Source organism: Stomoxys calcitrans, chromosome 1, assembly GCF_963082655.1.
Source record: "Stomoxys calcitrans chromosome 1, idStoCalc2.1, whole genome shotgun sequence".
NCBI lineage: Eukaryota > Metazoa > Arthropoda > Insecta > Diptera > Muscidae > Stomoxys > Stomoxys calcitrans.
In genome coordinates, this window is record NC_081552.1 from 269,169,854 (window position 1) to 269,300,477 (window position 130,624).

The following is a 130,624-nucleotide window of genomic DNA, read 5'->3' on the forward strand; positions in this document are numbered from 1 at the left end:
AATGAAATCAGCTAGTTTTTTAGCTTCAATATCTATTATCTTACAAAAATTAGTCATGAAACCAGTAAGGAGAGGCAAAAGTCGGGCGGGGCCAATTATATAATGCCTTCGTATAAACGCCGGTTAATGATGGAACACTTTTAACACACCTTGTGCCTATAAATATCGGACATATCCAAAATATATGCTATTTTATTGTAGTCCTATCCAATGCAAGTCAGATTTTCTGTGTACTGGTGAATTATCGATATCTTGCGATAACAGACAATAAGAAACGATCAGTCGTGATTAGCACTGTATAGTACTAAAATAAAACACAAACACACAAAACAATAATTGAAGATTTCAAAGCTTAGTAGTTCACAAATACCACCGCTAGATGGGCCACCTTTTATATGTGGCGTGATTGTAGAGCTGACAAACTATCGATGGCACTATTGATAGTTTTACTACTACGTTAATAGTTATGATATCTAAACCACATTTGGTTCCTATGTTATAAGGCGTAAAAATACTCAATGTTTCAAATTTCAGCGAAACCGGTTAAAAAATTAAGCTTTTATGAGCTTTAGGCCCTTTATCTGGGGATCGGACTATATGGCAGCTATACCCAAACATAGTCCGATTTGATTCATATTTAGCTCAGATATAAGGAGGCTTAAGATAACCCTCTGATTCATATTTCAGCGAAATCTGGTAATAAATAAAGCTTTTATGGGCTTTAAGCCCTTTATCGGGAGATCGGTCTATATGGCAGCTATATCTAAATATAGTCCGATCTGAAGCATATTTTGGTCCTATGTTTGGAAGCATAAAACTACTTACTGTTTCAAATTTTAGCGAAATCGGGTAATAAATAAAGCTTTTATGGGCTTCAGACTATATTTGGCTCAGATGTCGATGTTTGACTACTCACTGTTTTAAATTTCAGCGAAATCGGATGAAAAGTAAAGCATTTATGGGCATTAGATCCTTTATCGGAAAATCGGTCTATATTGCAGCTTTATGCAAATATGGTCCGATTTGGCCCGTTCAAGAATTTAATCAGCGTGCATCAAAAAGGCATATGTGCGCCAACTTTCAGCTCAATATCTCAATGTTTTGAGTAAAACTAGTAAAACTAGCCGCTTGAAATTTTTCACAAATACTTCTTATTTGTGTAGGTCGGTTGTGATTGTAAATGGGCCAAATCGGTCCATGTTTTGATATAGCTGCTATAAAAACCGATCTTGGGTCTTGACTTCTTGAGCCCCTAGAGGGCGCAATTCTCGTCCGATTTGACGTGGTGTTTTAGTATCACTTCCAACAACTGCACTAAGTATGGTCCCAATCGGTCCATGTATTGATATAGTTGCCATATAAACCTATCTTGGGTCTTGACTTCGTAAGCCTCTAGAGGGCGCAATCTTTGACCGATTTGACTGAAATTTTGCACGTGATGTTAAAGTATCACTTCCAACAATTACGCTAAGTATGGTCCAAATCGGTACATAACCTGATATAGCTGCCTTATAAACCGATCTTGGGTCTTGGCTTCTTCCGATTTAACTGAAATTTTGCACGTAGTGTTTTGGTATCACTTTCAACAACTTTGCTAAGTATGATTCGTATCGGTTCATAATCTGGTATAGCTGTCATATAAACCGATCTTGGATCTTGACTTCTTGAGCCAATAGAGCGCGCAATTCTCATCCGATTTGGCTGAAATTATGCATGAGGTGTTTTGTTATAGCTGTCATATAAGCCGATCTTGGATCGGCTTAAGCTTCTAGAGGGCGCAATTCTCATTCGATTTGGCACAAATTTTGTATAACGGCTTCTCTCATGACCATCAACATACGTGTCTAATATGGTCTGAATCGTTCAATAGCTTGATGCAGCTCCCATACAAACCTATCTCCCGATTTTGCTTCTTGAGCCCCTACAAGGCGCAATTCTTATCCGAATGAACTGAAATATTACACAATGACTTCTACAATGTTCAGTATACATTTATGGTCCGAATCGGACTATAACTTGATATAGCTCCAATAGCATAAGAGATTTTGAAATAAATTCGTTTATGGAGTTCATGACCGCTTTAATTGTATTATTCAGATTGTCATCGATTCAAATCGCAAAATCGCCTTTTAATTATACAAATTTCTTTATGGGACACAAGTTTCTTAATAGTGTTCAGGCTTCTTAATTACGATGTATTGTAGGTGTAGAATATGTGAAAGAAGATATGTTATATTGAACAATGTACCCTTTGTGACACAAGACAAATGGCAAATGGCAAATTTGCAACATTTCTTAACTACGTGCCCAACATTGAGACACTTACGCATTAAACATTTAGATAGAGATCAGCTGGAAGATAAAAAATCTATTAAATGATAATACCGACCAGGCTAGGGAAAAGCTATACCATTATGTTTGTAATCCGACGAAAGAGCGACGAATGCGCATGCATCATTGTGGAACAGCGAAACGGTCGGTAGGACGGCGAAAAACCTATGGGGGGATCCAGATCGTGAGAAGTCGAGGCTATTACTGAAAGAAGTAAGAAGGAGGTCTGTATAGCTATTGGAATCACAACGGGACACATAGGACTGCGAGCTCACTTAAGTAAAATCGGTGCTGTAAGTGATAGCATATGTAGGGCATGCGGGGAAGATGATGAGACCTTGGAGCATTTCCTTTGTCATTGCCCGGCTTTCGCGTCTAACAGATACCGGCACATAGATGGAGACACATTACCAGACAAGAACCAACTTAGGGGATTGTCATTGAAAATAATTAAGGATTTTGTAGGTAGCCGGAAGTCCTAATTTAAAATTTTATTTTTAGAGGTAACTTTATAGTGTTTAGAGTGCACAACAAGCCGTTTACTGACTTAGGTCCATAGTGGCATGGCCACTTTTCAACCTAACCTATGTTTGTAATCCACTAGTCTAAAGGAACTGCATAATTAATTAACAGCATTAATAATATAATAAAATTAAACAAAACGAACGAAAGAGTGCATGCTGTAATCTGTTTTTGAATTCAACTCAATAGAGAACTGTTAAACAATTATGATAAACTTTGCAGTGACACCTGATTTATGGGGATAAAAGTGAGGCTGCTTTTGGTGATTTAAAAATTATGATTACAAATGTGTGTTTGAGCAATTGTTTCTGTTTAGCTACAGCACTTCCATACAGGAAATCTGTTTAAAGAATCTGTCAACAATCGCGGATACCATGTGCCACAATTTAAACGCATTTTTATTATAATTAATCAGCGTATCCTTTTTCGGTTCAGACAAATGAATAAAATGAGTTGCTAGCAACCAATTTAGTCGCAAATATAAATTATCATACATTGGACATATTTGTACAACAGACACCCTCTGAAAAATGCCTATCGTATATATGAGTTATTTATAAAATGATGAATATGACATTTATTCACGATTAGTTAAAAATTCCTAAAAAATTAGAAAATCATCTTTGTACAAATAAAACTAACTACTCATGAGTATAGATAAAATAGGTTACAACTCGGTTAAAGTTAGTAGTTTTCCTTTAACGATTAATTTTTAAATAGGCGAGAACTTTACTATACATGGATAAAAGCATATCATCGTTGACGATACCTTTTCTGAAATTTATTACTAAATGAACTATATACCATATATGAACTATACCAATATTGTTTCAATCGGTAAACATGTCCGTTCGGTGGGTTTTGGGCGTCCCCCTCAAATTATTTGACTTCAAATATTTATACCAATTTTGTGCTTTTGGGATCCTATAAGGTGGCATACAAAACTTCGCTTAAACCGGTGCACCCATCTCCTGATGTGTTTGAAAATGGTGGTAAGGGGGAGGATCCGCCCCCCTTCGGATATCAAAAAAATGTAGTACCCTATTTTCACCGGGGGATCAAACTCTAGCATCTGTGAAAATTTCATGAAAATGGTTTCATGGTTCAGCCGTTTTTGAGTCTATACGGAACAGACAAACAAATTATTGGGTTTCCCAAAAAGTAATTGCGGATTTTTAAAAAAAAAGTAAATGCATTTTTAATAAAACTTAGAATGAACTTTAATCAAATATACTTTTTTTACACTTTTTTTCTAAAGCAAGCTAAAAGTAACAGCTGATAACTGACAGAACAAAGAATGCAATTACAGAGTCACAAGCTGTGAAAAAATTTGTCAACGCCGACTATATGAAAAATCCGCAATTACTTTTTGGGCAACCCTATAATAAGCAAATAAACAAACAAAGCGCAAAAATTCCATGTTTATATAAAAGACTAGCTGGACAGGGCCCGCTCCGGCTATTGCTCTGCGCGACGTACCGAAATTGACTACCTCTACATTCATAAAATGGACCATTGAGTAATCTATAGAAACGACAACGCAAGTGTAGGTATTTAACAAATAATAATTACCTATTCCAAACACATATCCATCCACATTATGTAAAGGGAGCAGCAATTAATAAAAACTCTTATAAATATACAAAAAAACTAGTAGATGGGACATGGATGGAATGGAACAGAGAGCTCTATGTATACACTCGATGAAAACAACACTCAGTCAGTGTTTATAAATTGTGTTGGAATTCCAATTATTTCAAACACTTAACGCAGGAATGCAAAACAATGCCGACTTGTTATATCCGATAAAATATTGCGCAAATTGTCCATTGGATGGTGATAAACACACGAATGTATAAAAATATTTGAACACTTCAGTTTTGCCAGTTCCTAATGTATCTAAAGGAAATTGTATGCGCATTAACGTTTACTTTTTGTATGGAAGTCTGCGTTAAGATGTTTTATAAACAGTAGAAACTAACTTTATTTTCTCTTGGCTCGAATACACAATCTTTCTTAAAATGTAATGAAAACTGATTTCTGCATTCTTTGCATTTACGCAAAAAAAAACATCAACACCACGTCAATATAGAGGGAGCGCCAGATGTCTGGGTTCAAATTCCGGCAAAAACGTTGGTTCTCTCTTTCGATCTGCTTCGCTATACCCACAAACGGTGTTTAAAAAAAATGCCCAAAAAGCGGATTATTGAAAAAGCGTCACACTTTTTGTGACAAGCCCTTTAAAAGATTAAAATGACCCCTTTGTGGCTGATACTATGTTCGTTTTTCACCTTTGAAACCCCATGTTTTTGGTGATTACTATTTAAAAAACTACACAAATAACAATGATAAAATAAAATTTTTATTAAAATGTTACCATAAGTAATAAGAGAATGTCCCACTGAATTAAATCAGCAAGTTTTTTTTTGAAATCTATTGGGTTGCCCAAAAAGTAATTGCGGATTTTTTAAAAGAAAGTAAATGCATTTTTAATAAAACTTAGAATGAGCTTTAATCAAATATACTTTTTTACACTTTTTTTCTAAAGCAAGCTAAAAGTAACAGCTGATAACTGACAGAAGAAAGAATGCAATTACAGAGTCACAAGCTGTGAAAAAATTTGTCAACGCCGACTATATGAAAAATCCGCAATTACTTTTTGGGCAACCCAATATTATCTAAAAAAAAGTAATCGGCAAAAAGTGAATAAAGTATCTGTCAAAATCAGCGATAAGTGCAACTCTGATTTTGTGTATGTAACTAGTTCGCGCCATTTTTCGATGTTTGTGTGTGTTACGATTTTTAACCAAGACATATTCATTTACAGGTAGCAGTTGCCCAACAACAAAATATTGAGTGCACTGTCAAGATCAGTGCAACTTTGATTTTGAGCATGTTACTAGTTCGCGCCATTTTTCGTTGTTGTGTGTGTCATTGTTCTTAACTAAAATACACACACACACAACCAAAACTAGTTGACAGATAGTGCACTTCACGAGAAAAAATTGTAATCAGCTGTTTATGGTACACTACCTGGTAATTATGTCATGTTTAGTACCAGCTTTCGCGAACCGGTAACACACTCAAAATCAGAGTTGCACTAACTACTGATTTTGACAGATAGTGCACTTAACTATTTATTTTTATTTTTTTAATTTTCTAATTTTAAAGCCCTATAAGAGCCCATTCAATGAAATTACAATAAGCACTACTCTCAAACATAAAACTTCTTAAATTAATTATATGAAATATAAAAATTGGTAACTTAAGCTAAATAATAAGATAATTTTCAGTGTGTAAATTTCTATAAAATCTACTAATTTTCAACAAGGAGTCATTTAATTTTATTTATTTGTTGTTGGACAACTGCTCCTATCTGTTAAATTTATTTTGATATAAAGCTATTTGGATGAATTTTGGCAGTGGTAAACCGTCACCACTTTTTTCGGTGTATTGTGCAGATAGAGCCACTAATGGGATATATATTCGATACAAACAAACCCTCCGAATAAATTTCTTCAGTTCAAGAAGCCACACTATTTTACCTGTTGAGTTAGAATTTGATAGGCGAAGAACAGTAATGACCACCAATTACCACTTAAATAGAAAATACCAACATATCAACAGATCCTACTCCATAATACTTTTCATTTAATTCCCAATGGGTCTTACATGCCTTTGTTTTTTGGTAAATAATAAACGGATGCAAACTAATTTCGCTTAAAACGTGCATAAAACGAGGCGGTCCAGCAAGTTCCAGATATCTATGAATGAAGTAGCCTGCTTTTGCCGGAGGGCCGAACTTTATCGAAACCCATGAATACATATCACTTCAGCAGATTCGACTTTTAGATAGATTGCATAGTTCTTGTAGAATTGAGTTCAATATCGTCCTTATTGCTATATATAACTCCATCATTCCATTTAGACACAACTTGGTAGATAAGTTTAGGCGGTCAATTAACTATGATAAATACCTTACAAGTGTCACCAGCACTAGGAGACGATAACCACTGCTGAAAATTTTTTGATGGTCTCGTCAGTATTTGAAACCAGGCGTTCAGCGTGAATGCCGGACATGCTTACCTCTGAGTTATGATGGCCTCCAATTTCCTTTAATATGGGTCGAACAAGATGGTTTACCTAAAAAAGTGGTTAACCCTTTCTTAAATACCCTTTTTGTTACTTTTCGAAAATCCCAACGGTAACCCTGATCATAGGCACTCAGTATTAAAGCTAGAGCCGATGCCGCCCGGCCTCTCACTGGTAGTTGCTGTAGCCACATGTGGAGGTGGCGATCATCCTCATGCTCTTTTAGGCGAGCAAGCTCGTTCCGGTCTATACGATCGATCGCCGCGGGAACATGATTGGAGCTCAAAATTCCAGCCTGTGTGGTGCTCATAGTTAAGGGGCGGATTAATATACCTCAAATTTTCAACGGTGTTTATAATATCTGTTCTACACTTTATTTTTAAAGAGTTTCCTTATAAGACATTTATTTAATTTTCTACAATTTTACGAAATGTAAATCCCTAAAGACTAAACGGTATTTATTTCTTTTTACCTTTTCCCTTTGCCATAGCCTTAGGCCTTTGACTTTTGCGCATACTTCTTTTACGATTTTCAGCTTTTCGTTCAGTATTTTCTGCGTTACGTTTCTTGATGAATTCCAGGCGCATGCGAGATTTAACAATTTGTTCCGGGGTACGCAACTCTTTATCGGCACCTGTGCCAGCCCTCTTTTTGGCTTGAACTTTTGCATTGTGTCTGGCATGCCTGCTTACAGGATAACGCTGCTCGTGAGACAAAGGTCTAAATGTGTCGTCGTCACTACCGGCTTCTTTGGCCAATTGTTCCTCGATTTTGGACTTTTCTTTCCAATCGCTGTAACGACCGGTTTTAAACGAAGCCGGTATCCAGGCCCCAGACTCCGTGCGTATTTTATTTGCTCGTGGATCCTGAACAGCAACCATTTTCTTCTTTATGCGATCCCATTTCTTCATACCAGGCTTGTGACGTACCTCATTGGTTTCACGATCAATAACAGAGAATTCCGCTTTCATAGCTTGTCTTTCGAAGTTGTTGATAGCCAAGCCATCTTCTGTGTGCTTATCGGCAGATTGGTATGGAATAAAATTTTCAGAATCTTTGGCGTTAATCCTGCTCTTTTGCTTCTTTTTCGGTGTTTGTGTGTACAAATCATCCATGTTTTTTCTCTTTTTTGGAGCGACGACTTTTTTGAATGCAGTTTGAATTTCTTCTTCGTCGACATCTACCGCCGGCTTCTGTGAATAAGTAATAAAATTTTACTATTTCCACTGCTTACTTTAGTTGGCAAAATATGGCTCACAATTAGCATGAAGCTTAACAGAATTGTAATTAAACATTGACAAACGTTAAATTCAATTACTAGTCTGTTTGTTCTGGGTTTAATTCTCGATTTTACCTTAAACACTAATTTTTACCACACAAACAAAAGGCCAAAATTAGTTTCTTGTGTTAGAAACTTAACTGGTTTTATTTAAGAAACCATATGGTGAAAATGTATGAAATGTTGGCACTTTATTGCGTGAAAATTATTAGTTATTTCAAGGGATGAAAGGAAAGGTGATTCCTTGAACACACCAGATTACCTCTACGCACATTCATTTCAACTTACCTCCACCGTATTGGATTTGTCGATTTGCTTCGTTTCTTCCTCCTTATCTAATTCTTCCATTTTGGAGCGATACTTCTGTATGACTTCCGAATGTTGTGATCGCTTTGCTTTCATCACCTGATACGGAACCGATTTCTGGGCGTTGTTCAGTTCAAATATCGTCTGAAACAAAACCATTTTAAATGATTTCACTATTTCTAAACATGGTCTGAGAAACACTTTATAATTTTCGACTTGCAACTCACATTGGGAGGCTTAAAACTTTTCATTTGCAGCAGTAAATCATGTCTCTGGTCTTGCAATTTACGCTCCTCATCGGCTATTTGTTCAGCTGATTTTTTATTTTTTCCATTTGATGAAAGCTTGGGTGCAGACTGAACAATAAAATCCTCCAAAGGCCTAAGGGCAAAAAATTTCAACTTTTTCACTCGGGCATTTGAGTCTGTAGATGCCACTGGTCTGGATGATAGGTACTTCTTGTACGCATTCTCGCTAGTACGCAGCACTCCACTCTTTAATGAGAAGAAACGAAAAATGTTTAGAAAGGGTTTTGCTTAAAATGAGAATTTCTTAGTACGCACTATATTATGGTTCTTCTTTATCTCCATCACAGTCAAATGCTCTTCCTCCAATAGCTCTTGCGGCACTGTACCAATTGCCTTTGAATCGTTTATGTTGAATTCTCGGTTCAAAAACAAATGAAGATCCAACACATGAGCAGCATCATCAACTGAGAAGATGGAAAACGCTGTACCTGTTCGACCAGCACGAGCGCAACGACCCACACGATGAACAAACAGTTTTGGTTTGCCTGGAAAGTGCAAATTCACCACATAATCCAAACTGGGTATATCGATACCACGAGCAGCAACATCGGTAACTATTAACACGGACACTTTTTTGCTGACAAATTTTGCAGTATTAATTTTACGTGCAGAAGGATCTAAGCTAGAGTACACAGATGTGTTTGATATGCCACAGCCCGTTAGGATCTATAAGAGTTGGACGATTTAAAAGATACAAACTTTTATCCTATTAATTACACTTACAAAAGATATCAGTTCCACATGATGTTGAGTCCCAGCAAAAACTACCGTTTGGGCACCCGCTGGAATAACGTACTTCAAAAGGGTAACTAGTGTGGTGTACCGATCATCTGAACGACAATAAACAAATTTCAAACTGAGGGCTTCGGGTAGTTTTGATTCCACATCTGTAAAAGAATATAAGCAAAATGTAAGAAAAACACTGTGTTTGTCTCAAACCAAACGCCTACCTAAACGTATAAGCACAGGATCACTCAGACCAGCTCTAGCAAAATCAACTAACAGTTTGGGCAGCGTTGCAGAAAACAACACCATTTGTCGAGATTGAGGTAGGCGATGCAATGTTTCATTTAATTGTTCGCCAAATCCCATTTCAAAGAGACGATCAGCTTCATCAAAGACAATGTATTCTGAAAAAAGATTTAACTCTAACATAAGCATTTCATTTCAAACTCTTGTAGTACCACCTACCAACGGAACTTAATTTTAGATCCATTTCGACACACAAGTGCAAAAATCGACCCGGAGTGGCTACGATGACATCGGGACACGTATGTATTGCCGAAAACTGCGAGTCCATTGAGTCGCCGCCCAGCACCAAAATTGTTTTCAAATCCATGAACTTGCCCAATTCCTTTATAAACTTATACGTCTGCACGGCCAATTCTCGGGTGGGTGATAAAATAAGTGCCCTAGCTCCTTTGGTGGGATCCCTTCTTTTTAACCGTTCGAAGAGAGGTATTAGAAAACAAGCAGTTTTACCCGATCCCGTTTTAGCCATCGCTACAACATCCCGTCCCTCCAAAATAAGGGGGATGGTTTTGCGCTGAATGGGTGTAGGTACCTTATAGCCTCGTTTAGTTATTCCCTTTACTACATCATAGCTAAGTCCCATAGATTGGAAACCACCGCTCTTTTTGGCTTTAGCCGAAGGCTTTGATTTTAAAATATCGATGCCTTCGCCGCTTCCTCCACCGTCCATGGATGGGAATCCCGGAAGATCATTGACTTTCACCTGCGCCATTATTATGTAAAGGAAACATTTCAGTTGAAAAGGTAAGCGAATTATTGAGAATCTTACCATTCTTTCATCCACTTAGTTGCTTTTTTGTTGTTCTGAAAAATACACGTGGTAATGTTAGTGTATTTTATGTTTTGCTGAACAGCTGTGTTATGTTACCACCTTGAACGCCGAAGACTCAGAGTTGCCGTACTATATTTGTTTTATTTTAATAGGCTTTTCACTTCTTTTTTACTGCAGTTTTGCAAGTTGGCGAACCTAATACCGCGAATTCACTATATCCGAATAGACTATAGTAGAAATCATAATTTATTCTTATTTTTTTAATTTCATAAAGTTTTAAACAAAACAATATATGGTTTTTAGCAGTAGAACATTATTTATTTTATTATAAATTATTTAAAATATAATATATTTAAAATATTGTAAACAAAAAGTTCGAAATTAATTCGTGGTGGTGAAAAACTTAATTGGTTTTATTTAAGAAAATTTATGAATCTTTGACACTTCATTTGGCTTGTTTAACAGCCTACCGGATTTGCCAAGGCGGATTTAAAAAGAAGATCTCACGCGAGCAGCTGTTAAGATGTCAGATTTTTGTTGGCATTCTCTTTGTTGTTATCTTCTTTCTCGCATATTCTCTGCTCATGTATGCACACGTATACACACCCACACACAAATTTGCTTGCGCGTGTTAGATAAAAGTCGATCAATCACTTTGGATATAGCTGCCATATATGTATATCGCCGATTTTCACGTCTAGAGCCAAAGCAAATGCATATATTGAGAAATCTTGCAAAAATTGTGCACAATGCTTTCCTCGATGGCTCCCACATCTATCTAAGAAGTTTGGTCTAAATCGGTTCAGATTTAGATGTAACTTCCATATCTATGTTCGTCAGATTTTGGGTAATTTACAATAATGTTGTCATTTGTCAACGTATTTGTTACAGTTTGAACAAATTTGCTAGAAAATGGATACGGATTGTTTAATAACCCATTTTCTTTTATTTTTTTTCTCTCTCTCTCTCTCTTTCTCTATTATTTTTTTTCTCCTTGGTTCTGATTTTTTTTTTGGTTGTGATTATCGTTATTTTCATAAAAAAAATAAAAAAAATCAGAATTCTTGACAGAGAAAGAAATGAAAATAAGAGATATACTCTTGAAAGTTTACGTATACAACAGAGGATAGAAACGTCGATGAACACGAAAGAGGACAAAGATAATACAAAGCTACAGTATTCCGTTGCAATAGTTTAGAGTGTAAACATAGTTCTGTAATATTAGTTTTTAATTTTTCGCTGCAATATTTTACTTTTTTTTTAATTTATTATAAATGTGTCGTGATGTCCAGTTTTTTAATAAATTAAGAGAATAATGCAAATGTTAACATATGTAAGTAAAAACAATAAACGTAACAAAACAGAACAAAATATTTAATATGCGCCTCTAGATTTCACTAAATGAACTCTTGAAAAAGTCGGAAAAAAGCCGACGAAACGTCGAGAAAAAGATGAAATAAACTTGTTTTATTTGCATTTTGAAACATATTGACCCTAACAACCCGCAAAAATCACGTAATAATCACATAATAATAAATTAAAATAATAATAATGATAAAATTAAATAACTCCTTGTTGAAAAGGTAGATTTGATAGAAAATAACACAATCGTTGAATTTATTTTTTCCAAATCACAATTTACCAAGACACACCTTTAAGGCGAACCAGCCAAGGCCTTACCACTACACAGTCAAGCGGAGGCATACTTACCAAAGTTAATATTCATCGACACATGGAAATTTTGTTTTTTATACTTATTGAGTAGAAAATATTTTATTATAATTTCATTGTGTGTAAAACAATGTACAGTACATGAAATTACAAAATTGTTATTTTTGTGTAAATATAAAAAGTTGTAACAGCTTATTTGTTAATTAATTAATCACTTATTTATGAAAAGCGTTAGTTTCACAAAACATATTGTAACTGTAATGCAGTAATGATAGTTTTAAACAATGTAGGCAAATAGTATGGTAAATATAAATACGCATATTTTATATTCTTCTTTATATTCTATTTACACTATGGTTCCTATGCGAAAAGGAAAACGTAACATATCGACGAGTTGTGTAACGAACAACATGAAAATAAAATCAAAATGAAATTCAATAAAGTCGAATCACAAATTTGCAATTTGATTCGAAAATATAACGTACGTATAGCATACTTCCTTTTACGTGCGGACGTAGGAAAAATTTATGATATTTCGCCTAAATTGCTTAGCATAGCTTGCTTAGAAAATAAAAACTTTCAAAAATATATTTTTGAAATGATTATCAGAATAAACGGGCAGTACATTAAATTAACTTCGTTGTGGTACAAAAATCAATTTGTAAAATCATCGTCTGTTTTTTCAACTAATAATAACTCCTCCAAACGATCGATGCGTTGGCGCATTTCCTCTTTCTCCTTTTGTGCCAAGTCGAATTTTCTGCGCAGCTCCTCGTTCTGTTGCTTCATCAGCAGCAGTTGGCGGCAAATTTCTGTGGTGGTTAGCAGCGGCACCACCGGTGATGAGCCCGCCGCTGGTTTCGTGTCTTGAAGAACTGTGGTTCGACTGGGCGCGAGTTTAATTGTTTTGGCTGCGTTCACCTGACGCACTGGTACAGCACCCCCCAAGTGTTCTACACGTTTGGCAGGTACTATGCGCACAGATTGCTTTGTTATTGCAGAATGTGGTTGTATGGTTCGAACCAAAGTTTGTTGCTTTGGCATTTCGGTGTCGGCAACATCGTTCTCATCCTTGCTGGCTATTTGTATTATGTGGGGCAATATGTCCTCTTCAAGTACGACCGCCGCATTATCCTGTGTTGCGTTATGTTTGTTGTTGTTGTCATTCTTCAAATCGACTTTTATCTGAAAGGGACCGTAAAAATAAATGTTATCATGTAGTAAACCTTTGTCCCCAATGAATCGCATCGCTGAACAACAAAAATACTATTTTCCTTACTAATTACATGTAATATATGTGATGAACAAAAAACAAAACACATTAGGAAAGCACAAATTTATTTTCGACAAATAAAAAAAAAGTTATAAAAAAAAACGAATTGACAAACCTGTTGCTGTCTCAATTGCATTGGCTGGCGTACATTGACCACCCGCTGTTGACTGTAATACAGAAGAAGAAAGGATAACCTTAACCAAACCCTAACAAATAAAACTGTATCACTTACCTTGTTACTGATGGCGGTATTTTTTGCATTGACTTGAGGTTTGTATTCCCATACAATTTCTTAAAATCGTTTAGTGATATAATACGTATGTTCTAAAAAATATCAACAAAGTGTTATTCGTTGTTTAAAGGGTAAGGTATGCGGTGACCACCTAAATTACCTTGTTTTTAGCCATTTGTTGTTGTTGATTGTCCTTTGCTTTTGATATTATATTCGGCTTTAACTTACTCATATTTGTATTTGTGTTGGAGGAACTGACATATGCATCGTTACGAACTCTAGGCAAAAGATTTTTGCTTACACTATTGCTTAAATTAGAATTGCTATTCTGTATTTTCTTTGTTTCGTTCAAAAGGAGTTTGCCACCTTCTGATAGCACCAGCTGTCGCCCGTTCTGCAGTGCCGTATTAAGCATGTCCTTAGACGTATCATCTTCGGGCATCATTGAGATGCCGTGAGACTTTAACAGATTTAGCGTTGAATCTCCAATTATACCAGTTTCTGCAAATAGTCATATTCACAATTAGATATACTATGTGTATGTTTATAAGACAAAAGCTAGCTAATTTTACCCTTAATATTTTCCAAGTCTTCTATTTTTGATGCCGCATATTCACTTTGGCTCATGAACTCATCATCCTCAAGCTCACGACTCTTGGCAGCATTGCCATTTTCCTCGCCGGCGGCGGCATTGGTAAGGCCCATAATCGAGTTAACTGCCTCTGAAGTTTCTTTCTATAAATGAGTCCAAAAATGATGTTATTCTTGCATTACGTACTAAATTGGTTAGTTGTGGAAAAGGTTAAATTTTTGAAATTTTTGTGCTTAGGGGCCGAATTGGTAATGTCCAAATGCGCTTGTAGCGGAAATATTAATTAAACTTCAAATCAGTACCTACTCTATGCTTCAAAATAGTCTTCTAGACGAGTTTAGTTCATTTGCAGGGATTCCAATAAATGTTCAGTTTAAATTGAATAATGTTAAAGAAAACACAACAAAAGAAACATTATAAGCACGCAACTATTTATTGTGGCATTTGTTTACAAAAAAAAAAAAACATTCTAACTTAAAACGAAAAATAGTCGGGTTTGGTGTGGCTTTCATTTTCCCCCCGAAGCTGCTTGAGATGATCATGCTGCTCATGACTTGCCCACATTACATGTGAAGGTTTTCATTGCAAGACATTTTTCAATGTTGGCACCTCGTTTGCCTGATAATCCCAAGCTGTTTCTAGGAACGAAAATAAAAGTAAAACTAGCAACAGACTCGGATATTTGCATCATTATAATTGCGGCACAAGGCAAACAAAACAAAACACCCTGCATAAATCCAGCCAGCGCCCACAATAAAGTAATGAGATGAAAAATTTTACTGCAAATGGGCAATGTCATGATGTGGAACCTGGTACGTTATCTTGAACAATTCATTCTAAAATTAGTCTTTTTTAGTTGTATTTAAAAAATATTTCATTGTTTTAGAGTTTAACCCGGAAAGTCCATAGGCCCGACTTTTCGGGCATTTGAAAACATTCAAGAAAGCATACGCCCTAAACTCCAAAAAAGAGCAAATCAATTGAAAATAATAAAATTTTCCGTATACCATACTAGAATAAACAGGAATAGGAAAAGTTTTCACTATTAAATGTACTTTTTATATAAAAGAAATAAATTAAGTGTTTCTTGACAAACTACATGAATTGCTACTAGTTTAGTATTTTTAGAAAACTAGCGAAAAGCGGAAAATACGCCATTGCGTATTTTCTATTTCAGATAAAATCTATCTATACTGGCAGTAGAACACAGGATCATAGACTCTTACAAATACATTTATATCTCATCCGACTCAAAATTTTCAGTGGCAACGATTAAAAATAATCTAAGAATTAAAAACTAAGATAATTTCAACTAGCAGAAACAAAACCGAGTGATTCAAAACTTGTTGTTTATGAAGAAAAGAGATGATTTAGCCCCAATTAAAAAATAATTTTGTAATTTACTTTGCTTTTGAATTATAAATTATTTTTACAAAACATGTTTTGGCTTTGCTGTTAACTTTTTTTTGTTGGATCACTTGTGTTTTTCAACGTTTTTGTGTTCTTCCATTTTCTTCTTCTCATTTTTCTAAAGAAAGAGGGGCAAAAGAAAACGTTATATTTTTATTCGTTACAACTTATTTCCATTTTACTCTGAGAACCATAAGACATCTATACAATGTAAGAGTCTATGCACGGGATAGCATCTAACGTGCAATTGAGTTGTCGTCTAACAACGCAACCAAAATAAAAATCTGTATTACTTATGGCAATTTTTGTAAATTAATGCCCATAAAAACGTTTTGGCAGTTCGGTAGGGAAACAATTTCTAGAAAAACTTTTTATTTTTGTGTTTTTGATGGCCAATGCAAATGTTTAGGATCGGTAACTTTGCACGAGTTTCCTCAAGGCGGATTTAAAAACGTGGTCTCTCGCGAACAGCTGTTAACAGTCGGCCAGGTTTGACGGTATTAAGATGTCAGATTTTTGTTTGCATTCTTTTTGTTGTCATCTTTGTTCTCGCACATTCTCTGCTCATGTACGCACACGTATACACACAAGCACACAAAATTCCTTGTGTGTGTTAGCAAACCGTCGATCAGCTTGATGGCACAATGGCGGATTGCACCATATGATTTGTGGTTGTTGTACGAATGAGACCACCTTTAATTGTTTCGCCATGGAGTTTCCCCTTCAATTGTAAATTGTAATTTGTTAAGATACTCGTTCAGTAATTTCATTATCGTTTTGTTTATAAAGATCAGTAAACACCTCTGTCGAAATTTTCGTTACCGTCGATCAGCTTGATGGCACAATGGCGGATTGCACCATATGATTTGTTGTTGTTGTACAAATGAGACCACCTTTAATTTATTCGCCATGATTGGCTACTAAAAACACTACCAAACGTGTTCCTCGTAGCCAAGCGTCGAAATAAAAAAATGTTTAACTATTCCGCGTTGCTTTTGTGGGATTTGTGGGCAGAGGTGCATTTTTACAACGCGACGCTCTTAAACAAAGCTCATTCTGTTTTGGCTTTTACGTAGTCCAAAAGATTGTCAAGTACAATGAGAGTGGGTACATCATAAGTTTGTTGGTGAAGTTTTCCAGCTTATGTGAAGTAATTGTTATCTTTAAGGCAGAAATTGAGAATTTTGAGTAACGCCTTTTTTTTTGGACAGGCAGTATTATTTCGAAGTGTATCCCATCTATACATTAAGAATATTTCTTAATGGACTAATATATCGCTATTTTAATAAAGAACTATACGTTTTATTTGGTTTTGGATTTGGTGAAAATTTTCTTAAAAAAAAATGTTTCCACTTGATATTATGGTTTATTTTCTAATAAAACAAAAGAGCCATTACAAAAAAACAAAACATTGCTACAAAAGCCACAACAACATGTTTAGTAATACGTATTTTCAAAGATAGCAACTCTGAAATTGTACACTTCGTGTGATACGTACAAAATTTTAAGGAAAAAATTTATTCTCGGGTAAATGTTCGACTCTTTCGATTAAAGCGAGCTCTTACATAATAGAACATACATGTAGACACATGTCTATGAAAAAAATACAATACATATGAGAATACATGCCGATTTGACATACATAAGGAAAGACTTTTGCATACAGAAAGTGACAGCACATATCGTGTCATAGCAGCTCAAGTTTCGTATCAGGGAGTCCGTATGAGAAACTAAATAGGGAGAATTTTTTAAAAAAAATTTAAATTTGTACCGGTAGTCGTTGGAATGCAAAAATCACCCACCCGCCAACAGTTGACGCGCCCGGTAGCTCTCCGCTGATCTTCTCGTGATGACGTTAACCCCACCCATAACAGAGTTCCAACCCGTATGATACTCATAGTCATAGCGTGTCATGGAGTAAGTAAATCCGTCGAAAGATAATTTTTTTAAGCAACAATACAGATAAACCGTATGCATTTCATCATTTGATCATATTCTATTAACAATATAGAAACAGTAAACAAATGGACCAATCCCATGTCAGCCGGTTGCACATACCGGATTGACCCGATGTATTCCTTCATCGGCAAGGGCTGGCGCCTCAGTGTACAACACACTGCTACAACAACAACAACCAATGCTTAATTACAATATAACTTCTTAAAATATCACATAATGATTTTGAAAGCAGGCTAAATTAACTGCAATACAACAACTTGTTGCTTTTTTTTTAACCCATTATAAAAGGTTTTAGCACTCACCTCATGCTGTTCGTTAAATGTCCTATTTGCTTGAGCTTGACGAGCGTTTTCCAAATCTTCCAATAGATCGGCCTGTTCGGTCAGTACAGCAATTGCCAAAGGCGTTCGACCGAACTTTGTGATCACAGTGACATCGGCATTATGTTTTAACAACATTCGTACAATGGATTTATGGCGTCTCTCAACAGCCCAATGTAAGGGAGTCATGCGAAGCTAAAACATTGATATTTGTGATTATTCCAAAACAAAACAAAATATTATGAGGGACTACCATATCCTTAGGATTCACAGCGCAACCCTTAGAGAGCAGCAATTCAACTATCTGCTCATTACCATAGTAGCAGGCCAAATGCAGTGGAGTGCGATCAACTTTTGTCTTCGAGTCTTTATTTATGCCGCCATTTAATAAAACCTGGCAAATCTCATACTGATTATTCATTGCAGCAAAATGTAAGGCGGACATTCCCAACTGGATTCCCAAATACCAACACATGTTGTTGTTGCCGAATGGAAGAAAAAAAAGTTAAATGACAAAAATAACAAAAAACCTGTTGCTCTTGCCGTCGACTTACCCAATCGGATGTAAATGGTGCTCCACGGAACAAAGCATTCTTCACCCCCTTTACATCGGAATCGCGAGCGTATTGCAGCAATTGTTTTCCCAGGTCCACAACAGTAGTGGGAACACTAAGCGTGTTGAGCGACTTATTGGACACTTCTCCCTCAGTGCGCTGCAAAACAGAACTTTTGCAAATCATGAAAACCGAAATTAAAAGAGAATACTTACAATTTTGTAATTCATCAAGTTGGCAAGTTGATGATCCAGGCTGGCAGATCCTTGATTTGTTGGGTATACTTTACAATCAGCCCGGAGGGTGGCCACAATTTTATTGTTACCACCGCCTCCAACCATTTTGATATTTCTGCACTTCCTCTGGCTTATAGCAAATTATACATTCTTATACGCACAACTATAAAAATTTAAATAAATGTTTATATTTAAATGAAAAAGGAAGAAGAATTTGTTTGTGTTTTAATAGCAAAAATAATAATCGTCGATTATGATAAATAATGGACTGTTCACATTTAGAGACATGTCGTCGATTATAGTTTTGTTAACGTATCGTAAATGTAGGTAGATACATGCATTTATGCTTTTTGAATAACGTTAACGTATCGTAAATGTAGGATAAATGCAATTATGCGTTGCAAAAAAGGTACCTATACACATTTTTGGTTAAAAAAAAATCTATCGATTTTGATATATGTTCAAAATTCATGCAAACGAAATGTGAAATATAATTTGTACTGAATCTTAAGGTGGAGTTGCATACCTCGGGCAGCAATAATGCATGCATGTCAAAAAAATTAAAATAAGTTGGTTTGTATTGTTATTCCGCATCTGGCGGAATAAGTTAACGAACTCTCAAATTTGAACGCGCTTCAGGGCGCAAGACATATGATTGGGATTTGTTATTGACGATTTCCACTAAAATTAATGCTTAAAATGTCATTAATAAGCTTATTTTTAGAATTTTGTATGCAGCAAAAAAACATGGTATGTAACGCAAACCAAAGGACGCATGTGGGCGCATTTGATGGCTTATGTACGCATAAGTGCTGCGCGTGGTATGTAACTCCACCTTCACATTCCGATTTCTTTCTGCATACAGCTGCATTCACGAGAGTATAACCAGCCCTTCATTATACCGAATAGGTGGCATCTAACTTGTTTTTGGCTTATAAATTATACAATATTCTTGATCGTCTCGACATTCTGAGTCGATTTTGCAAAGTCCGTCCGTCTGTGGATATAACGATGGCGGTCGAACGCGTAAAGCAAGCCGCCCGAAATTTTACACAGATATGTACTTAGTTTTGATGTAGGCTGTTGGAGATTGCAAATGGGCCATATCGGCTCATATTTGGATATAGCTCCCATATAAAGTGATCCTTCGACATGACTAGAAACTGAAAATATTATCCTATTGAACTGAAAATTTACACAAAATATTCTGTTACGACTTCCAAAAATCGTGCCAAGTTTGGTCTGAAGTACGACGTTCTAACAAATGTCACAAATGTGATCCAACTGAGCTCAAGTTTTGGTTTAAGCTTATTTACTGAAAACTGTCTATACCGTATGGAGCTGGAATTACTCGGCAAATTACAAATTTGCCCATGAACATCCCAACAATGCATTGCAAAACAACAATTGCCATATTTTATATAATTTCTATCCAGGATAAATGAGATATAATGGATAGAATTCCAATGCATAGTTGTACTGGATAATCATCATCATCATAGTAACTGATAAATCTTGATTTATTAAAATAAAGATCAAACTCATGCATTGGACAAGAACATGAAGTGTGACAAGGTTTTAAACTTTTAAGCGCCATACTCACATCGTAAACACGTTTTCGAGTAAATTCTTAATAAAGATGGGATGGAATATGTATGCAATTTTTTCTGTTAAAGCAAGCTCCATAAAAAAGTACAGTGCATATATGCATACATGCGGATTAGAGCACGAGCTATTCGCGTATGATGTACATAAGGAAAGTCATGGGGGATACAAAAAGTTACAGGACATATGTAAAGCACATATCGTGTAATAGCACCTTAAGTGTTATGTCCCCCAATAGCTGAGCTTCGATTACCAGTGCGAGGGTCGTCGATTATCTTCCGCGGCTTTGGTCCTGCTGAATCTGTCTCATTTTAGACTACCACTATAACCTTAACATTTCCTACGTCCAGGGCGTTATGCTCGTCTCAACAGAAAAATAAACAAAAGATTATAATTTCCCTTAAAATTTTAGAACTATTTTTATATTTTTTAATCCGGTTGTTTTTGTCACTTTTCTTAGTTTATCGTAGCGGTGCAAATAATCCCGAAATTTACCTCCTCCCCTCAAAAATGATTCAATTATTTGAAGTGGCAACATGTTGAAATTCCTTTTTAACAAAAGTGGCAACTCTAGTTAAAAGCATAAAAACAAACCAAGGAACGGAAATTATAATAAGATGAAAATACATTTTCGTTTGTTTTGAATCTTGTCTTAATCTCAAGTACATATTATGTTCACGCGTCTATTCTCTCCATTTAAGGCTATTATTATATTCTCATTGCGCATGGTACCACTATTGTCATTTGGCCGCCATCGCCATCACACATCCACATCCGTCTCAGCAAAAGCGGAAGTCAGTAATTTGTAATATTCTCCACAATCGTACTTACCTTTGCAGCTAAGAAAAAAGTTTTTTAGTTAAAATACTCCAGACTAATTATGTTGTATGCTTCTATGCACTTGTTTATAAGACTGCGCTGGTAATTGTTAAAAAAATTGTTGAATGTTAGATTACGTACGCGAACAAAATACTAAAGAAAAAAAAAATAGCACAAAACACAGGGATGCTTAACTCTACAACCTGGCAACAGAGATGGGAACCCTTTATTAAAGTACATGTTTTTCAGTTGGCATATGCACTAAAAATGTTCAATTTGAGCTCTAGGTTTAATGTATTTTGGAAAAACGGAAAAAAATCAAGAAAATTAATATTTGCACTTACAGATACAAATATTTTTCTACAATTTTTTTCATGATTTGGTGTGGGATATTGCCAGCTTGAACCAGTGCCAAAAACATGACATGCCTCCCCTCCCTTCAGGGCGGCTAAACGTAACGAATTTACGTAATTTTGACGACATTAAAAGCGTTCGTGTCCTCAAAAATCTGTGCAAATTTGCACAAATTATTACTGGAAGCTGTTCGCGTATTTTATTTAAGTGAGCGGGAAAGAGCGTGGAGAGAGCTAAATTTTGAGAGTTTGGTAATTGAGACCTTGCATATTGCTGTTTTATGAAAATCAGCTGTTAAATTCGAAAGATAAATAGCAAAAGGGAGTAAAGGCTATTCCGTGGGATGGCGTCCAACTTTTTTTTGCCCAAAATGCATGACAAGACGGTGCCACACAGCACGCGTAACAATGGATTTATTGAGAGGCGAGTTTGGTGAACATTTTATTTCACGTTCCGGACCGGCCAATTCGCAGCTTAGATTGTGCGATTTAACGCCTATTTTTTGTAAAACTATGTTTAACCTTATGTCTATACCAGGATGTACTTATAAGGTGAGTTCATGCGAACTGCTGAGTACAATTTTCTATTTTTGTTTTTGTAGTAAATCTAAATGTCAAATGCTTGATAACACAGCTGTGATTTTTTTTTTCTAAAATCTCGAGAGGATGTCCTATTTGATCCGATATCCCACACATAAGCCACGAAACAGTGTTATAATGATGAAAATACAAAAATAAATCACATTTGAAGAAGATAAGTTTTAAAACAAAGTTTATTTCTAAAACCAAGTTGACATTTCAACTTACGGCATTTGCCACTCAAGGTAGTTTCTTTCAAGATATATTCATTTACAAGTAGTGGCAGTTGCCCAACAACAAAATATTGAGTGCACTATCTGTCAAAATCAGTGATAAGTGCAACTCTGATTTTGTGTATGTTCGGGCCATTTTTCGTTGTTTTTGTGTGTTATAGATCTTAACTATAATACACACGCACACAACCAAAACTCGCTGACAGATAGTGGATAAAAAATTTACGCCGCTGTCTACGGTACACAGCAGGTAATTATTGTATGTTATGGTTTCCTTGGGGGTAGAGTTTTGTTGTTGTGCTAATGACCCTACCTCTTAATTGTAGCATTTGTACTACATTGCTACACAGGTTATAAGTAGGGTATAACCTGGGTAAATTAAAAAAAATCTCATGTGCCTCGTTTTGGGATCTTTGAAGTGATTTCAAGCTTACACATTTCCTATAGACATATATCATTGCAATATAGGTAAAACCATGTTCCCACCAGATCCCAAATCCACTTGATTTGAGATAATCTCCAAAACCAGTTTCCACTACGATTTATGCGGTATTTATTTGTCAACAGTGACATTTTTGACAGCGTTTTTTTTTTTTTGTATTAAGCATATGCATTGCGGTTAGCAATTAAGTTTTCGAAACGATTTTATAAAATTACTACTAAATATTATAATTTCAATAAGAAATTGTCAGATGTTTAGAAAAAGTGCTGCCCAAAAATCCCAATAATAACCGGTACTCAATGCAAATGCAGAGTTGCATTTTAATTTGGATTTGCTGCAAATCTGCTGAAAGAAGTAGATTTAGTCACAAAACACGAGATTTCCGAAATCTCGTCGCAAATATAGTGAAAACATGGTATAAAACGCATTTGAGATTTGCATTAACGGCCTTTGCCAATCAAGGTAGTTTCGTTGATGAAAGTTGTTTGTTGTTGTGCTAATAATATTACCTCTTATTTGTGCCATGAAATAAATATCAAAATCGATAAAACGATAAACACAAAATTTCATTATCGATTAGTCGAAAGTCGATCCCTACTATATAATGGTCAGATACTTGTGAATTTGGAACTTGTGAACTTCACAAGTTTATACTAATCTATTGCTCTATTTACATTTATATAACCTAATAACAACCGGGGAAACAATCGTACGAATTTAAAACGATTAACGGATTCGCGAACGTAGACGCAAATCGATCATAATCAAAATATTGAAGTAAATGAAGTGAAAATTAATGAGTTTAATATGGAAACTTCGTTAGATGAAATGTTTAGTCAGCCAAAAGAAAATGATAACAAAGAATGTGACGATTCGTCGTATGGAACAAATACATCAACGACTTCCTTATCAAATTATTCGCCATTATCGTCGTCGTCGGCATCATCATCGTCGTCGTCGTCGTTGACAAGTAAATCCTCTACGCTGGAAAGAATGAACCCAACGATACTAAGCTTTGGTGGAAGTGATTACCCTCAAGTCATACAGGAAGGTGCACAACATGTTAGTCAACAGGTGCTCCAGCAATTAGGTTTTAATATTTACGATGATAATTTAATTGATATCAATTACAATGACCACCAACCTACAACCAACATAGTGTATAACAATAGTTGCCCTCCCTTACTGGTCGGCAGCAGCATCAACAACAATAATAATAATTATAAGGAGATCACGGCGAAATTATTATCCAATGACACAAACTTATACATTGATGATGATTTCTTATTGAGCTACTTAAGTCATCCAACAGACAACTCCCAGAATGTGACATTAACAACTTCACCATCATTTTTTGCACCTTCATCGTCCCATATCGTTGATTCATCATCATCACCATTATTAACACCGTCATTACATGATTCGGTCTATAATGTCCCGCAGATACAAAGTAGTTCTTCCTCGAATACGACAACTGCTAGAAGGCCATCATCGATATGTGTAAATGAAGATGCACATATGTACACGGACACATCTACAAATGTTGGTGGCATTTGTTTAAAATTTGAGTATATGTTTGAAAATGAAAAATTGATACAAGTCCAACCCCCACCGCCACCCATAATTTCGCAGTCGAATACAGTGGCGACGCCAGTATCATCATTTGAAACCATGGATTGTAATAATCCACGTTTAGTGGACCAAATCTCTTCTCCAACAATACCACATCAGGAACAACAGTTAAATACGACCAATACAAATGAAAGGTAGCCCAGTTAAAATCCTTGACATTCCTTTATCTTTCAATCAGTTGAGATTTTCTTTTTAGTAGAGGGCTTTAAAATTGCTTTGTACAATTTGCTTTTTTTTCTTGTATGTGAAAGCTGCATGGCTAAATTATTAAAACTTTTCCTTAATTCGTTGCTCCGATATAGCCAGTAGAAGTTGGGAGCAGAATGATAGTAAAGAATTTAATAAAGGCGCTACCACTGTAGTTTCAATTTACAAATATGCATGTATTGTAATACATACATATATACCTATAATACATACTATTTTGCATTTAACTATGATTTATATGCGACCTAATCCATAACATTTTAATAACATATATTGGCCGTCAAAATATGTACACATTTGCGCCACTTCTATTACACTTACTCTGTGGGTGATTTTCCCAATATCCCAGCTAATTTACTTACCGCCCGGATAGGCATAATTTGGAAGATATCTTGTTAATATATGCAAATATATTTGGAATGCAATGTGTGCATATGTTATACATTTTAAACGCCCTCAAATGGGGGAATAACATTAATCTGGTCATTGGTCAATTAAACAAAACTTTGCTTTGTTTCTTATGTTTAGATATTAGAAAATTTCTTAAAATAAACCTAAATATTCATTGTTGTACACATGCGATTGGATGTATTGTAGAACAAATACATTTCAGCATTTATTTTATTTATCGTCCGCCCCCATGAAAGTTTCTCACTCAATATAGAAATATTTTTTGTGATTGAAAACAGTTGAGTCTAATTAATTGTATATATATATACTCACATGCGGTAGTTTCTATTCAAATTTGTAATACACATATTTGTTTAGATTATAACAGACGTTACATAGTATATATCAACATTAGACTTAATTTTTTATGTCGGCTGTGACAGTTAAAAACACCCACCCAGCTTTCATCTTTTATTCATCTAAACACAAATCCTAACTCTGTTGATCGTATAAGAGTTATGCTTCTAAGATGAAATAATTCGTCTAAATTGTTTTTTAATATTCTAAACTACCGTTTAAATTCATTTTTGTCCTAAGAAAATTGTGAGCATGTACACAAATGTACTTCCCTCCTATCAAAAGGGACAGCTGTTAAGAAGTTCTTACAGGTTCTCGCGAATGTAACGAAATCACCACCGTTGCCCACTAAGGGTATCGAGTTCATTTAATGCCCTATGTGTGGCGTGTCTTGGGTTGTGCTTTTCCGCCGTATGTTAGTTATTGTCAATTGTTGTTTCTTTTTAAGTTATTGAAATGTCGGTATCCTAGTTTTCTTGTATATATTACATATTTTTTCACAAAATATTCAAAGCGCAATCACCCCGTTTTCTCGTAAATTCGTTTATTTTTGGAATAAAACCAAAAAAAAAAAAACAGGTATATGCAAAAACTTTAAAATATATATATATAAGACATCTAAAAACAATAAATCCCGGCACGGTTTAACTATGAGGATCACACAGGCTGGAACTTTGAGTTCCAATCTGTGTGGCGTTCTTCGTTATCACAGGTTGCGGATAGTGGAATGCTCCATACGGAGTAGCTTCAACTGCAGTCGCGGACAATCTGCGTCATCGAGTGGAGAGTGTCAAACCCCTTTTACACTGCTCTTTAAAACCAGCGCTTTTAAGTACTACGGTTATAGATATTTCATTTAGGGTTTTTGGTTCAAAGCATTGATATTATACTCCAAATTTTGGTATTTTTTATTTTTCTTTTTACAATTTATTTACAGAGCTCTGCTAACCCCTCAATGGACCTCTGTTAATACTTCTGTTACTCTCTCGCACTCTGTTAACAAAGCGGTTTGTGTCTCTGCTAGTTAAATTCGGAATTTATCTTCACGCACATGACTTTTGTTGCTTTTGATTATTCCACGCATGTTTCAGTCTTCCGAATCCAACATTAAAATAAATTCTCAAAAACCCCAGAATGTTTCAAAACTATTATGATTCGGACGATAATATAAACTTATAATATTACAGCCATACGTAACCCAGATGTCCTGCCAGTAACTAGTTGGTACCATCATCTATTTCAGTAGATAATTTTAAAGCCCATTTTGTCTCTGCAGTTTCATTTAACGCAAAATTCTAAGAAATTTAGTAATTTTTGCAGTTGGCCCTCGAATACTATTTACCGAACTAGTAACAAGTACTGCTAACAGGGTCGGTTTAAAAAAATGATCGTGTTTCTTGCGTACAAGAAAGAATTTGCACCACCAGAAATTCACATGCTACTGATAGTTTCGCAAACCCCAGGTTCGAGTCCGCCGGTCGGCAATTTTTTTGTGCTATTTTTTCTTTAAACTAATTTTAGAAATATTTCCCACTAAAAATTTTTTTTAAAGTTATTTCTGTACTTTTTTTTAAATTTAATTTAATTAAGAAACTTATTGCTGTGTAGTAATGCTTATTGCGTTATTCCATCGTAAACAAAGCGATGTCGGCAGACTAGAGGATGCGTGTAAGACTACCAGACATAAGTTGATGAGTTAAAATCTCCTCGTCGAACACTGGCAAAACTTATCAAATTGTTTAAGTAGAGTAATAAGTACAGAGAGACAGTGACAGAGTAAAAACCGAGAGTAAGCAGAAAAAAAATATTATTTCAAACATTGACACATGTCAAAGGAAATCACTTACGCAAACGCATTTTAAATTTACAAGTTGTGTACACTGAATGTAAACAAAAGTGGAACCAGTTGTGATTACTTTGGAACTAGTGAATAAACAGGTTTGGAACTAGCGTCTTGGACTACTGGCAATTGATAAATACGTTCTCACCAATGCATTGGTTAAAGTGATATAGGGCTCCCAAAGTAAGGCCAAAACAGTTGTTCATATCTATACGCAATCTTGATATTGCTTCTATTGATAAGTGATATTAAAACGTATGTATATTGAATGGCAAAATAATTTATTAAATAAGTTGTGTGCGATTACAAAGCATTCGTAGTTTAGAAATTTTAAAGTTTCTTGGTTATATTTTTAATTTGAGGGAAATAAACTGAAGACAACATTTTAGTTTGTATACAAATTGCAAATTACAAATTTCCCTATGAATGGTTCATTAGATATCAGCGTAGGTACTCCTCTGATATCAATGAGTGAAATAGTTTAACATTTTCTGCGCTATTGTTGTTGTAGCAGTGTGTTGTACGCTGAGGCGGCAACCCTAGCCGAAGAAGGACTCCACCGGGTCAATGTGGTACGTACGACCGGCTGCCAGGGGTATCTGCATAATTATGAGATGCCTTATTATCGTTCATCATAATTTGAGTCGGGTAGCATTCATTCTTCCGTTTGTGTTTTTGTAGGTTCAATTTAAATATAATTCTTTGTTCAGAATATTGTTATCAATGTGCTATGTTTCATTGGTCAATTATGGATTGCAATCTTTGCTTCAGTTGCATTGCCAAAAGGACAATTTGATATAGAAATTTCCATTCCTGTATTGAATTGCATACTTTTTTATAGTTTACATAGTTCAAAACACTTACGGCGAATGAAACTTACTAAAATTTTCAACTTAATTCTAAGTTGAGTTGAAATCAAATCGGAGAGGTGTGTCGTGAAGTCCCATATTACATTAGCTAATTTATACTTTAAAATGAAACAAATAAGTGATTTCGAAAATCTAATCTAGTTGAAGTTAAAAAAATTATGATATTGATAAATGTTTATAGGAATCCGTTTGTGGTATCAATATAGACTTCAACTATGCAATTTTTATACATACTCGTGTATCTCATAGTAACAAACATTGAGCTGTAAACCGACAGACAGAAGGTCGGATTACACTCTGATTTAAGTTAAGGTATTAGCAAAGTCTATTACCAATCACCTTTAGCATCTTAGAATGACTTTTCGCTTTTGAAGATATGCCTATCTGTGGACATTTGACAAAACAACTTAGGTCAAATCAACATCCCTCTATTTGTTTTCTTAAATTGCATATGACAAAATAACGTATATTAAAATGGTTGCGTTTTTCAAGAGATTCAGAAAAAATACTGGTGTAAAAGACTCCTTAAAGTATGCTCTATCCTTTATGCTGTTTTGTATGCTATTTTAAATGTTTCTTCGCTCTCCTGTAAATTGATATTTTCGAGATGCAAGGATTCTGCAGAAACATTTCTTGAAAGGAAAAGTTCTTGGTTGTTGTTGTTGTTTTTGTAGCAGTGTGTTGTACACTGAGTTGGCAGTCCTTGCCGTTGAAAGACTCCTTCGGGCCAATCCGGTACCTGCAACCGGCTGCCATGGAATTGGTTGTGAAAATTCACATTGGATTTCGCAAAGATGTTTTATTGCTAGTGTTCTTCTGAGTTGAACTTAATTACCAAGAGGGTGTAACACACAAAGAAGAGTTTGTTTTTAAATGTGTTTCGAAGAAAACAAATTGCCAATTTTTTCAGACAAAACAGGACACATATCACACCACTAGTGGACGCGTTTTGCATGAGTGATAAGGTCATCTGCTTCATGCACTATCGTAGTACATATCCGTCTGCCTGACCGGCCTTCAGTTTCAAAGCCTGTAATTTTTTGAACTTATAGTTATGATCATTAACATTTAGCCCATGTGAAATCTTTACCGCGTACTACCGACAAACCATTTAACTGTAGACAAGCTTTTTCACTGACCAATATGTCTTCAGACAAACTTCAATTCACCTCTTTGGTTTTACATATTTGTTATTCTTCTTCTGTCACCGTAGAAAAGCTCTGCCCGTCAATGACATTCTCTCCCTTGTTTGTTACATTCTCTTGGTCATTAAGCTCAACTCAGAAGAACACTGGTAATTGATTCACAAGCCAAACAAATAAACAAAATATGTTTTATGTTGTTTTTGTTGTAGCAGTTTGTTGTTTTCCATCTTTCGTCTGCTTGATTCTGTTGAGTGTGAAGACCCAGGAACTCTGCGACTAAGATGGGGTTCGTCCGCAGGGATCTGGGTCTGAGTCGAGTGGGTCTGGGTGGGCAGTTAAATAGATGACTTGTATCATGCGGTCCCTGGTTACAATCGGGACATACATCTTGCACGTCGGTATCAATCCATGCTCCATGCCGAGAAAGGTCAATTTCTTCAGGTGCAATTGGAGGCGGTCGTTCTCCAAGGACTACATTCACCCGGTAGCCATTTACCGCATCTGCTACCGTGTCTGCATGAATGTTGTCTAGACCTGCTTGATATGCCGCTTGATCCAGAGGTTCTCTCTTGTAGCGCTGAATCTCACGCTCTAGATCATGTAGATCTACCTTAAGGCTTCTGGGCGGTGGATGTCTAAGATGATGATTTGGATGATCTCTGCGATAACAGCCCAAAAGGTATTGCTAAGACAGCAAGTAGTTATGTCTTCGCACTGGTAGGATCTTTGTCTCCTGATGGGGTTGGTCCACATGAGAATTGAGGAGACAGCCCGTCGCTGTTGGGATGGCGGCATTCTGACAGATCTAAATATTATTCCACTGCGTGTCACAAAGTTGATGTACCTGGCCAACAAGGTTTCTTTGTCTGCAACCCAAGTGCTGCCAGCAGGTGACTTGAGGACCTTGTTTCTACTTTTGACTTTATCGCAAATTGCTGTGGCATATGGGGAGAATGTGTAAGAGCTGTCAAAAGTGACGCCAAGTATTTTGGGACACTTGATGGTGGAATCATTTCTCCATCGACCAGCACAGTCAGCTCAGTATTCACCTCACGCGTATTTGTAGTGAACAATGTGGCTGAAGATTTGGTGGCAGATTTCTTGCAGCGAAATATGAGGCAAGTTCGTTGAGGTAGACGTTCAACCTATTGGAGATGTCAACAATGAGTGGGGGGCCTGATACCATGATCATACAACGTCCGCATATGATACGATCTCTATGCCGTCTGTTCTATATTAATCTGAAGCAAATATCCTAAGCTTGGTAATTTGTTTGTTTAATATGTACAGCAATACAGTGTCTAATCTGGCCATAATTGCAGTTTCCAAAAGAAAAAAATATAATATAGAAGCCGGTCTAATATACAAGTATATATTTATTTGTGTACCACATATGTCTTCTCAAAATTGCCCAAATAAAAATTGAACACTTTGATATGAGAACAATTCTGGTGGTAAAGTCCCACGCAACATAAATAATTTATGCCACAAATTAAGAAGAGAACGTAACACACTCGTAACATTTTGTGAGAAAGAAATTATGATTGGAAAAGTCACAAGTCTAAAAATAGGATAAGAAATAAAAACAGAGAATTGTTGTGCTGTGGATAGATGAGCACATTAATGTGTATACATGGCTATGATTTGGTTTGGAAAACACATTTCGTGTAGAACAATTTTTATCGAACTATGCAGCTTGCCAATGGACCACTTTAACACATGTTTAGATAATCTGTACGATTTAAGCCATATCAATGCCTCCTATTTGGATGGATCAGATTTTGCCAATTGTAAATTTTGCCCATGACCATTCCACTAAGGAACAGGGGGGCAAACTTCTCACATATCAATGAGTGCAGTCCGATCCGAGTTTATGGGGCCTCCTTTTTAAAGCCGAGTCCGAACGGCGTGCCACACCTCCTTGGAGAGAAGTTTTACATGGCATAGTACCTCACAAATGTTGCCAGCATTAGGAGGGGAAAACCACCGCTGAAAAGTTTTTTCTGATCGTCTCGCCACGATTCGAACCCAGGCGTTCAAAGTCATAGGCGGGCATGCAAAAACCCAAAAATCACCAATCCATCGCCATCATTGTCTTGGAAGTGTTAGCCACTAAGCAAAATATCATGAAACAAATATATACAGATGTATATTAATTTAACATTTCTTTGCTATCGGGGGCGTTAATAGCCGCCAATATTGTGTTTGGTTGTCCGTGCTTTTCTATACTATATGTAAATATTTAAATTGCAATTTGTGATTTGTGTAACATGTGTGCATATTTATTTTTTCTTTTTTTTTTTTTTGCTAATAATCGCTATTCATTTCATGCTCGTATAATTTGGCAAATTTTTCTAAATTTTCAATTTTGTTTCAATTTAAACTGTGAAATAGAAATTTGTATGACGTGAACACCTAAGGAAAATGGCTGTTGATTTTGTATTATAACCATGGTCAATTAACAGATTCTGACAATCCTAAATCCTAAAGGGAACAAGATTTGTTAAAAGTCCACCGATCGAAACATTTTTAATTGGTGACTGATAATTAAGTTGCATTTTTCAAATCATTCCACACTTTGTATCCAATTTTTTTTTGTTCTTCAAGTATAGCTTTTCTTTTTGCTTATATATAAGCCTTTTAGTAAATAGTGGAATATTCTAACAGAAAGCAGTAAAAGCGTTCGGCCGGACCCTATCTTATATACCATACACGATGGAATGCATTAGTCAAGTTCTTTGTACGGGTTCTAAAAAAGGGCAATAATAGGCCAATCAATAAATCCCATCCGGAGACTCTAGAAGTCAAAAAATGGGAGATTGGTTATTTGGGAGGTATTTTACATAAACCGATTTAGACTGTACATGGCACGGATGTTGGAGGTCATTGTGCGAAAACATTGAGCGGAATTTCAGCCAAATGGGATAGAAATAACGCCCTCTAAGGACCCCAAATCAAATCGGGAAGGATCAATATTTCGAGGTATTACAAACATAATGACTAAATTAGTATACCCGCATTCTATGGTGGGCGATATGGGAATAACATTGAATACTTAGGTCATGAACCAACTTAGGGGAGTGGTATGGAAAACAATTAAGGATTTTGTAAGTAGCACGGAGTTGCATACTTAAAATTTTCTTTTTCAAGATTACTTTTTATTTTTAGATGTCCATAGTGGCATGGGGTGGATTAACAAACACACCCTCCCTTTAACCTAACCTAACCTATTTATTTATTTGTAACGAAACTCAGTAATACTAAGCCTACTCGGCCAGAAATTCGCATTTCACAGTATAATTAACGAATTTTAGGCCAAGTAGTCTTAATACTAACCCTGCTCGGTCTGAAATTCGCATTACAGAGCATAATTAACGTAAGTGTATAACAAAACAAGTAAAAAGGCGTTGGATACCCACCACCTCGGGTATATATGTAAACCACCTTTCGTCATTATCCAGTAAAAAATGCATAGATTATGCCCCCATAGCATCTTTATCAAAATATGGTCCGATTTGGACCAAATTTGACACGGATATTGAGTGGTCTATTAAGTACAAGTCATTGTTCAATTTTGTAGAACCAAATATTGGTCTTTTTGGTAGCCATATCCAAAAATAGACCGATCTGAACTATATACGACACGGATGTCGAAAAGCCTAACATAAGTCACTGTGTCAAATGCCTTTTATGGGGCCAAGACTTTAAATCGAGAGATCGGTTTATATGGCAGCTATATCAAAATCTGAGTCGATGTAGGCAAAATTGAAGAGGGCTGACGAATGGCCTAACACAACTCACTGTCCCAAATGCTGACGAAATCGGACAATAAATGGGCCCAAAACCTTAAATGGAGAGATCGGTCTATATGGCAGCTACATCAAAATCTGGACCGATCGAGGCCAAATTGCAGAATGTTGTCGAAGAATCTAACACAATACACTGTTCCAAATCGGGCATTAAATGTGGCTTTTATGGGCTCAAAACCTCCAATCGAGAGATCGGTCTATATGGCAGCTATAGCCAAATCTGGACCGGTCTCGGCCAAATTAAAGAAGGTTGTCGACTGGCCTAATCCAACTCATTGTCCTACATTTCAGCAAAATCGAATAAAAAATGTGGCTTGACATTGAAAGACATTTCAAATATGGTCCTAGAAATTCTTGATATATTTAGCTGCTGGTTTCTACTCGAACGTGAAAAATTGAAAATGCTTCAAAGGGGAAGTGGCACACCACTTCTCACAACTTTCCCAAGAAACGTACGACAAACTCAGATATTTGCTCCCGAATGCGAACATGTAAACAAAACGAACAATAGTATTCAAAATTCGTTTAAGCTTGCCTATAGTCTTCAGATAGTTAAAGGATAGGTTAGGTTTAAGTGGCAGTCTGCCATCAGACTCACTTAGACGTTTTCGTCCATTGTGATATCACAGCAACAGAAGAAGGAAAAAGCCTTCTAGTTCCTACCGTTGAACCATCCAGATTGCTTTAAAAAGCTCAGTAACTTGCGAATGTTCACATCCGCTAAATCAGACATGTTCTCAAAGAAATTAGAACCTAAAGTGAAACTCCTTCTAACTACTAGTGGGGGAAACACACACAAAAGATGTTCTATAGTCTCTTCTTCTTCAATGTCCCTACAACATTTGCAAAAGTCGTTGCTGGCAACCTTCAGTCTGTCAGCATGTTTTCCGATTAGACAGTGACCTGTCATGAGGGACACAATGACTGAGACGTCTGTTCTAGCCAATGACCTCTTCAAGTCTAGATGAGGCCACAAAGTTTTCGAATGCTCACAACCCCCTCTTTGTGACCATATATCATTCGTTATCCTTCGGGCCTGGTCCTGAAAACTTAGCTTACATGTAGCTAGAGGCATACCCACAGATTGTAAGAGTGTGTAAGGTAGTACCTATTGTATCCTATTCCTATTCCGATTTTGCACGTAGTATTTTGATATTACTTCCAACAACTGTGCTAGGTATGGTTCAAATCGGTTCATAACCTGATATAACTGCCATATAAACCGATCTTGGGTCGTGACTTCTTGTGCTTTTAGAAGGCCCAATTCCGATTTGGTTGTAATTTTGCACGAGACGTTTTGGTATCAGTTCCAACATTTGTGCGAAGTATGATCCAAATCGATCCATAACCTGATATAGCTGCCAAATAAACCGATCTGGGATCTTGACGTCTTGAGCTTATTAGAGCGCAATTCTCATCCGAAATTGAACAAATTTTGTACAACGACTTCTCCCATGGCCTTTAACATACATGTGCAATTTAGTCTGAATCGATCTATAGCTTGATACAGATCCCATATAAACCGATCTTCCGATTTTGCTACTTGAGCCCCAAATCGGACTAAAACTTGATATAGCTCCTCCTCCTCCGTTCTTATTAATTATTCTTTGTTTGCCTAAAAAGGGATACTGCGCAAAGAACTCGACAGATGCGATCCATGGTGGAGGGTATAGGGCCATTTTCTCCTATATCATTCCGTTCCAAACTATGAGTCCAAAATTTCCAGTGGTGTTCTTCACCTCATCGTTTCCTGCACTTTGGCATTGAAACCTTCTTGCATTATTGTTATTTCATGTTTCTTCGCCATATTCAACTATTTATCGATTTCCAATTCTTCAAATTCATTCGCGTTTGCTTCCCACTTTGTTGAGTACCCATTATTTTAATAAGGATGATCCTATTAGATTTTAGAACACACCTTTCTGTGAATTCTGATGTGGGTCCCTGAGTGGTGTACCGTAAAGTTTCCTGATCGCAATTCGCCGCTGTCTGTCCACTACATTCTGCTGATAACTAAAATATCCATTTTAAGCATAGATAGGAAAAGTGAATGTTTGCTCATCTTGGAGCTTGTGGAGGATCGCTACCTCCACAAATAGAAATGTAGCAAACCATGGCAGCCGGTTGTACGTACCGAAATGACCCGATGCAGTCCTTCATCGGCAAGAGGTGACGCCTCATTGTACAACAACACATTGCTACAACAAGAACGGAAATGTGGCTACAGCAATATCACTTAAAATTCATGCTTGTCCTTGCATAAGGACAAGTTAATCAAAGTTATTCTTTAATGTACATATGGATGTATTCCAATTATAATTTATTGTGCGTATGGTTCTGTATATGATACATTTGCATTGATTTAGACTTTTGTGCCAATGACCAAGGTCAAGACTATATGAGGCCATTCTGTTTGTTTCAGTTGTGCTCAACGCTCCGAATACACAGTAGTAGTAGTAATACAAATTTCATCCAATAACAAAATGCTATATAGTTTGCCATCACCGTTTCACCAACGGTTTATTTTTTCTAAATAAAATAATCCCTTTGTTTTGATTTCTGTTTTTGGCAATTTGTATTCTCTTTTTTTTTTTTAACGATTTTCTGCTTTATTGGAAAATTTTTTGAATTAGATATACGCGGGCTGCTCTGCGCTGCGTTGTGTTGATGTTTATGCGACTAAATCCCAAACAAACGAATTAATATTGTGTGTGTGTGTGTGTGTGTATAAATGTATGTATTTCCTTCCGACCGCTAATGTTTAACAAACGTTTTTTTTTTGTTTCTATTTTCCTATCATTCTCTACTAAAACAGAAACAGATATATAAAAACAGGTGCAAATTCAACATATATTTATAAATAATTTTTTGTTTCTTTGTGGCATAATTCGCAATTTGTGTTGAAAAGCCGGCATATTTGTATGTACGCCTATATAAACGCTGCTATGCTCCTCCAACTATATACAAACACACATTAATAAAATGATAAATTTATAGTTGTTACATGGAAGTAAATAATGAGCCGGATGAGCTTTCATTATGTATACGACCCGGTGCCTTACACAAACAAAAAGGAGAGCCAACTTACGCAACTGTTTCCTTTGAGGTACTCTAATTTATTATCCGCTCTATAAAACTACTTCACTACCTACCATAACTATGCTCTTGTGTTTTTGATTAAAAACTTAACACTACTGGACAATAATACTCACTATATGAAGAAATCAGGAAAAACGTTTAATCTCATACTTGTGATAGGCGATTGCCTTCTAAGGATTTTAGTAAATTTAAACTATTTTACATGGACATCCTCAAGTTAATTTTATAAGCCCGAAAGTTTTTATATACATATTTATTTATTAGTACATATCTATACAACTATTTACTTTTAAACTTGCCGTTTGTAAACAGCTAACTATTATTTATAAATAACATTTTCCCTCTTCCTTTGTTAATGACGGCAAAACTGCTAATGACCACGAGAAATCCATTAGAAAGGATAGATTGTTTTTATGAGCCAAAAACTAAATAAACATCTTCATCAATCTGCGTTTTATCGATTGGTTAATTCTTTTCGTCGATACCAATGCGAATTGCATATATCCGACCTTCTGGCTTGCCCACAGTTGCATAGCTTGTTCGTTAATTGCAGTATTTATACGTTGATCGTTAGCATTTCGCATATGTAAAGTCTACGCAACTAACTACTTTAAGTTATCCACTGTAAGTCAGTTTGCTGCAGAAATAGAGATTCTGCTGTTCTATGTGCTATTGCGGTGTGCATTGTCTGATGGCTGGTAATATGTTCGTTTTCTATCGTTGAAAACCCTTGTTTTTCGCGACTACTTTTTTGAAACACTTTACAAATAGCATTGATAAAAATTTGCAGGAGAGTAGAAGCCATTTTACTCTCTTTCCAACATTTGCAAGCAAACTACGCGAACGACTTCTAGTGAAAATTTGCAGAACAACATCTGATTTTTGTTTTGGTTGGTTTTTTATTTGCTTGCTTAGGAAAACATTTGTTTTAAAATAAACAAGTAAAAGCGTGCAAAGTTCGGCCGGGCTGAATCTTATATACCCTCCCCCATGGATCGCATTTGTCGAGCTCTTGCCACGGTATCTCTTTTTTTTGGCAAACAAAGGATAAAAGAAAGTAATTGCTATGTTATTGGAAAAATATCAAGTTATGGTTCATCTCGGACCTTAATTGAATTGAATATTGAAGACCATAGTAGAAGTCATTGTGAAAAATTTCAGCCAAATCTAGTAAGAATTGCGCACTTTAGGGTCTGAAGAAGTAAAATAGGGAGATCGGTTTATAGGGGAGCTGCATTAGGCTATAAACCGATTCATGTCATTTTCGACACGTATGTTAAAGGTCATAAGAGAAGCCGCTGTACAAAATTTCAGTTAAATTGGATAGGAATTGCTCCCTGTAGAGGCTCAACAAGTCAAGACCCCCGATCGATTTATATGGCAGCTATATCAGCTTATGGACCGGTTTGAACCATTCCTAATACAGTTGCCATAACAAAAGACGTAATGCAATATTTCAGCCAAATCGGATAGGAATTGCTCCCTGTAGAGGCTCAAGAAGTCAAGACCCCAGATCGGTTTATATGGCAGCTATATCAGGTTATGGACCGATTTTAACTATTCTTAGCATTGTTGTTTAAAGTCATAACAAAACACCTCAAGAAGTCAAGATCCCAGATCGGTTTATATGGCAGCTATATCAAAATGTGGACCGGTATAGCCCATTTACAATCCCAACCTACACTAATAAGAAGTATTTGTGCAAAATTTCAAGCGGCTAGCTTTACTCCTTCGAAAGTTAGCATGCTTTCGACAGACAGACGGACAGACATGGCTAGTTCGATTTAAAATGTCATGACGATCAAGAATATATATTTATGGGGTCTTAGACCAATATTTCGAGGAGTTACAAACATAATGACGAAATTAGTTTACCTCCATCCTATGGTTGAGGGTATAAAAATGCTGGCGAAACTTGTGTGGTATTTTCCTTAGATAAACGTCAACTGACCCGAGTGTGACAAGGCTAAAAGGGGAGCGATTCTTCGTAACCGTGATCTCCGTGCCGCTGGATAGCCATCACAATTTACCGTGAATGAAGCTATGAATGTCATCCATGGCGACAAGTCGCGCAAGGCGTTGGTCCCAGACAGAATCTCTACATTGATTCTGAAGAATCTCGATCTGCCTGGAGTCGAGTATCTTACAACTGTCCTCAGCCTGTATGAACACCATTATAGTACCCGATGTTTGGAAGATGGGCAGTGTGATGCCGCTACTGAAACCTGGAAAGGACACGAGCAAGGGAAGTCGTACAGACTGATTAGGCTTATTTCATTAGTAGCCAAGACGTATTTCCATTCGCCGAGTATCAGCATGCATTTTGAAGGCTGCATAGGACTACAACTGCTTTACATGCCACCACCGTACACAAAAGTAGAAACAACGTTCTAAAGTCCCTTGTCGGCAGCACTTGGCGTGCTGACAAGTAACGTTGTACTAATGCCACCTAATGCTTCTGGATATTACGGCTAGACAAATTGTTGCGACCACTGATGTGAGGCTAAGGGAGCTTTCTATTTGATTATGTGAAGAAGATCAGCAATTTTCATCAGTGTTTGTTCATTCACCAATGCAGGAGACATTCATTAAAATAAAATAAATACTAAATTTAAATTATTTAAAAATATAAAATCTCTTTCAAGAAAAATGTTCTTCATACATAGATCAGTTGGCCTACTATTGTTGTTAAATATTTCCTAGTTATTAAGCCTATGTCATTTAATTATTGTTATTAATTATAAATAGCACACCCTAATGAGTAGCCCATTGTAATTATCTACATTGGCCATTTTTGTGGCTTTTTGTTACATGTTCCGAGCGAATAAAGAATAAGTATCTCGAAGAGAGGAGAATAGTTCAATGCCATGCCGCTATGAAAAGGAGGTCGCTAATCACTTTACCTTGAATCGGACAACTCGTAATTATAAGTCTGCTCATACTTCCTTAATTGGATGTTTGCGGATAAATTTGCATTGTTGTGAAAATAACCATCAGTCATCAGTGTCCATGGAATAGCATACCTCCATATCGAGCCTAAAATCTCGATTTTCACTACATCGGTTAGAAGTTTAAACCAAAAGTATTTCTTTATATTTAAAATTTGCTCATTTCCGCAAGTAAGTTATCTTCATATGGTAGGTGCAGGACATTTGCATTCAAACTGGATGAGTGAATTTAAGAATTTTTTTCCAATTAAACCTACCACCATATATTAAAAGATCTCTTGAGATTACTCATAGAAGTTAATAGCACTCCCAAATTAGTTTTTTTTTCTCCCACTTTATATTTATTCTGCCCATGCTCTACTATTTTAACATGAAAACAGTTTGAATATCAAAATTAAAACGAAGGGCATTAATTAACAAAAAATCGTTTTCCCGATTCATTGTGGTACAATATTGGCCCAAACACGAAGTCGGTGTATCTGGCAGCTATGTATATCCAAACATAGTCCATTTTGGAATCTCGAGGAGACTAATACAACATCATGTACACCATGATGTTGTATTAGTACACCGCTGTACACCAAAGCTGCAATTGGCTAAGTTTTACATTCCCCCAAGATTTGGTATCGTTTGTTTGGCTTTGGTGCAGGCATATCCTCCTGCAGAGACAAAGAAGGAAATCTGGTAACTGGCACAGATAACATTCTGAGGATATGGAAAGAACATTTTACCCAACTGCTGGTGTCCGACGTTGGCGGCGAAGAGGATATCGCAGAACCAATCAATGATGATGGTATAGAATGTTTACCTCCTAGTCGGAAAGAGGTCCAAGTAGCAGTGATCCGACTGAAGAACAACAATACAGCAGGTGCCGACGGTTTACCCGCTGAGCTATTTAAGACCGGAGGCGCAATCTGGCTAGAAGAATGCATACCCGATGATAGGAACTTCAGTCTACTATGTCCCGTACACTAGATAGGAGACAAAAAGGAATGTGCCTACTACAGAGGAATAACTCTCCTCCCCATCGCATACAAGATACTCTCGAGCGTACGGTGTGTAAGATTAAAGCCTAAAGTCAATGAGATAATTGGGCCCTATCAAGGCGGCTTTAGACCTGGTAAATCCACCACAGACATGACATCACACTGCGCCAAATCCTGCAAAGGACCCGAGAAGGAGCAAGCAGACGAGGCAGTGCTTGAAGTGTTTGAGAGAAAGATTCTTCGTAAAACATATGAACCAGTTTGCGATAATGGAGAATACAGGCGTCGTACGAATCACGAGCTGTATGGCGACGATAGCATAGTTAAACGTATCAAACAACAAAGGTTGCGTTGGCTAGGTCATGCAAAGAAGTCTTTAGCAGGCAATCACAGTGATACACGCAAACCGGGACGACTAAAAGCCCGATGGAAAAATTAAATCGTGGGAAACACCTCGAAACTTGGTGTCAGAGTTTTTTGAATGTACGCTTGGAGCGTTCGGCTAAAAGTGCTACAACATCAATAGAAGGAGCTAATTCAACTATTTTGCAATCGTATCAAAAATACGCCCCCAAGAACTAGAATCAGTTCGGTCCATATTTGGAAATTATATAGAAAGGACTAATGCATCTCATTATTCTTATTTTTGAAGCAATCTACTGTAATATGCGCTCTAAGCGCCTTTAAAAGATAAAATTAGCAGATTGGTCTGAATGAGAGCTATCTGAAGCCATAGTCCGAATTCAGACTCGGCTATAACGAGGAGGTGCCTTATCATTGAACTAAAAACTTGAATCGGATTGCACTCATGGACTTGGACATTTGAACTGCATATGTTTAAGTTATAAGATGAAGTAATGACGGTGTAGAGTAAAAAATTGGTACCAACCTCATTTATCATCCTCGATTTGGTTGGGGCCTGCCAACAATGAAATAGAATGTGTGATTCAAGTGGATATCTTCATACGTTCGACCGCTATAGTGATTTCAGACAGATGGACATGGCTAGATCGACTTATTAAGAATATATTTATGTACTCTATGGGGTCTCAGATCAAACGGAATGACTAGATTAATGTTGAAGACGTTCATAGCAAGAATTTGTCCAGTAGTACTTAACGCAATTTAACACAGTTTTTTGCTTTTTAGTGCAAATTAAATTTAAAGCCAGATGCGTTTTAAAATTTAAACAACTGCGTAAAGAATGGCAATGATATTGGTAATAACACAAAGCCCCCATAACATTTTGTTTTGACTGTGCATCAATAGCAACAAGCAGCAGAGGTATATTTTTAACATTTTCCTTTTTTTTCTTTTTTCTTTTCCATAACGAAATTTCTCAGTTATCACCGCAAATAAGCCTCACAATTTTTTCTTAATTAGAAATCTGCTTTTTCGCCGATTAGTATGCTCATTTCTGGATAACAATATATGTAATACTATTTTAATTTTGCATGGATTTCCCAGTTTTATTTGCATATTCTGTGGGTGATCAGAAGTGTGATCATGGCATAGGATCAATGACTAATAATGTATTTTTTGTGTGTTTTCCAATGTCTCTCTAGAGCTCGGATGAATCCCTGTCCCGCTACAAGTGCAATTATGAAAATTGCAATCGAAGTTATAGCACTATTGGCAATTTAAGGACGCATTTGAAAACACATAAGGGTAAGATATAAGTTCGACTGGGTGTTATTCCTTCTTTGATGCAAAGACGTTTAAATTGTTTATTTTAGGTGAATATCGATTTAAATGTACAGAAGAAGGATGTGGCAAGGCATTTCTGACCTCATACAGTCTCAAAATTCACATAAGGGTCCACACTAAAGTCAAACCATACGAATGTAATGTGAGCGGATGTGAGAAGGCCTTCAATACACGTTACAGGTAATTATAATAATGGTACTCTACTCAATGCTATGGTAGCCGGTTGTACGTACCGGATTGACCCGACGGGGCCCTTCATCGGCAAGGGCTGGCTGCTACTGAAACGTAAAATAAAACAAGTCAAAGCATGCTAAGTTCGGCCGGGCCGAATCTTATGTACCCTCCACCATGGATCGTATTTGTCTGTCAAGTTCTTTGAATGACTTTTTCAAATAGAAAAACACCACCTCCAAAATTTCAGGCAAATCGAGTTATAATTGCGCCCTCCAGAGGCTCAAAAAGTCAAACTGGGAAGTCGGTTTATATGGCAGCTATATCAGGTTATATACCGATGTAGACCATACTTGGAAAAGTTGTTGGAAGGATAAGAATTGCGCCCTCTAGAAGCCCAAGAAATCTAATCGGGAGATCGGTTTATATGGTGGTTATATCAGGATATGGACTGATTTAGACCATACTTGTCACTTCATGCAAGATAAGAATTGCGCCCTCTAGATATTCAAGAAGTCAAGTCCCAAGATCGGTTTATATTGCAACTATGTCAGGTTATGAATATATATACTTGGCACAGTTGTTGGAAGTCATAATAGAACACTTCATGCAAAATTTCAGCCGAATCGGATAAGAATTGCTCCCTCTAGAAAATTCAAGACCCAAAGTCGTTTACATGGCAGCTGTATTTGGTTATGAACCTATTTAGACCATACTCGGCACTGTTGTCAGAAATGATACCGAAACACTTCGTGCAAAATTTCAACCAAATCAGATAAGAATTGCGCCCTCTGAAGCTCAAGAAGCCAAGACCCAAAATCGGTTTATATGGCAGCTGTATCAAAACACGGACCGATTTGGGCCATTTACAACCCCAACCAACCTACACTAATAAGAAGTATCTGTGCAAAATTTCAAGCCCCTAGCTTTACTGCTTCGAAAGCTAGCGTGCTTTCGACAGATGGACGGACGGACGGACATGGCTAGATCGAGTTAGAATGTCATGACGCTCAAGAATATATATACTTTATGGGGTCTTAGACGAATGACGAAATTAGTATACCCCCCGTCCTATGGTGGAGGGTATAAAAAGCCCTTTCAAGCTACAAACAATGTTTGTCATTTGCACAGTCGTGTACTTGGTTCCGTTTTCTTTTGGAAACCAGCTTGAAATCATCTCTCGTATAGTGTCAATAAAAGTTGGGAAATAAACGTGTTTACCATCACATATATTTTCCAGTGATGAAAGGAAAGTGATACCATTTACTTATTGTTCTTTTAAGCAACTGCATATATACCCTAATTTTTGGAAAATATTCAGGCCAATTGTTGCTACACTCCTGTATTTTTTTTTAATAAAATGTATCAATTACTTTTCATTTCATTAATTACTCAATGCGTTCAATACAAAGCCTTGGGGCGTATGGAACAATCACAAAATGCAATTTGAATGAAAATGTTATACAAAACTAAATTTCACTTTTTTCAGACTACACGCCCACTTGCGCTTGCATAACGGTGAGACATTCAATTGTGAACAATGTCAAAAATGTTTCACAACGTTAAGTGACTTGAAGAAACATATGCGCACTCATACACAAGAGAGGCCATATAGGTGTCCAGAGGATGCATGTGGCAAAGCCTTTACAGCGTCGCATCACCTAAAAACACACATACGCACCCATACGGGAGAGAGGCCATATCCTTGCGAAGAGACGACATGCCAAAAGTCCTTTAGTACTTCGCATAGTCTAAAGTCACATAAGAAGACACATCAAAAACAGATGCAGAATCGAGGCCCCAGAGAAAGAAAGAATAGAAATCGGAGCAGAAAAAGCGTTAAATTCCAAGGCAATAACGACGATAAGCATGCTGTTAAGCAAGAGAGCGCAGCTGATGAAACAACTTCCACCTATAATAGCAGTGAATTTGAGGGAAGTGAAAGTTATATGATGGGAAATGAGAAAGGCTCTTTGGAATTGGTAAAAGCTGAGGCAATTGAGTGCAGCATCGATGAGTTGTATGCTGCGCAAGTAGCGGAAATAAAAAGATCGCAGTATACAGCATTGGCTCCGAAAATCGAAATGCCTTTGCCCGAACTGGGCCAAGCATATCAGCTATTTCATGCTGAGGAAGAAGTAACTGCCCCCTCTTGGCACATAGGCACACTAGAGTCAAGGCCCATACTACCTACAGCTCCAGTAACACCGGCTTGTGTCGCCATACCCACCGAAGTTCCAAGTTATGTGAATTTACAAGGCAATTATGAAAACGCCATGCAAGCCATTAACACGAATATGCCATATCAGACAAATGTATCAAACGGAGGAATGGAGGTGGACGCTGAACAGTCCCAACGCAGTATTACCAATACCCAAAACCAGACATGTGATACATATCATCAAGTTCAAGGAGCCATTGCAACAGCAAACCCCACGGTCGACAACTTGCCCCTTCAAGAGAACATTGAAGACCTACTAATGGGAACAGACTACAGTAGCGATGCGGATATGGAAACAGAATCTTTGCTGAACGAAATTTTAATGGCCATTGATAACAACACAAGTCTATTGCAAGAAACGCTTCAAAAAGCCGATGAAGTGGCCACCGGAGATACGGGTTTAATCGAGGTCGATTTACGTAACAGCAAACCAACATTGCAGCAAATTACAGCCGACGCAGGAATTTGTAGCTGTGTGAACTGTAAGTGTGACCAAACCAAAAATTGCCAAGGAGGATGTTCCTCGGACAAACCATGTACCAACAAATCGACCCATCGCCATCAGCAATCCAAACCTACACAGAAGGGATGTTGTGGTTCCAACGATAAAAGGCCCAATAAGACATCGAGCAAACGGGAGTCGGAAATGAATCAGAATATAGAAGATGTGGCCTTGTTATTGCAAAACCTTGCCTCAATGGATGGCAAAGGAAGTTGTTGTGGCGGAAATTCGCCCAAAAACATATCGTCAGGGTGTCCGCTTTCGACTGATAAATCCTCATCAGGATGTTGTTCGCAACAGTCTCTGCAAGCTACAAAATCGAATTGCTCAAGCCCCATCAATAGATCCCAAACCTCTGCCGCTTCTTCTTGCTGCTCAGCGCCAAGAGAAAAGCCGACTGTTGAAGTTAATTCAAGAATTTGCTGTTCAACTGAACGCAGAGATATGCCACCGCCACCACCACCACCGACCAAATCTGTGAAAAGCGAGAGTTGTACCTGTAAAAGTCCTTCTGAGGGTGTAGCGAATGGTTGCTGCGTTGTTATATGCATTAAAACGTTGAGAGCATTGCGCAAAGTTCTAACTAAGAAGCATCTTAATCTTGTTCTATGTCCACAAAATCAACCAATTTCGAATGTTTAACATTTTTGAAAAGAGAGAACGTGCTTGTAACTCTCCATATATTTACCCTTCTACTTACCCCCCATATAATGCTCGTTTGCTTCAAGAATGGCACATCTGTAAGATATCAAGCATTTCTTTTTATATCACTCATGACTGGAGAGCAATGAAATAGCCATACAAGTGGTAAACTCTATAGCTAGAGTCCAAATTTTTATGTAACATTGAAATTTCCACCATATGTATTGTTTTTTTTCTAAATTCAGTGGAATTTTGCAATTAAATTTAAGTTTGTTTCCCTATAACGTCTTGGGAACCTTGTTTGTTTATTTTTCTAACAATAGGCTTTAGTGCGAAAAGAAAAAGCTCTGGCATTATATTATTTTGCATACAAATTCGGGACTCTAGCCATTGCCTGGTTTGTGTATGCCTACTGTGTTAAACCAATCCCTCCAAATTGATGAAATTTTTTGAACTAAACTACTATTTTATAAATTCTATTGTATTCAATTCAATTGGTTCTCTTAAGGATGCTTGTTAAGATATAACTTGTGTGTAATTTAGTACTGTTTTTGTTTTTTTGCTGTTTTCTTACTTATTATTGATTCTTTTTTGTTTTTGTTTTTGTTTTCTTTAGACTGTAGTTTCCTATGTAATTAGCTCTGTGCCAAATAAAAACATGTGTGTATTTTATATATTAAAATCTATAGGTGTTTGTATATGCGTTTAGAAAATTTAGTGAATTACAATGGAATTTCATAGATTGTATTTTTATTTTTGTGCAAAATGGTAAGAAATATATTGGCAAGGGTTGGTTGTTGAAAACAACTGTGTTCGCACAGTTTGCCGTTAAGAGAAGAGTAAGAACCAGTGTTGCCACCCAAGAAAATTATTTCCTACCAAAATTTAAGAAAAATCCTACCAAACCAGAATAAACCCTACCAAATGTTCTACAAGCCAAACATGTGGTATAGTTGTTGTTGTTGTTGTAGCTGCTTATGGTGTTCTATCCTTCGTCTGCTTGATTCTGTTGAGTGTCAAGACCCAGGAACTCTGCGACTAAAATGGGGTGCGTCCACAGGGATCTCGGTCTGATTCGAGTGGGTCTGGCCGGGCAGTTAAACAAGTGACGTGTATCGTGTGGTCCCTGGTTACAATCGGGAATATTAAGTTCATAAAATCGTATTTGTATTCTTAATCAACAACCGTCCCGAGTGCTCGGTTGTACAAGGCGTTTTGGGAGTTGAAACCATCCATTTCGTCTTATCTCCATTTAATGCCAGACCCATTTTCACTGACTCTCTTTCGATTCTTTCAAAGGCAGCAGTTACTACTTCCGGTGCCCAACCTATAATGTCGATGTCGTCAGCATAGGCGAGTAGCATGTGTTCTCTTGTGGGTAATCTTCTCCAACAGGATATTAAAGAGATCACTCGATAGACTGTCTCCTTGTTATACCCACCACCAAAGGATGGGGGTCTATTCCTATTGTCATTCCGTTTGCAACACATCGAAATATCCATTTCCGACCCTATAAAGTATATATATTCTTGATCAGCGTAAAAATCTAAGACGATCTAGCCATGCCCATCCGTCTGTCCGTCTGTCTGATGAAATCACGCCACAGTCTTTAAAAATAGAGATATTGGGCTGAAACTTGCACAGATTCTTTTTTGTCCATAAGCAGGTTAAGGTCGATGATGGGCTATATCGGACTATATCTTAATATAGCCCCCATATAGACCGATCCGCTGATTAATGGTCTTAGGCCCATAAAAGCCTCTTTTTTATCCGATTTTGCTGAAATTTGGAACAGTGAGTTGTGTTAGGCCATTCGACATCTTTCTTTAATTTGGCACAAATCGGTCCAGATTTGGATATAGCTGCCATATAGACCGATCTCTTGATTTAAGGTCTTGCACCCATAAAAGGCGCATTTATTATCAGATTTTGCTGAAATTTGGAACAGTGAGTTGTGTTAGGCCCTTCGACATATTTCTTTAATCTGGCTCAAATCGGTCCAGATTTGGATATAGCTGCCATATAGACCGATCTCTTGATTTAAGGTCTTGCGCCCAAAAAAAGGCGCATTTATTGGCCGATTTTGTTAAAATTTGGGACAGTAAGTTGTGTTAGGCCCCTTGACATCTTTCAGTGAGTTGTGTTAAGCTCTTCGACATCCTTCTTCAATTTGGCCTAGATCGGTTCAGATTTGGATATAGCTGCCATATAGACCGATCTCTCATTTTAAAGTCTTAGCGCCATAAATGCCACATTTATAATCCAATTTCGCTGTGCGTCGAGAAGGAATTGCTGGAGTATAAAAAAAAGAATCGACCATATAGACCGATCTCTCATTTTAAAGTCTTAGCGCCATAAAAGCCACATTTATAATCCAATTTCGCTGTGCGTCGAGAAGGAATTGCTGGAGTATAAAAAAAAAGAATCGAACTTGGTTAGTCCAATTCATTTCGAAAGCGCATTTTCGCTAAAACTTCGATACAAACAAATGCGTTCTTCTCCTTGATTACAAAAAAACGACAGACGGACAAACGGCAGAGAAGAATACGCGGACAGACGGACATGGCCCAACCGTATAAAGACAAGTTTCTGTGTCCAACCGTACACGTGATGTAGCCACAGGCGCAGGGTACAGTTCACATTTTAGCCATAGATGTCATATGAATTCTTGGCTCTAAAATTCTCAAGTGGATGGCTGAAAATACTACATCCAAGTTCGGACGTCATTTCAACATGGGTTAGCATTAACCGATTGCCATAATATTTCATATTTTGCATACTGAGATCAAAAGGAAAAAATGGGGGGTGTTCGTTTCAAAAAAAAATAATTTTGTTTTTTTTTTTTTGGGATAATCTAATTTATATTAATGGGTCGCTTATGGGTAGCAACTAACGTTCGGTTGAGTTGGCGTTCGACAACGCAGCCAAAATAAAACTTGAAACCTTTTATTATGTGTGGCGACTTTGATCAATTGACGCCGATAATAGTCCGGCAGCGAGATAAAGTGTAAATAAATAAATCAACACAAAAAAAAAATAAAGGTGGGAAATATAATAAATAAACATTTTATTTTCAATTTAAAACACTGTTGAACTTTTTCTATTTCTTGGCCCATAAGAGCATAGTGTCCTTTTCTTACGATACTTGTTTATTTATATGATTTTTTTTGGCAAAACCATATAGGAAAGAAGCCCAAGTATCAAGAAGTGACCCGTCTGAATAACAACAAGGCAAGAGCCGATGGATTGCCCGCTGCACTATTTAAGACCAGAAACGACACGCCGATAAGGCGTATGCAACAGCTTGTCTGCGCGATCTGGCTAGAAAAACGCATATCCGATGATTGGAACCTCAGCATACTATGTCTCGTAACACGAGAAAGGAGACAATACGGAATGTACCAACTAGAGGCATAAGTATCCTCCCCATCGCATACATGTTACTTTCGGTCGCACTGTGCGAAAGAATGAAACCTAAAGTCAGTGAGATAATTAGGCCCTATCAATGCGGCTTTAGACCTGGTAAATCCACCCTGGACCAGATGTTCACACTGCGCCAAATGCTGGAAAGGACCCAAAAAGGATAGCTCAACTCTTACCATCTCTTTGTTGACTATAAGGCCGCTTTCGACAGTCCTCTAAGTTCAAAGGTATTTCATATTAATAAGACTGCAGTAGGACACATGCTGACACACGTTCTTCAGTAAGAATAGGAAATACCAAACTGGGTTTCAGACAAGGAGACAGCATATCGTGTGATCTCTTAAATAGCCTGCAGGCTTATCCCAGATGCTGATGTAAATAGTTGTGGCATACTACTCACAAGAAAACGCATCCTACTCGCCTATGCCGATGACATCGGTATCATAGGTCGGTAAACGGAACTGGTAACTGCAGCCTTAAAAAGAATCGAAAGGGAAAGATAAGAGTCTGGCGTAAATGGAGATAAGACAAAATGTTTGGTGTCAACTCCCAAAACATTTTATACAACCGAGCAGATAAAGAAAATGGCGAAAGTTGGGAACAACAGCTTTGAGATAGACAGCCACCATATCTACCTCGGCACCGCCCTAACCGAAATGAATAACACCAGTTTTGATGCTACTTTGGATCAAGCAAGCAAGGCCACCTCACGGCAGACGAAGATAATGTTATACAAGACACTGATACTATCCGTGTTGTTATATGGTTCCGAGGCATGGGAAGATGGAAAGATTCTTCGGAAAATTTGAAATCGATTTGATTTTATTTAATACATGTAATTTGAAGCCATCCAATGGCCCATATAAATATGAATTAAAAAATTATCTACAAGACTCTTATACAAATAACCTTTTAAATAAAGAACATTGAGAATAAAATATTTAGGACCCAGTTTGCTCTGATGGAGAGTATTGGCGTCGTATGAAGCACGAACTGTATGACGACGGTAGCATAGTTAAACGCATCAAAATACAACGGCTACTTTGACCAGGTCATGTTGTCCGAATGAATGAATAGCTCCAGTGAAGAAGTTTTTTGCACTGTGGAAAAACTAAGTGTCAGAGATTAGGGAAGGAGCGCAGAATATCGAGGCGCTTGGAAATCTATCCTTAGTTTGGCTAATGAGACAAATGTTCTGTCATAGCCAATTAAAGAAAGAAAAGTAAATATAGGAAAGAAGTTAGAACATATCACAATTTACAATTATTCTATAATTTTGATCAAGTTTCAACTTTAATGTTCTTGTTTACTAAAAAAAAATGGAAAAAACGTCTAAAAAAACGCCTTTTTTGTTTACAATTAAAGTTCAAGCCTGGGTGGTGCTCATAGTCATCCCGAGCCGGGTCTCTCTATTTTGAATTACGTATATTTTTATTGAACCGGAAATATTGAAATTTAACACCAACACCACCTATAAAATCGAATTACCGCATACGTAAGTTAATCAGGACCCTGATGAAAATGAGCCTCCAGTGTTCTCAAGACGTTAAATCGGAATATTCTTCTGTAAGGGAGCTACATGAAGATATAGTCCGGCCTATTTTAGCCAGAGCGGGAGCAAAATCTTTTGAATCCGTAGCGTTTTCCAATCTCTAAATCCACTCCGCTCACACAAAATAAAAATCTTTAAAATACACATTTTTGGTTTACAAACTTGTTATTTTGGCGAATTAAAGCACCGTAGTGCAGAGGTTAGCATGTCCGCCTATGACGCTGAACGCCTGGATTCGAATCCTGGCGGGAATATCAGAAGATTTTTCGGCGGTGGTTATCCCCTCCTAATGCTGGTGACATTTGTAAGGTTCTTTGCCATGTAAAAACCCAAAGAGGTGTCGCTCTGGGGCACGCCGTTCGGACTCGGCTATAAAAAGGAGGTCCCTTATCATTGAGCTTAAAATTGAAGCGGGCAGCACTCATTGATATGTGAGAAGTTTGCCCCAGTTCCTTAATGGAATGTTCATGGGCAAATTTGCATTAAAGTTAACGTTCATTAAATCGTTATCGAAAACTTATTAGAAAATATATTAAAAAGTTTCGTCTTAATGTCAAAACAAGTTAAAACGAACTTAGTGCGGTAGGGCCAAATCTTGTATATCATCCACCATTGATAGCATTTGTCAAGTTTTTTTTTATATGCAGAGACTAAAAAGGATCGAGCAACAAACTCCATGAATTTTTATACCCATAACCATAGGAAAGGAGGTATATTCATTTTGTGATTACGTTTGCAACAAATCGGAATGTATATATTCTGGATCGTCGTTAAATTCTAAGATAATTTAACGATGTCTGTGTGTCTATCCGTCCGCGTGTCCGTCGGTTGTAATCACGATACACGCCCTTCAAAAATTGAGATATTGAGCTAAAGTTCGACACAGATTCATATTTTGTCTATACGCAGGTCAAGTTCTTGAACGAGCATAATCGGATCATAATTCCACATAACTGCCATATAGACCAATCTTCCGGTTTAGCGTCTTAAGCCCATAAAAGCAGCATTTATTATCCGATTTCATTGAAATTTTAAACCGTACTAAGGCCCCCGATATTCGAACCGAAAATTGTCCATATCGAGCCATAATAAGATATAGCTGCCATATGGACCGACCTACCGATTTAGGGACTTAAGCCTATAAACGGCCGTATTTTCCTATTTTGCTGAAATTTAGAACACAGAGTTAGACTAGATTTTCCTTTGTCCGAACCAAAATTGGTTCAGAACGGACCACACTTTGATATAAATTTGAAGCATGGGGTTGCACTTGGTCACCCTATATCCGAACCTCGTGAGGTCCATATCAAACCATATTTGGATATAGCTTCCAAATGGACCGATCTACAGATCTGGGATCTTAAACCATAAAATCCTCATTTACTACCTGATTTCCTTAAACTTTTATACTCTGACTTATATAAATTTCTCGGTGCCTGGACCGAGTATGATCCAAAGCTGCCCATATTTGGACATTAATTTAGATATAGTAGGTTTATAATAAAATATGATAATAAATATAACCATGGTGGTGAGTATCCAAGCTCGACACGGCCGAAACTAATGCGTTATATGTTTTTTTGATTTGGTTAGGAATTCCTTCCGGTATATGTTTAAGAAGTAAAGTCGGATGATCTGTTTATATAGGAGCAATAGACACCGATTCAAACCATACTTATAGGAGAAATCGTTGTGCAAAATTTCAGTGAAATCAAATAATAATTGCGATTTCTAGACGCTTAGAAAGTAAAATCGGAGATCAGATCATACGTGGACGGTTACGGACCGATTGAGACTACTTTATGAAAGTGTTGGACGACATAAAAGAAACCGGTTTGCAAAATTTCATCCAAATTGGATAAGAGTTGCGTTTTCTAGAGGCTCAAGAAATCAATCCAGGAGATCGCTTTAAAAGGATATAGTCCGATATAGACGGCGATCAAGAATACATATAATCCAAGTTGAATATTGCTTGATGTTGTAAGCGTAATGAAAAAATTAACATATCACTTCATGGGTCAGGGGCAAGTACATTCACAACCAAATAGTCTATTTAAAAGTAAAGGAGCAAGAGCGGGAGCGGAGCGGAAAAAAATTTCCCGGAGCGGATACATTTTTCCCGCCTGATTTAAACATAAAGTAGTATAATGTAAAGTGTTCTGAATACTTAATTTTCCATATAATAGGATTAAGATTGTCCGCCATCTAAGACCGATTTAATATGACAACCATTTATACGATTAATACATGATTTAGATTTTATTGAACTGCTGCTGTATTGTTTTCATTTCATTACAAATTTCTGTAGTAAGACGAAACGAAAATATATTTTCGATGGAGCAAGAAGTTTTATTTATTTTGGAATGAAGCTTACTCGGTTACTTGCCGCAATAGTTAAATATACATAATGTTGGGTACAAGGAAGTAATCCTTCAACATATTTTTCAGATACCCTTTAGTCTTCTCCAGCTGGCACTGCGTCTTCTAAACGTCTAATAAACTTCACACGGATTTCGGTAACACTGTCACCTTTTAATTGATCCTAAAAATGTCGAGAAATTTAAATTAAAAAAAAAATTAGAAATAAAAGTTGTAGAGGTGTTAAATGTACCTGCACAAACCAGCATTGCACTTCCAATTGGACCATTTCCAATGCTCCTCTTATACAACCACTTATGATGGAACTATATCTTAGATTTGTAAGGTCTGGTGGCAACTCTACGAATTCTGTTAGAGGATTGGTTTCAAACTGCAAAGAAAATTCATCGGAGGCAGGAGACCAATTTGTGATCGTTGGCTGTACATTCAAGTAGATACGAAATGCATGCTGTATTCGATCGGCTGTCTCCCGCATTTCCAAGCAGCGTGTCGCCGAAGTACGAGCTAAGAAGTCTTCGATCAAACGCATTCCCATATTGTAGCCTATACGCTCAAGTTGCTTATTAACATCTTCGACATTCTCTATGTCTCTCAACATTTGGGTAACCAATGCTCCATAGGTTAGCGTTAGAAATTCGGAATTCTATGAACAAGTGGGATAGGAAGGAGTTTTGAATATATCCTATATATGTAATTCGAGCCACGAACTTAATTTTTTCCTTAAAATTTACGATACTTATGGCTAGTGTTATAATTATTATTTACAAGTGTTGTATATAATGTTTCCTTCTGAAGAACTGTACGTAAAAAAAGGGGCCGGGCTTTGCATATTAAAGTTTGGCGCTTCAGTAAGCGCACTTGTATGCTACTTAATGGGTGTTATTGTTATATTTGGGGTGGGTGCGTTGCTGCCTTGATATGGTGCTATGACACGTGGAGGTGCCCGAGGTAGTGAAGCTCTGGTGGGAACCATCTGATGCTGATGATCATCAGCTCCCGCACCTTGGTGCATGTCTGCCTTTTCTTGTGCAGAATGAAAGCGACCGCCCTCACCACGTACCCGATTCATTGCATGACGATGTCTTGATTCATGCAAATACTTAGACCGTTCCTTAGGTATTCGTGACTCTAATTTCGCCCTTGCTTGTCTACGTATCAGAATACGTTTATATTGTTTTGCGTTAACATACAATGGTTCCTCCTCAGCTTCCGCTCCAGCCGCTTGTGAGTCCTCAGAAGCTGCGGCAGAGTTGGAGTCGGTCATCGGCGGAGCAACTGCATTTGTACTAACAGTACCAGTTTGCGCAGGAGTTGGCGTAGCCACCCGTGTGGAAGTTGTGGAGACTCCAACATTGCCCGCCGTATTAGATTGTGGTACCATTATTATTTGTTGTGTAGAACTCGCATTCGGTGCTGAAGCCGAGGACTGCTGAGTGTGGGGAACTGCTGCTGTAGCAATTTGCATTAGTTGGCCATTAATATTAATAAACTGGGGTTGAACGGTATTAGAGGCTGACGTTTCTCCACTAACTACTGATGGCTGATACAGCAATGTTTGCCCATCCGGCAACTGCATCAACTGCATAGGTTGGGCCATGAGTTGGTTAGCTTGTAAGGGGATAATTTGCTGTTGTTGAAGTCCTTGCACTTGTTGGGGTTGTTGCCCTATAATAATCTGGGCCCCTCCTCCACCTGTGGACATCATTGGGATTACTTGGATTTGATTAGCTGGTAGGCTGGCGTTAGTTGACATAAGTTGGACTGTATTTTGAGATTGCTGCTGATTCGCAACAGGAATTTCCATTGCTTTCCAAAAACTGGCCAAGTTGTTTATTAGATCACGGTGAAATCAAAGCTACTGTAAAATCGTGATACGTTGTTTAGTGAGGGCGGCCACTTTTATTTCTCTACAGGCTAGTCTAATGATATTTACGAGATAATGATCTGTACTTTTATTCAGTGGGCCGATGCGAAGCGCCACATTGTAGTTCTCACAACTTACCACTTTTTTGGGGTCCAATCTTGTCTGCCGAGACATTTTCTGTTACATCAAGTTCTCCTTATATTAGTTATTTAATATAAAATATAAAATTATACACCTTTACTGTATTTTCCTTTGACTACGGCGGTTGGCTAAAACTCAATCGACGGCGCAACGGCTCCGACGCGACAAATCATAACAGTGACTTTAAAACATTTGTATTTTTTGCAAGACATATAAAAGCAGGTATTGTACAGCAAACAGCTGAGTTCAATTTAACGATATTGTAAGCATGACATAACTACCAGGTACCGTAAACACCTGAGTACAATTTTTTTCGTGAAGTGCACTATCTGTCAACAAGTTTTGTTTGTTTGTGTGTGTATTATTGTTAAGAACCATAGCACACACAAACAACAAAAAATGGCGCGAACTAGTAACATACACAAAAGCAGAGTTACGCTAATCACTGATTTTGGCAGATAGTGCTATCTATATTTTCTTGTTGGGCAACTGCCACTACCTGTAAATGAATATATCTTGATTGTAACCAAAGAGTTTGTGAATCCAGAAAATGTCCACTTAACCAATGTTTACACTGCTCATTAAATCCGGATTTAAGGCTATCGTCAGCTGATTTCATAAAGCGGCCCGAATAGATGATGTTTTAAATCCGGATTTGAACGGCAGTGAAAACGGGGGTTTACATAACATGAAGGCTTCAAATGATAGATAGGCCAATGAATGGGCATCCCATATCTTAAACTCAACTCTTCATATCATTTGCTTCATTTCAATATTAATTTCCTTTTTTTAAAACAACATGCATGCATTTGAGTAGGATCCACACACCCACATTTGTATGTACAAAAATCGAAAATTTTAGGAATTTTACAAGATATACAAACTGCCATAAAAAATCAGCTTTTGCTCACATTTTTAGGTTATGTCATATAAAAAAAACATACTAGTGTGATAGCAAAAATGACGAATCGTGTGTAAATTGGTAATTTTGCCACACATAATGAAATACGAATGATACATAAAAATTGACATGTCATAAGACAAGAACATGTAGTGTGATAGAGCTTTTAGTAAATCTTGCATTTTGGCCAAAGAAACCCAAAAAAATCTAATGTGGTAACTTTGTCAAAACAATGAAAGAATGAAACACGGAAAATTTTCCGAAAAACGTAGTACCAGCCTTTAGCCAAAAAAATTTAAACATTTTTATAAAAATTAAAATTGTCTGTTTGTGCTTTCTTTTTTGGTCTTAAAATCTTATTGAGATTCCATTACAGGATATTGTCCGGCTTTAGACCGTTGTTTGATGCTATCTATTCAAATAATAGTATAACAAAAACATTAAAAAGTCATCAAAAAGTGAGTTGTTGTTGGAAGACTTTGACTGGTTTCCCGTATCGCAATTTAATTTTCGATCAAGAAAAATCATCAGCAGGAGATGTCAAATGGATCATGCTTACAACGTGCTTTACAACCATTCCAAAAATTAATATTTTATTGCGATTTTTGAAATTTTCGTTGCCATAAGAAATGCATTGACATATCCTAAACGAAATTTTCGTTACCGGTACCGTTGTAGAAATTTCGTTGGCGATACGCAGATCAAAGACATATAGGCATTGTTGAATTTTTTCTTGCAACTACGAATGAAAATTTATGTTTTAATAGCTCCATGCCACATGAATGGCAAGAAAATAAAAACGATTAATTACATCATATATGTTCTTTATTAGCCAAAAATAATTCAAATTCAATTCAACCTATGTTAGAAGTATATTTATTTATATACAAATATTTTCTTCTTCCGAGTCTCATTTGTACAACAACCACAAAACATATGGTGCAATCAACCATGTTGTCATCAAGCTGATCGAGGTTTTGCCAACACACATAAGAAATTTGTGAGCGTATACGTGTGCGTACATGAGCAGAGAATATTCGAGAAGGAAGATAACAACAAAGAGAATGCAAATCTATCAGCTTAATACCGTCTAAAGGCTGGTACTACATTCATTTTTCACAGTTGAAAACACATATTTTTTACGGTTACTTTTGAAACACAAAGAAATCTCAATGAAAACATAATACCTTTAAGAAAGTGTTTTCATAGGTAATGAGGGAATGTCCTACTGAATGCAATCAGCAAGTTTGTTTGTTTCATTCAATCTATTATCTAAAAAGAGTAATCACGAAAAAATGTTGCGAAAAACGAACAAAGTACCAGCCATAACCTGGCCGGCTGTTAACAGCTGTGCGCGTGAGACCACCTTAAGCCCCGTTTACACTGCTATTTAAATCCGAATTGTTTTCCATTTATAAAATCAGCTGACGAAAGCCTTAAATCCGGATTTAATGGGTTTTATTAAATCCGCCTTGTAAAAAAGGAAGAAATAAAAAATTACTTTTATTGACGATAAATATAACAATAAAATCGATCGATATATTCATACACACCTATATTAACGCGAACGTCTGGCTATTTACTTATTTCGCACACACAAACGAATACGTAACGTGACGGTGACGTATTCACACAGGAGTATTTGCTATTTTATTTAATGAGGTTTAATGATTCAGCTAAAACCTTTTATTTTGCTGCTTCATATAACTATATCGCAATATCGCAAGAAATGAGTGTACGTGTAATAAATGATGAATTTCACTTCCAATCTGAATTGTCTGCCGCTGGAATAAGATTGGTGGTTGTGGATTTTACAGCCTCCTGGTAAGAGTAACATTTGTTTCGATCTTGCTCGCATTTAACAAAGCCTAATGACGTTTGTTTGTGTTCCTGGTTTGAGTTGTAAAGTCCCATATTCTTGATGTGCACTATCACGTAAAATGATTTTAAAACTTTGTCATTCTAAACTTTTTTAATATTCTAGGTGTGGTCCTTGCCAAAGAATTGCTCCACATTTCGAAATGCTACCAAATAAATATCCCAAAGCAGTATTCTTGAAAGTCGACGTTGATAAGTGCCAAGATACAGCTGCAAGTCAGGGCGTTAGTGCAATGCCCACTTTCATTTTCTACAGAAACCGGGTAAGAATATGAGTACAAACCGAGCATGCCCAATCAGTCATACTGATTTATTTTCAGACACAAATTGATCGCGTGCAAGGAGCGGATATTAATGCATTGGAAGCCAAAATACAAGAACACATAGGAAGTGATGGAGAAGATGCAGGTGAGGACTATGGACAAGGATTGGTAAGATATTAGTCGGTATATTCTTATCAAGACCTTAAAGAAAGTAATATTTTTTCCGTGCAGATGGAATTAAATACCTTCATCTCCAAACAAGAGTGTGAATGCCTTAATGAGGCCGATGATCACTGCCTAAGTCATTGTTTGACTAGCAGTGGCGGATATTTGCAATCGGACTGTGACGAACAGCTAATTCTGTCCATAACATTCAATCAAGTCGTTAAAATACACTCCCTGAAATTTAAAGCCCCACCTCAATTGGGACCCAAAGAAATAAAAATTTTTATTAACCAGCCACGCACTGTTGATTTTGATCAAGCCGAATCTATGACTAGTGTCCAAGATTTGACGTAAGTACTGGAGTACAAAGTTAAGAAAAGACAAATAAAATTAAGCCTTCGTTTCAGCTTGGATCCAAAGGATTTGGAGGGCACACCTGTAAATTTACGCTTCGTAAAATTCCAAAACGTGCAGAATATACAAATTTTTGTAAAAAATAATCAGTCAGGAGGAGAAGTTACGCAGCTGGATTACTTGGGTTTTATTGGATCACCAATCTTGACAACGAAGATGAATGATTTCAAGCGGGTGGCCGGCAAAAAAGGAGAGAGTCATTAGACCCAGTACAACTCTCTGAACAAAAATTTTCTTAACAAAAATAAAACTCTGAATTGATATGCACGTTAATATGTCTACAATTTAAAATTATTTAACAATGAAAAAGAGGCAACGTTTAAATACTAAAAGAATGGTCTAGAGATACAGGCTCTAAAGAAATAAAAGGTTTATATAAGTGTTACTTTCCTTATAAATTGCTACTTGTTTCTCTCGAAGACTTTATTTCCCCCATTAACATTTGCCAAGCTTTCTCAGCTTGTGTTAGCGTAAAATTGGTATCCCACTGCGAACTAAATACGACGTGAGATTTTGCAACAATTTCACTATTACTTGGCTGACTGGCCAGCCGGCGTTTTGCGTCTTCTTCTGAAATATTATTGCGTTCAACGACACGTCGAACCGCTTCTTCTGGCGAAATAATCATAGACCACACTTCGTGTACTTCTCTTTCCCATCCAGCTTTAATTAACACAGCAGCTTCCAAAACAACCACTTTTGGGAATTCCTTCTTTTCGACTAAAGCACGTATTCTACGTTTCACCTCTACCATGAGTTCTGGCCAGACTATACCATTCAATTTCTCCAGTTTTTGTGGGTCAGCAAATACGATTGGTCCTAATTTTGTCCTGTCTATGCGTTTGCAATCATCCAAAATTCTATCTCCGAATTCTTCCACAACTTTATTGTAGCATACTTGGCCGGGTTCGTAAATCTCATGAGCTACTTTATCACAGTCTATCACAAAAGCTCCCATACCCCGCAAACGCTGAGCCATTTTACTTTTTCCTGAAGCTATACCACCTGTTAAACCAATAATGTAGGGTTCTGAAGTTAGGTACGGCCTTGGCTAAAATAATAAAATGAGTTACAACGGTTATATTATATTCTCATACATACCTCTGGTTTCCTAAGACGACTTCCCAATAAATCAATACGCGTATTACTAGAGCTTACTTTGCTTTCCTTCGGCCCACTGCTGTCCGAAGCATCCACTAGATCTATGCAGAATATATCCAAGGGTTTCAAATTATTCTGTCGTCTCAATTCATTAACCTTTTCTCCGCCCTTCAAAGTCTCAGCGCTCACAACGATCATGTCCATGTTTGGATCACTTTTTGTGGGACCAAATGGATCGTCAATTGGAACCACTTCATAATGCAGTGTGGAATCAATTTCATTGAGAAACAAACGAACATTCTCTATACGTTGTTCTACTGGTAAAATAAGCTCGTGTAGTGTTTTACTTCTCGTCAACTTGGATGTCGTTACGCCAACAACCAATCTAGAGCAAGCTCGTATTACTGCTTGCGATAAGAAAATTTTATGACCCAAATGAATGCGATCGAAAGTGCCTCCCAATACTACATTATTGTAAGCCCGTATTTTATCTTCTGGTCCTAATTGTTGATACTCTGCTAAATCATTTGTGTTTTCATCGCCATGCAAATAAATTGTTGGTTTTTCTATCTGTAATTGTTGACGCAATCTCTCGCAAATTTCGGGATGGTGAGCATCCGAAAAAATTAAGTCAACAGGTTTTAAATGCATACTAGCAGTTTGGGTCTTCAATGTGCCGATCAAGATATTCAAGTCCTTGTCAATGAAGCGAGAGCCATCGACATATAACTGCGATATCAGACGACCATATGATGGCACGGGAACATTTGTAGGGGGCACGTTGAGATGTATATATAGGGAATTTACATACTCGTATTTTTGGAGAGCTTTCAAAGATTGAGCAAACCGTTTTACATGGGACACTACTAAAAGTCCAGTCGATGCCATTTTCTATTATTCCGTCTAAATCAATGGAATGTCAAGGAACAAAGTTCAAAAGTGAAAACAGGTGGAAATAGGGATGCCAGTAATATTTTGAAAAATGTTGTATAATGAGATAGATTGGACGATAAGAATTGGAATCTTTACAATAGAAAAGCCGTGGCGCAACAATTACAGGTGTGGGTCCCATTTGCTTATACAAGGCGGATTTAAAAAAGTGGTCTCACGCGAACAGCTGCTGACAGTAAAGTGTTTTGAAGAAAATCGTTTAGTTCAAAGGCGAAAACAGAAAAGTTAACGCATTTGGTATTCAGTAGCCACTTCTAACAATAATCGACATCGTTAAAATCAGCTGTTTTCGCTAACGAATAGAAATTAGTTAACTAAACGATGAACAATTATTTTATACTTATGTTGACGATTGCTTTAGAGTATTTTTCTTTTGTTATTTTGGAAGCGTGGAAGCGTGTATTTCTTACGGCTATTGGGTAGGGCTGCCACAGAGACAAAATAGATAACGATTTATGTTGACGATGAATTAGAGAATAATATAATCGTTCGTGCAAACGATTTTTGTCGACATATTTTACTAAACGATATTCGTTATTTAAAACAATTAAAGATGATCTCATTTGTACAACAACAATAAATCATATGGTGCAATCCGAAATCTTGCCATTAAGCTGATGAGTGTACGTGTGCAGAAAGTATGCGTACATGAGCAGAAAATATGGGAGAGGGAAGATTACCAAGTATTATACCGTAAACAAATTTTTTTCGCAGAGTGCACTATCTGCCAAATAGTTTTGGTTCTGTATGTGTATTATAGTTAAGAACCATAACACACACAAACAACGAAAAATGGCGCCAACTAGTTACACAAAATCAGAGTTTCACTAATCACCGATTTTATCATATAGTGCACCCAATATTTTGTTGTTGGGCCACTACCTGTAAATGAATACATGTATCTTGGTTCTAATGAGGACAATACAAATCTAAAACACCTTTGAAGAAGACAAGTTGTAAAACAAAGTTTATTTCTAAAACTGCTTTGACATTTCTATTTACGGCTTATGCTACTCAAGGTAGTTTCGTTAGGGGTAAATTTTTGTTGTTGTGCTAATGATTCTACCTTTTAATTGTACCATGGCTTTAAACCATGTTTACACTTGGAGTAAATCTAAATTTGCGAAGAGATTTCAGAAATCTCGTGTTTTGCAACGGGGTTTCCGATACATTTTCAGTGTGAGCAAATCTATTGGGTTGCCCAAAAAGTAATTGCGGATTTTTTAAAAGAAAGTAAATGCATTTTTAATAAAACTTAGAATGAACGTTAATCAAATATACTTTTTTTCTAAAGCAAGCTAAAAGTAACAGCTGATAACTGACAGAAGAAAGAATGCAATTACAGAGTCACAAGCTGTTAAAAAAATTTGTCAACGCCGACTATGTGAAAAATCCGCAATTACTTTTTGGGCAACCCAATACTTGGGGAGGTTTGTAGCAAATCTACTTGGGGAGATTTGTAGCAAATCTTCTTCGAAATTCAAATGCAACACTTCATGTGTTGAATACCGGTTATTATCGGTAGTTTTGGACAGTATTAATTGACAATAGCTAATTGATGACTGAAACACGTCATAACAAACCTATTTGTATGTTTAGATTATAGTCTGCATGAAGCCATCAATTCCAAATGGAAGCACTGTATCATCAAACAAATCATCTTTTGAAAGAAATAGAGCAAAGCTTTCAAAGGTTGGTTCAGACGGCAGGCCAGCCCAACAGCTATGATATCGAGAATGAAATACAAATGAAAATAACACAAGCCAACACGTTCGTATTACTACATTTACTATGATTGTACACATTTACTATTTTCTTAATACATTACAGTAACTGTGATCGATTAGATGTACTACTTTATAAGGTTCCGGCTTCACAAAGACCATCTTCAAAGATGAGAGTGGACCAATTGAAATACGATGTCAGACATTTGCAAAGTAGTCTTCAAATGTATAGGGAAAAGCGACAAAAGAAGCAACAGGAATTATCTGAAAGGGAACAGCTTCTAAGTCACCGATTCACAGCAAACAATACAGAGACATGTTTGGACCTTGATTATGCGCTGCAACATAACCAACAACTGGGCAATGCCCATCAAGGTGTTGACGAAATGATATCAACCGGCAGCAACATCTTATCCAGTTTGGTTAATCAGCGAACCACTCTTAAAGGAGCTCAAAAACGGCTTATGACAATTGGTAGTACTTTAGGATTGTCCAATCATACTATGAAATTGATCGAAAGGCGTTTTGTTGAAGACAAATATATTATGTTCGGTGGGATGTTTGTTACCCTCTTGGTAATCTGCCTAGTTATATACTTTTTTGTTTTGTAACTAAAGACTTGAGAATCTTAATTCATGTATCTTTATTTGTGTGCGAAATAATTCGAGGACCTTAATTTAAATGTAAGTATCTACGTCAATTTAAATTAAAATGAAATGAGACTTGTTGCAAATGGGTTGTGAACTCTAAAAACAACGTAAAACATGAAAGTAAGTTTAAAATTGATACTAAAAACTAGTTGAATATGTTGAAAGATGATCTACAAATAAATCATCGATGCCGAATTTTTTTATTAACATGACCACCTTTTTTGGCCGTTACACTAGATGTAGACGTAAGTTTACTTTTTGTGGAAGTCCCACTTGGTGTTCCCGGCTCCTTGTTGGTTTCTCTTTGCGGTGTAGATGCACGATCAGCTTTGTCGTCCTTACCGGTACTTTTAATAGAGGTGGCACCATCATGAGCTGTGGTTGTATTTTGGTTCAATGCTATCTGATTATCACTTGAATCTTCATTAGTTACAGAATCGGATTCGCTAGCTCGTTCAGCTGTAAGTAAAAACTATTAAAGTTCGGAGGGCTGAATCCTATTTACCCTCCATCATAGGTTGAGCTTGTTAAATAATGGAAACTAATTCTATTTGCAAGGAAAATAAAAACTCCTAATAACTTAAAGTCACAGTCGATGGACAAAGAGTTCCGACAGTAAATGACCCGAAGATCTTGGGGGAGGCCTCATCCCGTCGTCAGACCAAACCTACAGATGATAAACATCGACACGAGGAGACAAAGAAACTTAAAGTTAAAGATCGTAGTAAGCTTCTCTCTAAACAATATCTTTTGAGCTGCCACCAAAATAATCACTCGAATTTCCATCTCACTGAAAACCTCCTGCGAGACATGACAGTGGGAGAATGTGGATGTTGCAACTAAACTCGTATCGCTCAAGGTTAGACGATACCATCCCCAATATCAGCAGTGTATGCAACACAGGACCCCATGACACCAATCACCTTAGATGGAATCATTCTATATACTTACAGCGGATGTGGCTACAACAACAACATCGTAACCAAATCTGATTAGAATTTTTTCTTTCAGGTGGACATAATATTTAATTAATATTTTAGACCAATTTGAATTATGCTTTACGGATATTTAACAACAAACTTGTCAATGGACTGATCGCCGCGGGGACAGGGTGGCCATTGGTTACTTAACTTAAGCAAGAGCCGGTGCCACCACGGGCCTCTCACTGAGACTCTCCTGGACGCGCCCGGTAGCTCAGCTTCTTTTGACAGATATTAACACCGCACAGATAGGACATTAAAGTTCCAGCCTGTGTGGTGCTTACAGCTATTCCATGCCTGGACAAATTCGTCATCTTCAATATAAGCTTTAATTTTATGGGAGCTATATTAGGTTATGGACTATTTGGGACAACACTTGGATGAAATGCCAGTTGAAGCGGATAATATTTCGCCCTTTAGAAGTTAAGGAAGCTAAATCGAGATAACGTATCACTTAATTGACCAATTTGGATCAAAGTTGGCATAGATATAGAATGTCTTAACTTAAATCGATAGTGCATAATGTCTGGCAAATCGCATAGCAATTGGGCCCTCTAGCTGAAGATGTACCTATATAAAAATGTCTGAGTGTTTTAAATAATTTCCTGTGGCTAGCATTACTAGGAAGCATGCGATGGACGGGACTAGAATGGCTTAAAATGTCAAATTGACCAATAATATACTTATTTTTAAACCATCAATTCGAGGTGTTACAGCGCAATGAGAAAATTTAGTACTACACTATTCTATGGTGGAAGGTATAAAAAGAGAAGTTATCATTTTTCTTACGATTGCATATGGCCATTGAAGTTATGGAGGATTTCGAAAATAAACGTTCGGCTTCTTTGAATTTTCTGTTTCTTTTGTCTGCTTTTGAGTTAGTGGCCTTATTCGATGTTAAGTACCGCTCCCAACCTCTAATAATATTACCGCAAAGTTGAGTGTCTTCCAAATACGATCCTTCGAAAGCATAAATTTGTCTCTCCAAGTTGGCTAGTTGTTCCTATAGACATAAATGTTATAATGCAAAGTACATTTCAATTATTGGGGACTCACAGAAGTTTCCGCCTTTTTCTTGATAAGGTCTGCAAGTTCTGCCCTGGTATCCAAATTAGTAGACTTCATTGTTGAGTTTTTTGTAGATTTTCGTTGTTTGTTGGTGGAATCACTATTTTTTACTGATGGCGAACTCATTTTGAGGAATGTCAAATATACTTTTTTACAATCTGGTTAATATAAATGTCGTTCTTTTATTCATTAGCCTGAATTTGGAAAAGTTATCGAAAACTAAATATTTTTGTGTGCATTATTTCAGATACACAACATGAGATCTCAAGCCATCAGCTGATGGAAACGGTGTTTGACATCCAGTGATGTGTTCTAAAGTACCAAGCACACGAAATGAAAAATCGCTCAAATAGTGCAATTGCTTGAACATGGACGATTCAAGTAGGTGGGATGATTTTATGAGGTAAGTAGTGGAATTCTATAAACTGCTTTAACGAAAATCGCTTAGTTAAAAGCAATAACAGAAAAGTTAACGATGTTGTTATTGTAACCACATTTTCATGTGGAGGTGGGGATCTTCGTCAAGCTCCTGCAGGTGAGCAAGTTCGTTTCGGTCCAAAGGACCGATCGCAGCGGGAACAGGGTGGCCATTGGTTATTTAAAGGCGCAAATAATTACAGCTATTCCGTGCCGGGTTAACGATTTTCAAAGATTGTGTAAGTTGGTCTAGAAGGAGTAATAGGACATTTATTTGTTGGTATTGGAAGGGGACGGACCCTCCCCTAAAAGCCGCCTCATGTCTGTACGCCTGTTTTTAAGGGGTTTCTGGAGAATGGCGGTCCATATAATTTGACACAAATTTGAATACCATATTCGTATTCTACTCGCCAATAATTTGCATTTGAGGGGGTGGGGAACGCACCTTAGATACTTAATTGGACCCAATTTTAGTATCAAATTCCTTCTCTATTCCCAAAGCCCCATATTATCCTGATCAGTTCAAGTTAGTTTTTGGGGGTGCTTTTGTGGTAAGAGGAGGGTGCGCTTCGGATATCAACAAAGCGGACCCTCCCAGACCGTATTCGTAATCTATTCTTGAATTCCTTTCACTTGAGTTCCATTTTGTCATTATCATCGAATATGCTTATTTGAGCGGGTTTTGTGGTCGGGGTGACTACCTGTCAAGATATATTCATTTACAGGTAGAGGCAGTTGCCCAACAATAAAATATTGAGTGCACTATCTGTCAAAATCAGTGATTGTGCAACTCTGATTTTGAGTATGTAACTAGTTCGCGCCATTTTTCAATGTTTGTGTTTTATGGTTCTTAACTATAATACACACACAAGCAAAACTCGTTGTCGTTACGTCACGGACATTACCTTGTATAAATTTGCTTAGTATAAACTTAAATGTTAACGTTAACGTGCAATTTATTTATTTCGCAGACACAAACGAATACGTAACGTGACGCAGACGTATTCACACAAACGAGTCGATTAATTAATTAGCAAAATCACAGATGTTCAATATAGGAAATCTATAGTGTATGAGCCAAATAGCTTGCAATAAATAATAATAAAATCATCGTACACTGTGACATTCAGATCTCTAGTTTGCTGTTCCGGTAACTATGGTGTGCGCTTTGGGTATCGAAGGAAGTGCTAATAAAATTGGCATTGGAATAAGCAGAAATGGCGAAGTCCTATCAAATGTTAGGCGGACATATATTACACCTCCCGGCGAAGGTAATTCTTGTTGCTCTTTGCACGTGAATCATTGCAGATATTTTCGCAATTCCAATGGGTTTGCGCACAAAAAGTATAAAATAGCCGGATTAATTTGATCTAATTATGTTATGTACTTTTTAAGGTTTTCTACCAAAAGAAACTGCTAAACATCATCGTGATCACATCATAAGCCTTGTCAAGGAAGCAATGAAAGAAGCAAATATTACGGCAGACGACCTCGAAGTTATTTGCTATACAAAGGGGCCAGGAATGGCGCCACCACTTTTGGTCGGCGCCATTGTCGCACGTACATTATCTCTATTGTGGGAAAAGCCGCTTGTGGGTGTCAACCACTGCATAGGTCACATTGAAATGGGCCGCTTTATAACAGGTGCTCAAAACCCTATTGTTTTGTATGTCAGTGGAGGGAATACGCAAGTTATTGCATACTCCAACAAGCGATACCGAATTTTTGGAGAGACAATTGATATCGCTGTTGGAAACTGCTTAGATCGATTTGCCCGCATTATAAAGCTTTCAAATGACCCAAGCCCAGGATATAATATTGAACAATTGGCAAAAGAAGGCAAACAATTTGCGAAATTGCCCTATGTGGTTAAAGGTTAGTTGCAAAGCCCTTTCTTGCAGCCCTTAGCTTACGAGTTTTTCTTCAAGGTATGGATGTTAGCTTTTCGGGCCTGCTGTCACATATTGAAGAGATCGCAGATCCAAGCAAGAAGAAAAATAAAAGAAAAAAAGCTGAGGACGTGGATGAACCGGAATATACTAAAGCTGATCTTTGCTACTCGCTCCAGGAAACCATATTTGCAATGCTAGTTGAAATAACAGAACGTGCTATGGCGCACTGTGATTCCAATGAGGTAATTAAAACAATTGTGTGTGTGTTTGCGCTTTTTTCGTAAATTTTCTGAAATCAAGTAACATTAGTTGACTACATTTAATAAAATTTTTTAAGTTTGCATTTATTTCAAATTTGTTTGCCTGTTAGGGCGAATATCATTTTTCATGCGGTGTTTATTTAGCTTTCGAGACGAACTTAATGGTTGGAATTTACTTTTGTTTACTTAGAGGGCTACATTCGGTCACTACCTACTACATACTTCTTCATTTACTTATTAACATCAATTAGCTCTATTCAAAAAATAATAAGTCCTTTCAGGCTTCATTCAATGGTTGTTTTCAACTACTCCAACTCAATCTTTGAGAAAAAAGTCAAATGGAAACAAGCGAACACATTCACACGATCTTTGTTTTTTTTCAGGTGCTTATTGTTGGCGGCGTTGGGTGCAACGAGAGACTGCAAGATATGATGCGCATTATGTGCGAAGAACGGGGAGGCAAGTTGTTTGCCACAGACGAGCGTTACTGCATTGACAACGGCCTCATGATAGCCCATGCCGGAGCTGAAATGTTCAAGTCGGGCACGCGAATGGAATTTGAAGATTCGTTTGTTACACAACGATTTCGTACGGATGAGGTATTGGTTACGTGGAGAGATGACTAATTGTGTGGCCTCAAAACAGGGGAACGCTACAATATGATAATCGATTGGCTAAGTTTTATATGAATAAAGGCCAACTTATGAGAAAATGTTCATTCGAACCTGATACAAGATTTCAAAACTTGGAGTGGCAAACTCTCTATGGTATGTACAAGTCATTTGTTTTAAACTTTTTTATTTCACCCATTTACAATAAATATGTTAACATCTTCATATCTGTGCTTATCACTATAACTTATGTACTATAAGTTTTGTTTGGAAACCTTTTATTCCCCTAACTGTTGCTCAATGCCGGTCCAATAGCGTTTCATTTCTAATGGAAATAGACGTTTGCCTTCAATTATATAAACTGCTCCATTTTCTTGTTTTTCCAAAGCGGTGAGTATGCACCGGGAAACATCCGCAGCACTTTGTTTATTTAAACGATCTAAAACACGATAAGATTCATCGCCCAATTCAGGAAAGAGAATTTTTTCGGTGAAATTTGTAAACATATCCGTTATTGTGGCACCGGGACACACTGTAATGAGCTTGACACCGCTTCGTTGGAAATAAATATCATTCTGTTGCAAAGACAAAAAGAAAAAAAAAAACAAAAATCAATTTTGAACTCAATAAGTTTTTCTTAAAATTTTAACTTACTCCCATGCAGCGAGTGAAATTGATTATACCGGCTTTTGTGGCAGCATATACGGGTACTAAGAACATAGGATCCAGACCTACAACCGAGGACATATTGCATATTATACCGCCCTGGCCAGCATGTTCTTTGCTCATTATTTTCAGGGCGCTCAGAGTAGAATTAATCATGCCTCCCAGATTGACTAGTAATGTACGTTGTACTTCTTGGTCGTTGAAGAGTCCTGCAACATTTACCACAACGTCTAGGTGACCAAATGTTTTTGAAATCTCTTCATATGTTGCATCCATCCCTTTTTGATTTGACACATCCATTTTGATTACGATAATGTTTTGTGTAGGAAAGTTTGATCGCATATTAACCACTTCTTCCAAGTTATCCTGAATGTCCAAGATAGCCACTTTCTGCCAAAATAGAAAAAAAAAATACATTACACTTAGATTTTGATTTGAGTATTTAGCGTTGTTGCAAACAAACCCCAGCTCCCTGTTGCAAGAGTAATTTTGCAACTTGTAATCCTATACCGCTAGCTCCTCCAGTGACAACAGCATTTTTCCCTTTGAAAAAAGACATGACACTTATTTTATAGCAACGCTTATCCTTTCTGCAGTTTTCTATTATGCCGCCTAGCTATTCACCACAATTGAGAGTGTAATTCACCAACTCAGTTCGAAATTTATTACGATTGTAATCTGCTCATGGGCGCAGCGCCACCTTATATATCACATACGATTTGTAATACGATCTTAATAACATTGGTTTTACATAAACACCACATGTAACCAGTTGCTGCTGCCACCGCGAGTGTAGATGCTTTACTTATTACATTAGTTGCTGATAGTAGTTCATTAGATTTCCCTGCACTCAAACAGCTATGCTATTATTTTTGCCCTTCATCGAGAAGGTATGCATTTCAGTTGTTTGGTAATAAGTTTGATTGAAAAAAATAAAAATAATCAATCAAGTGTTGAAAATATTGCTAGAAGTCATTTTGTTGAGAAAATATTTATTGGCTTTATGAATGATATGAACGTGTACAACTTTGTTTTTGCCAAGTTCATTTCTTCCTCTTAAAGGGATGGCAAATATTTTCTCGATTATTTCATTCCAAGGATGCCGGTACTTATGCTGACACTGAAGCAGTGTCGACATTGTACTTTATGCCGAGTCACCCTGAAACATTTTTGGTAAATTTTGATGTTGACGATTTTTCATGACTTCGTTTTTTTTGGAGATAAATAAAGTATTCCACTCTTATCTGTCAAAAACAATCAAATTTTCTTCATAATGTTAAAGCGCTATACTAGCTCATGCAACACAGTTAACGCAGATTGATGCATTATTACCAAGCAACACAAAGCAGCTACCTAGTTAATGTTATAGCCATAAAATTTCCATATTTACTTGAACACGTCTTAAGTTTTCGCATGAGTTCGAGTTCTTTGCAGTTTGTCCATCAGCATGTCGTCTCAACTGACAATCCACTACTCCATTTGCTCTTGCTGCCATAATTCATATATTGTCCTTTCTGTATGGCTGTCCATTTAGAGTGATAACATCTGTCGTGTACAGTTATTGTAGCCACATGTCTACATGTGGTCGTGTACAGTGTAACCGTTGTGCGACTAAAGTCGGAATTTCCGACCTTTTTACTTTCAAATAACTTTTGTGCGACCTTTTGAAACTTAAACATTTTTTGCGACTTTTTGAGACGGAAACCTTTGCCGATGAAAAACTTCATCGGGTCAATCCGGAACGTACAACCGGCTGCCATGGGGTTTGTTGTTCCGTACTTTTTAACAGTCAGATGCAATAATTGGCGATCAATCGAAGTATACTTTTGCGAATTATCCGTTTTCATTTTCATATGAAAACGGAATTTGGGGATGTAAAAACTTGTATAGTAGCGGTATTTTCAGTTAAGCGATTTTCATTTAAAAAATTCAATTGCATTGAATAACGCCAAAAATATATGTTTCTATCCAGTCTCACTTAAGCGAGTTTTTTTACTAATGCTCATCACAGTTATGTAGTTTCGACTGTATGTATCTGTCTCCGATCGTGGTTTCTGTCTTTCCTGTCTGCGTGAACCACCAGATGTTCTTTCGCATGACTCTGGTTGAAGCAACTTCTTGGATTCATTCAAATCCCAGTCAACACAGACTGATTATTTCCCAAAAGGCATAGAGGTAAAGGTAAAAAGATCACATTACGGATCGTCTCGTTGTTCGGTACTGAGTGGTTCGGGGACTTCTCCTCTATATATACTGATGACCAAGTGTCAGATAATGTCACCCTGCAAAGGGTGGAAATCGGTTAAGATTTTGATATAACATCAAGTACATTATTATCCAATTTTCATTTATAGAGCCGTAACAATCCCTTTTATCATGAAATATTTGCGAAAATTTCTTTTGATCCTATTTGGTCATTTCATCACATTGATTAAGGTTTCTAAAATTCACGATCGCTCCACATTGGGCATATTTGTTGCAAAAAGTCGACTTTTGCCAAAGGTAGACGTTTCGACTTTTTAACAAAAAATTTCCAAAATATTATTAATAATTTTCTATTTCCTATAAGTCTCGTAGACTTATGCCATGTGAAGATATAATAATTTATTTGTATTTTCATAAAGGAGAGTTATTAGGAGGAATTTAAAATGCTAAATTGGCGCATTTTTATATCAAAAGATAGGGGGGTCTATCTTTAAGCCAATATGGCTTATTGCAAAAGTTATTACATTCCCGTTTACTTTTCCCTTTTTTTGTAATTGAATTAAGGCATGAAATGGTCTAAATAACCTAGACGACTTTCTACTAATGTTACTCTGAACGTTAAAACTGGAACATCACATTTTATTGCACATGTGAGTAACGAACTTTTGTTCTTTATCACTTCCTCTATTCTATCTGCTTTTATGTATCCGGCATTATCAAAGATCATTTTTCAAAAGTGAAAATCAACATGAAAACAGACGGCCTTTACCAAATTGGGGTCTATCACTTTTACATATTCCATCTAGACTTCGCAAAATTCGGCGCAAAAATCTTGATTTGCGAAATGTACCCTTATATGAGAGGCTACTATGAAATATTGTTCGATTCGTCCATGGATTCGAATATACTTTTACCATGCCGGGCAATCCCATGGCAAGCGGTTTTGCGCACCGGATTGACCCGATGGAGTCCTTCATCGACAAGGGCTGTCACCTTAATGAACAACACACAGCTACAACAACAACAACCATGTTGAGAAAATGTCGCTTGCCAAATTTTAGACAAATTGGAACAAAAATGTGGGTTGCGGAGCCAAAGTACCGAAAATTGTGGGTATGTTAGTATGGGACCTACACCTAAAGTTGGACCCATACGGACCATATTCGCATTTAATTAGGTTTCAGATTTTTAATCTCGGACATTAAATACGTCTTTTCTGGAGTCCAGTTGGCACCGATGCAATGAAAAGATAGTACTATACAGCCAATCCTCGAACATAAACGCTTAAGGGATAAAAGATACATTTCTGCCAAAATTCAGCTTCCATAAACATAAAACTATTAAGCTGAATCTTACACTTATAAGGATGTAATCCCTAAGTTTTGCTCGCAGCTTAGCTTCTCGTGACAGCAATGAACACCACACAGATCGGACCTCAATGTTCCAGCCTGTGTGGTGCTCAAAGCTATTCCGTGCCGGGCAAAAAAAAAAAAAAATAAATAAAAATAAACATTTAGCGAAAATTTCAACGAAAACTATTTTCAAATAAAATGTTAGTGTGTTACAATAAATTCTAAGTTTTGTTTTTAAATTTATTTATTATTTTTTAAATATATTTATTTGTACCAAATTCGGTAATACTAAGCCTTCTCGGCCTGAAATTCGTATTGCACAGTATAATTAACCTAAGTTTACAACAGCAATTTCTGTGTTGGTTGCAAATGTTTCGGTCACCACTGTAAATACCAAAATTCAGCAAAATCGCAGGTGCGCAATATAAAGTGAATTTTTTTTCGAAAACTTTTTTTTATTCAATTGTAATGTTGTTGGCTCAATCCTTACTACAGGATGTACCTATGTTAAACTGGTCAAAATCCTGTCGAAATTACAAAAGCACATGTGAACATACGAAACAGAACGTCGTAAGCAGTGTAGGCTGCAATACGCTTACATTGAAGACTTACTCCCAACCAATCAATGATTGCTGGGGTAGTTGTAGTTATTATCGACAAAAAATGCTATTCTATGCCATCTATGAAAATTAAACTGGAGCTATATTTTGAACAAAGATAATGAAGAGGCGAGATGGTCGCACTCGAAATAGAGATATTGATGTTCCGTCAGTGATGTTACAAACAGATAATATTTATCTCATTAAAAACAAAAACCACAATTGGGTCTAAAGCATAACCATATCCTTTTGAAATCACGAAACGATTTGACCAAATAACCAAATAAAATCAAAAACAGGCGCATAAAGGCTGACACTATATACGCTTTTCGCGATATTTTTCGACAATTACTTTGTATACCCTCCACCCCCATCCTATGGAGGAAAAATATCGCGAAAAGCGTATATAGTGTCAGCCTTTATGCGTATATAATGTCCACCCCCATCCTATGGTGGAGGGTATACAAAGTAATCGTCGAAAAATATCGCGAAAAGCGTATATAGTGTCAGCCTTTATGCGCCTGTTTTTGATTTTATTTGGTTATTTGGTCAAACCGTTTCGTGATTTCAACAGGATACTAATTTCGTCATTCTATTTGTAACTCCTCGAAATATTCGTCTAAGACCCCATAAAGTATATATATTCTTGATCGTCATGACATTTAAAGTCGAACAAGCCATGTCCGTCCGTCTGTCCGCCCGTCTGTCTGTCGAAAGCACGCTAACTTTCGAAGGAGAAAAGCTTGAAATTTTGCACAAATACTTCTTATTAGTGTAGGTCGGTTGGGATTGTAAATGGGCTATATCGGTCCACGTTTTGATGTAGCTGTCATATAAACCGATCTGAGATCTTGACTTCTTGAGCCGCTAGAGGGCACAATTCTTATCCGATTTGGCTGAAATTTTGCATGACGTGTTTTGTTTTAACTTTCAACAACTGTGCTGAGAATATTTCAAATCGGCCCATAACCTGATATAGCTGCCATATAGACCGACCTGGGGTCTTGACTCCTTGAACTTATCCGATTTGGCTGAAATATTGCATGACGTGTTTTGTTATGACTTCCAACAACTGTATTAAGAATGGTTCAAATGGGTCCATAACCTGATATAGCTGCCATATAAACCGATCTGGGGTCTTGACTTCTTGAGCCACTAAAGGGCGCAATTATTATCCGATTTAGCAGAAATTTTGCATGACATGTTTTGTTTTAACTTTCAACAACTGTGCTAAGAATAGTTCAAAACCTGATATAGCTGCCATATAAACCGATCTGGGGTCTTGACTTCTTGAGCCTCTACAGGGAGCAAGAGCTCCACAAATGCGAACTTAGCTCGCTTTTAATTCTTTATTGGTAATAGATTTTGAAGCAAAAAACTGGCTTATTTCGTTCAGTCAAAAGACATTTCCTCATTACTTATGGTAACATTTTATTAAATTTTTATTTTATCATTGCTATTTGTGTAGAATTTCAAAAAAGTTATCCCAAAAAACATGGGTTTTGAACGGCGAAAAGCGAACATAGTACCAGTCATAGAGCCAGCCTGAGAGCAAAAGTTCAATAAGCAGTTTTGCCTTAATTTTTTTTTTTTTTTTAATTTCCTTCGATATACCTTCCAATGACGTTATGTTCAAATTATAACTTCATTTTTGTGTTTTCAATTCTTGGTATTTATTCTTTTTCTTAAATTTTTATTTTTTCAAACCAAGTCACTTATGCCACATGACACTTCGAAGCCTTATAAAATAGTCATGGTACATACAATCATTTCAATTCACTCTCATCGCAATGGAGAGTGTATCTTAATTGAATTCATGAAAGTCATAACAAATTTTCAAATCTTTCAAATTGGACTTTTCCGTGTTTTGGTTGGTCATCTCGAAATGTTATGGGTGATGTGTTGAATGGAAAATATAAGAATGCATTCCAAATGTTGTAAGAAATGTTATCACAATTTATTTTGAGAAAAAAGAATGAAACATATATTCCTTGGAAAATAAAGATTAAAAATTAGCAATTAATTTTGAAGAGTGTCATTGTGTATGCATTATAAGCGATTGCAGCTACTGGCTTTAATATTCACTTAAGTGGCTAACATTTGTTAATGGACTTAAACATATTTTGTTGGTTTTGTTAATAAATATTTAAAAATTGTGGGTAGAAAATGACTATTCTCATTCATGCTACTGGAAATTTAATGCTTCTCGGGATAGCTGTCCTTGTTTTGGTAGCCGGATACATAACCGGAATCATCCACAACATTCTTGCGGCCTGCAATGCCTTTGCCCTTGCCAGTGGCATCGAAACGTTCCTTGTGAGATCCTGTGTATTTGCTGGTATCTGTCAAACGTTCAACAGCAGAAGCAGCCTTGCCAGCCTGAAAACACATTAATTCGATTTATTTATAGCATACACATAGAAAAAAGCGTACAGATAATCAAAGAATTTGCTCTTGATCGAATGTTTTTGCTAATGATTGCGAGCTAAATAACCGAATCTTCGAAATAAAGATGCTATCTCCAAATTTAAGTCGCTTTATTCTAACGAACACAACCATCCGATTCGAATTTCGATTTTACTTCACAGATGACTCTCAATTTCATTATCTGAATCCAAATCCAATTATCTAACTTTGTATCTTTACATTGAAAATTTAACCATTTGAAGAAGCTCTGTTTTGTCTTGGTATTTTGCCTTTCATTAAAAGTTGTTGTCTTTAATGAGAAGACCCAACAAAATCCGTAATATCAAGAAAAAGCTTGCACCAAAGGAATTGTTTCCCTAAAAACTAAAACTTGGAAAATTGAGCATCTTTAAATTAAGTTCGTTATCTTAGGCTCGAATCTTTAAAGTTAGGACAAACATTTTTTCCGTGTGTGTGTTGTTCTTCCACTCACCGATACTTGTAAGACCCCAGGGGCTCCGCATGAAGCCATCTTGTTTTTGATTTCTTGCAATTCAACTTTTTTGGTTTTGGCCAAGTCGTCCAAGTATTTGTTATAATCACTGTAAGAAATCTTCATTGACTTGAATTTCTTAAAGTGGATTCCAGTATCCGTAGTGGTGATTTTCTTATCGATAACCTTGGCTTGTTTCATCCATTTGTCACTTTGCGATAGGGTGATCATTTTACCATCGGATTTTGTGTCGCCAAATTTGGAGAAAGCCTTGAATTGATCCTGAAATGTGACCTTGGGCTCTTCCAAAGCCATTTCGGCCAATTCAGCAACAGGTGGTGCGGGTGAGGATGTCCCATTGGTAGCTTCGTCCGACATGCTGTTTCTGAAACAAAAACAAAACAAAATTAATATACACCGTCACTTTTTCCAAGATGCATATACCACAACATTTCTAGGAACCCATGAGTTTTGTGATGAATTTTAATTTTGGATACTTTAAATTAAGGTTATTGAGTAAGTTGACATCGACATTGAATGGTCAAAACATGTTTTGAGGTGTTTGGAAAATTGTTTATTAGTACACAGAAAAAATTCCACCGTTTCATAGATGCTTGGAATGATTTGTTGTTAAACTTAAGTTGTGCTTTTGCTTTGTGCGGCACTCACCTATAAGCTGAAATGCGGGCAACCATACTATGCATATTAAAAAAGTTATACTTTTGTTCAGTCGTATTACAGAGAATGTTCCCGTTTTTGTTTCGAGACGATTAAGATTACCTATGTAATTCAATAAAATAATTTAGTTTTTGTCTGAATACCTATTGATATTTTTCCTATCGATACTATCGGAAAAGTTATTATATTGTGTATTGTTGAACTTTTTTAATTATAATTTCGGCTTGAGGTCATGTACAATAATTAAAAAACAGATGTCGGTGTTTTTTTTTATTAATTGTTTCATTTTAAATTTTTCCAATATTTCGATTACCGCCGGTAATCTTCATCAGGGAATGGATACATTTTAAAACAAGTGAACTTATTTCTTACACCACACAAGAATGACAGTCATTCTTGTGTGGTGTAAGAAATAACACGAAATTGCTATCGGAAAAGTTCAATTTGTTGTAAAATTGACCAAAAACTAGTGATCCAACACTGATTGTATCTTTATAAGATACATAGCGCCTATAGAGGGCGCTATTTTCATTCGATTGGGCTAAAATGTACAATGATTTCTGTCATGAATTCCAGCTGAATTTATTAAATTTGGTTTTGTTCGGTCTGTGCATTAATATTGCTACTGTATAAATAGATCCCCGGATTTTTACTTCTCATTTTCGTTTGAAATATAGGTGATGGGAAATTAACGATGGTATTGATACTATCGATATTTATTATTAGAAATATCGAAAATATGGAATGTAGCGATTATCGATGGTTTGCCAGCTCTATGCTGAGGTGGGTATTGTTGTTTTCGTTTGAAACTCTGTTTTGGTTTTTCTTTTCATTTCCCTTTAAAACAAGCCAACAACAACATAACAGGGAGTATATAAAAATAACCTTTGTATGGAGGGTTTGAACCACCATTATGGTTTCTACCAAACATTGTACAAATTACTTTATTTTACATGTGAATTAATTTGAAAAAATCAAATCGAGTATTGAAAGGCCCAATATAGCAAATCGGATACGAATTGAAGCTCCTAGGCGCTACGTCAAAATGGCAAACAATATGGCTCATTGGCAATCTCTAATGACATACAACCAATGATAATTTCATGGCTGCCGGTTGTACGTACCTGATTGAACCAATGAACTCCTTCATCGGCAAGGGCTGCCCCCTCAGTGTACAACACACATATACATCGATATAAAGTATCTGTTCGAAATTTTAGGAGGATTTAGAAGATGTTTAGAATATTGTACTCAAAAATCGAAATTTCAAGGTGTTACAAACGGAGTAACGAGATTAGTGTACATCACATCCTATGCTATGATGAAAGATATGAAAAATAAATAATGAAATTTAAATACCAAAATGATGAGGAAAATTTTAATTCGTCGAGCGGACAAATTGATTGAAAAGAATTCTTCATGTTGGAAACACTGTTTCTGCCCATATTAGGGCCAATACGATTGTATTTTGCACATACAAAAAATTTCTTGAAATGAAAGATTGTTGTATTTATCGTAGTTGGGAGCAAAGAAAATAAGATGCTATCTTCAAATTTGTTAGATTATTAACGATGAAATCAAATGTTTTAACAAAATCTAGTTTCTTTATTAAATAAAAAAAAATTATAAATATAGATACACATGTATGTGGAATAAAAAAGGAAATGTGGAATAAAATGCGCAAATGTACAAGCAGTTTAGAATGTCACAAATGTCAGTTTCTATATTCTAACGGGCCCAATCTCCCATTTCGAAAACTTATTAATTCTCCTTTTACTGTGTAGATGACTCTCAATTAACTTTTTGTTATGGAAAATCCTATTTGTATACCCACCAATTAAAAAAAAAAAATATAGACCTAAAATTGACCGATTAAACATGGTATTGATTTATAAAAAACTTTCAAACATATATTTATAAATATTCTTTTTTTTTAATATGTTATTATCACTAAAAAAATTATGTTGGCTTGTAAAACAACGCTGATGACGGAATATAACAAGTTCCGTATTCCTTCATGTATATCTATCTCAGTTTGTAATTCCATTGAAATATCGATTTCCGACCGTATAAAGTACAGTCCGACCAACTGTATTTCCCGAATAATTATAATTATCCGGGAATCTCATTATTCGGGAACCTCCATTTTCCGGGATAGAAGATATATTCTTGTCAAAGGTAAAACTTCTCAAATTTCAATTAGTGATTACCGATTCAAGTTTAAGCTCAATTATAAGGGACCTCCTTTTTATAGCCGAGTTCGAACTGAGTGCGACACCTCTTTGTGGAGAAGTTTTTATATGGCTGTTATCGCACAAATGTTGCCTGCATTGGGAGAGGTATGCATTGATGAAGCACTCGTAGATGGGCATAAGGTGCCAGAGAGCGCCCAACTGCTTTATTATGCGTACAAGTGCAAGGCGTTAGTTATATAAAGCCAATATAAAAGTTTGGTAACTTAACAAATATCTTAAGAATTTTCAAGTTTTATGCCTGTTAGCGCGAAGGTTCTTAAATTTCACAATTTTTTTTTTGTTTCTCTTTCGAGAGTGTAACAATCATTTTGTTCCCGAAACAAGGGATCATTGGATGAAAATTGGTCTAAAAGATGATAGCAATATCCTACTAACTGGCCCAACCTGAAAATGTTGTTGGAAAATTGTTTTCCACCGATCAGCACATCTTTAAAACATTCGATAGACCATGCTGTAATATGGAGCTCTAAATTGCATTTTGTTAAATTATTGTCAGAGATGGCCTGTCAGAAACAGTGACGTATATGACATACATTTCCGACGTATATTACATACGTCGAAAACGTCGTAAACCTAGCCAAAAAACTAGGTTTCTGACAGAAAAAAATTCGAACGAAAATATGTCGAATTTTTGATCTGATTAACTAAAAATTTTGGCATAAGTAATTTTTTCCTCCTGGAGACGAACAATATTAAAATTGGAAAAAATCGGTTCAGAATTAGAAAAAGCTACCGTAGGTTTACACGATTTTTACCAATATTGTTATAAAATGAATGACATCTGAGGTAGTGTCAAGTGAAATGGTAGATGGCGTGTTAAGTATGCTAATGTTAGGTAATGTCAAGTGAAATGGAAGATGGCGTGTTAAGTATTTTATTGAATAAGTAATGTTATTTTTAAGTATTGTTATTGAATAACATAATTAACACTCCATGTACCATTTCACTTGACACTTCCTCAGATGTCATGCATTTTTAACATATGTCGTTTACAACAGCTTTCAAAAAGCAAATTAAAACGGGAGAAGCAAATAATTTTGCAAAAGGATACAAAATAATTGCAATTTCTATATATAATTGATGAAAACTAATAATTTATTGATTTTTTGCTTCACAAAAAAATCCTTAAACGTTACTTTATAAATTGACTTGAAATTTGCGTATATTTCCAATTTATTGTGTGAAAAATGTAAATGCAAAAATTAAAAAAAAACTTAATATTTCTTTTATTGCGAAATTTTTTTACATATAAACTCTTCTATATACAACAAATAAGTGACAATAATATTTGTTAAAAATCAAACTTTTGCACTGAGTTATTAAGGTTTATGACGTTTGCGACTTTTTCTACGTTTTATACAAGTATACGACGTTTTCGACTTTTACAACTTTTTGACAGTCGGAAACCTAAAAAATCGTCTTACGGACCATCTCTGATTATTGTGCAAAAACTAGCCAATTGACAACGGTCGGAAATTTGCTAGTTCTGCAGTTTAACAAAATGTCTTGGGTAAATTGCCCTGCCATAAAATGAACATAAACGGAATTAAAGAATAGGTTTACAAATTTATCTACTCCAGTTTCAGACGTCGACATATGACATATGCATCCGATAATGTAACATAAATATTAAATGTTATGAACGATTTTAACATTGGGGAAATAAAAAGATGAACCCGGTGTGACAACAATGCTTCCCAATTCGCTGTTTGGGAAGCATATGGAGTTATAGATATGACAAATGTCATATAAGATGACTCTGATAATATTTCGCCCAAAAATATGTTGAAAGGAGGCTATCTATACATGCTTTCTTTAAATTTTATTTAATTATTTTCTTTTAAAATTATATTAAATATTGAAAAAATATTGGACTATATCATGATATAGCACCCATATGAACCGATCATCCGATTTATGGTCTTATAAACATGCAAATGCAAATTTTGCCCATGTACATTCCACTAAGAAACAGGGACAAACTTCTCACATATCAATGAGTGCAGTTCGATTCAAGTGTAAGCTCTCCTTTTTATAGCCGAGTCCGGACGGCGTACCGCAGTGCGACACCTCTTTGGAGAGAAGTTTTATAGAATCCCATGGCAGCCGGCTGAACGTACCGGATTGACCCGATGGATTCCTTCATCGGCAAGGTCTGCCGACTCAGTGTACAACACACTGCTACAACAACAACACACAGAAGTTTTATATAGTATAGTACCTCACAAATGTTGCCAACAACATAGGAGGGGAAAAGCACCGCTGAAAATTTTTTCTGATGATCTCGCCAGGATTCGAACCCAGGCGTTCATCGTCATAGGTGGACATGCTAACCCGTGCGCTACGGTGTCCTCCATATACATTCTACCTATTTAAGGCGTAATTTATTACCCAACAATGCTGAGCGAGTTGGGTTAAGACCTCTTGAAATCCGTACCGAATACGGTCCAGGTGGGACCGTATTGATTATTTGATTTCGTTGAAATTTGGCACAGCATCTTTCTATATTTGGATATAGCTGCCATATATACCGACTCTCTAATTTAAGGTCTTGGGCCTATAAAAGACGCATTTATTATCCGATTTCTCTGAAATTTTGAGTTATGTTAGGCCCAACGATATTCATACCGAGTATGGCCAAGATCGGACTATATTTGAACGTAGCTGCTGTATATACCATTTAAGGTTACGCATTTATTACTCGATTTAGCGGAAATTTGGCTCAGTGATTTATTGTTGTTGTAGCAGTGTGTTGTACACTGAGGCGGCAGCCCTTGCCGATGAAGGGCTCCTTCGATTCAATCCGGTACGTACAATCGCATACCATGGGATTCTGAATTGTGTTATGCCATGGGTTCATATATTGTGCATTTTTTTACTTAATTTTTACGACAAGTAGCGAAGATATACATATGATGTTGATGGCATGCATCTAAAGTTCGGCCCGGCCGAAATTAATGCGTTTTTCCTGTCAAACTGAGCATCTTTACTTTAATATTCTATTTTAAGGCTTTTGGGTGTCTTTAACTACGGTATGACGTTTTCCTAAACTCAATTTCCTTACATTCAAGGATATTTGATCTTTATTTACGACTTGTATCAAATGCTTCCTTAAAAAGGTGGAAAATCTTTAAATTAAGTCTGTTATCATTGGCTATAATCTTTAAAGTTACGAAAACACTTTTTCGGTGTAGTAATTTCAAATGGCCAGCACCATCGACCCAGACTATCCATGTTTGATGTGGATTGATTTTACATAGGATTAAATTGAATTGAATTGGATTTTTTAATATAAAGAGTTATGCCCTGGCTATACTTCTAATTAATTGGAAAGGTTGTCACTTCATTTCTAACGAAAACTTTTTATGAACTCTGCCGACAATCCGTGGTGGATAATATTCAACATAAGGTCCGGACGCGTTTTCAATTGTTTAAATAATTATTTCTTAAATTTTTTACTTATTTGTTGCCATTTTGCTAATTTTGAGCCATAATGATTTCTTTCTAAAGCGCAAAAATCTAAACTTTACTTTTTGGATGTAGAAAGCATATATTTTAGAAACTAAAGCAAGTTAGTTTATAATAATATTCTTTTCTGTGTATTGGATATTTTTGTATAATATATCTTTTGATATTCATTGGTTGTTAACATCTAGTGCTATCTTTGAATAATTCAGCATTTCAGGTTTCTGCTACCCTATTGTTCCGTTTTAACAAATTTAACTTTGGATGAGTCAACAACACTGCGCCGTAATAAAATTGAAAATATTCTGTATTATGTTAAATATTCCATATGTTTTATATGTGTGTACATTTAGAACTAGGGGTTTTCACTTTCACGTATAAATCTCTTATTATTAAATTGGCACAATTTCACACAAACATTGACCATGACCTAATGCAACATGGCATATCCAAACATACGATGACACAATTCAGAACCGTATAAAATGGAAAATTTAAAATGTTGATATATTATTCTAAAAATCTGCACTCCTGTAGCTTTAGTTACAACGATTTTATAAAGTGGTTTGCTATTTGTGAGCTCTGTATTGATTAAATCTAACTGTATTTTGTTGGATCTGCTCAACCAATTTTAAGCTGACGAAAATTTGCCGGAATGTTGATTTCGTTAAGATGATGATATCATGGCCAGAGCAGAACTAAAACACAAATACACAGTGAATAGCATGAATATCGCATTCGTATCGCACCAGCGTGATAATTATTTACTTTTTTTTTAACAATGGAATCGAAAAGGCCACAACGCTGGGTGAATTTCTTATCGCTAGGACCGAGGGGAGTATACGGGCTCCTCAGTCAAGATTGTGGGGCAATAAAAGCTTGTTTGTATCTAGTAGAATGTATACTTCTTAAAATGTTTCACTGAGTACACTAGGTGTGAATCCTACTAAAAAGCAGATTTTTTAAATAAAGCTTACAAACTCTTATCTATTTCAATTGAACAGCTCTTACTACTTATATCTGAAGAGTACACTGAAAAGGTTGTTGTCCTATCTTTTAAGATTTCAGACAAAGATCACGAACTTAATGTAAGGGTGACCAAATTTTCAACTTTATAAGAAAATATTGCCTTTGTTGAAAGATTTTTTACTTGATATAAATTTTTTTTTTATTTTAAATAGTAGTTGTTTTATAGATCCTTAACGTTGCGTCCTGTTATTAAAGGCACACATGTCGTTGAAAGGCAATGTTGTACGTTAGTTAAAGACACTGATAGGAGCGTCTTTAAATGTGGATTTTTTTTTAAATAGAGTTACTAATTGTTGGATTTCTTTGTCCAGCTGAAGCCAACAGGCTTTGATTTTGCTTCTATTTAGAATCAAAAGCAAAATAAAAACTTTTTTAAAAAGTTAAGGTATATGTGGTGTGCTATAATTGTATTAGGCAGGCTACGGAGACAAGAAAAAATCTTAAGTTTTCAGTCAACTTTTTTCCTGTTATGAACAAAGGGAAACATGATTTTTAGTCGGCAAATCTGTTTTCACAGTGTGGGATAGATATATGCATTTGATGCATATATTTGAAGGATGAATGATCCTTGGGTACACTAGTGTAAGGTTCTAAATTGGAAAATTCTGGCTTTATAGGCTAAAGTTCTGAAAACGATATCAAACATAGTTACGAAACAAATCTATCACAAATACTAAACGAATAACAATATCGATGTGGGAAAAACAAACAGCAAAAGTCGAATTGCCAATTTCCTTTAAATAAAGAAATATATGTATCAGAAAATATGATTTTTTGCTGTTAAAACGTTTTGCATTGAAAATTTTCTCAACACTTTCAAAATAGTGAAGGAATCAAACTTATGACGCATTGATAGTAAGTCCTCTTCAATAAATTTCCCTATTGTAATGAAAATATTGTTGTACAATAACATAAATGAAATGTTTGTTTAGATAATTAACTGTTCGATTTCTAAGCTCGAAACTCCTTCTTTACCTAACAATTATCTTAAATGTTAAGTGGGTGTCCTTTTACAAAACAATTGGTTTTCATGTGAGGTTAATTGTAGTAAAATCCCTAAAATTGATATTGCCAAATTTGCGAAAATATTTTTTTTTTGAAACTTGAAGTTGTTGAAGGCATGACTTCTGATGTGCAAAACCTAATTGTTTAATCTAATTGTTAACGTAGAATTTTTATATTTTCAATCTTCAAAATACTCTACTTAATTCGAAGAAATTATTCATTCAAAAGTAAAAGAAATGTGTAACATCACACATATCTGATGCAGTAGTTAGAGCTTAGAGCTGTGAAGGTTCTATCTAGCAAAGAAAAAATTTTGAGAATTGGTTCATAATTGCGGAGGTGACCAATGTTTACACTCTTTGGTGCCACGCAAACAAAAATGAAAATAACTCAGCATTCGTCAACAAAAGTGTTTTTAAGATATGGGCCAATACTATGGTTCAACAATTACAGTATTGTTTTCTGGACACCACCACTTATTGAGATTGACAATTAGGGAGTTTCTACTATGGGGTTTGTATGAATTGTTGTTTTTGGATTACATTTTTAAATATAACAACACATAAATGTTATGGAAAGCAATAAAAACTATTTATATAGTCGATTGGTTTTGGGAGGGATTGGGTTTGGTTTTACTCAATTGGCACATTGTTCATTACTAATATATTTGTGGAAACAAATTAGCGCATACTTAGGTTGTGTAAGGAAAATGTAATGAATAGTTTCTTAAAAGGAAATTTATAATTCACAAATACCTGTCTGTCTGTGGCTATGTATTACATATCCACAATTTGTAATTATTTTATTAAAATGTCATCAAATCGTTGGTAACGCATCATTTACCATTCGAAGCTTATTTGGTTCAAGGTTTATTTAGCCATGAAAAATGATTATCAAACCATTTCCGTAAAATAATCCGCAAAATATATAGTAGCATCCAATATCACCCAGCATTTCAATTTGTATGTGTGTGTGTATCTTTGCTTGATTGTCCCCTTCAGTAAATGCATGTAATTGTAAATAAAGGTGGGTCGTAGTGAATAATAAACAACGGTTTTAGCTTAAAATAAATCTTTTTTTGCGCTCCTTTTTATTTTGGTCGCTTTATATTATTGCTGGATTTCTTTCTCTAGCTGAAACCCATATTCTTTGATTTTGCTTCTATTTAGAATAGAAAGCAAAATAAAAACCTTTCTAAAACCAAAATTAAGAGTAGCGCAAAAATAGATGAATGAACGGACAACAAACCGGAAAATGTGTATGCTGCAATACGCAAGCACTTAAAAAGTTTACTCTTTGGCAATGAAAAATTGCTGGGTCACAGCCTTGTAGGAAATGTCAATAGTAAATCTATACTGACTTACTATTGACTTTGTCACCAGAACTACAGACAAATCGTACCCTTTTTGCTATGGACATTTTATATAAGCTTGTCATTCAGAAGTCAGTAGTGACATTGTCAATAGTAGGTCATTAGAGAATATATAGAGACATTGTGGGATATATGGGGCATGGTCAATAGTATATCATTAGGGACATTTTATTGACATGTTTAATAATTTAGTCCGTCATTTTTGAACTTTTCAGTTAATTTTTCATTTTTCAAGTTTTTTGCCCGTTAGGGAGAAGATCATTAAAATTTTGCAATCTTTGTTTGTTTCTCTTTCGAGACGAGCTTTTCTGTTAATTTCAAACCAACCTGAATAAGGCATTAAATTATCTTCTTCTGCCGTGTCTATTGAGTACAAACGAGAAGTTTAAATTGGTGTTTAGAATTTGTACTACAATAAAGTTATAAACTTTCATATTGGTCAGATTATGTCGCTAATTAGCATCAATTGCTTAATCTGCAAATTTTTTGAGAAAACGATAAAAACAATAAATTATAGTTTGTCACCTGTCAATAAAAGCAATGTAGACAAGTTAGTAGACAATTTGGTGACAATGTCACATGGGGCACGTAACTCCAAACTTCCTACAGGGAGGTTTTGGCTATTGTGTGTGTTGCTGATGCCAGATGTTCTGTTTGAGTAGAGATATTTGCGGTCGGTGGCTTCTTTTCTTATTGCGCTCGAAGAAAGATACCCTAATGTGATCCAATGTTCGTCTCAAAGAGGCATTATTTATTACCATTGCACAGTTCACTAATTAGTGAGTAGATAGAAGCATGGAACCTTTTTGCGGCTTATCGTACTGATGATGAAGGTTTGGTCAACTTTGAAATCGAAATCTCCACATATGCCTTAACTTTATAAAAGGGGTTTGTTGTAACAGTGTGTTGTACACTGAGGCGGCAGCCCTTGCCGATGTACGACTTCATCGGGTCAATCCCGTAAGTACAACCGGCTGCCATGGGGTTAAAAAAAATTTTTTTTGCTTTCTATTCTTAATAGAAGTAAAATCAAAGCCTATTAGTTTCAGCTGGACAAAGAAATCCAACATTAAATAAATCATTTAACAATTTTTCGATCAGCATAACAAAATGGTTACATTTTTTTTAAATTGTCGTGTGCCATCTCAATGTGAACCAAACGCTTAGAATTTAGTCAGCAGCCTGGTCGAAAATTGGTAAATTCATATGAATTCGGATGCGAAGTTTCTTAACGAAAAATATGCGAAGGGGTTGACACGATTTCGGAACGAAATGTCGGATGGAAATGTTTTTGCCGACACTTTGCACCGAATTTTGACAAAATTTTGGGCATAAATGATGGGAAATCCGAACCGAATTCTGAAATTAACTCTTATTTAATTTTATCCGAATTCTGAAATAAAGTCTTATAAAATTCGTATGGAATACTACAGAACTCGATGACCTCCCATATTGTAATAATTTTTATAAAAAAGAGATTTAAAATCCTGTTTGCAAGGCATATTTTTGCATCTTCAGAGCTCTCGCATAAAAATAAATAATAGAAATTAAAGAAAAACACATGCATAACGACCGTTAAACACCTTTAAATGCTGATCGATTACTAACAAATAAAAAACCATAAGCCAAACACAAAATGAAGAGAAGACAACAAAATTATTCTTCTTTCGCGTAAACTACTAGCGGTACAACAAATATCACAGACTGCACAAAACATAAACAACGTGCTGTCCAAACATTGTTTCGAATTCGTTCCAAACTGTCGGAACAACAATCCCTAACGGTCCATAGCCATAACAACAAACTCCCATATAAAACGGGGTTCAGACACCGTTCAGAATTCTCTCAGAATTGTCGGAACAAACATTCCTTCAGACAAGCGGAGCAGAAATCGTTCAGAATTCGCTCCGAACTATCGGAATAAAACCTCAGAAAATCGAACAGAGTTCGGAACGAACTCGGAAAGATTTTGTAGGAAGAGTTTAAATTTGTCTGGCCTCAGACAATTGGTTCGTTGGGATGAAATAATCATCAAATATGGGTGAAATCTCTTGTTTACCCCCTTGAAATCGACTTGTTTCAAAACAATAAACAATTCCCATCATTTTGTGCTACAATGCATATCATGATATTTATATTCATCAATATGACCCCAGATCATGATGAGAACTGTGTCAGAAGTATGTCCGATTCTTGCACAATTATTTGCCTGAATATTTACAAGGCAATGTAAGATTAAAAGCTTTTGTTTGCTATTAGCTCTTTTTCCATTATGGATTCAGCTGATTTTGATATGTACGCAACTTTCACATTGCTTTTTGAAAAGCCAAAACAACGTTCCAGATAAGCAGGGGCCTAACTTTATCTTTACATAGAAAAAATTTAACTTTGTATTTTATTTTTTGATTTTTCATTTTGTTTCGAAAAATTGTGATGAAGATTTGTCTTTATAAATATTTTGTCTTTGGAAATAATTTAATTAATATTTGTTTAATATTTGGCTTCAATTCTCTTTCTAGGAAAACATGAAAAAAAATTAATTTTTGTTTTCATAGGAAAAATGTCTTTTTGTCGTAATGTCGCATTTATAAGGTGGCTGCATCGGCGAATTGCTACAACAAAGCATTTTTTTTTGGGAACTTGATTTGTCAAAATTTGTAAACAAGGCGAAGAAAATTCGATTCGCCGTGACATTGAATATTTACGGCAAATTCACTTCAACCAATCAAAGCAAGAATAAAGAATTTTATTAATTTTTGGGTGTCAAGCAAGAAAAAACAAATTAAATTTTTTTCTATAGACAAAAACATTTTTGGTGTGGGGGGTGTCTTCCCCCATGGCTACGTTCCTGGCTCCGGATGGCGGGTGGCCTAAAACTACTCACTGTTTCAAATTTCAGTGAAATTGGATAATAAATAGCGCTTTTATGGGCTTCAGACCTTTATCGGGAGATCGGTCTATAGGGCAGGTATATCTAAATATAGTCCGATCTGAAAAATATTTTGGTCAGATGTTGGTAGGCCTAAAACTACTCATTGTTTTAAATTTCAGCAAAATCGGATAAAAAATAAAGCTTTTATGGGCTTTAGACCCTTTACCGGCAGATCGGTCTATATGGCAGCTATATCTAAATATAGTCCGATCTGATCCATATTTGGATCTGATGTCGGGAGGCCTTAAACTACTCACTTTTTCAAATTTCAGCAAAATCGGATGGAAAATGAAGTTTTTATGGGCATTAGACCCTTTATCGGAAAATCGGTCTATATAGCAGCTATATCCAAATATGGTCCGATTTGGCCCGTTCAAGAACTTAACCAGCGTGCATCAAAAAGTCGTATCTGTGCCAAATTTCAGTTCAATATCTCAATTTTTGAAGCCTGTAGAGTGATTACAACAGACAGACAGACGGACATGGCTAGATCGTCTTAGATTTTTACGCTGATCAAGAATATATATACTTTATAGGGTCGGAAATGGATATTCCGATGTGTTGCAAACGGAATGATAAAATGAATATACCCCCGTCCTTCGGTGGTGGGTATAAAAAGAATTAGGGCAGACCAGGTCGGACTTTTAATGCCGGATTCTTCCAAAAATTTTAGTTTGAATGTTATTGCTTTATTTTGGCCTCTTGTTAAAAAATAATGATACTAAGCACATGTTCAAGTATTGTATGTGACCCTTTAGATTGTAAAAATGTATGTCACTTATGTCTTCTTTTAGATATAAATCTAAATTTTTTGTACACAAAAACTTAAAATTTAAGTAGGAGGATCGGTTTATACCGACTCTATATCAAAATATGAACCAATATGGGCCATATGCAATCCCCTTCGTCAGTAAGTCCTGTATCTGTACAAAATTTCAAGCGTATAGCTTTATTTGTTCGACCTTTTTTTTGGATAAGGCTAGATCGCTATAAGAGTCGAAAATCAAACCTGGCCAATCGATTTAAGAGACGTATTTGTAACCTATGCACCACGGTGCCCCTTCAATATAGTATATCATAAAATGTTTTTCACGTTACTTGAATGTAATTAAAAGCTTTGGAGTTTTAAGAAAAATGATTAATGGCAATCAACCAATTTGGCATTTGTTGTTAACTGCCAATACATCAATTGATCATTGTGCTTTTACTGATTGAAAAAAAAGAAACAAATCTTGGCTCCCGTTACTTCTCAACGCTAAATGTTGTTTGTTTTTATGCCAAAATTTAAGTTCTTTCAAAAAATGATTCTTTAAATAGATGTGGTAAGTTAATCGTCTTAAAAAAAAAAAAAACCCAAGCGTTAGGAACACCACACACTTGATGGGGTTATTTCTGGTATGGCTGTGTCTGTTTTTTTTTGTTCCCACATATATCATAGGTTTCATTTAGTTGTACGTAGTTGATTTTATTTTTGTCAACAATTAAAAAAAATGTTTAAATGATTCAATTGTTATGTCATATGCTTACGTTTTTTTTTAATTAATTTTAATGATATCAGAAGAATTTGTCTCCTCATTTTGGTCAACAATTTGCTGTTTTCGGGTTTCTTTTGGTACAATAGATTGTCATAAAAGTTCGTACAAGCTTGTGCCCATATTTAGATGGATTTATTTCTTTGTAAACAATGGGATGGCATCTTAATTTGGGATTAGCCATACAGCTCGTCCGTTTTTCTTTGAGTATAACTAATTTTCAATTAATATTCTGTCATAGTATTTCATATGGATGGAACGCCAATGAACGCCAGTGCTCAACTATTTTGTTAAAAAAAAGACCTTTACAACTGCAATAGGAAATGAGACAGTTTGTCGGTCAATAATTTAAATCTTAGATTAAAAGTTTAATGTGGTGGATGCAATAAAAAACTATAATTTTATATTAACCATTTTGGGCAATTTTCCATTTTTAAAAAGTTTGATTCTATTTCTTTTTTTTTATTTATTTTAAATTTCGCTTAAACGTTAAGAAGCTTTTAAAAAAAAGTAATGTTTTGGTAACATTTCCTGTAGTACAGCCTGTTATTATTGTCTGTTCCTCTGCTATCTTTAATTAAAAATATTTTTGGCTTGCTATATGGTATCGAGATACCAAAAAAAAAATTGATATTAAAGAATGGATGTAATTCAGGATTAGAGGGTTACCCAGAGCCCCAATCGCTCACGACGCTGAACGCCTGGATTCTGGACAAAACATCAGAAAAAATTTTCAGCGGTGGTTGTCTCCTCCTAGGTCGCCCCGGTAGTCGAGTTGGTAGCGTAATCGATTGCAGTGCGGGGGTCGTGGGTTTGATTCCCTCTAGAGGTCTGGTCTATCGCTCCTATGGGATCAGACTGGACTAAAAGAGTCTAAGTGAGTCTGTTTAAGAAAAACAATTGGCTGCCACTCTGACATAACCTAACCTATCCACTCAAAATGCTGCAGATATTTTTGAGGTACTAAGCCATATTGCACAAAAAGTGCAACAGCTTTATGAACTAAATGTACTTTCTCTAAATAATTAAGAGAATCTCAGTGAGAGGCCAGGTGGCATTGGCTCTTGCTTAAATACGGAGTGCCTATGATGCTTTATACGACAAGCGGAGTTATTAACGCCTTTAAATAGCCAATGGCCATCATGTTCCCGCGGCGATCAGCCGTATAGACTGGAACGAACTGGCTCACCTATTAGAGCTTGAGGAGGATCGCGACCTCAACATGCAAATGTGGCTTCGACACCAACAACAATCAAAAAATAGTTTAAAAAAATTTTACTTCAATATAATCTTTATAAACAGATACTTGAGATACAATTCAGCAACGTTCTATGTTGGTTTTGTTGCGCATCGCTCAAACATTTCGTCGGCAACCTTTCAAATATCATAACCGCTATCGACTTTCACTAAATGAAAAGCTTGGCAGCAAAGCCTTGGTTGACACTATGGAAAAACGATTGCTTGGCTCGATGTATAACGCGGAACTTTTTTTTCACGTAACCAACACGCAGGGGATGTCCCCCTGCAGTGCATCGCGTTGGCAATTAGGAAAGTTAAGGGATGGAGGGGGGAAGAGGAAGTAGTGTTTTTTGATATTAGTCTTAAATTTCTGAACGTCAATGTCGGTGGGAAAGACATTAGCCGGAAGTCGATTGCACATTCGAATGGTTCGGGCGCAAAATGAATTTTCTCGGTAATGCATGGTTCGGTCGACTGGCCAATCAATTACAAACGGGTGTGAGTTCCTGGCAAGTCTTGTATTCCTGGTGAACATCCTAACGTCAGGGATAAGAAGACGAATATCCCTGCAACACACGCCATGAAAATAGCGATAGAGCAATACAACGCAATACCCACATTCCGACGATGATCAAGGGAAGCAATAGAGTTGGATACCCTACTGCCCCCAATCAACACCATCGCTCTCATCCTTACATTGTATTTTCATGCCCAGAACATTAAGAGCATCTGACTGTTCAATATCATCAATATCAATATTTATTATTCCTGCACACAAAAGACATATCCGTCTTAATCTAGTACATGAATCAAATTAAATATGTAAAATTGAAAGATTATCAAAATTCAAATGAAAGGTACATATTTGGTATATAAGAAAAGGTACATATCAGGGATAAGGGTTTAACCATTTTACACGAAAACTGTAAGTAGTTATACTTATAATGGAAAGGGAAAATTAACAACAAGTAATATTTAATAAAAAAAGATAATTTTGATTTTTAGTTAAAAAGGTTCTTTAATAGCAGTGGTGACTTTTTTTTGCCTGTTTGTCAATGTTGAAAAAGTAAGTCCAGACGTATGAAACCCATTGAATCTGATCCCGCTTCGTCTATGTAAACGGTTTTTGGTATTTACTTTCGATAAGTTGAAAGCTCAATGAAGAATTTATTTATATATTGAGATACTTCCTTTTTGTTCGAATTGCTGTTTAAGCAAGCCCTTGAGATACACGAAACTTTGACTTTTGACCTTCGACCGTTTATTTTGAATTTAAAAATGTCCTTAATAGTAGTGGTGACAATTTTATTCTCTTTAGTTCATATGTCAATTAAGATAGACCTTTAATAGATTCATTATTCAATAATTTGTATTTATTATTTAAACGACACATTGTTGATGGGAATGTAATGCGTGCTATTTTTGTTTTTGTTTTTGTGGATATCTCAGATCCTTTTGTAGATTTGGATGAGTCATGCATTTTTTTTATAAAAGATGATATGACTCATATGTACATTTTGTATCATCATATGCATTTCCGTAAATAAGGACAATTGGGTTTACCCGTGCAAAAGGTATCATAAATACTTGGAAAAATATTTCATAAAAATTACATACATTTTGAGAATAATGTTTTTTTGAATAGTGTTTTTAATATTTGTTGGCAATATTGGTTATTACTTAAAATATAGCAAATATATAATTTCACAAAATATTCACCATATTTCGATAAATAATTGTTCAAGTTTTTAAAACTTTTTTCTTATAACAATACCAGAATATTAATTGGGAAGAAGCTATTACAGCATATGAAATGTTCTGTTTTGTCGAATATTAAAAATTAACAGTAACTTTTGACTGTGAAAGTGCCTTCGTTAAAATTTTGACATAAACTAGTTTCAGTGGCAGTGAACTTTATATTAAAAGTAACATTTCATTTGGCAGCTATCATTGGGAAGGGAAAAGGCTATCAGCGGACCTTAGCATGACGTAGAATTGGAGCAATTTCATAGACATGACCACATTCATTCAACGAACTTTAAAATGATTTTGGCATTAACTTGAAACACCTTGGGTATCCCTAATACTCTTTCGTACTTGAAGGCTATTTCACCCCTTCCCCGACAAGTAAAAGTTCAAAAACCATTTAATCCTCTCAAATTTCAGTGAGAGAAAATGCTTTCACTACTAGGAAGAAGCAACAGAGCCAAAAACACCATAAATAACTCTTAAAGTAGGAGTCAGATTGGGTGGGAGGGTGTTAGGTGACATATCCTCTACACCCTGCCGTGACATCATACCAACAGAAAATGCACGGAAGTGGGTATGTATGCACACAAAAGTGCGCATGTTTTCCTCATCATGATTACCCATCATCATCTTCAGCATTGAGGCCTATGTAGTTCATGATGACTTGTTTTCATTGTAGATGCGAAATCAAAATACATCACCATCATCGTCATCCCCACCATAATTTTTCCCCTAATGGTGTCTGGGTTGGTTATGGATGTTTGGGTGGGTAAAGGGACTTCTCCCATTCATTGAGATAGAGGCCAACAATAATGAAATTGAAAAGTACAAGTGATATAGATGATTTGCGAGTAGAGATAGTTTTATTCTTTCCAATCTGTGCGCCATAAATGTCCCAGATACAAAATGAAGGATGCTCTATGGATGTATCTATGTATGGCTGAAGGTTCAATTAGAGCACTTTTGTATACAATTTTAATTTTTATGTTATACAGTTTGTTAAAATGGTTCAACAATGGAATGGGGGACAGCTGAATTGGCGAAATAAATAAATATCTGCCTTAATTTTTTTATTGTTAATTTAGGTCAGGATTTCCAATTTGAATTTTGTATTATTCTATTGCCATGTAGCCGAAGCCATGGGAATTAATTTTTGTCTCAATTATGTAGAACACCACTCACATATTTTTAATTTATTTCCTGTGCAGTTAAACTTTTTTGGTTATTAAAATGAATTTCTTTTAAATTTACGTTTCAAAGTTTTTTGCCGCGTATTTTGTTTTTTTCGTTACTTTACGGATTTATTGTTGATACACAACTAAAAGTGTTGATGGACACCGAAAGCTCCGCAAAGTTATTCTTAACATCGTTGTCGTCGTCATACATTTCGCACTCAGCGTTTTGGAAAAATGAGTGCGTTTTCCCCTGCGGTATAAACAAAAATCCCTCTTTTGAGTGCTTTTGGTTATACGTCCCCACAAACACACACACACGCTCCCACATTCAGAATGGTTATTGGCCATAGAAGTTTGTGATATCAAAACGTAAAATAAGTTTAAAAAAATTAATAACCCATAAAATGACTACAAAGTTTAGAAACTTTGTCATAGAATGGACGCAAAATGTGAACATCGAGTCGCATGTTCAATTTTTACATTATTCTTCTAAAATGTGATGGCAATTGTGAACTACACCAATATCAAGAATGCGACAAATAAGTAGTAACTGTTTTAATGCTACACGCTTAAGATTCACATACTTGAAGAATATTGATTTAAAAACATGAATTAAACATATAAATAGTTGTTTTCAATAAAAAGAAACCCTTGGATTAGTATCTTAAAGATTTCAATATTAAATTGCAAAATTATTTTTAAATACTCATGCTGTCATTAACCCATTTTGGACAGGTGTAGCTTTTTCGCATCAGTGACTTTTCGAACATATATATGTATGTATTTACTGTATGTTACTCTTCAGAATAAAATAGAAAATATTTTTTTTTTAAATCGTTGCCTTTGGTATTTTTTAATAAAATTTTTCGTAAAATAAGCCAAGAACAATTTTTTTTTCGAAAAAATTTAAAAAGTTGCCAAACCTTTAAAACGGACATGTTTACGGACAATATGGGGTTGCAAATAACGTTCTCTTTTATTTCCTGTGAAAGTAGAAAGTCTATGGGCCTCTGATTTTTAGCTTTATTAATATTGTATTAAGCAAGTAAAAACACATACGTTTGGCCCGTGGTATTCAAATATAATTGGCTTTTTAAAAACAGATTTTTCTCTAAGGATTTTTCTCCCGTATCCATGTCAATTTCAAACAAGTGTCGTATTCGTACTGCAATGGATACTTTTTTAAAGACTTACAGTTTCTTTCGGATTAACCATTACACCCTAAATGAGTATGCTTGTTTTGTAATTTTCTAGCCAGGACGTTTTATGTGCTCGGCCTACATGATCGTTTGGGAGGCTTTCAACCCACCACTAATATGGTTCCTACTATTAATAACATTTTATTTGTACTATATTCTCAAAGGCTTTTCATTTCTCATACATTATGTCCCTTTTGGGGTTTTTTGTAGGATGGGTGGCGTACATAATTTTGCCCCATATTTGGATATGATATTCGTACTTTGGCCACTTGAGTTTTAATTTTTCCCGATCGGCCTACATATTCTGTTAGGTTTTTGGCGAATTGCATGTCCGCCAGACACTTGCCGTCTAAATGGTCTAAATGGGTGCGGTGTACATATATGAGCCGATCTGTAATACATTCACCAAGGGCATAGTGGGGATCATAACTCACTCAGTGGTCTAACTGTTTCAAACTTTGTAGAAATCGGTTAAAGATAATTCTTCCGTGAACACTAATTACAATTCGGTGGAAAAAAATTTAAATGACATTTTTACATCTGTTGTTGTTGTTTAGTTGTCTATCAGCAGAAGAATTATCGTTTAGTCAATTTTTCTTCCAATGATCTATTATTTCGAAAATAAAATGATTGTTAAACTATTCTTAAAATATTTGTTTAGTTACCGAAGCTTTTATATTGGCTTTGTTAATAACAGGAAGTTAGTGAACATTCTTTAAAACTTTTGGCGAGGTCTTTTTCCAATAACAAACGGCTGGCACTGGTACGCACAATGATGCAGTTGGTCTCTCTTTGACTTCTGATGCCCATCTACGACTGCTACATCATGACGATGAACGACTGGGTTCGAATCCTGGAGAGAAAATCAGAAAAAATTCAACGGTGGTTATTCCTAATGCTAAAAAAGCTTCTCCCCAAAGAGGTGTCCCACTTCGTCATGCCGTTCGGACTCAGCTATAAAAAGACATTGAGCATAAACTTAAATCGGACAGCACTCATTGATAAATGAAAATTTTTCCCCTGTTACGTGGGAAAATTTGCAATTTGTAATCATAAAATGTGCATCTATGAGGCGAAAAATAATTTGTTTGCAATCGTCGGCCAAATAATAAGCGAAAAAGTAGTACTCTTCTTATAGTGAGGAAAATGAAAAAATTATATTAGCAACCCTTGAAATCATTATGGCTACCATTGCTCAGATCATTTTTTGTTTTATCGGATTAAATGGTTATTTTTTTATTTATTTTCGAAAAAAAATAGAAAATAATAAGATAAAAAAACGTGTTTTGGAATGGAAAACACATTGCTGTCAATTAAAAATGTTAGCGACTTTTCCGAAAGCAGAATAAAATACCAACCCCTGAGTCGTGATATTTCGTTGTTCGTGATTTTCCCGTGAGTCGTGATTCACGCACACTCACGAAGAATTTTAATTAAATCACGCTCACGTGAACACCTGACTCACGCGTGACACGTTTGCTCACTACTCACCTGCACACATTTACAAAGAATGAAAATCTGCATATAAAAAAAGGTTTTTGCAAAAAATAATAAATGTGGAAAGCGATACGAAGAACTTATTTAGACACATGGTTTTCCCAAAAAATACCACCCTTACTGAAAAAGAACCAAATGAGAACTTGTTTTAAGCTTTAAATTGCTTGGGAGAGAAGGAATCTGATGAGGAATTGGTAAACATGTTATTTGAGAGAAGGGACAACATTCAAATAAATTAGTGTATTGTGTTAATAACAGCTTAAATAAATCCACATCCATAAATCCAAATTACAAAATTGTTAATCCATAATACAAATTCGTTTATAGGTCCGATTTCAGCGAATTTTTGAATTGAATATACAATTTTCTTAATTGAACCATGCTTTTTAAATTTTCTGTGTAAGTAATGAGGGAATATTCAACTGAATGAAATCAGCAAGTTTTTCTGTAAATATCGCGAAAAACGAATATAGTACCAGCCTTTACTCGCACTACTTCTTGCGGGAAAGTTAACACAATATAATATTGCTCAATATACAATTTATACTATTAAATAACAACTTAATTAATACAATTAAAAATATATTCAGCTTATGCCTTCTTTACCAATCACTTGCCGTGATACAGAAAATCGAATTTCTATGTCAAAAATAATTAAAGCAGTTAACACCTTGTTTGAAAAGATTTTTATAAGTCAATGCTATGTTTAATCGGTCAAATGCAGGTCTATATTTTTTCCGTGTGTACATACGTTACATATGGGGTCGGAGATGAATATTTCGATGAGTGGGAAACGGAATGACAAAATGAGTATCCCCTCGATCCCATAATCGTATTGTAATTAATGAATAAATAATTTTTTTTCCTAAAAAATAAAATTTCAATTTTAACGTCTTGTGCAAGAACGTCTCATCGTAAGAAGCTAAGTTTCAAATGAATCATCTCCATAGAAAATTTGCATAATTTTTTTTTCATAGAAGCGCATAACAAATATAAACGTTGTTCAAAGTATTTGAAAGACTGCTCTCATAAGTTAAATGTTAGTTAAATACGAGTATTCAATTGTTTAAAAACAATATTTGGAAATAGTGAAATCGAAATTACAACGTTTATAAATTTCCTTCCTAGGGTTCAATGTCAACAATTCATGAATTTACAATAGGACCACCAGTTTCGATTTTCAAGGTCGCATCATTTGTTTTATTGTTTGAGAACATACAAATGGAGATTTGTGTAATATTTCCGCCTTTTTTGGGTTAAAGTTACAAAAGAAAACTTAAAGATAGAATCTAATGTGGTATTTGGTAAAACAAAAGCCAGTTTGCTGCAGCGTCTAAACTAATGCGAATGCTAACAAAAACACACATTTGAATGTATTTTGGTAACGATGACTTCATGTGCCTATTCCCCCAGAGGTATGCGAGTGATTAGTATCAAGACAAGAAGCAGCGCTATAAACAAAAGGAAAGAGACGCCAAAACACAAAGCGAAACTCATAGTCCAATAAGCCACATAGAGCAGCGTCCACTATCGCGCAAAAGGGAACGACGCGAATCGAGTCGTTTGTCTACAACCGAAAGCTTTGACTAATCACTTCTGTAGAACGAATGAAGAAAGCACTCAAGTTGATTGTTTTGTCGAGCCGAAGCTCGGCATTCATTGTTTGTGGGGAACAATCAGCTGGTTTAAATCAGTGTGAGGGTGTGTGAGTATTTGAAATGGATACGCACCTCTCTTGTGTGAGTTACATTGTTTGCGAGTGTGGTGTTGTGTTTGCAGACTCCCGTCAAAACATTGTTTTATTGCTGTTATCAAAACAAAATAAGTGGGGTTGGGGTGGGTTAATACTTCGTCATAATTCCCCACCGAAAGATAAACGCATGTGAAATAACAGTCGCCAGAAATTAGGGCGCCATAAATTTATGAATTTCCTTCTTGTAGAAAATAGTTGAATGTGCGAAACTACTCTCTCTCTCTATTGGATACCAAACTATTTTTGTGACCATTACGCTAAACTCATCTTGGCGGGCGCTCAGTTATCTCCCTTGCCGCGCGAATTCAAGCGATGAGCTCATTTGAATGGTCGTCGATTTGTTTTGGGTTCTTTTTTTTTCTTCACACCCTTTTTAGTCTTAAACTTTTTCAAATATAAACATTCCATGTCTCAACCTCTTTTGGATTAAGTTTTCATGTAAATTGTGGCAGTAGATATGAATGGGAATAATGGTTGGAGGCATAGCCGTTTGTACTTGGCAGACGTCATCCACTAAAACATGGTCTCATGTTGAATGATTTATTAGTTCCAACCGCATGCCCTTATGAACATATGCGGAGTTAAGTATCCATTACTGTGGTCGCTTTGTCTACATTTTTGAGAGATTTGCCAATGTCTGGTATTGGATAATGGCCAATCAGACAGACCACCTCAGGTGCTGGTTAGCAGTTACGTCAGCGCTTGTTTACCAATACAACATCTCGCATGTTAAATTCGTTTTTTCGGCATAACAATTACACTTTGAATCGAATGGTTTGGGATCTGATCTAATGAATGCTTCATAAAAATAATGCATGAATTTGATAACGCTGCTCACAAAAGATTGATAAAATATTTGAATGTACTTGTCTGTTATTATATCATTACCAGTGTTGCCGTTTCTAGTGGATTCCTACCAAAATTGCAGCTATATCTAAATATAGCTGCTATATATTGCAGCTATATCTTAATATAGTCCGATCTGAACCATATTTGGGTCAGTTGACGGGAAACCTTAAACTACTACTGTTTCAAATCAGTCGGATGAAAAATAAAGTTTTTATGTGCATTAGACCCTTTATCGGAAAATCGGTCTAAGCAGCTATATCCAAATATGGTCCGATTTGGCCCGTTCAAGAATTTAATTTCAGCTCAATATCTAAATTTTTGAAGGCTCTAGAGTGACAGACACACGGACATCGTTAAATCGTCTTAGAATTTTACGACGATACGAAGTATATATACTTTATTGGGTTAGAAATTGATATTTCGATGTGTTGCAAACGGAATGACTAAATAAATATATCCCCTATCCTACGGTGGTGGGTATAAAAATGTGACCGGCCGGGTGATTCGAACCTGACTTTCCCAACAATGAATGTCATGGGAGTCTGATGTGCTACATGGTGGTACGCGTATTTTAACAACTAACTCAACAAAGAATATGTTGACCATCCACAAAATGTCAACTATTTAGTCTGTCAAGTCTCTACAAACCTACTTCAACAATTAATGTCTATCAGTTGGCAATCAACTGTTTTACATATAAATTTGGTAGTTGGTTCTTTCTTAGAGTTATTTTTTCTGTGTATATAAAATTCGGCCTGGCCGACCTAAGCCCGCTTTTATTTGTTTTTATTAATATTTGAATTGAAACGTCTATACATTGCTTTGTCTATGGCAGCATTTCACTAAAAAGCTTTTCAAACTTGTTGAAGCTGCGTAACAGGGAGGTTTAAGACTTTGAAGGCGAAAGTAACACCGTGTTTGTTTTATTAATTTAATTTAAAGTAATATAAGGCCAATAACCATTTATGGTACCAAGTTTTAATAGCCTTCGCAAAACAAAAGAATTTCCCTAGAAAAGTCTAGGAACCCACTGTTGAGTGTTAAAATAATATCAAATGTCTGGGTTCATTTTTCTCATTAGTGTTTGGCGACTTGACTTCTCACAGTTTGGTATAACCTGTGCGTTTTTTTTGTGTTCTTTTCGGTTAACACGCATTTCCCCACGGCGCTTTTACTTTACATACGGAAGGTCTGAATTTCCAGCCGGAAAATGGCCAAATATAAATAGCTGTCGTTGACTTAACCACCGAATTCATTGACAACGTCATGGTTGAACACGCAACTTTGAAATACCAAACATTCGCATTTAAGCCCATGCCAACTTTATTTAAGGTGTTTTTCTTTAGTATATAAATCTGGACATTTAAAATAATATCAGCTAATAAAATCATGGCTATAATGCTAGAAGGCAAATGGCTATATTTTGTGACACTTTCTGTAAATTCAACAAATTTGGTCAGCAAGAGCGAGGAGGGCAGAATTTAAGTGAGCCAAACCTCACAACGTCAGAGGTAAGAGATGACGAGTGTTGTAATTTTAGCTCCATTACAAGTGCCTTCCTTCCCCTTCCCAATTCTAGGATGTGCAAAATTTTAAATTATCTGAAATACTTGTTTAAATTCATCACCAGAGTTTTGTGTTATTTGCACGCAAAGCGGTAATTTTTGAGGTAATTTTGTATTGACAATGTGTGCTGAGAAATGAAAAAATTACATTGTAATGGAATAGCATCAATAAAGGTAAACACTACTTCAAATTTTTGCCCAGAGTAGTCTTTTTTTAAGTCGTATTCATAAGATGGTAGACATTGACTTAATACTCTTTGTGATAAACTTAAATACCTTTATGTTAATGTCCTCCATAACATCTTGAGTGCGAAAACTGAAAAGAAATTTTCCAGGTTTCGAAGGGCAAACTTTAAAATGCAAGCTTCACTTTGTATATCCCACCCCAATGTGCAGTATTTAAAAAAATTGGAAATGGGCCTTTCCAATTTTGAATGTACAAAGTACAAGAGTAGACTAAGAATCATATGTCAAATCTTTCTATGTCCGTCTGCATGTCCATCTATTTCTTTATTCAGTACAGACCGTAATTATATCCACCATCGTAGGATAGGGTGTGTGTTCATTTAGTCATTCCGTTTGCATCACATCGAAATATCAATTTCCGACCCTACAAAGTAGATCGTCGTACAATTCTAAGACGATTAAACGATGTCCGTGTGTCTGTAAGTCCGTCTGTTGTAATCACTCTAGAGTCTTCAAAAATAGAGATATTGAGCTGAAATTTGGCACAGATACGCCTTCTGATGCACGCTGGTTAAGATCTTGAACGGGTAAAATCGGACCATATTTGGATATAGCTGCTATATAGACCGATCTGCCGATTAAGGGTCTAATGCCCATAAATGCTTTATTTATCGCTGAAATTTGAAACAGAGGGTAACCTTAAACCTCCTGATATCCGATTTAAATATGGATCAAATCGGACTATATTTAGGTATAGCTGCCATATAGACCGATTTCCAGATAAAGGGTCTAAAGCCTATAAATGCTTTATTTTTTAACCGATTTCGTTGAAATTTGAAACATTGAGTAGTTTTACGCCTCCTAACATAGGACCTAAATATGGTTCAGATCAGACTATATTTAGATATAGCTGTCATATAGACCGATCTCCAGATAAAGGGTGTAAATCCCATAAAAGCTTTATTTTTTAACCGATTTCGCTAAAATTTGAAACATTGAGTAGTTTTACGCCTCTTAACATAGGACCCAAATGTGGTTCAGATCGAACTATATTTAGATATAGCTGCAATATAGACCGATCTCCCGATAAATGGTCTAAAGCCCATAAAAGCTCTATTTACTACCCGATCTCGCTAAAATTTACATCATCGACATCCGTCCCAAATATGGTTCGGATCGGACTGTATTTAGTTATAGCTACCATACAGACCGATATCCCCAAAATTTTTAATTTTGTGCAATTTCGACCGAGATTTGTTTCGTATTTTGGGAGAAGTTTTTATATGGATGCCATACTAGCTAGCCATAGTAGGGAATAAACACCACAGTAAGTGTTTTCATTTGTTCTCGCCAGGTGGCCACCAGAAGTAACTTTTTTAAAAGAAGAAAAAAACAAGTAAAAGAGTGCCAAGTTCGGCCGGGCCGAATCTTTGAAATTCACCACCATGGATTCTGCTAAAATTTTATAGAGACTAAATTTATAATTTTATTATACATACAAAACTTCTGTCAAAATAAAAAATTAATGCTTCTAATAACAGAACATGGATAATCAAGAGACCGGTATATACGGGAGGTATATGAGGTTATAGACTGATTTGGACCGTACTTGGCACAGTTGTTGGAAGTCATAACATAACACAACGTGATAAATGTTAGCCAAATCGGACAAAAATTGGGGATCCAGATGCGAAATCAAGAGATCGGTTCATTTGGGAGCAATAACAAGTTATTTCAACCGTACTTGGCACAATTATTGGAAGTCGTAACGGAACACTGCATGCAAAAAATCGGACAAAAGTTACGGACTGCAGAGTCTCAAGATGTCAAATCGTGAGATTGGGTTATTTGGGAGCTATGTCAGGTTATAGACGGATTTCAGCCGTAACAGAACGCTACGTGCAAAATTTCAGCCCAATCGGATAACAATTAAACCCATACATTTGAAATCCACAACGACCTACATCAATAAGAAGTATTTGTGCAAAATTTCAAGTGACTAGCTTTACGCGTTCGACCGCTATCGTGATTTCGACAGACGTACGTACATGGCTAGATCGACTCAGAATGTCGAGACGATAAATAAAATATATACTTGTTGGGGTCTTAGATCAATATTTCGAGGTGTTACAAACGGAATGACTAGATTAGTATGCCCCCATGCTATGGTGGTTTTAATTTCGCATATAGCGAATGATTTGCATAGCTAAGCACTTATTATATTCTTTGGTAATGTAAAAATGTAAAATTCCCACGAACATTCCTTTAAGGAGCAGGGGATACTTCTTTCATATCAATGAGTGAAGTCCTTTTGATTTGAACCCAGTCGTTCGGCGTCATAGGCGGATACGCTAACCTCTGCGTCATGGTGGAATTGCATGTGAAAAACGCCAAAGCCTTCAAATACTCCCTACATGTACAAATGCGGATACTGAAAAATCTAAGGCCGAATTGCCGCATACATGATCGAGTGCGCTTTCGTATCGAATGAAATCTCAACTCGTATTTAATCGAAGTTATACCACTTTTATATACATTTTTATGTCAAAGTTTCTTAAATTTCAAAAATCCCGGTTCAATAAAAAAATATAGAGATTTCGAACGATTTTACTTGTTCACATATGGCATAATTCGGCCTCTGAATATTCATAGGTACATACTTTTGCATAAGCAACACAACGGTCAAGATCTTTGGTAAGAGTTTTCATTTGTTCACCCGAACTGAAAGACATAAAATCAATGGCGAATGGAGTTGACATTCCCCTTGGCCGTTTAACGATAAGCCTTTGCATGAGACGTCATCATTTGTCACTACCTTCACATAATTTGTGGCTGCCAAGGCATTAATTAGACAGGCAATGGTGTTGCTGGCCAAAGCCAGAAATTGTTTGCCCTCGTCCTCTAATAAAGATGTCAATTGAATTTAAGACTACAAATATTCTCTTACCACGAAAATCCATTAGAGAAAATGCGAAATGTGAAAAGCCCAAAGTGCAGTCCATCTTATTCTGGAGCCTTTACACACACGTACACTGCTCACAGGTTGGTCGCCACACATCCTACGTACCCCACTCTCGCTCACTATGATGAAAGGTAGCAGTTCTTATTTGAGGTTTTTTTTTGATTTTATCAAATGCGTTAATGTTTATTGGAACACCCTTCTTCGGCCGGTTGTTTGCCTGTCTGCCATTGTGAGAATTTTACAATTTTCGAAGGAGCCAGAAATCAGTAAACAAATGTGTCAGAACTCTGTGCGATGGACGGACGCACTAGTTCTGAGGTTCTGTGTGTAATATAGTCACCACCATAGAATAGGCATATACTAATCTAGTCATTCCGTTTGTAACTACTCGAAATATTCCTCTAAAATCTCATAAAGTAAATATATATTCTTGATCGTCTAGTCGTTCTGAATCGATCTAGCCATGTCCGTCCGTCCGTCTGTCGATATCACGATAGAGGTCGAACGCGTAAGGCTAGCCGCTTGAAATTTTACACTGACACTTAATATCGATGTAGGTCGTTGGCCATATCGTTTCAGAATTAGATATAGCTCCTATATAAACCGATCTACCGATTTGACTCCTGGAGTCCCTGTAAGCTGTAATTTTTGACCGATTTAAATTTTAAGTGTGGTGTTCTGTTACGACTTCCAACAACTGTGCTAAATACGGTCTAAATCGGTCAATAACCTGATATAGCTCCCATATAAATGGATCTCCCGATTTGAATTCTTGAGCCCTTGGAAGCCGCAATTTTTTACCGATTTGGCTGAAATTTTGCTGTGGTGTTCTGTTACGACTTCCAACAACTGAGCTAAGTACGGTCTTAATCGGTTTATAACCTGATATAGCTCCCATGTAAACCGATCTCACGATTTGACTTCTTGAGCCCCTGGAAGCCGCAATTTTTGTCCAATTTGGCTGAAATTGGACAATTGTTGTAGTGTTCTGTTATAACTTTCAACAACTGTGCCAAGTACGGTACAAATCGGTCCATAACCTGATATAGCTCCCATATAAGCCGATCTCCCGATTTGACTTCTGGAGCCCCTTAAGCTGGAATTTTTTACCGATTTGGATGAAATTTTGCATGTGGTGTTCTGTTATGACTTCCAACAACTGTGCCAAGTACGGCCAAAATCAGTCTATAACCTGATATTGACTGACCCATGTAAACCGGTCTCCCGATCATCGTTGTTCAGTTTCTAGAAGCTTTAATTTTTGGTGGTTTGACAGAAGTTTGGTATGTAAAATAAAATGATGGCCTATAACTTAAATTATTTTGTATACATGTTTCGCAGAATCCATGGTGGTGGGTTCCCAAGATTCGGCCCGGCCGAACTTAGCACGCTTTTACTTGTTTCTTATACAATTTATTATGGAACATGGCTTGCATTGAAAGATAACAACGAACGAAACACAACATCGCCAAAGTTCATGTGTTGAGTTGAGTTAGTTCCAAGCGATTGGTACTCAACTCAGCCGAGTTTATGAAGTTAGCTTTTTGGAATCAAAGTTATTTAAATATCTTGTCTGCACATAGCAGCGGAGAGATTGAATGATTTGCAACAAAATCTATTTACACTCTTTGCCGCGAAGACCTACGCTAGTAAATGAAACCCTTGAGAACACCAATGGACGAATGCAAAAAATAAATGGTAACGAGATCACAACGCCAAGGAAAATTGTAACAGTCTTACACAGGACACAGTGATTCGTAGGTGTCATTAACGAAACGTAGATGAACATCGTTCATCGCTGCACAGTGGTCCAGTCCCGTTCTGGCGAAAATCAAAATACCGATATACATACAGTTCATAAGCCAACACATGCTTTTGTAAACTTTTAAAAGAATTACAAAATGTATTACAGCTAGTCGATGTAGAAATCCGGAAGAGAAAATAGACTTGGTTGGGTCATATCCTAGGCCGACCGCGCGATGATGATGATGAGAAATGTTCCAGACTGGAACACACAAGCGAAGGAGGGGACGCTCGAAAAAAAACCTTGATACTCTGCACGAAAACAGAATTGGAGTCAACCTATATATCGTGGAATCAGGCTAAGGCTTTGGCCAACGATAGAGCTAGATGGAGAGAGCTTGTCGATGCCCTATATTCACACTGAACAGTTTACTATTGGTCATATTTTATTGTAAAATATTTAATATACTCCAATTGTAAATAAATGACATATATCTGCAAATGAAAATTTGCCCATGAACATTCCATTAAGGAACTGGGCAAACTTCTCATAAATCAATGAGTGCTGTCCGATTCAATTTTAAGCTCAATGATAAGCGACCTCCCAGAAAAAATCATAAAGAAAACCAAATTTAAGAGGGGAAACAGACACTTAAGCACAATAGGGATTCACTTTTCAAAATCACACAGTCCGAAATAAATAAAAAAAACTGCCTGTGCTTAGGATTAATATGAAAATATATAAATATTGCCGATACCAGATACTAAGTGTATATTTGCTACACAGAAAAAAGTTGGCCGAAAAATTAAGGTTTCATTTTTACCTAAAACAAGTAATAAAAAAGCGTTATGTTCGGCAAGGCTAAACTTTGGATACCCACGATCTCGGATATATATGCAAATCACCTTTCGTCATAACCCGGTGAAAAATACATAATTTATGAACCCATGACAGCTATTCGGCACGGCCATTGAGTGGTCTAATAAATACAATTCATTGTTCAATTTTTGTCTTTTTGGTAGCTATATCCAAATATAGACCGATCTGAACCATATACAGGACGTTGAAAAGCCTAACATAAGTCACTGTTTCAAATTTCAGGAAAATCGGATTATAAATGCGCCTTTTGTGGGGCCAAGACTTTAAATCGAGAGATCGGTCTATATGGCAGCTATATCTAAATCTGAACCGATCTGGGCTAAATTGAAGAGAGATATCGAAGGCCCTAACACAACTCACTGTTTCAAATTTCAGCGAAATCGGACAATAAATGTGCCTTTTATGGACCCAAAACCTTAAATCGAGAGATCGGTCTATATGGCAGCTATATCCAAATCTGGACCGATCTTGGCTAAATTGCAGAAATATGTCGAGGGACCTAACACAACTTACTGTCCAAAATTTCGGCGACATCTGACAATATGTGCTTAATACCTTAAATCAAATGGTCGGTCTATATCTCAGCTATATCCTAATCTGGGGCGATCGGGGCCAAATTGAAGAAAAATGTCCAAGGGCCTAACGCTATTCCAAATTTCAGCAAAGTAGGATAATAAATTTTGTTTTTATGTTGTTTTATTGTTAAGACCCTAAATCGGCGGATCGGTCTTTATGGGTAGTCCAATATAGCCCATTTTCAAACTTAACCTGCTTATGGACAAAAAAGAATGTGTGCCAAGTTTCAGCTCAATATCTCTATTTTTAAAGACTAGCGTAATTACAACAGACAGACGGACGGACATGGCTACACTTCTTAGATTTTTACGACGATCAAGAATATATAAACTTAATAGGATCGGAAATGGAATGACAAAATGAATATACCCCATCTTTCGGTGGTGGGTATAAAAAGTAAACATTTAAAGGCGCTCCTATTTGTAAGGCTATTTTGCATATTTAACTAAGGTACAAAGTTATCTTGTCCCAAATTTATTCCCCTACAATTTCAAATAAAAAGTTCTTAATATCAAAAAAATATCTTTCACCAAAGGGTGTGTTTCCTAAAAAAGTTGGAAATTTGATCAACTTTGAATTAAGTTTGCTTATCTTTGGCTTGGATCTTTGAAATTAGGACAAAAATTTGTTCAGTGTATAAACTCTATATTTTAATAAAAAAAAATAGTAGATATTGCTTATATTTGCATGTAAAGGGTGCCTTTTTAAGAGCTATAGGAAAGTTAAAAAACACACATAAAATTCAGAAAAATGCATGAAATCTTCATTTGAATTGATAGTACGGTCCATATTATTTACTGTTTGAAGATTATTTCATGCTAAAGTTGACCTGTTCCTTTGTGGAATGTTCATGGGCAAAATTTGGATTTGGAATGTTGGCCGTGACTGTGCCTCAATATTGTCTTCCAATGCATCAATTGAAGCGGGCTTGTCTGTATAGACATGAGCTTTACATGGCCCCACAAAAAATTGTCTAAAGGCGTTAGATTGACCGGTCCCGAACGTGAAATAAAATGTTCACCGAACTCGCCTCTCAATAAGTCTATTGTTACGCGTGCTCTGTGGCATGCGTTGCCGTCTTGTTGAAACCACATGTCATGTAAGTCAAGCTCTTGCATTTTGGGCAAAAAAGTTGGATTACGTTGGTTACGTTACGATTCGCATCATCTTTGACGAAGTACGGTCCAATGATCCCACCAGCCCATAAATCGCACCAAACTGTGACTTTTTCAATTTGCATTGAAAGTTCCTGTGATGCTTCTAGCTGATCTTCACTCCAAAATCGACAATTCTGCTTATTTACATACCCATTGAGCCAAAAATGAGCTTGGTCGCTCAATGGAAGAAGCGCGCGATGAACTTTCTTAACAGAACACTCATTTTGATAGTAAAATTCAATAATTTGCAAGCGTTGTTCGTTTTAAGACGATTCATGGTTAGATTATAGATAAAACTGAAGATGTTTGAAAGTGAAACAAAACACGAAACGTGCGTGAGCTGTTTAAACCAGTGTTGCCGAAAAGATAATAGCTAAAAAATCACCCTTTATTTCGGCCTTGTAAGACGTAACTTTTTTACCTTAGCTTGTTAACAAGTTGACATGATCCTAGACGTTGCTTTCAGTTGCTTATTGTAATCAATACACAATATTGAACCATTCAGATCAGTATAATAAGAACTGTAATCAAACCAAAAGATATGTAGTCCTTAGGTTTGCGATAAAGTAAAGTTTCACAGTTTCCTGAGCTATCGAATATTCTTTCAGTTATAATACTTTCTTTCCACAAAATGGTTCAATTTATTCGCATATGGGGATTAATATCAGGAAATGAATGGGAACTCTTCAAATTTGAGACCATATTTCTTGTGGACCTGTACTTACGGTTATTGACGTATTACACTAAGCCTAATGTCTTTGAGGTTCATGAAGTGATATCTGTTCGTCTTTTATTTATCCACTACCTGGTACTTCCAAAGATCGATTTTTAAATATATTACAAATGGAATACTAATATCTGTATGTTATACCTTCCAGTTGGTGGGTACAAAAAACGCCTCATAATTCACTGTTGTTTACATGAGAACTACTGTCGTTAGTCTATAATGTAGCAGCTGCTTCAGGAATTCGTATGATCTGTGTTATCGTCTTTACATGGTACCGCTCAAAAAGGAATTTTAACAAGTCAAACATTAACGAGTGAATTCTTAATAAAAACAGGAGGATTACCGCCCTCCCCACCCATATCTAAGAATCATATTGTTGCACTTGGGAGGGGCAAGTACTTGAGATGAAACTCTTAACATGATCACCAAATTGCGCTGGTAACCACAGAAAAATGTAACTTTCCTTTTTGTTGTTGTTGCTGTAGAGAACTTTACAGCGATCTCATGCCATTGTTTGGAGACTCAAACATGGGAGGGAGATCGCAAACAATGTCAGTGTCAAGTCCTATTTACGGTAAATTCATGGCTTGTTGTGACCGGTGAGTGGAGTTAAGAGTGGCTGGCTGTACTGCAATACTGAAGGTGATGATCTGACGGTGGTGTTGAAACGCATTGCACCACCGAAGCGCTAAGAAGTGACAATTTAGCCAACAAAATGTTTGCAAATTGTTCCTGACATCATGGCAACAACAATGCCCCGATGGACGAAGGTATTAAGATACATTCATCTGTCTGTTTTGCTGTCTGTCCAGCTGTTGGATGCGTCCGTCCGATTGTCCGTTGGCTGGCTCATAACAAGAGTGTGGCAGCAGTCCTTGGCCTTCACTTACCTTGAATTGTCTTGTCATGTTGTTCACTTACGGTTCATGTACTCCACACTCGAAGGAAGCACTCACAGCTTGCTCCCTTTGGGTTGGCTGGTTGGTTGTTGACTTGGTTGGTGGCTCCATAATCAATGTCTCCACGCCAACGACAATTTTCAATTCCCGCCTCTTGAAAACTGCTGCCAAACATTTGTTTTGAAGCCAACCTTTGATGTTGGCACAAAAAAAAAAACGATGCAACCAAGCCTGGCTTCTTTAACCGTTACCTATTTCCAATGTTGGTATGCCAAGGGAATTTTATTGAAACTCACTCAGAGAAAAAAGTTTATCAACACATTCGAGGCCCATTTTACGTCGCTTGCATCTTATCGATTGGTAAAGAGAAAATTTTCCATTTTATTCTGTTCCGTAAGCTAGACTTATGGAAAATTCGGGGCTTCTTAGATATTATGCAGAGTTTCATTTTATTTGTCATTTGTCATGTATGCAGATATGATATCATGACAGATTGATAGAAGCCAACGAGAAGTTCAAATATAATATTTATATCGCATTCAATTTAGATTGTACATGGCTGTTGGAAGTTATAACAGCTGTATGAGGCAATGGATCGATATCTTTGCAAGTTGTAGCAGAAGACCGCTTTAAAATCCATATGTACTATGATAGAAAGGGTTTTCCAACAAGAGGTGTTTTTTTTAAGCACCAGGTATTTTGGTAGCTTTTATTATTTGACATGTATGAATTACGCCATTATTATTTCCACCACCGTGGGATAGGGGGTATATCGATATTCCGGAATTGTTATATGTTGGCTTACAAAGAGGGCCTTTCAACAACAAATTTGTACTTTGGGTCGTTGAGATTCAAAATAAATTGTTGCAGGAAAATTAACAAATTTCGTAGTTGTTTTCTCGACCAAAGTTGTTGTTTTTCAAAATTATTTTTATCTGTGTGGTGAACTGCTGTGTATTTTGAAATTTCAAGTGTCAAGGTTTTGCTCATTGCTTTCTTCAATACCGTGGCTTAGTGTATCATGAGTTCTTGTCACACGATCGCTTGGCAAATAACAGAGATGGCCTGTCGGAAAGTCTGACGTATATGATATACATACATTTCCGACGCATAATAAATACAGAGTTAAGAACAAAATTATTTAGAAAACGTACCATTATTTTAAACTTTTGTGAATTTACGAATATGCCAACCCTGGTGCATAGATTAGAAAGAGCGCCTGTGACACAAAATGTATGAGCTCGCATCTATCGAGAACAGCACACATAAACATTTTCAAGTGTTGCTAACCCCCTCGCTAATGCTGGCGGCATTTGGGAATTTAAGTTGGTGCAAGGCGATAAATACTGAATCGAAACCAGTAGTAGAACACTATAGAGGTTTATTACATTACATTTACATTTTGCCAATGAACATTCCACTAATACGTTGTATACAAGTACTGCAGCACTGATATCGAGAGTAACGTAGTTAGAATTAGATTTTACCCTTAAAATATAATTTAATTATAGCTCTGGGATGGTGTGGTGTTTATACCTAAGCCCGGCAAGGCAAGTTATGCGACACCAAAGGCCTGCGACACCTATAAGCCTTACGTCCTTTCTACTCAAAACCATGGAACGCATGATAAAGAGTAGGACATCCAGCGAACTGCTCAAATACAAACAGCATGGCCATGTCAAGGGAAGGTCGGTGAAGACTGCCCTGCACGAGGTTGTGCATAAAATAGAAGAATCCTTCGATGCCATAATGTACACCCTGGCGGTATGCATTGACATCGAGGGGGCTTAGACCAGTACCGGGTGGTCCGGTCTTAGAGACTGGACAAACCATATGCTAAGGAAGAGGGGGATACATTGTGTTTCTCATGGCGTAAATATAAGGGAGAAAGTGACATAAGGCACGCCAAAGTGGCTTGAAATGGGGCCTGAATCCGAGGATAGTCCACTGGCTCTACAGGAGCGTGATTTGAACTATACTTACTTACGCCTCAGTAGTTTGGTGGACTCCTGTGGAGAAAAAGTGCAACATAAGGACCATACAACAGGTTTAGAGAACATGTTGTCTTGGCATAGGCGGAGCGAATAGGACCACGCCCACTAGGGTACTGGAGACTATTCTATGTATCCGACCCATTGACATACATACTAAGTGGAGGATGCCACTGCGGCTATGGGAGAATGGATTGGGGATGGGAGCAGGTTTCCGATCGGATACCTGATATGAATATTGTCATAAGGCCAATAACAAACAGGACGGTAAGTTCACGAACAGTCTCATGAGACCTAACCGTACGTGGTTAGGTCTCCAATTGTATGTATAAACCCATCTTGAACAACGATTATCTTCACAAAAATTTAGCTAATTTCTGTCTTGTAGCGATGCTTTTCTATTGGTTAATCGGATTTTGAATACGCACATTGCCTTTTCGACCAAAGAACTGACTTTAAAATGTTGAGTGTAGTTTTTGCCACCAAAGGAATGTTGGGCTGCTACTACCATTGCTAAAATTCATTATGCTCCCTCATTGGAGGCAATGACACAATAAGACCTTTAATTCCCAATACCCGATTTCCGTTTTAAGTTTATTTATTTGATTGTTTTGAATTTAAGAAGAAACCCAAAACAAAAAATCCGTGTTATTGCTATTGGTTGTTTTTTTGTTTTGATTTCTGAAATTGGTTGTTCGCCATTTGCCAAAATACTCTGACCTGTAATAATTTTTCAATTACATCTAAAGCGAAAGGCGCCCTCCTCCAACATCCATCCGTTTGTACAAAAACACATCCGCATTGTGCTATTTTTAGTTCCCAATTCAGAGTCAACCAAATCACGTAGTCAAGAATGGCCAATTTATTGATTGCAAAAGGTTATCGAATGCTAAGGATGTGTTGAGTTTATTGGCGATTATTGTTCTTCTGAGGCGTGTTTTATGTGTGACGAAACCAAATTGACCACAATTTAGATTTTAAATTTGGCAATGGACTTTACGGAGCATATTTTGGCCTTTTGTAACATTGGCATGGTAAGAGACTTCTAAAGTTGTGCTATTGAACTGAAATATTGTACAGATTTGTATTTTACTCATGCACAGGTTAAGTTCTTGCACGGGCCATATAGGACCAGATTTGGATATAGCTTCTTTAAAGATCGATTTTGATCTCATCAAAAATTGTTTTTCTCCAAATAGTAAGAAACATTTAGACTTTTTTCAACACTCGACATCTAAGCTGAAAGTATGTAAGTGAAAGGTATCTCCATGGCAATCCCATGGCAGCCGGTTATACGTACCGGATTGACCCGATTAAGTCCTTCATTGGCAAAGGTTGCCGACTACAACAACAACAACATAGTTCAGTCCGGGCCGGATTTTAGCATAATTGCTATATAGATCGATCTCCTGGGAGAGCGTTGTAAACCCAAAAAAGGTCAGATCGAAAAATAGCCTCTATTTTCATGTTTCGTGAGTTACGTATGTTCGATTTTTGCATTTTTTCTGCTATGTTGATAACATGTCCGTTACACATGTTGGTAATAACAGGTACACAGCTCAAATGAAATTTTCTCTGCGTAACAGGGTAACGTGATAGCTGTTGGAGAATTTTAGCTTGCAACTACGAACTAAAATGTATGTTTTAAGCGCTTCATACTATATGAAATAAAGTTATTGGCAAATAAAAACGGTTAATTTCAGTACATGTGTAATTTAATAGCCAAAATTGATGTTCGCCGCCGACTTCTTCGCTCACCATCTTCTGCACTCCTTCTAAAATATCTGACGCCAAGTTCCGAGATATCTTTCACCACTTGATCTCTTCATTGGGCATTTAGTCGTCCCGGCTCGCGTGCACCACAATGATCGCCTCAAGGTCAGGGTGTTTTGGCGATTGGGGTGGTCCTCCAAACGCTATGCCCTGAAAATATATCAGCAACGGGCACTTTTCCCGAATATTGATATCAAATTCGTGCTTTACTTCCAAAAAACTTTCATTTGAGCCCCATACAGCTATGGTCGTAAATTTGTCCCCTTTGGGGGATGTTTTTAGTGAGAGGCAGCCCCCAAACACTATGTCCCATATTTGGATAGCAGATTCATATTCTACATTCAAATACCTTTTATTTAAGCCCCAAATTCCCATGGTCAGTAAATAAGTCCTGTTTGGGGGGTGCTTTGGTAAAGGGGTGGACCCCCAGAAACGTGGTCCCACATTTGGATATCAGATTCGTATTATACTCACAAATACCTTTCATTTGAATCCCATATCGCCATGGTCGGTAAATATGTCCAATTTAGGGGTGTTTTGGGACTTGGGGTGGTCCCCCTAGCACTTGGTCCGACAATTGGAAATCAGATACGTTTTCTTATTCTAAATACCTTTCATTTGAGTCCCATATTGCCGTGATTGGTCTAAAGATACGTTTAGTAGGTTTTAGGGTGGGGCCGCCCCCTTGGTACCCCATCCGCAATTTGGATACCACATTTTTATTTTTAGGGTGCTATATGAGAGCACACAAAATTTCGCTTAAATCGCACCACCTATCTCCAAGATCTGGCATTTCTGAAAATTAGGGTAAGGGGGAGGGTCCGCCCCCTCTTCAGATATCAAAAAATGTAGTACCCTATTTTCACCACGGGGTCATTATGCACCATCTGTGAAAATTTCAAGAAAATCGGTTCAACCGTTTCAAACAAACACAAATTGATTTTTATACATAAGATTTGGTCCAAATTACTACATATCAACATGTTCGATTGAAAGTGCAAGAAGTGCAACACTATGAGAGGGTTGGGGCGACATTTACAAAATGTTGTCCCGTATGAGTGAAGCATTAGTGTAACATTTCAGAATCGAAATCACCATTGGCCTGTATGCCCTGGTGTGTTGTAGGGTATCAAAAGATCGGCTTCGCCCAACTTCAGCCCGGCTTTACTTGTTTAAATGGAACCAGTCAACTGGAATGTGGCACAACATTAACATCCAATGATAAGGCAATGCTTTATATTAACTCCATTATCTTTCGCGAAATACATATTGTAAATAATGGTGTTTTGGGCAAATATCGTTTTAATAACCCTCAAAGTAATCCCCCTTCTTTTCATATGTGCTACATCTGTCCCAATAGATTTTAAATTTGCTTTAATATTATTTTTTTTAAATTTGCAAAGCATTCTTCTCAGAATAGTGACTGAAAGAAAATTCGTGGCCATTGTATCATCATACATGTCTAACTTACCCTGACTGCAATGCATCATCATGTGTCGCAATAAAAAGGGTCTAAGTGACAGTGACCAGCACGATATAAAGCTCTGTGATGCAATTGTCGACTGCATTCCTTGCGTGGCCAACATAGTTCGTCGGTTGACTGATGGCATGTTCGCCAATATAATGGGATGCAATCAACAGCTCTCCTTTGATCGTGGATGTCGGTGATGACAAAATCGCCAAATGTGAACTGGAGTAAGAAGGCACACAAATGTTTATTGTTGTTGCTGGCTTAATGGCCGTAAAATCTAAACCAAAGCCCCCACCATATGAGTACAATGGACCATTTTCTAAATGGTGGCCACTGCATGTGAAGTAGACAAACAGACAATATCTAAATTTAGAAAATCTAAAGAATCGAGATTCGCTGCAACCACATAGAACAGCACAGCCACCGCCACCGCCAGATGCAACGCGTGGCAAAAAGGTGGTGCAAGGTACGACAACAAAGATTGCCAATCGGAATAAGTGTAAGTGTGGCAGGTATAAAAGGATCAAGAACTTCAACACTCAGTACCATACCTTCTCTGGGCGAGATTCAGTTCACTTCAAACGTTCTGCAGTTATTCTTGTCAGCGGCCATGAAACTTTGTTTCGCTTTGTTGATGTTGGTGGCGACAACCCAGGCTGCAAGTCTTTCGTATTTAGTTGCAACACCACGATTGCGCTCATATCCTTACGTTTACGGCAGCCATGCTACATCGGTGATTACGCCAGTCCAACATCAGTATCACACTCAGGACGAGTTGGGCCAGTATGCCTACGGCTACAGCGATCCTTTGTCTAGCAAGCAAGAGGTGCGTTCTTTAGATGGTGTCACAAGGGGCTCCTATTCATACCGCGATGCGGAGGGCATACTGCAAACAGTTGACTATACAGCCGATGACTCGGGGTTTCATGTCACAGCCACAAACTTACCGAAGCCGGTCCAACAGCTCCAATCACAGCAACAATTGCACACACCTGAGTCGTCAATTTCCGATTCAGTTTCCCCAGCTGCCGATTCCACAAATTCCCTTTCCCCAGATACCACAAATTCCATTTCCTTCGATACCGATTCTGAATCGATTGCCGCAGCTGGTGCGACTGGTGATGCAATTTATTCGCGGAGCGGGTTGCGCTTGGCAGAGTCTCCAACCCCTCACGCAAAACCTTTTTCAACTGCAGCCAATGTTCGCTCTATGGAATTGTCTCAGTCCCTGGCGGATACCCTTAAGGTGGCCTCCCCGCCCAGTGTTTTTGTAAGCTCTCAGCCACGAAATGTCCTTGTGGCTACACCGTTGACGACGGTTGCCGGCATCCCACTTGCTTCGAAGTCATTGCTGCAGAAGGTATATGGATTTGGCTATCCCATCAGTAAACGTTACATATACTATTGAAACTTCTGCTTTGGATATACAACATTGACCTTTACAATTAATTTTTATATTTCTAATGGATATAAATAACAAAAAATAAATTTTTAAATTGAACCGTTTGATATTTTAGAATAGGCTTAATGCATGAATTCCCTATAAACCGACCCCCCGTTTTGGTTGAAAAATAGTTAATAATATGTCTCATGGTATGTCTTTGTCATAATACTTCTCATATCGCACACATTGAGAAATTTATTTTCGATGACTACACACAACAAATGAAAATCTTGTTTTAATTTGGAAATTTATATATTCAATTAAACATTTTGCTGAAATCGAACCTATAAAGGAATTTGTTTTATTTATTCTGTAATTTGCATTCATGACAAGCTGAATATTGCAATTAACTCAATAAATCTATTTATTGGAAAATCGTTTCTTCTCTCAGAAAAAAACACGTTCAACTGACACAATTTAAGTAAATAATTGATATTTTACCATAAATAAATAATTTCAAATTTCAGTCGATTAATTGAATGAAAAAGTAAATATTTTGTGTTTTTATTAAAAACAAAAATTTTTTGATTTTATGAAAAAGGAGCTTAATGGCACAAAAAAGCATAACTATATGGATCTGGAAGCTCAGCAATGTCTTAAAGTATGACCACTGTCTAGATGACGAAAAAATATTTGCCAATTTTTTCAACAGTGATTGTTTTTTGTTCAACTTCAATAACAACTTTTTTGAAAATGTGGCTTCAAACAAAAGTCAATAAAGGAACATAGTGTACAGGGGTTTTCTTCGTTTACGCTTCATACAATTGTCATGTCTTTCAAGTGTGTAATTAGAAGAAATTATTATATCCTACACCACTACTGTGGTACAGGGTATTATAACTTTGTGAATTAGTTTGTAACACCCAAAAGGAAGAGAGATAAACCCATTGATAAGTATACCGATCTACTCAGAATCACTTTCTGATTCGATTTAGCTATGTCCGTCTGTCTACCTGTCCGTCTGTCCATGTTAATTTGTGTGCAAACTACAGCTCGCAATTTTCATCCAACGTCTTCAAATTTGGTATGGGCATATATTTCGGCCTAAAGACGAAGCCTATTGAAATTGGAAAAAATCGGGTCAGATTGGGATATAGCTCCGATTTGCATTAATACAGCAATAATATGGTCATTTGTTAACCGATTTTCTCGAGATTTGGCAAGAAGGATTTTGTTATGACTCTCGATATTACAGATGAACCTCATAGAAATCGGTTCAGATTTGGATATAGCTCCCATATATATGTTCGTCCGATTTGCAGTAATACGGCAATAAAATGGTCATTTGTTAACCGATTTTCTCGAAATTTTGCAGCAAAGATTTTCTTATGACCCTCGATATTACAGGTGAATTTTATAGAAATCGGTTCAGATTTGGATATTGCTCCCATATATATGTTCGTCCGATTTGCAGTAATAATGCAATAAAACGATCATTTGTTACTCGATTCTTTCGAAATTTAGCAGGAAGGATTTTCTTATGACTCTCAACATTACTGGTGAATCTGATGTAAATTGGTTTAGATTTAGATATAGCTCCCATATGTATATATCGACCGATTTTCACTCCTAGAGCCACTGCAAGCGCATTTATTGACCAATCTTCCCAAAATTTTGTACAACGCTTTCCCCGATGACTTCCACAATGTCTATAACGTTTGCTCGAAATCGGTTCAGATTTAGACACAGCTCTCATATATATATATTCGCGCCCGATTTGCAGTAATATTGCAATCAAATGGCCATTTGTTAATCGATTCTCTCGAAATATGACAGGGTATTATGTGACATGCTGCTATAAATAAATTGTAATGGATACCAATCCTAGCATTTCGCATAAAATATCTCGAAGTATTGATCCAAATGAGGAGATGTAGCTTGGAAGTTATGTTTTTGTCAATCAATATTAAGACTCCTAAATTACAGATGTAAATGCAAAATTTCCCATGAACGTACCTATAAAGAACAGGGGATACTTTTCTCATATCAGTCCTCAGGCACGCTCACGAGATAAAAATTTTACTCACGTGAGTCGTTAGCGACTCGAAAGTCATGAGTGTCACGTGAATCGGGTCTCGTGAGTCGTGAACTTTATTCCACTCTCTTAAGCTCTTCACGAAAAATTTTAATTCAATCATGGTCACGCACGATCACGTGATTGGATTTGGATCTTTCTCACGAATCAAGTGACTCTCGCGTAATACGACAACTCAAGACTCAAGTGCCCACCTCTACCGTTGATATAGTTACAAAAATAGAAACAAGGTAGCTGAAACGAAGCGTTACCAAGATCACACTGAAATGACAGCTACACTCATCCAAATTTGTTATTAAAAACAGCAAAAATGTTTGCTAAAACAGCAGTTTTTGTTTGCTGAAATGGTAAAGCAGACATCACTGATGTTTCAGCAAAAATAGGGCTGATGTATTGGCAAACATTTCTTACTGCTATTTCAACTAACAAAGTTTGGAAGTCTGCTAAAACAAATGTGTATGGTACTTTTTATGGTTGCCTGTTATTTGTTTTGATTACGTTTGGCATTTTGTAGAAATTTCGCTGGAAGAGATGATTTTAATTTTTCTATACATTTCGAAATGTTTTTGAGCTAGCTCGCATCCATAGGATGGGGGTATACTAATTTTGTCATTCTGTTTGTAACTCCTCGAAATATTCGTATAAGACCACATAAAGTATATATATTCTTGATCGTCATAACATTTTGAGTCGATCTAGCCATGTCCGTCCGTCTGTCCCTCCATTCGTCTGCCATTCTTTCGAAGAAGTAACGCTAGCCGCTTGAAATTTTGCACAAATACTTCTTTCGCAGGCCACCGTAGCACAGAGGTTAGCATGTCCGCCTATGACGCTGAACGCCTAGGTTCGAATCTTGGCAAGAACATCAGAAAAATTTTTAGCGGTGGTTATCCCATCCTAATGCTGGCGACATTTGTGAAGTACTTTGCCATGTAAAAACTTCTCTCCAAAGGGGTGTCGCACTGCCATACGCCGTTCGGACTCGGCTGTAAAAAGGAGGTCCCTTATCATTGAGCTTAAAATTTAATCGGACAGCACTTATTGATTTGTGAGAAGTTTGCCCCAGTTCCTTAATGAAATGTTCAAGGACAAATTTTCATTTTTACTTCTTATTAGTGTAGGCCGTTTGGGATTGTAAATGGGACATATCGGTGATAAAGCTGCCATATAAACCGATCTTGGATCTTGACTTCTTGAGCCACTAGAAAGAAGTCGCAATTCTTTTCCGATTTAGCTGAAATTTCGCATGTGGATATTTTTTAAATTTCCAACAATTGTTCAAATCGGTCCATAACCTGATATAGCTGTCATATAAACCGATCTGGGGTCTTGATTTTTTGAGCTTCTAGAGGGCTCAATTCTCATCCGATTTGGCTCATCCCAAAATCCGCAGATCGGTCTAATGACAGCTTTATATTCGGTTTGGACATCGGAATGCATAGAAACTTAGTAGTTTGTGGCAGTTTTGTATATGGCATATGACTGGGCTAGACCCAGAGGTCTCAATGTTAACCCAGAGAAGACTGAATATACCTGTTCACGAGGAAGACGAAGGTGGGCCAATTTAACGCACCACGTTTCCTCAATAAGACGATTTCGATATCTGATATATCTTGGACAGGAATCTCAATTGGAAGTGTCACATTCAGGAGCGTACTGAGAAGGCTCACTGATGTTGGGCACTATGTTGACGGGCCGTAGGCTCGAAATGGGGCCTGAATCCTAGGATAGTCCACTGGCTCTACAGGAGCGCGATTAGACCAATACTTATTTACGCCTCAGTAGTTTGGTGGACTGCTAGGTTCAGAGAACATGTTGTCTTGGCATAGGCGGAGCGATGAGGACCACGACCACTAGGACACTGAAGACTATTCTAGATATCCGACCCATTGACATACAGATTAAGTGTGAGGCAGCCACTAAGGCTATGAGACTTAAGGCGATGGGAGAATAGATTGAGGATGGGAGCAGCTCATACCATCGCGGTATAATCGAGGCGACGATAGAAAACCTGGAAGGAAGTGGAGAGGTTTCCGATCGTATGCCTGAGATGAACCTTGAAGTCGAGTGCGTCGCACTGCTGCCATAGGCACAGTCTTGGATTGACGGAACGCTAGTACTGCCATCTGGAAGATCATGTTACACGGATGGATCAAAGCTAGAGGACAGAGTGGGCCTGGGGCTTTACATTGAAAACCCAGAGACTGACATCTGTTTTAGACTACGTGACCATAATACGGTCCTGCAGGCAGAGATCCTGGCTATCACGGAATTCGTGAAGTGGTGTGGTGCTTACGCGAGGACGTCGAGTCTGAACATCTTTACGGATAGTAAAATTGCCATAAGGGCAATAAAAACCAGGACGGTAAGGTCACGAACAGTCTTGCAGTGTAAGAAGGAGATTAACGCCTTCTTTGAGGATGGGAAAATCCGCATCGTTTGCGTGCCGGACCATAACGGAGTAAGGGGAAATGAAAGGGCAGACGATTTGGCGGTGAAGGCCAGAGTCAATAAACTTGGTTAACCTGAAGCCTTTCGGGTCGACGCAGTCCGAGTTAAGGGAGTGGGCGACGAATGCGCATGCAACTTTGTGGAACAGCGAAACGGTCGGTAGGACGACGAAAATCCTATGGGGAGATCCAGATCGTGAGAAGACGAGGCTATTACTGAAAGGAAGCAAGAAGGAGGTCAGTATAGCTATTGGTATCATAACGGGACACATAGGACTACGAGCTCACTTATGTAAAATCGGTGCGGCAAGTGATAGCATGTGTAGGGCATGCGGGGAAGATGATGAGACGTTGGAGCATTTCCTTTGTCATTACGTACGTTGACAACGGCGTCGCGAATCTTGTTCTTGAGGTGTACTATGGTCCGTGGTCGATCGACATAAACCAGGGATTTCAAATTATAATTATTATGACATGTTTAAATATGTTAACATAGTACACAGTCTCTCCATTTCTCTCTATCATTTGCTAAATATCTTTATTCGTCGATTTGGTTTCTGTTGCTATTGTTCTTCTCCCATTGGGGATTCCACGTAAGGAATGAGTGCGCAATCTCGTCCTGGTTTTTTCTTAGCGAGTGTCCCAGCCATCCATATGTTATGTCACCGCGTATTGCTTGCTGGCCAGTTATATGCCACAATCGTTCGTTTGATTTGGTTCAAGTCCACCATATTTTCAATATTCTTCGAAGGCATCGGTTTACGAACACTTTTAGATTATTGATGGTGGTGCTGATGATAAGCCAAGTTTCAGATCCATTTTTTTTGTGCTAAGCTCCATAGTTTCTGATACTCATATATTTCCAGGAGATGCAAACGCTCCCTGTGCCTTTCTTATTCGGTTTTCTACATCTTCTGCTGTACCACCAGTTGTTGCTAGGACGCTGCCGGGGTATTCGAAGCGTTCCACGTTGTCAACCTCATCATTATAGATGTTAAACGGCTGCTCATTATTTTCCTTAATCCTCATTCTTTTTGTCTTGCTCTTATTTAGCCCCTATGACGCTGAACGCCTAGGTTCGAAACCTGGCGAGACTATCAGAAAAAATTTTCGGCGTTGGTTTCTGCAAAGAGATGTCGCACTGCGGCACGCCGTTCGGACTCGGTTATAAAAAGGAGGTCCCTTATCATTGAGCTTAAACTTGAATCGGACTGCACTCATTGATATGTGCAATTTTTCAAAATCTTGAGATTTTGTCCTTGGAGTGGCTTCTGGTGTAGCAGCCGGAAATTTGAAAGTGATCCTCGTCACTGGAAAAAATTACGTTGTATAGCAAGAAGTGAGCGACCGTTAGAAAAGAAGTACTCGGCGGCGAAGGCCCGCTGCTCCCTAGACCAGAGCATTTTGGCAACTGACTGGAGAGAGAAACAAACTTGGGGACTTTTCTCTCCAGAAGCGCTCCCTCCCCGCCCAACTCGCCGCTTGGGAGTTTTTCAAATTAGTAAGTTTCTCTGGCGCACACTGTGGATAAAAATGTGATTGAAATTACATAGTAGGGATAATGATCTAGTATAGGGTGTGGAAAAAGGATACACATGTTGTAAATTAAAACTACAATAAATGAGAAACAAAAGTCGCTTTCGCATAAATTGCCCTATTTTTGGTTGGCTAGATTTGACAAACCCCAAATCTGACCGATATGAGTCAAAAGGAGCGCATGCCGCCCATCTACGCTGATCTTCCTCTTAGACAGAATTTCACAGATGAGCAATTAATTTTTAGCTGCAAAGCTGTTTTCGATTTTTTTATTCTTAGCCCACATTTAAGTTCATTGAAAAATAATGAGAATTTCACAGAATTTTAATAAATAAGTTGGACATTTTTGTATAACATGCTCATGATTTTGTATTTTATTCAAACTGCAAAACAACTTAACATCACAATATTTTAAAGTCTGTAAAATTTAAACAATTGGCAAATAGAAACGCTGCGGCAAAACGGGAAGAACATTTCGATAAAAGCCGTATTTGGCGCCGATGTGGGGTGAGTGAGGTGTGGATGTTTTGTAGGAGGATAGCGGGGGAGACCTAACACCGGGCATTGCATTTTGTAGTGGAGATGGACTCTGACTTTTTGGTCGATTGAGCTTGCGAAGCAGATTTTGATTTTCCACTTCTAGGTCATAACGTGCGAAAAATTCCTTTTTGGCCGCAGCTACCTCGGCAGTGTCTTCTACGGGTTGGGGCAATATGGCCGAAGAGGAAATGTCTCCACTAAGTACAGCTTGATGGGCAGCCAAATGTTGCTGACGCGCCAAGGCCACTTCCGGAGTTTCAGTGGCAGGCTTTTGAGTATCAATGGGCAAATTGGTGGCGCCAACACGAAAGCCATCCTCATCAGCAGTGTAATCGACCGTTTGCAAAACTCCATGTGCATCTACATACGAATAGGATCCGACAGTTATGCCATTCAGTGTGCGGATTTCTTGTTTAGTCGACAATGGTTCGGAGTATCCATAAGAATATTGGCCCAAAGAGTCCTGTGTAAAGTACTGCTGCAGTTGAGGCTGTGTTTGATGCAGCGCAGATTTGGTAATCACAATGGGAGTTTGCAACTGCTGTGATGGCACGGGATACACATAGCTACTGTCCGCCCAGACGCTGACCAACATGAAAAGGAGTATCGCCATTGAATTCATTTCGCAAGGATTTCGGATGAGATTAAGTTTCCTTTGTAGTAGGTGGGAAAAGCGCTGCTAGTTTCGGTTTGGTTTCAGCTTCTAGACTAGTACTCGCTTTAGAGAGTTCTCGTTTGGATTTGTTTAGTCATTACACAATGTTCTTCCTTTTATACTTAGAGTGGAGGAATGGATGGTGTATGGCGGTCACCCCAACATTGCAAACCGTTAAGAAGACTGCCTGCTTGTCCACGCTAAATGCTGCTGACGACGACAAATACTTGCCCCTGTGTGCCAGAAGCATTTCGCAAAGGCACCACAAGAACATAGCAAGAACAATGTGCGGCGCTTGCGCATGCGCCTGCAGTGGAGTTCAAAACATATTTCGAGGAAGGTCATCCAGTTTACTTTTACCCCAAATATCGAACATTGGCTTGCTCCCCCACAGGAAATAAATATTCTGGCTGTAGCCTTTCCTGCGTCGTCTGTTGTTCGTGTTCAACGCTCCTTAACGTGTCTGCCGATCGTTTAAAACTGAAGTACCGCAACTTGTTCCCGGTGTTGTGGCAGGCATTTGCTTCCCCATAACTGCATCTCCAGTGGCCAAGAGACATCATGCGGCGAAGCACGTGAGTCGTTTTGTTTATTGCCCCGATACCCATCCACAGGTTTTGTTCATGTATCGTTAAACTGTCATTGCTGCTGATGTTTGTGCTTCTCCTCCCATTCCTAGCTGGCCAAGCAACAAAGCAGACGCATCCTCTCGCGATAGCCGGCAGCAGCCGCAAACATATCCCCCATTCGTAATTTGTTATCATGTCTCACCGTCTGTCCCTCCGTCTGGGAGGCAGCGGCTATCTGTTCCAATTCCCTTGTACACCTTTGCTGAGATGTTCGTAAAGTTAACGGCCCCCACCGAATTAATCTCGGCTTTATTGAATTGAATGAAAAATCACATTAAGAAGTGATGTTCACATATTTTTGCCAGTATCAGCCATAAATAACTATCGTCATGGTTGTTTTGGTTTTGTTTGCTTAGCTTTTCCTTTTTCGGGGCAATATTTGGGAATTGTGCTGTCGGTCGTTTGGACCGTCGCCACAATCTTGGATGTGATGAATATGATGGAACATTATGACAATGTCAATGTTATCCGATCAAGTTCTGTTGCCGAAATGGGGATTGTTTCACATCTTAAAGCAGTTAAAAACGGAAGCCACAGAGCCATGCATTTAATGTCCATTCGCTTATGGGCCAGAGTCATATTTAATGTAAATTTCGTTTTGTATTTCTCAATCGAATAACAAAATGATCTGCAGAGGGTTAAGCCATTAGCACTCCTCAATAAATTGATGGAAAAATCTGCGCCAGCATAACTCAGTAAAAGTTTTCCTACATTTTCTGAAATAGAAAAAGAGTATTTTTATACCCTACACCACCACTGTGGTACAACGCTTAGAAGGGGAAGAGCTAGACCCATTTATAAGTATACCGATCGGCTTAGAGTCACTTCCTGATTCGATTTGTCCTGAAAGTGGGTACCAATTTCGTGCTCTACTCCACAATACCTTTCACCCTGTGGGGGTTGTTATGGTGGTGGGACGTCCTCATGACAGTTCGCCCCGAATGTTGATATCAGATTCGTGGTCTACTCCCAAATACCTTTCACTTGAGCCCCATATTTCCATAGTCGGCAAACATGACCGGTGTGCGGGGTGTTTTGGGGGATGGGGTGGCCACTCAGTGACTTGCCCGTGAAAATATATATCAGATTCGTGTTCTACTCTAAAATACCTCTTATTACAGTCCATATTGGAATAGTCAGCAAATACGTCCTATATGGGTGGAGTTATGGGGTTGGGGTGGCCCCATAGACACTTTTTCTCGAATGTTGATATCAGATTCGTGCATAACTCCCAAAAACCTTTCATTTGAGCCCCATATTGATATGGTCGCAAATTTGTCCTCTTTGGAGGGTGGTTTTGGGAGGGATGGCCCACAAAGCACTTGGCCCCACATTTGCATATCAAATTCGTATTTTACACTCAAATACCTTTTATTTAAGCCCCATATTGCCATGGTCAGTAAATAAGTCCTGGTTGGGGGTGTTTTGGGGAAGGGGTGGACCCCCAGAAACTTGGTCCCAGATTTGAACATCAGATTCGTATTCTACTCGCAAATATCTTTCATTTGAGTCCCATATTGGCATGGTCGGTAAATATGACCGATTTAGGGATGTTTTGGGGTTGGTGTGGTCCGCCTACTATAAGAGAGCACACAAAATTTCGCTTAAATCGCCCCAGCCATAACCGAGATCTGGCGTTTTTGAAAATTAGGGTAAGGGGGAGGGTTTGCCTCGGGTATATATGTAAACTACCTATCGTCAAAATCCGGTGAAAAATGCATACCTTATGCCCCATAGCAGCTATATCGAAATATTTTCCGATTTGGACCAAATACTAATAATTACAAGTCATTGTTCAATTGTGTATATCAAAATATTGGTATGTTTAGTAGCTATATACAAAAATAAACCGATATGAACTATATACGACACGGATGTCGAAAAGCCTAACATAAGCAACTGTCCCAAATACTAGTGAAATCGGATTATAAATGCGCCTTTAGTGGGGCCAAGACTTTATATCGGGATACCGGTCTATATGGCAACTATATCCAAATCTGCAAATCTGGACCGATTTGGGCCAAGTTGCCGAAAAATTTCGATGAGCCTAACACAACTCACTGTCCCAAATTTCGACGCCATCGGACAATAAATGCGCCTTTTATGGTCACAAAACCTTAAATCGACAGATCGGTATATATGGCAGCTATATCCAAATCTGGACCGATCTGGATCAAATTGGAGAAGGATGTCGAGAGGCTTAACACAACTCACTGTCCCAAATTTCGGCAAAATTGGATAATACATGTGACTTTAATGGGCCTAAGACCCCAAATCGGCGGATCGGACCATATGGGGGCTATATCAAGATATAGTCCGAGGTAGTCCATCTTCGAACTTAACCTGTTTATGGACAAAAAAAAAAGAATCTGTGCAAAGTTTCAACTCAATATCTCTATTTTTAAAGACTGTGGCGTGATTTCAACAGACAGACGGACAGACGGACGGACATGGCTAGATCGTCTTAGATTTTTACGCTGATCCAGAATATATATACTTTATGGGGTCGGAAATGGATATTTCGATGTGTTGCAAACGGAATGACAAAAATAATATACCCCCATCCTTCGGTGGTGGGTATAATAAGCGTTTGTTTTAATATTGATATTGCCCAAAAGTCGACTTGCAGTCGATGTCTTGTTGATATTCATTGATTTTACAGGCAGTTCGGACCGTCGATAATGTTGATTTTAAACTATCTGAGTCCCAATATGTCTGAAAGCAAGCAATTTCTTTTCATAAAAAATCTCTCCTTCTGTATAACTTGTTCATGGTACGATAGCTCGATCAACCCATGGGGTATAATAAATGCCATGATCTTCAAAGGTGAAATGCTCACGAATATCGCTAGTAGTACCTGGCGAAACAGCCACCGGCGAAAAAAAAAACACAATAAAATACTTCAGTAAAACAAAAAAAACTTCTTCTAAACGATATTTTATTGAGAAATATTTATTTTCATTGCCATTTATCTTTGCATTACTCCTTGTATTTCATTAAAAAGTGAAAAGTGAAAACTTTTTGTTTGTGTTGCGTTTTTAGGATTAGCAGGACCCTTAGTGGTTGGGAGAATTTAGACGTTGAGTTATATATGTGGTACTCTTGGCCAATGGTAAACGACCGCTGCCACCCACGCGAATCGATTCAATGCGTGGCAAAGTTGTCAATACCGTGGGTATTTCGACGGTGTAGTGGGTATTGGGATTGTCTACGGTGAAATAGGAATCTTGAGAATTTTGTATGTTTGGCTCATCCTGCCATAGATTAATGGATCTCAAGTTGGTAATATCGATGAGGTTGCCATTACCATTTCCGTTGTCATTGTCGGCGCTGTCGTTGGCACTGTCACCTCCATTGTCACTTTGGTCTCCACCATTTGAAGTGGCCAGCGCAATGGCATTGTCATTTCCATTTCCTACTTTGAGTATAACATTGGAATCGGCATTTTCCATGCTGTAGACTGTCCTTAAAGCCGATCGGCCTGCATGAGGTTCTATACGAGCCTGTGCCTGGGCGTGAGACTGACCTGTTCCACCATGACTGCGTGCCTCGGCCTGAGCACTTATAATGTAGGTAGTCATCAGCTGGGATTGTTGCTCCTCGCGGGCCCTCTCCTCCTCGTGTTCTCTCAGTAACGAAAGCAATTGCTCCCGTGTATTTTGTCGATTTAAGAGCTGCTCTCGCGTGTTCTGTTGCAATTCAGCATTGTGTTGGGCTTCAGCTGATGCCTGCTGCATCTCAGTGTTCTCTATTTCATCGGTGTCGGCTTCCATAGCTGCTTTAAGGGCTGCCTCACGATATGCCTCAAAATGGGCTTGTTTGGCCATTTCAACTTCAGGCGTATCGGTAACTTGCTCTGGAGGTTGGTTGTTGTCAACAGGTTGGACTGGCAGGTTGGTGGCCGACGCTGTGAATCCTTGTTTACGACCAGCTTCGTATTTCACAGTCTGAAGTTTACCGTCTGAGTCGATGTACGAATAGAATCCCTTTGAGGAGCCATCACGGGTGGTATACTCTGCCTTGGCAGACTCTTCGCCACTGTAGCCGAATGAGTAAAATCCTTTGGAATCCTGTTCTCTGTATTCAGTCGTGGGAATTTCAGGTTTCACCAACACCAGGTGATGAGTGCGCGATGCAGCTACCACAGCGAAGAATGCACAAACAATGATGTACTTCATGTTGTCCCACAACTCCTTGTCGATGTGTCCGCCTGCTGTTGTATCCGATTGTTTGAAGCTTTGGTATGCTTCTAATGCCGAACAATCTCCGAAGTTACAATTTATAGCGCTTGTTAAGGTTTCTTCAGAACTACGCCCTTGCTGCCATTCATCCAAATGTCTGTAATGTAGCCATTGACCAGTTTTGTGAGTCTCTTCTGCATCCACATCCACGTCAGACTATCAACGCTTCGAAGCGTCTCTGTTTCGCTTTGATTTAAAAGTCTTCTTTTCTGACCTCGAATTAAGCGCCCTAACGGATGAAATGCAGGTTGGCTGTAATTCATACCATGTACTTCGTGCTGACAGCAGTGGTGAAGGTGCGTGGAGCCACCAATGTGGTAAGCCAACCATCCAGTCAGAGCACAGTTGCAATTGTCACCAGCGGTAAAGGAAGACACTGCCGCAGCCAGCATCTACTCGCTGAACAATTTTGTAATCTGTCTACTTTGATTTGGCAAATATTTCATCACAGAAACTGTATCAGATTTCTAATTTCGAATGTAGTTCAGTTGCAAAGCGAATACCTAAATTTTGGATAGCAGAATGTTAAGTTAACATTTGTTCGATGTTAGTGCCTAACATTTGTGTTAAGGTTGGCGATGCACAACCGACGGAACCACAATGGATCACATGTGTCTGTTGATGTTTGTTACTTCTTTACAACAATGTTGTACTAATTATTACAATATCTGTTTGGCGGCATGAAGTTTGACTCCAAGAAGTTGTACCATAGGCAAGGGAAATCTATAGACTCATAACGATATGAAATGTCACACTCTCAGTCGTTAATATGTGAGTGCGCAATTGCGCGGGCGACATGGAACGCAGAATTTTTCAGTTATTTTATTAACATTTTGAGTTGCAAAGTCTATACCTTTCCTTTATTTATATTGGGTTGCCCAAAAAGTAATTGGGGATTTTTCATATAGTCGGCGTTGACAAATTTTTTCACAGCTTGTGACTCTGTAATTGCATTCTTTCTTCTGTCAGTTATCAGCTGTTACTTTTAGCTTGCTTTAGAAAAAAGTGTAAAAAAAGTATATTTGATTAAAGTTCATTCTAAGTTTTATTAAAAATGCATTTACTTTCTTCTAAAAAATCCGCAATTACTTTTTGGGCAACCCAATAGTAATACCCCAAGCAATAAATGAAAATATGCCCTAAACAGCTGTATTGAGTTGACCACAAGCAAATCCAACCAACCCGATTTCGTCAAAAACTGTAAAAGCGAGTTTTATTTAACGCCTTGTCAATTTTGCTAATCGAAGATCGAAAGGTATTGGGATGTAGCTGCCACAAAGTCTGTTCGATCTCCCGATTTTAGGTATTCGGCCGCAAAAGGTGCATTTATTACTGTTTGACCCCCCAAAATACATGAGTAATATGGTCCAGATAGTAGCATATTTTGATATAGCTGTCAAAGCGGCATTCAAAATTAAGGACATTTGTCATATTTGTTATATTATAAAACAAATTACAAGGAGGCCACCGAAGCGCAGAGGTTAGCATGTCCGCATATAACGCTGAACGCCTGGGTTTAAAACATGGCGGGATCATCAGAACAATAATTTTCAGCGGTGGTTTTCCCCTCCTAATGCTGGCAACATTTGTGAGGTACTATGCCATGTAAAAACTTCTCTCCAAAGAGGTGTGGCA

At 37.0% G+C, this 130,624-nt stretch overlaps 13 protein-coding genes across 27 annotated transcripts; 5 read left to right on the forward strand and 8 right to left on the reverse strand.

Annotated features, from left to right (window-relative positions):
• Window positions 1-7,284: 7,284 nt before the first annotated feature.
• LOC106089759 (ATP-dependent RNA helicase DDX54) lies at window positions 7,285-10,718 on the reverse strand. Of its 2 annotated transcripts, XM_013255743.2 has the most exons (8): window positions 10,640-10,718; window positions 10,030-10,573; window positions 9,789-9,968; window positions 9,562-9,725; window positions 9,094-9,504; window positions 8,758-9,024; window positions 8,513-8,674; window positions 7,285-8,138 (listed from the first exon to the last, which is right to left on the reverse strand). In XM_013255743.2, exons 1-8 carry the CDS (start codon window positions 10,640-10,642, stop codon window positions 7,404-7,406), a joined length of 2,466 nt encoding a protein of 821 aa, XP_013111197.2. In that variant the 5' UTR covers window positions 10,643-10,718; the 3' UTR covers window positions 7,285-7,403. The 2 variants fall into 2 exon arrangements, with proteins under 2 accessions (XP_013111197.2, XP_013111190.2); XM_013255736.2 differs by lacking the exon at window positions 10,640-10,718 and having other exon boundaries at window positions 10,030-10,582.
• Window positions 10,719-12,761: 2,043 nt separating this feature from the next.
• Window positions 12,762-21,468, reverse strand: LOC106090096 (GA-binding protein subunit beta-2). Of its 4 annotated transcripts, XM_013256189.2 has the most exons (11): window positions 21,326-21,468; window positions 18,869-19,052; window positions 18,654-18,812; window positions 18,353-18,550; window positions 18,082-18,294; window positions 14,717-14,737; window positions 14,391-14,553; window positions 13,979-14,319; window positions 13,819-13,910; window positions 13,702-13,753; window positions 12,762-13,498 (listed from the first exon to the last, which is right to left on the reverse strand). In XM_013256189.2, the coding sequence occupies exons 2-11, from the start codon at window positions 18,992-18,994 to the stop codon at window positions 12,968-12,970; spliced, it is 1,896 nt and encodes a 631-aa protein (XP_013111643.2). In that variant the 5' UTR covers window positions 18,995-19,052; window positions 21,326-21,468; the 3' UTR covers window positions 12,762-12,967. The 4 variants fall into 4 exon arrangements, with proteins under 4 accessions (XP_013111643.2, XP_013111649.2, XP_013111638.2 ...); XM_013256195.2 differs by lacking the exon at window positions 21,326-21,468 and having other exon boundaries at window positions 14,717-14,734; window positions 18,869-19,140; XM_013256184.2 differs by lacking the exon at window positions 21,326-21,468 and having other exon boundaries at window positions 18,869-19,140.
• A 2,065-nt stretch (window positions 21,469-23,533) lies between these two features.
• On the forward strand, window positions 23,534-46,127 carry LOC106090080 (sex-determining transformer protein 1). Its single transcript, XM_013256156.2, has 5 exons — window positions 23,534-24,686; window positions 36,167-36,275; window positions 41,768-41,870; window positions 41,939-42,089; window positions 43,570-46,127. The coding sequence occupies exons 1-5, from the start codon at window positions 23,728-23,730 to the stop codon at window positions 45,443-45,445; spliced, it is 3,198 nt and encodes a 1,065-aa protein (XP_013111610.2). The 5' UTR covers window positions 23,534-23,727; the 3' UTR covers window positions 45,446-46,127.
• Window positions 46,128-52,660: 6,533 nt separating this feature from the next.
• Window positions 52,661-55,016, reverse strand: LOC106089773 (trafficking protein particle complex subunit 3). Of its 4 annotated transcripts, XM_013255780.2 has the most exons (3): window positions 54,802-54,949; window positions 53,032-53,442; window positions 52,661-52,962 (listed from the first exon to the last, which is right to left on the reverse strand). In XM_013255780.2, exons 1-3 carry the CDS (start codon window positions 54,835-54,837, stop codon window positions 52,876-52,878), a joined length of 534 nt encoding a protein of 177 aa, XP_013111234.1. In that variant the 5' UTR covers window positions 54,838-54,949; the 3' UTR covers window positions 52,661-52,875. The 4 variants fall into 4 exon arrangements, with proteins under 4 accessions (XP_013111234.1, XP_013111225.1, XP_013111216.1 ...); XM_013255771.2 differs by lacking the exon at window positions 52,661-52,962 and having other exon boundaries at window positions 53,350-54,654; window positions 54,802-55,016; XM_013255762.2 differs by lacking the exon at window positions 52,661-52,962 and having other exon boundaries at window positions 53,350-54,718; window positions 54,802-55,016.
• Window positions 55,017-57,350: 2,334 nt separating this feature from the next.
• On the forward strand, window positions 57,351-58,698 carry LOC106090502 (thioredoxin-like protein 1). The gene is made up of 5 exons (XM_013256717.2): window positions 57,351-57,529; window positions 57,690-57,846; window positions 57,904-58,014; window positions 58,078-58,361; window positions 58,419-58,698. The coding sequence occupies exons 1-5, from the start codon at window positions 57,363-57,365 to the stop codon at window positions 58,627-58,629; spliced, it is 930 nt and encodes a 309-aa protein (XP_013112171.2). The 5' UTR covers window positions 57,351-57,362; the 3' UTR covers window positions 58,630-58,698.
• Window positions 58,683-60,499, reverse strand: LOC106090494 (bifunctional coenzyme A synthase). Its single transcript, XM_013256706.2, has 2 exons — window positions 59,527-60,499; window positions 58,683-59,476 (listed from the first exon to the last, which is right to left on the reverse strand). Exons 1-2 carry the CDS (start codon window positions 60,412-60,414, stop codon window positions 58,817-58,819), a joined length of 1,548 nt encoding a protein of 515 aa, XP_013112160.2. The 5' UTR covers window positions 60,415-60,499; the 3' UTR covers window positions 58,683-58,816.
• Window positions 60,500-62,012: 1,513 nt separating this feature from the next.
• On the forward strand, window positions 62,013-62,833 carry LOC106090598 (probable Golgi SNAP receptor complex member 2). Its single transcript, XM_013256842.2, has 2 exons — window positions 62,013-62,247; window positions 62,308-62,833. Exons 1-2 carry the CDS (start codon window positions 62,108-62,110, stop codon window positions 62,810-62,812), a joined length of 645 nt encoding a protein of 214 aa, XP_013112296.1. The 5' UTR covers window positions 62,013-62,107; the 3' UTR covers window positions 62,813-62,833.
• On the reverse strand, window positions 62,064-65,186 carry LOC106090607 (chromatin modification-related protein MEAF6). The gene is made up of 3 exons (XM_013256854.2): window positions 64,888-65,186; window positions 64,621-64,834; window positions 62,064-63,310 (listed from the first exon to the last, which is right to left on the reverse strand). The coding sequence occupies exons 1-3, from the start codon at window positions 65,023-65,025 to the stop codon at window positions 63,033-63,035; spliced, it is 630 nt and encodes a 209-aa protein (XP_013112308.1). The 5' UTR covers window positions 65,026-65,186; the 3' UTR covers window positions 62,064-63,032.
• Window positions 65,187-66,364: 1,178 nt separating this feature from the next.
• LOC106090508 (probable tRNA N6-adenosine threonylcarbamoyltransferase) lies at window positions 66,365-68,304 on the forward strand. The gene is made up of 4 exons (XM_013256728.2): window positions 66,365-66,587; window positions 66,712-67,191; window positions 67,245-67,450; window positions 67,852-68,304. The coding sequence occupies exons 1-4, from the start codon at window positions 66,473-66,475 to the stop codon at window positions 68,092-68,094; spliced, it is 1,044 nt and encodes a 347-aa protein (XP_013112182.1). The 5' UTR covers window positions 66,365-66,472; the 3' UTR covers window positions 68,095-68,304.
• Window positions 68,241-69,432, reverse strand: LOC106090516 (fat body protein 2). Its single transcript, XM_013256741.2, has 3 exons — window positions 69,209-69,432; window positions 68,734-69,135; window positions 68,241-68,654 (listed from the first exon to the last, which is right to left on the reverse strand). The coding sequence occupies exons 1-3, from the start codon at window positions 69,302-69,304 to the stop codon at window positions 68,358-68,360; spliced, it is 795 nt and encodes a 264-aa protein (XP_013112195.2). The 5' UTR covers window positions 69,305-69,432; the 3' UTR covers window positions 68,241-68,357.
• Window positions 69,433-74,834: 5,402 nt separating this feature from the next.
• On the reverse strand, window positions 74,835-94,385 carry LOC106090282 (tubulin polymerization-promoting protein homolog). 8 transcript variants are annotated; one of them, XM_013256456.2, is made up of 4 exons: window positions 82,801-82,896; window positions 76,470-76,580; window positions 75,801-76,185; window positions 74,835-75,280 (listed from the first exon to the last, which is right to left on the reverse strand). In XM_013256456.2, exons 2-4 carry the CDS (start codon window positions 76,502-76,504, stop codon window positions 75,098-75,100), a joined length of 603 nt encoding a protein of 200 aa, XP_013111910.1. In that variant the 5' UTR covers window positions 76,505-76,580; window positions 82,801-82,896; the 3' UTR covers window positions 74,835-75,097. The 8 variants fall into 8 exon arrangements, with proteins under 8 accessions (XP_013111910.1, XP_013111901.1, XP_013111892.1 ...); XM_013256447.2 differs by having other exon boundaries at window positions 82,746-82,893; XM_013256438.2 differs by having other exon boundaries at window positions 82,658-82,893.
• A 21,094-nt stretch (window positions 94,386-115,479) lies between these two features.
• On the forward strand, window positions 115,480-116,867 carry LOC106090272 (uncharacterized). The gene is made up of 3 exons (XM_013256410.2): window positions 115,480-115,652; window positions 115,870-115,925; window positions 115,981-116,867. Exons 1-3 carry the CDS (start codon window positions 115,480-115,482, stop codon window positions 116,865-116,867), a joined length of 1,116 nt encoding a protein of 371 aa, XP_013111864.2.
• A 6,484-nt stretch (window positions 116,868-123,351) lies between these two features.
• Window positions 123,352-128,967, reverse strand: LOC106089740 (uncharacterized). The gene is made up of 2 exons (XM_013255714.2): window positions 127,809-128,967; window positions 123,352-124,048 (listed from the first exon to the last, which is right to left on the reverse strand). The coding sequence occupies exons 1-2, from the start codon at window positions 128,924-128,926 to the stop codon at window positions 123,352-123,354; spliced, it is 1,815 nt and encodes a 604-aa protein (XP_013111168.2). The 5' UTR covers window positions 128,927-128,967.
• Window positions 128,968-130,624: the final 1,657 nt, after the last annotated feature.

What these genes read in the sequence shown, in the direction of transcription:
- LOC106090096 (XM_013256189.2), bottom strand. Translation starts at nt 18,994, where the DNA reads ATGGTTGGAGGCGGTGGTAACAATAAAATTGTGGCCACCCTCCGGGCT. An exon ending in CACCATTTACATCCGATTGG is followed by an intron (nt 18,551 to 18,653) that starts GTAAGTCGACGG and finishes TTGGGAATCCAG; the next exon opens with TTGGGAATGTCCGCCTTACA. An exon ending in CTGTGAATCCTAAGGATATG is followed by an intron (nt 18,295 to 18,352) that starts GTAGTCCCTCAT and finishes TCAATGTTTTAG; the next exon opens with CTTCGCATGACTCCCTTACA.
- LOC106090080 (XM_013256156.2), top strand. Translation starts at nt 23,728, where the DNA reads ATGGAAACTTCGTTAGATGAAATGTTTAGTCAGCCAAAAGAAAATGAT. An exon ending in ACGACCAATACAAATGAAAG is followed by an intron (nt 24,687 to 36,166) that starts GTAGCCCAGTTA and finishes ATAAATTTATAG; the next exon opens with TTGTTACATGGAAGTAAATA. An exon ending in GCATTTGAAAACACATAAGG is followed by an intron (nt 41,871 to 41,938) that starts GTAAGATATAAG and finishes TGTTTATTTTAG; the next exon opens with GTGAATATCGATTTAAATGT.
- LOC106090598 (XM_013256842.2), top strand. Translation starts at nt 62,108, where the DNA reads ATGGAAGCACTGTATCATCAAACAAATCATCTTTTGAAAGAAATAGAG. An exon ending in AAAATAACACAAGCCAACAC is followed by an intron (nt 62,248 to 62,307) that starts GTTCGTATTACT and finishes AATACATTACAG; the next exon opens with TAACTGTGATCGATTAGATG.
- LOC106089773 (XM_013255771.2), bottom strand. Translation starts at nt 54,603, where the DNA reads ATGGAAATTCCTGTTGCGAATCAGCAGCAATCTCAAAATACAGTCCAA.
- LOC106089740 (XM_013255714.2), bottom strand. Translation starts at nt 128,926, where the DNA reads ATGAAGTACATCATTGTTTGTGCATTCTTCGCTGTGGTAGCTGCATCG. An exon ending in CGTCTAAATTCTCCCAACCA is followed by an intron (nt 124,049 to 127,808) that starts CTAAGGGTCCTG and finishes CATGTTGGTCAG; the next exon opens with CGTCTGGGCGGACAGTAGCT.
- LOC106089759 (XM_013255736.2), bottom strand. Translation starts at nt 10,582, where the DNA reads ATGGCGCAGGTGAAAGTCAATGATCTTCCGGGATTCCCATCCATGGAC. An exon ending in TAAAGAAGAACCATAATATA is followed by an intron (nt 9,025 to 9,093) that starts GTGCGTACTAAG and finishes TTCTCATTAAAG; the next exon opens with AGTGGAGTGCTGCGTACTAG. An exon ending in AAAGTTTTAAGCCTCCCAAT is followed by an intron (nt 8,675 to 8,757) that starts GTGAGTTGCAAG and finishes GTTTTGTTTCAG; the next exon opens with ACGATATTTGAACTGAACAA.
- LOC106090502 (XM_013256717.2), top strand. Translation starts at nt 57,363, where the DNA reads ATGAGGTTTAATGATTCAGCTAAAACCTTTTATTTTGCTGCTTCATAT. An exon ending in GTGGATTTTACAGCCTCCTG is followed by an intron (nt 57,530 to 57,689) that starts GTAAGAGTAACA and finishes TTAATATTCTAG; the next exon opens with GTGTGGTCCTTGCCAAAGAA. An exon ending in AGGACTATGGACAAGGATTG is followed by an intron (nt 58,015 to 58,077) that starts GTAAGATATTAG and finishes TTTTCCGTGCAG; the next exon opens with ATGGAATTAAATACCTTCAT.
- LOC106090494 (XM_013256706.2), bottom strand. Translation starts at nt 60,414, where the DNA reads ATGGCATCGACTGGACTTTTAGTAGTGTCCCATGTAAAACGGTTTGCT. An exon ending in GTCGTCTTAGGAAACCAGAG is followed by an intron (nt 59,477 to 59,526) that starts GTATGTATGAGA and finishes TTATTATTTTAG; the next exon opens with CCAAGGCCGTACCTAACTTC.
- LOC106090272 (XM_013256410.2), top strand. Translation starts at nt 115,480, where the DNA reads ATGTGTCGCAATAAAAAGGGTCTAAGTGACAGTGACCAGCACGATATA. An exon ending in TCCTTTGATCGTGGATGTCG is followed by an intron (nt 115,653 to 115,869) that starts GTGATGACAAAA and finishes GCAACCACATAG; the next exon opens with AACAGCACAGCCACCGCCAC. An exon ending in TGGCAAAAAGGTGGTGCAAG is followed by an intron (nt 115,926 to 115,980) that starts GTACGACAACAA and finishes CAGGTATAAAAG; the next exon opens with GATCAAGAACTTCAACACTC.
- LOC106090508 (XM_013256728.2), top strand. Translation starts at nt 66,473, where the DNA reads ATGGTGTGCGCTTTGGGTATCGAAGGAAGTGCTAATAAAATTGGCATT. An exon ending in TATTACACCTCCCGGCGAAG is followed by an intron (nt 66,588 to 66,711) that starts GTAATTCTTGTT and finishes GTACTTTTTAAG; the next exon opens with GTTTTCTACCAAAAGAAACT. An exon ending in CGCACTGTGATTCCAATGAG is followed by an intron (nt 67,451 to 67,851) that starts GTAATTAAAACA and finishes GTTTTTTTTCAG; the next exon opens with GTGCTTATTGTTGGCGGCGT.
- LOC106090282 (XM_013256456.2), bottom strand. Translation starts at nt 76,504, where the DNA reads ATGCATAGTATGGTTGCCCGCATTTCAGCTTATAG. An exon ending in GCCCGCATTTCAGCTTATAG is followed by an intron (nt 76,186 to 76,469) that starts GTGAGTGCCGCA and finishes TTTTTGTTTCAG; the next exon opens with AAACAGCATGTCGGACGAAG. An exon ending in CTGGGGTCTTACAAGTATCG is followed by an intron (nt 75,281 to 75,800) that starts GTGAGTGGAAGA and finishes ATGTGTTTTCAG; the next exon opens with GCTGGCAAGGCTGCTTCTGC.
- LOC106090516 (XM_013256741.2), bottom strand. Translation starts at nt 69,304, where the DNA reads ATGTCTTTTTTCAAAGGGAAAAATGCTGTTGTCACTGGAGGAGCTAGC. An exon ending in TCTTGCAACAGGGAGCTGGG is followed by an intron (nt 69,136 to 69,208) that starts GTTTGTTTGCAA and finishes CTATTTTGGCAG; the next exon opens with AAAGTGGCTATCTTGGACAT. An exon ending in ATTTCACTCGCTGCATGGGA is followed by an intron (nt 68,655 to 68,733) that starts GTAAGTTAAAAT and finishes TCTTTGCAACAG; the next exon opens with AATGATATTTATTTCCAACG.
- LOC106090607 (XM_013256854.2), bottom strand. Translation starts at nt 65,025, where the DNA reads ATGAGTTCGCCATCAGTAAAAAATAGTGATTCCACCAACAAACAACGA. An exon ending in AGAAAAAGGCGGAAACTTCT is followed by an intron (nt 64,835 to 64,887) that starts GTGAGTCCCCAA and finishes TTATGTCTATAG; the next exon opens with GAACAACTAGCCAACTTGGA. An exon ending in TTCAATGGCCATATGCAATC is followed by an intron (nt 63,311 to 64,620) that starts GTAAGAAAAATG and finishes TTTTACTTACAG; the next exon opens with CTGAACGAGCTAGCGAATCC.